Source organism: Ornithorhynchus anatinus, chromosome 10, assembly GCF_004115215.2.
Source record: "Ornithorhynchus anatinus isolate Pmale09 chromosome 10, mOrnAna1.pri.v4, whole genome shotgun sequence".
NCBI lineage: Eukaryota > Metazoa > Chordata > Mammalia > Monotremata > Ornithorhynchidae > Ornithorhynchus > Ornithorhynchus anatinus.
The window spans coordinates 4036850-4181028 of record NC_041737.1 but is presented as its reverse complement, the minus strand read 5'-3'; positions in this window follow the sequence as shown (position 1 = coordinate 4181028).

Genomic DNA, 144179 nt, shown 5'->3' with positions numbered 1-144179 from the left:
GCCACAAGACTAGGGATGTGGGAAAACGCTGAAATGTTCTCTGTCAAGCACTTAGGACAGTCTTCTTCTCAGAATAAGCATTCAAATAGTAGCACTGATTGATTACCAGTCAGCTGGACTTGCAGACTCCAGAGAAGGTTCTGAGTTACGTGATCTTAAAAAAAATAGCGTTTTCTAACCATGGATGGAAGAGAGGCCCAAGCCATCAACCTACTGTGTAATAATAATAATAATAATAATAATGTTGGCATTTGTTAAGCACTTACTATGTGCAGAGCATTGTTCTAAGTGGTGGCGTAGATACAGGGTAATCAGGTTGTCCCACGTGAGGCTCACAGTTAATCCCCATTTTACAGATGAGATAAATGAGGCACAGAGAAGTTAAGTAATTGCCCACAGTCACACAGCTGACAAATGGCAGATCTGGGATTTGAACCCAAGACCTCTGACTCCCGAGCCCAGGCTCTTTCCACTGAACCACGCTGCTTCTCTACAAAGACTGAATTATCACTTGGCTAAGTACAATAGATTTAAAAGTTATGATCCCTGATCTCAAGGACCTTGACACTGGCAGTAGAAGTTAGTTTTAATTTGGGTTTTTTGCTCCCTGCAGTTTTAGATCCCACTAGAGAAATAAAATCATTCTCAACTGGAAACCTGTCCTATTCAGAGCTGGTCAGATTATAGGAGAAAAAAGCATCAGTCCCTGTAAGATAAATATGAAGTATGTTATCGGGTGGTTGACTTTGACATTTTAGTAGGGTTAAGAAAAAAGTTATAATGGAAAATAGTTGAAAATCCCCCACACTACATCTCAAATTAAAACAATTTTCATGAATTTGTCAGAAAATACACATTCTCTATTATGTATATTACCATGGAAAATGTATGGTATTAATAATTTTTACATATGAAAAATTAAATTAGCCCATGAAGGTCTGCTATTTTCACTGTATAAATTTGATTTACAACCAAGATTTCATCTCAGAAGTGTGGTCAAGTTAGATTACAGTAATTAATAATACATTTTTTTTTAAAGTCTGAAGCCCAGAGTAGGGAAACAACTCATAACACCCAGCATCAGTTGGATATGTTCTCTTCTAAATTACCTTTGCAGGTAATATAATGGTATTATCCTTTCAGAAGAAATGGATTATATTCCAGCGATGCCATTGTCATAATCAAATGGCTTGGTTTCGTATTCTCCACAACTCCATGATACTTATTTGAGATGAAAATCAGATTTTATGCTTTCTACAATCCTTTTATAGTAGAAGATGAGTCATGTATATTTATAGAATTCTTGAAAGTTTTGATTTATTTACACACCGTATTTGTACAGTGCTCATTTCAAATTTCTATTGTACTCCCACACCCTCACACTTGTAAAGTAACTGGAGAAAATAGGTACGAGGAACTTTAAAAGAACTTGGGCTATCTGCTTTTTTAGTAGGTAAAATAAAATTCCCCTGAATATAGTAGTTGCTTTAATGTTAAATAGAAGAGAGTATCTCCTTAAGAAATAGCTTCCACTGAAGATGACATGTGACAGATCCTTTTTTCAGAAAAATCCCTTTTCTGAAGCAGTTAATGGTCACACCTGCCCCTTGTAATCCAAAGCTTTAGAAGAAAATTTTCCTGTGGAAAATTATATTCAGGGATGAACTCTACATATGGAAATCTAAGCTGCATGTGGGAAGAGAATGCTTCCCTCCCTTGCCTCTGTTTTACTTTCCCACTTTCATAGGATGGGACAAGGCCTTCCTTCTGGAGAACCTTGTGGTAATCTCCAGTGTCCAGCTGAGTTTCCAGATGGATGCAGTGGAGTGCAGAGGTGCTGGAATACCAGACCAACATGGGAAAGAAAGCAGGCTTATGTATTTAGGTGGTGGTGGTTTTTTGTAATGGTATTTAAGTGCTTTTTGTATTGGTATTTTTGTATTGGTGCTTTTTGTATTGTGCTTTTGTATTGGTATTTTTGGTATTTTTGCTTTTTGGTATTTAAGTGTTTTTTGTGATGGTATTTAAGTGCCAGGCACTGTACTAGATGCAGAGCGAGAATCATAATAATCAGGTTAGATACATTCCCTGTCCTACAGGGGGTTCATTGCCTACTTATCTGTTTTATTCTTATTTTGTACTCTCCCAAACATTTAGCATGGTGCTCGGCACACAGTAAGCACTCAATAAATACGATTGAATGAATAATAATAATGATGTTATTTAAGCATTTGGTATGTGTCGGGCACACTGTACTAAGCGCTGGGGTGTATATACGCAAATTGACTTGTGCACACAATCTCTGTCCCAAGAGGGGCTTACAGTCTTAATCCCAGTTTTACAGATGAGGTAATGAGGCACAGAGGAGGTAGGTGACCTGCCCAAGATCACACAGAAGACAAGTGGCAGAGCAGGGATTAGAACCCAAGTCCTTCTGACTCCCAAGACCATATTGTATCCATTAGGTCATGCTGCTTCTCTGGTTAGTGAATTACCCTTTTTTAAACCAATCAATAATCACGTATTGATTATGTACAATTCGTTAGATGATATATCTAACTGCTCCCAAGTACCATTAAGAAACACAGTGTCTGCCTTCAGGTAGCTTGCAATTTAACAGGAAAATCATACACAAGCCATTCCCAAAATTCTGCAGGTGCTGGAAGACATAGGGAAACATGAATAAAAATAAAATATATGCATAATAATAATGGTACCTGTTAAGTGTCGACTACGTGCCAAGCACTGTTCTGAGCACTGGAGTAGATATGTTAATCAGGTTAGACACAGTCCCTGTCCCCCACACCTCATAGTCTAAGTAGAAGGGATTAGGCTGCATGTAATGCTATTTTAAACTGAGAATATGTCAAAGAGCTGAGGGGTGTGTGTGTGTATGTATGTGTATATATATATATATATATATATATATATATATATATATATATATATAAAAGAGCACTAAAGGATCTGTTCTATAGATGTGACCTGAGGAGATGTAACTTAATTGATGAATGTCTCCTAGAGGAGATGGATTCTTTCACTCATTCTTTTGTTCATTTAGTCATTTAGGCATCTATTTATTATTCCACTCCATTTATTCAATGGTATTGACTGAATTCCTACTATGTGCAGAGTACCATGCTAAACGTTGAGGAAGAATACAATGAATGATAACTGGGTCACCAGGCCCAAAGCTCACAGTCTAAAAGAACTTAAATATGAAAATAATAAAATGAATGGGATAGATTTTTCTAGATCAATAAACCTATTAGTACTTATGAAATATAGATTCAGGATATCATTTCAACTCTCAAAAACATTGGATCCCTTCATTCTGCTCAGTTGATGTGAATCATTTCTGCTAAGTGTTTATAAAAATGAAACCCTGAAGATCTTTTAGAAAGGAAAATGATTTAATTAACAAACAAGTAGCTGAACATTCGATTTTTTTTTTTAATTCAAACATAATCTAATTTCTGTATAACAAGCACCAATAATATTGTTAAGACCCTACAACATGGCCAAAAAGAGAAGATAATTTTAAAGCAATCAACATTGCTGTGAAGATCAATTATAAGCTGGGACAATTAAAACAGAATTCCAAGCATGTTTCATAATTGAGGACAAAGTTCCGAACGGAACGGTGAAATGGATCAGACGTTAATGACTCTCTTGAAATGGGTTTAATGAGATGTGGTTTAAAGTACCATTGATTTCCCAAGTATGGGGAAGAGGCACTTTTGTAAGTATGTATGAAAAGTCATTCGAGTTAGAATAAAATGAAAAGAAATCAAACTCAAGAGATCAAGACAGTGTCAAATATGGGCATTGCCACGGGGCTCCTAACAAGCAGATTTCAAACCAAGGAAACTTCTAAAAGAAAGTTAAGGCCACAGCCACAGAGAAAAGTGAAAGCGTTCTTGTAGGAAAGATAAACAACTATGATGGATGACTGTCTAAGGAAATGTTATGAACAACATTTGCTTTCCAACAACTGGCTCTTTGCTCCAAGAAGCCAGTCTATAGGGCTGGCTCCTATCCTCTAGGTGCTTGCTTGATTAGACACACATAGAGAAATAAGCACTGGAGAAGAATTGGATAATTTTAAGAGGGAAATATACATAATAATAATCATGGTATTTTAAGTGCTTACTCTGTGCCAAGCACTGTTCTAAGTGCTGGGGTAAATACAAGGTAATCAGGTTGTCCCACGCGAGGCTCACAGTCTTAATCCTCATTTTACAGATGAGGTAACTGAGACACAGAGAAGTGAAGGGACTTGCCCAAAGTCACACAGCTGATAAGTGGTGGAGCGGGATTAGAACCCACGACCTCTGACTCCCAAGCCCGGGCTCTTTCCACTGGAAAGTACAAGTAGTTTACAGTGTTAGCAGGAGTGGTGGGAATAACAATAGTATTTACTGAACCCCACGTGGTGCAGTGCACTGTGCTAGGTGTTTGGAAAGAACGGAATATAGAGATGACACTCCTTCACACACGGAGCTTACAATCTACAGGAGGCAAATGTTAAAAAAACTCTACAACAAATATACGTACAAGAACTAAGAGATGGGATTTTAGGGGGCTTTGAGGGTGACCTGCTTCTAGAAGTAGTCCTGGCCAGAGAAGTTGTGCAGGGATCCAATTTGCTTGTGTCTACCGAGTGCTTAATACAGCAGATGACACTTTGTAAACACTGAAATACAATTATTATATTATTTCCTTATTATTTAGGGACTGAACTTGATTAAACTACCTTTTCTATGGACAGAAATTCCTGGAGCTGGATGTGTAACCGAGTCTTAATTCCCTTTCTCCAGTTCTGAACATGCCCGAAGAGACTGGTGTAGAATATTCACTACGTTACTACAGTCAGGTAGATCAAATGCGAAATTGATAACCTAATAAATATGTAATACTGGATAAGAGAAAAACAAACTAATAGGAAGCCATAAAACAAACACACAGCTGGAAAATTAGACTGTAGATCTGTGGGCAAATGAATAAAAATACACGTAAGGCAGCAGTTAAATAAAACCAATTAGAAATGCAGCAAGAAAGGGTATAAAAGGAGCTTCCATCTCTCTGCTTGGAATGGTTTTCTGACCATCCAATAAAATACCAAAGAGGGATGAATAAGCCTACATGTCTGAAAATATGGAAATTTATTTCCATGTCTGAAAATAAATTGGCCTCTAATTTTTCAGCTTGATTAGTTCATCACCTGGCAAGTAATGTCAATATTTTCTTTAAGTTAAACCCTATAAAACACCAGATATAATTATTCCCACCCTGCTGGTTATAGTATGAAACCCCAAACCCTCAAATGCATCATAGTCATTCTCTAAATGACTGAGAGCTACTCCTAAATTGAAACAGAATTTACTGCTTGTCCTGTCACATTGGTTCAGACATTATGGGTTTGAGTTCCATGTAATTAACACATGCCCAAATTTTCTGTTCCTTATTAGTTCTAGCTGAAACAAATTAACTCAGTTTGTAATGAATCCCAGTGAAACTTGATGCATATTGTCTAAACATTTTCCCTGGAATAAAGGAGAAATGCGAAGTTCTTCTTTAAGCACAAACTTGGAGACGGGATAGTGGCAGCTACATACCAAAATTATAACGCATATGATGCTGATAATGGTCTTATTCATAAAAATGTAGAAACGTGTGATTACAGTGATATCACTGTTTTAAGCACTGGGGGAGATACAGGAAGATCAGGTTGTCCCACGTGAGGCTCACAAACTTCATCCCCATTTTACAGATGAGGGAACTGCAGCACAGAGAAGTGAGGTGACTTGCCCAAAGTCACACAGATTTCAAGTGGCGGAGCCTCGATTAGAACCCATGACCTCTGACTCCCAAGTCTGTGCTCTTTCCACTAAGCCATGCTGCTTCTCTATGCTATATGACTTTGGGCAGTCACTTAACCTTTCTGAACTCAGTTTCTTCACTTGCAAAATGGGGACAGAGGTCTGCTCTATAGTACACCTTATTTTGCAAGTCCTGTGTTTGACAGGTTCTGGGCCTGATCTGATTATCTTGCATCTCTACCGGCATTTAATACATAAGTGTTTAATAAATGCCACAATAATAGCCTAGGGACCACATTATCCAATCATGTGTGACAGACAAGGAGGGATCAAACCTGAAGCACAGAGAAGTTAAGTCTGTTGTTGAAGATCCCACAGCATGAGACGTCAATGTGGGACGCACAATCTTAATCCCCATTTTTGCAGATGTGGAAAGTGAGGCACAGACAATTCAAGTGACTTGCCCAAAGTCATCCAGTAGGCACGAGGAAGCAGAATGAGAACCGAGGTCTCCTGACTGCTAGGCACGTATTTTTTCTTCTAGACCCACACTCTTTCCTCTTCTGCAAAATAGGTGTTAAATATCTGTTCTTCCTCCCTCTTTTCCTCCACTCCCTATGTGCAACGGAGACAGTTTGAACTGAATATCTTGTATCTAATAATAATAATAATAATAATGTTGGTATTTGTTAAGCGCTTACTATGTGCCGAGCACTGTTCTAAGCACTGGGGTAGACATAGGGGAATCAGGTTGTCCCACGTGGGGCTCACAGTCTTAATCCCCATTTTACAGATGAGGGAACTGAGGCACAGAGAAGTTAAGTGACTTGCCCACAGTCACACAGCCGACAAGTGGCAGAGCTGGGATTCGAACTCATGAGCCCTGACTCCAAAGCCCATGCTCTTTCCACTGAGCCACGCCGCTTCTCCATATCTACCCTAACCCTGTATCTACCCTAACCCTGTATCTACCCTGTATCTACCCTAACCCATAACATAGTGTTTGGCATATAGTAACCTCTTAATAAATACTATTAGTATAAGGGTCCTGGAATGAAGACAGTCAAACATTACTGAAGCAATGCTCATCTCAGTACAGCTTCTCTGGATGGGACCTCGTATCAGAGGATTTCCAAACAGCTACAGTGGTATGAGCTGAAATGGAGCGCCCCGTGTCCAGTTTTGGGTGAAGGGTAAGGTAAAATGATAACTATGAGGAGCCAGAGACTGTAGCTATACAACTCTTGGCTCAGTCCAAGACCATGGCTCGGTGGGGTGCCAAAAGGTTAAGTCCCTTATCTTCATGGGAAACGTAGTTTCTTCAATTTCCTGGCCAACTTTCAGGACTTCTGCATGGCTGTTTAAAAACTCACAGCCCTCAGCCTGGTTTAACAATTTCCCCAGTCACTTTTGAAAGGAATTAGTAAGTCTCTCACTGTGAATGCAGGACAAGCCTCAGTCCAGTTATCAATTTCCAAACAGAGAACCTGTGTGACAGAAGCGATTGGTGGTCTACAAAGGGCTATTCCCACCTTCTCTTCTCTGCACTTGTTTTCTGGCTGGGGTATTGAGTGCCCCAAGTGATTAGGCTGGTGATGGGGCTCCACCATTGAGAAATGCACTGAAGGATCATAGAGACAAATTCTATTTATGGTCCAAATGACCTCGGCACGTTTCATAGCATGTGGTTGCCAGGGTATAAAGCTTGTTAGCCCCTGTGGCCTTCGCCGTCCATTCTAGATTGCCATTTTCAGGATTCCTGCCGAGCTCCACTATTCAATACTCCCTTTGTTTTTCTCTGGTCAGAAATCATCACCCTTTTTGTTGATGTTTAAGTGTTTACTATGTGTCAGGCACTATATTAAGCACTGGAGTAGATACAAGGTAATCGCTTGTCCCTCATGGGACTCAGATGAGGTAACTGAGGAAGAGACAAGTGAAGTGATTTGCCCAAGGTCCCACAGCAGACATGTGGCAGAGCCAGGAGGATTAAGACACAGAGCCTTCCCACACCCAGGCCAGTTCTCTATCCACCAGTCCACCCTGCTTCTTGACATCCCACAGTCCCAGCATGAACTTCCCTTTCACTGGTTACTTTACCTTACCTACCTCTGTGGAGAGATGTCAGGAAAAGATGAAAACACAATTAAGTTGAAACTTTTAAATGGGAATACAGTAATAAACACAAGCAAATGAATGATGAACTTAACAAAGCCTTATAACACATCATTAAATTTGGGAAGTCTATTGATCTTACATGAACAATAGTATATGGAGAAGCAGCCTGGCCTAGTGTATAAAGAATCGGCCTGGGAGTCAGAAGGACCTGGCTCCTGATCCCGGCTCTACCGCTTGTCTGTTGGGTGACCTTGGGCAAGTCACTCCATTTTTCTCTGCCTCAGTGCCCTTATCTGTTAAATGCAGACTGATGATGTGAGCCCCATGAGGGACAGGGACTATGTCCAACCTGATTTGCTTATATCCACCCCAGTGCTTAGTACAGTACCTGGTACATAGTTAACACTCAACAAATACCATTATTATTAGCAATAATAATGGCATTTGTTAAGTGCTTACTATGCGCAAAGCAATAATAACAATAATAATAATAATAATAATGTTGGCATTTGTTAAGCACTTACTATGTGCAGAGCACTGTTCTAAGTGCTGGGGTAGACACAGGGGAATCAGATTGTCCCACGTGGGGCTCACAGTCTTAATCCCATTTTACAGATGAGGGAACTGAGGCACAGAGAAGTTAAGTGACTTGCCCACAGTCACACAGCTGACAAGTGGCAGAGCTGGGATCCGAACTCATGAGACCTGACTCCAAAGCCCGTGCTCTTTCCACTGTGCCATGCTGCTTCTCACTGTTCTGAGCTCTGCAGAGGATACAAGGTGATCAGGTTGTCCCACATGGGGCTCACAATCTTAATCTTCATTTTACAGATGAGGTAACTGAGGCACAGAGAAGTGAAGTGAGTTGCCCACCCTCACACACATGACAAGTGACAGAGCCGGAATTTGAACCCATGACCCCTGACTCCCAAGCCACTCTTTCCACTGAGCCACGCTGCTTCTATAATTATTATTATTATTGTTACTAATAGTATTATTTATGGGTAATGAATCCTGTTAAGCAACGCTATCTAGAGATCTCTAACCAGAACCGCCCCCCGCCCCCTCTGAAAAAAAACAAAACATAAAAGGTTTTGGTTTCACAGGAGATCAAATAGTCCCAGCATCTGATCAAAGGTTTCATCCAGGTGGAATAACACATTTTTCATGCATTTGCTCCCTTTTCTTCAAGAGCATTAGAATGTTTTCTTTTTTTGTTTGTTTGTTTTAGTTTACGAAGCAGTAGTCCTTTCCTATGAGCCAGCAGCTGAAACCTATCTGGTAATAGTAAAACTTTCACAGGTCTTTGAACTGAACTCTTTGAAGCATCGAAAAAAAGAATTTGAAATAATTTTAAAAGAATGAGGAGAGTCCCAGGTATAAATTATTAATCTCCGTGTGCTCTCAAAATCTCAACATAAGGTTAATGATATGCCATCTTTATCATTTTACATGGGTGAGAGTTATTAAAAGTAAGACTGGGATCTAGTAAAACACTAACTTGCTTAGCACAGTGGGGAGGAAAGACATGACTGCCTGAAAATTGAATAGAAAGAGGAGGGAGATGTGATAGGTGATGCCAAAATCCTTACAAAAGCCATTCAAGCCATTCTGACAGGAGGAGATAACCAATTACCCGACATCTAAACATTGGTGTCCTACAAAAGCATGGCTTGGATAGATAGATCCTCAGGGCTTCTGGCAACACGTTTGAAGTAAATTAGTGTCTCATCGGCACAGAAGTGGAAATTCGCTCCATGACACCAAATTATAGAACTGAAAAGAAACACAGATAAATAAAGCAAAACAGAGCCCAGGAACGGAACCCTGTAGATGGTGGGATTCAACCGCTGTAGCAACAGATGCGAAGCTCACACAGCTAACACCCTTGGTAGGATGGTTAAAAGGCATAAATCCCCCGCTGTTGATCTGAGGTAGAATACAGAGACAAAGATGACAAAAATCTCATCCCATTTGAGATAGCTAAGTTTTGTCATTTTGTTTCCTGAGCAGCTGTAAAGTTTAAAATTAGAAATACTTTTTGGGATGAGTCAATAGATTAAAGGTTTCTTCTTCAAAAGAGTTAAAAGGGTCTATAGATTGGGGCTATTGTGACAACACTGTACCCGTGCGGATTGTAAAAACAATCAATTGATGAGAAAAGGCACTTGAAAATCTGGTATTCGTTTCAAAGACTGTCTGCCCTTCTAAACAGGAAACTCCTTGAGGGCAGGGATAATGTCTTTCAGCTCTGTCATCTATTCGTGGAAGAGCTGGGTCTAGAAACCAATTCTCCTGATTGCCATTAGCAATAGATCATTCTTAGTGGCCAAATGGCTAAATGCAGCAGGCTAGCTCTACTTCAAGAATTTCATAATTCCACTCTTTCATTGATGACTTGAGCTAGTCTCAGAGCGGTTTCTGTTCCTCTGTTTCCTGCCTACCAAAAATGTGAATTTCACCCAGATTCTAAAATGGCACATAATCATTCAGCTAAGTTGCTTCAATGGTCCCAGCTTCAGCCAAGGTGGATATGGAGCCCCAGGACCCTGACTGAGTTTTGTATAGGTTAAGTGCTCACCCTGTGCAGAGACAGTATTTAGCACTTGGAAAAGTATGAGAGTCACAGTCCCTGCCCTGAGGAGCTTACAGAAGAGTAGTCAGTCCTAGGCTGCACTTCTAGAACATTGCTCCATACACAGAGTGAAATATATGGTTACGGTGTGCAGAGCACTGAAAACTAAGAATTTGAGAGGATACAATATAGCAGAGTTGGTAGGGACATTCCATACCCACCTGGAGCTTACAGCTTAGAAGGATAGACAGACATTACTAAAAATGAATTGCAGACAAGTGCAAACCCAACTGCTAGGCTACACAGAAGGAAATGGGAGAAGAGGAAATGAGGGTTTAGTGGGGGAAGGCCTTTTGGAGGAGTTGTGAATTTAATAAGGCTTTGAAGTTGGGAAGAGTGATTGTCTATCAGATATGAAGGGGTGAGGAGTTTCAGGTTAGAAGTGGGTATGTGGGTGAGGGATCAGTGGTGAGGTAGAAGACATCGAAGTACAGGGAGTTGGTTGTCATTAGAAGAGTGAAGTGTGTGGGCTGGATTCTAGTAGGAGAGTGGTGAGGTAGGAGGGGGCAAGATTGAATTTGTGCTTTTAAGTCATTGATAAGGAGTTCGATGCAGAGATAGATGGGAAAATATAAATGATGACGATTTGACAAAGTAATGTCTACAAAGACATTTTTCATTGCTAACACGTTCAAATTTGTTTTTCATTTTAATATTGATAACAATTGAGAGCTGTTTCAAGGGGAGATGTTTTCAGGATATATTATTATTTGGGTTGAATAGTGGATTAAATGATCATTAAGTGTAGCTGTCCATCAGGAAAGTATCAGACATACTTACAATCCTTTTAGATAAGTTTTTGTACTATGTACTTTCAAAATATTCAGCCATTTTCAGACAAGTTTAATCCTCTTTTCCTTTTCACAGTTCTGAATGATTTCACTTTTTCCATGGGGCTTATCTTACTAAAATGAATAAGGTAAAAATTTTCAATCTAAGGATTCTGCTCACCTCATAAGATGGCAGAAGTGGCCACGCTTGTGATTGAAAAAAAAAAAAAAGATACTTTAGATAGTAGAATCCAGACAGAGTAATTCTTCATCTTTAAGCACATCTTGTTTCATCCTTACATGCTAATCGACAGTAAAGCAATGCTAAACACCTAAGGTTAGATCCCAAAGGACATTGCTAAAATGATCATGCCTGTAATTTCTACAGTTTTCCTCTTCCAAAGACTGTAAAACACTTCACAAATATTGTGACAAACTGAGGAGAAGATGGTTGCTATGGCAGAAGCAGAGGGAACTTAAAATGTACACGTTTGACGCCCGGTTCAGTTCTAGGACCAGAGGTGGGAAGATGAGGCACTCAGAAGTCAGAATTCAAGGGCTCTGCTTTTCCATGGCAGTGAAATCTCCATTTTCTAATTTCTGTTTTTGTGCCTGTAAAAAGCCGATAAACAATGTTTCGTGACTAAAAGAGTTTAAAGAGTCCCATGGATTTGAAGTTTGGGGTTTGAAGTTTTAGGCTTTGAGAAATATGTCTTAGAATTCTGCAGAAAACTAGGGAATAGGGAGCTTCTTACTGTTTTCCTGGGTCACTACTTTGCCTTGACAAAGTTTCCATGCCAAAGCAATTGAAGTCCAATGAGCATTTCTGAAGTCAAAGCTTCCTGTAGCATGTCCATGTGGGTATCGATGGTTCCATAGCCTATCGGAACGATTTTCTATCAGATCGTCGTATGAGTGGTAGATGTCAAAAAAGGGAAGGGGGTACTGTGTTGGGTTTTACTTCATATGTTTCTACTAGAGATTGGTAGATTTGGTAGGATGCCCAGGTAGAGTGTAATCCAACCAAATGGCTCTTAGGCAAATAGCTCCCCTTTTACAGCCCCAGATCGACATATCCTATTACTTAAATAGTGACACAGCTACATAATCACTTTTCCTCCTCCTCCTTCTTCTTCTTTTATTATTATTAGTACATTAACGAAGTGCTTACCTCTATGTAAGGCACTGTTCTAAGGGCTCGTAGTCCAAATAGGAGGGCGAACAGGCACTGCTTCCCTATTTTACAGATGAGGAAACTGAGACATAGAGAAGTGAAGTGACTTGCCCGAGGTCACACAGCAGCCAAGTGGCAGAGCTGGGTTGAGAACCCAAGTCCAATGACTCCTAGATACGTGCCTTTCTACTAGGCCATATTGCTCCTCCATCTAATTTCTACTCTCTGGAAAACCTGCTGACTTGTTTTGGTGTCCGTCTCCTCCCTTCAGACCGTGAGCCCATTGTGTGCAGGGATTATCTCTACTTGTTGCTGAATTGTACTTTCCAAGTGCTTAGTACAGTGCTCTGCACACAGTAAATGCTCAATAAATATTACTCAATGAATGTATTAATTTCTTTGTTTTTCTATCCCTGCCCCAAACTGTAAGCTCCTTGAGAGAGCAGGAATTATGTTTGTCAACTGAGCTCTCCCTGTCCAGCAGAGTGTTGTGTGTGCAGTAGGCATGAACAAATACCATTACTGATTTTCACATGAGTTAATATCTGTCAGAGGCTTATCCCTCTTAGCTGAGAAGCAGTCAGAGGAGGAAAACCAGCTAAGAGGAAGAGGATGGAAGTGGTCCATACTCTTTGATCTGTGATACCTTTAAATTCCACATATACTATTGAAATATAACAGTAGAGCTTTTATTTTTCCTTCTAGATTTCAAATGTGTTTATACAGCAAAATATCTTTTTTTAAAAAAAAACCCTCAGATATAAAAATGCCAAAGTCAAACATTTCTTTCAGCATATCATAATGGGAAAAAAAATCAGGGGGTATGAAAGAAAAGGAAAAGTTTAGTGAAATTTGACCTGCTGTCAAAATTTTGAAATCTTTTGACTTTTCATAGGAATTTTCTACCAGTGGCCTTATTTAAATAGATCAGGAGGCTTATTACTGCCATCTCTCACTGTTTTCCTGTTTAGAGCTCTTGAATTTTAAAATCTCACCAGAGGTGCCATCAGCACAATTTCCCTCCTTAAAAAGCTTCTTTTCTGATCCCTGGAGATTTGACTGTCAGTGGCATATGCTTATATCATCACTGTTTATATTTCATCTATAAAGCGCATTATCTGGCAAAATGCAAACTCAAGCACTCGTTTCCATTTGAAATTATATCTGGCTTTAGATTTTTTTTGCATTTTTTTATTTTTCCTCACTGTCCTTTCAAAGCCATTCGAGTTAATTTCATTAGTGTGGGATTCATGGTCTCTGCATTAATCTTTTGCAAGCATTGTTCGGAATTCTAGTCAATGCTACTATTTAAACCCTTCTTCCTCCCATCTTCTTGTCGACTGAAAGATTGTAAGCTTCTTGAGGATGTGGATCACACTTTGCTCCCGTACTGTACTCCTTCAGACGCTCAATACGATGCCCCAGAAACAGTAGGCATGTAAGAGAGTACCGATATGATGATTTTGGGTGAAATGCCCCATGGTAAAGAATGGAGGAAACTTGGACCAGGAACAAGTCTTTGGAATAGAGAAGCATGCCAAAGGAATTGATTGTAGCTAGTGGTTTGCACGGTGTCATTCTGTCAGTTACGTTTCCATAGGGCAAGTGACTAGACGGGCAGGTGATCGGCAAGCAAATTGTGAAGGGCACATGAGAATCGTGTGCGCGGAATCTATTTATAGTCAAAGTGACCAAAGCCAGAATTATCACTACTGTCTTCACCGCTCGTGATAGGCAGCTCTTTACATGATTAATGATAATTATGTTGGTATTTGTTAAGTGCTTACTATGTGCAGAGCACTGTTCTAAGCGCTGGGGTAGATACAGGGTAATCAGGTTGTCCCACGTGAGGCTCACAGTCTTAATCCCCATTTTCCAGATGAGGTAATTGAGGCACAGAGAAGTTAAGTGACTTGCCCACAGTCATACAGCTGACAGGTGGCAGAAGCATCATTTGAACCCATGACTTCTGACTCCCAAGCCCAGGCTCTTTCCACTGAGCTACACTGCTTCTCATGATTCTTATTGGACTTGTTCCAAACACACGAGATGATCCACCTAAATCTTCACCACTGATGACATAGCCTCAGCGGGCCTTCCGCTACTCCTACCGGCTTCACCCCATTCCCCTTCATAGGTGAAATGTGGGTCAAACCTTGAGGGAGAGAATGATGAAGATTTTGGTGGAATGTATTAAGTGCTTACTACTTACTAAGCACTGGGGAAAATGCAAGATAATGAGGTCTGACCCAGTTCCTGTCTCACCTGGGTCTCGAGGTCTAAGGTGGAAGGAGAACATGGATTTAAATCCCCATTCTGTAGATGACGAAACTGAGGCACAGAAAAGTGGAATGACTTGTCCAAGAAAACACGATAGGCAAGTGACAGAGCCCCAGTTAGAACCCAGGTCCATGACTCACCGGTTAATTGAATGAATTTCTGGAGAAGACGCCTGGTCCGTGACAAACTTCACAGAGAGGTGACCCTCTTACCCAAGAAGCAAATTCTAAAATTCTGTTAGCTCTCCACCCTGGTAATCAAAATATTTTCAAACTGAACCGATTCCCTGTGATCAAGCATCATGAAAGGGGGATTACTTAATATGAAGCATTTGGAAGCGAACGATTAGGTCTTGTTTAAATGGATACAAAATTATCTTCCTATATGATGATCACTTTTGAAAAAACTCTAGTAAGAAGCTGTAGAGAAGCTATCCTATCAAATAAAATTTCACAGTAACTATCTAAGCACTTCAAAAATCAGAAGAAAGTAGAGTGCTCTAACAGTAACTGCAGATGAAAAGTTAAGGAAAACCCCATTTGGTATTGACATACAATACTGCTTGAATGTAGCTAGCTACTAATTCTCTTTGCCTGTTCTTTTTGGGTATATATGATGATAGAGTGTCTATGAAAATTGGGGTATTTATTAAGTGCTTACTATATGCCAGGCACTGTTTTAAGCACTTGGATACAAGTAAATCAGATTGGACACATTCCCTGTCCCACATGGGGATCACAATCTATTAAACACTGGAATAGATTCAAGAATATGAAATTCAGCGCAGTCTGTGTCTCAAAAGGGACTCAGAGGGAGGGAGAATAGGTATTTTAACCCTATTTTGCAAATGAGGAAAAAGCCTCAGAGATTTGAAGTGACTTACCAAAGCTCACTCAGCGGGCCAGTGGAAGATTTGGGATAAGAACCAGGATCTTCTCACTTCCAGATTCCTTTGCCTTCCATCTGCTTAAAAAAAAATAATGCAACCCCTACAGAAAATGGAAGAAACTCCAGGGGACATCATAGTATAACATCGGCAGAGATCATTCATATTGAATGAGGTCTTTAAAAATGCTCTTTTATGATAACTATAAATAAGCAAATCACTGTGAAGTATTTTAAAAGTCTTATATATTTTAATACTGCTTTATTTAACATTGGTACAATATGAATACTGAGAGGAAGATGGAACGCTCACACAGCAAGATTAGTACTCTCCCAAGCACTTAAAGTCCTCAATAAATACCGCTGATTGACTGATAAAATCAGTTCCAAGCCGTTTCTCTTTGAAAGTGTAGGGGTGGGGGTTTTTGTTTTTTGAATTTGTCTTTTTTTAAGGAGTGATTGGGCTTGAATGAGACTACACTAGGAAACGGAGCCCTGGAGTATAGGTTAAAGTCACAACTGTGAAAGTAAATCACTTTCTTCCAAGAAATGTGGTAGGCATTTGGACCTAAGCCATGGGTAAATAAGAGTTTTATCAGAACTCCAGTCAAAAAAAAACATAATCTTGAAAACAAATAGTTTCTCTAAAGCAGAATTCCAACAAAATGATTTACTGAAGCTCTCTGACTTTTCCTCACAAAGTTTTTGTATTTTACCTTCAGGTTTTCACTCACAGCTGTAAACACCAAAACACTTACTCCTTTCTACCTTCATAAATTTCTTAGAACCCCAGCTTTTATAATGAATATTCTGTGAGTTTTTTTAAATTATTATTAATTTCATTAGCAGCATAACCTAGAGTGAAAAAATGGGTCTGGGTGTCAGAGGCCCTGGATTCCAATTCTGGCTCCACCATTTGCCTGCTGTGTGACCTTGGACAAGTTATCTAACTTCACTGTGCCTCAGTTTCCTTATCTGTAAAATGGGGATTCAATACCTGTTCTCCCTCCTATTTACACTATGAGAGTCATGGAGGATAGGGACTCTGTCTCACCTGATTAACTTGCATCTACCCCAGAGCTTAGAACAGTGCTTGTCATGTATTAGACACATAATAAGTATAATCATGATAATGATCTGTCATGTCCACCCCAATTAATAATCTTGTATTGTGTAACCCACATCCTCTGTCCCCCAAGCCCGTACTCTTTCCACTAAGCTGTGCTGCTTCTCTAGAGAAGCATAAGCCTGGGTATCAGAAGGATCTGGTTTCTAATCCTGACTGGGCCACTTGTCTGCGTGACCCTGGGCAAGTCACTTAACTTCCCTCTACCTCAATTCCCTCAGCTGTTAAATGGGATTAAGGTTGTGAGACTCATGTGGACACAGACTGTGTCCAATCTAATTAGCTTGTGTCTTCCCCTTTTTTAGTACAGTGCGTGGCACATAGTAAGCACTTAACATAGAGTGGCTTCCAGCGTGTCATTAGACCACAGTGTTTGCCTGCATAATGTTTGTGGTATCACATCAATCTATGCCTAAATGGGCCACTCTAACTGGAGGTGGTAAAGAAAGAGCTACGAGGCAGCCATGTGGTATTGTCCGTCATTCAGTAGTATTTACGGAGTGCTTACTGTGTGCAGAACACTGTACGAGTGCTTGAAAGAGTACAATGTAATAATATAACTTGTTCTCTGCCCACCCACATGGAGCTCAAAGTCTAGAGGGGAGACGGACATTAGTGCTTACTATATGCCAGGCAATGTCGAATCCCGGCTCGGCCACTTGTCAGCTGTGTGACTTTGGGCAAGTCACTTCACTTCTCTGGGCCTCAGTTACATCATCTGTAAAATGGGGATTAAGACTGTGAGCCCCACGTGGGACAACCTGCTTCCCCTGTGTCTAACCCAGCGCTTAGAACAGTGCTCTGAACATAGTAAGCGCTTAACAAATACCAACATTAATGTTCTAAGCACTGGGATACAAGTAAATCTGGTTGGACACATTCCCTGTCCCACATGGGAATCATTAATCATTAGTACAAATAAATAAACTTTCCGATATATACTTAAGTGCTGTGGGGCTGGAGGACAAATAAAGGGAATAGGTCATGGTGAGTGGAAGGGAGTGAAAAGAAAAAGGGAAAGAGGCCTTGGTCTGGGAAGCAGTTTGGCTCAGTGGAAAGAGCACAGGCTTGGGAGTCAGAGGTCATGGGTTCTAAACCAGGCTCCACCACTCGTCAACTGTGTGACTTTGGGAAGTGACTCAACTTCTCTGGGCCTCAGTTCCCTCATCTGTAAAATGGGGATTAAAATGGGTTTGTCCCACTTGGGACAACCTGATAACCTTGTATCTACCCCAGTGCTTAGAACAGTGCTTGGCACATAGTAAGCACTTAACAAATACCATCATAATTATTATTATTGGAGGACATATGCCTTCAATAAGGCTTTGAAGCAGGGGTGAAGGTCATTGTCTATTAGATGTGAAGAGGGAGGCCATTCCAGTTAAGAGGCAAAACATGGGCGAGTGATTGGAGATTCATTCATTCAATAGTATTTACTGAGCGCTTACTATGTGTAGAGCACTGAGATGAGATTGATGCTGCCAATGTTAATCAACTTACAATTAATAATAATGATAATCATAACTTTATTCATCAGGCACAGTAGTGAAGCCTGGTGTAGATACAATATAAGCAGGTCGGACACATGGGGTCCCTGCTCCACATGGACCCACAGCCTAAGAGGGAGGGAATGAGATATTTTATTCCATTTTACAAATGAGGAAACTGAGGAAGCACAGAGACGTTAAATAACTTGCCTGAGGTCGCATAGTAAGCGAGTGACAGAGGAGTATTAAACGCAGTTCTCTTACTTCCAGGCCCATGCTCTTTCTTCCAGGTCAAGCTGCTCCTGCAACTTGCTGGAATGGTTACATTAAATCTAAGAAATAGGTATTTGAAATCCAGCAAGTGGGCCCACCATAGCTGTCGATATAAAAATGTACCTACATTTCTGTAGATGTTAAAGTATATAATTCTGGGTACTTACTGACATTGTTTTTGAAACCAATCCCCCATTTATAACACTTATCTGGGAGGAAATTGCTTGGGAATCCCACAATGTTTCAACTTCACATACAGTTTTCAGGCCAGAACTGTGCTGCAAATCTGAGGATTTCCTGATGTTTTTCTAAGTTTTACCAGCCTTCAAAGAGTCAAAATTAAATGTAGCTGGTAGGAGCAGAAAAAAGGTAACAGACAAAAATGTTAGTAAAGAAACAATTATATCTTAATAGTTAGGAAAGCTTCTAAGACAGCTCTTTAAACCACAGGAAGCAGTGTTGCCTAGTGGATAGGGCACAGGGAGTGAAAAGGATCTGGATTCTATTCCTGGCTCTGCCATTTGTCTGCTGTGTGACTTTGGGCAAGTCACTTCACTTCTCTGTGATTCACTTAACTTGTCTTTTAGATGGGGATTAAGAGTGTGAGCCCCATGTGGGACGTGGACTGTGTTCACCACGATTGTCTTTAATTTTCCCCAGATCTTAATACGGTGCCTGGCATATAGCAAGAGCTAGCAAATACGGGAGGAAAAAAAGAGTTTTAACCACTTACGTATACTTGCTTTGATGAATTCCTGTATTTACTCTTGCTCTTACAGATTTCCTTTAACACTTGCATAAATGCACTTTCTTTAATTCCAAGAATTAATTTATTACCGCGAGTCAAATAAGTCTAGCAAGTAGAGATTAACCGGGCAATGAAGACAATTTCTCCACATCTAACCTGAAATTCCTTACCACAGACTTTAAAGCACTTAATTATCTTGCTCCCTCCTACCTCACCTTGCCGCTTTCCTACTGCAACCCAGCCCTCACACATCACTCTTTTAATGGCAACCTCCTTACTGTACCTCCATCTCATCTACTTCAGCTCTGATCTCTTCTCACATCTTGCCTCTAGCCTGGAATGCCCTCCCTCTTCATATCCAACATTCAATCTCCCCACCTTCAAAGCTTTACTGAAGCACATCTCCTCCAAGAGGCCTGCCCTGACCAGGCCCTCATTTCCTATTCTCCCACTCCCTTGAGTGTTGGCCATGCGTTTGGATTTATACCCTTTATTCACCCCTCCTCCAGCCCCGAAGCTCTTTTGTACATATCCCTAATTTAGATTAGTGTCGGTCTTCCCCCCCAGACTGCTTGCTCACTGTGGACAGGGAACATGTCTACCATGTCTGTTGCACCGTAATCTTCCAAGCACTTAGGGAGCTCTGCACGTAGTAAGTGCTCTGTAACTATGATTGATTTATTAAAGACAATGACAATTTAGTTCTGAAAATGAACAGTGATTTGCCTAACTTTTATTATTTTATAATAATAATTGTGGTATTTAAGAGCTTATATGCCAGGCCCGGTATTAAACGCTGGGGTAGATATAAGCAAATCAGGTCGGGCACAGTCCCTCTCCCACGTGGGGCTCACAGCCTTAATCGCCATTTTGCAGATGAAGGAACTGAGGCCTAGAGAAGTGAAACGACTTGTTCAAGGTCACACAGCAGACAGTTGGTGGAGGTTGGGATTAGAACTCACAAACTTCTTACTCTAGGGCCATGCTGTTTCTAATGAAGTAAATGGTCATAACGATATTTACAAGTGAATATCCTCATTAACATTTGTCATTTTTCATTCCCAACTAATGCTGTGGCACATTTAAATAATTTTCAGTATTCAGGGTAGCTGAAATGTATGGGTTTGAACCCTAGAAGGTGGGAAGTCAAACACAGTCTAGGTCCGCTCCCTCCGAACATCTGACACGACTGGTGGGAAACTCCTACCGATGAGAGTGGATATGGTTGGGAAAACCAATCCATCGGCCCACATTATTTACAGATAAGATATTAGTATACAGTGCAGGGGCAAAGTTCACCAGGTGTCATCCTCTGGTGGGTGGGACGTGAATCGAATGAGACAGTGATAGGATACTTTTTCTAAGCCCTCTCCCTTTGCTGGTGAGGAGGGTGTCTCCAGGTAGGACTCCTCATCACCCAGGGAGTCATCGAGACACTGCCGACTCGGCAATCCATTCCTTCCTAGCATGTATCGAGTGCCTTCATTGTGAAGAGCACTGTACTAAGCAGTTGGGTGGGTGCGATAAAGTTGGTAGACACAATCCCTCCCCTGGAGAAGCTTATAATTATCAGCCTCTATTCAGACCCATCTGTTTGTTGCAGACTTTTGTTTCATTCATTCATTCATTCAATAGTATCGATTGAGCGCTTACTATGTGCAGAGCACTGTACTAAGCTCTTGGAATGTACAATTCGGCAACCGATAGAGACCATCACTGCCCAATGATGGGGCATTCCCTGTGGGCAGGGAACATGTCTACTATGTCTGTTATACCGTAATCTTCCAAGCACTTAGGGAGCTCTGTACGCAGTCTATGGATAGGGGATAACTTAGCATCGGAAGACCAAGTCCTGGAATTGTCCCCCTGAATGCAAACAGGTCAAGCACTGAACACAGTGCTCTGCACACAGAACATGCTCAATAAATACTACTGAATGAAACAGGTTATTCTTCGGGTTTCCTCACTTACATGGACAGAGAATAGGGGTGTTGACCTAGGCTAATTCCTTCTCACAGTCCTGTGGCCTCTCATAATTCACTAACTACCGCCTATCATTTCTCTTGGTTTTTAAAGTTCATACAGTTGACAGTATTATTATCCGTGGCTACGAGCGTGGTTAAAAAGATTAGTGTGTGACCTTTTGTGGCCTAACTCTACGTACGCTCAATTCCCTGGTTAACATTGGTAGCTGTTATTTATCGGTTCTGCTCACTGTTTATGGTTGCCTCTTCACCTCATGGGTTGTTAAAATCCTCTGTTCAAAAAAAAAAAGTCACTCTGCCTCTGAACGTGGAATTTCAGGTTGATCTTTACGCCTCTTATTGCTTCCCAGGAGATATCTGCTTCCCCATATTTCACATGGACAAGGCAAGAAGCAGGGCGACCAAACAGAAAGAGCACGGGCTGGGAGTCACAGGACCTGGGTTCTAATCCCATCTTTGCCACGTGCCTGCTGTGTGACCTTGGCCTAGTTAGTCACTTAAGTTCTCTGGGCCGCAGTTACCTCATCTCTAAAATGGCAAATTAAATCTTTTTTTTTTATTGACTATGAGCCCCATATGGGACAGGGACAGGGTCCAGTCAATCAGTGGTATTCACTGAGCTTTTCCTGTGTGCAGAGCATGGTGTTAAGTATTTGGGAGAGTACAATAAAACAGAGTTGGTAGTTGTGTTCCCTGCCCTACAACAAGCTTACAGTCCAACTTATCTTGTATCTTGTATCCCAGAGCTTAGTACAATGTCTGCAAATAGTAAGCGCTTAATAAGGACTATAAAAAGGCAAAGTATCCTTAGTGAGATCCAGTGGGTGCAATATTCTATAATAATAATGTTGGCTTTTGTTCAGTGCTTACTATGTGCTGAGCACTGTTTTAAGTGCTGGGGTACATACAGGGTAATCAGGTTGTCCCACGTGAGGCTTATAGTTTCAATCCCCATTTTACAGATGAGGGAACTGAGGCCCAATGAAGTGACTTGCCCAAAGTCACACAGCTGGCAGGTGGCGGAGTAGGGATTAGAACTCATGCCCTCTCACGTCTAAGCCCGTGCTCTTTCCACTGAGCCATACTGCTTCTCTAATACTACAAGATTAGTAGTATTATCTATACTAACAGATGAGGAAAAGCAAAACAACGCCACCAAAAAAAAAAAGAGAGAAATTCCCTGTCCACAAGTTGCTCACATTCTAAATGAATTGGAAGATCAAACATTCAATGGCATTTATTAAATACTAAGTGCAAAGCACTGTACTCAGCCCATGATAGAGTCAGTGTTTAGAACAGTGTGTTGCACACAGTAAGTGCTTAACAAATGTGCTTAACAACAAATGCTGTCATTATTATCACTATTATTATTATTATTATTATTATTACAGAGTATTAGACTTGGTAGACAAGAGTCTTGCTTCAAGGTACTCAACCCTTTAATGCAGGAGACAGACATTCAAATAAATAATGGAGAGGGGAAGGAAGCAGCAGGTTAGGAAATTATGGACATAAGTGGTGAAGAGCAGAGGACAGATAATTCATCATGTCCTCAGAATAATTCTATGCTCATTCTAATCCAGATGGATCTTGCTCTCCTGCATCCTTGGCTCATGTCCAGCTGAGTAGGGCTGAACTGAACCCAGGATAACTTTGACATCAATTATTTATTAGAAGCAGCACGGCTCAGTGGAAAGAACCCGGGCTTGGGAGTCAGAGTTCATGGGTTCAAATCCCAGCTCTGCCACTTGTCAGCTGTGTGACTTTGGGCAAGTCACTTACATTCTCTGTGCTTCAGTTCTCTCATCTGTAAAACGGGTATTAAGCCTGTGAGCCCCACGTGGGACAACCTGATCACCTTGTATCCTCTCCAGTACTTAGAACAGTGCTTTGCACATAGAAGCGCTTAACAAATGCCATCATCATCATCAGAACACTATACTGAGCACTTGGGAAACTACACTGTAACTGAGTTGGTAGATGTGTTGCTGGGAGACCGGTTTGGACCCAATTGACGTGTTCTCTTGCCATGGTTTAAGGGTGGCTTGTGGGTGATGCCGAAGAAGCTACTCAAAAATGGCAGCCTGAAAGTAGCCACTGTTTCCTCCATCACAAAAGACTATTAGTTCCTTCTTCATCAGTGAAACAAAATATACTAATGATTTTCCAACCGGGAAGTAGTGTGGCTGAGTGAAAAGACCAGGCATCTGAGATTCAGAAGTCCTGGGTTCCGGGTCCGTTAACTTCTCTGTGCCTCAGTTTCCTCACGTGCAAAAACGGGTTTAAAATGCCTGTTCTCTTCTCCCTTTAGGATGTGAGTCCCTTGTGGGACAGAAACTGTGTCTGTCCTGATTGTATTGTATCTATCTCAGAGCTGTACTCACATTAAGTACCATAATCATCATTTTTATATATGATCGTATTCAATATTTCCATATCTGCTTCCCCAGTTAGTGTCAGCTCCTTCAAGTGCTCATCAATAAAAGATATTCCTTGAGCACTTAATGATGTACAGAGGCCCGTACTAAGTGCTTGGGACAGTAGAACGTAACGGGGTCGGTAGACACATTTGCAGCCCAAGGCACGCTTCGCTGTAGCTAGAGTGCTTTTCTTGTGCTTCTATTATGTCTTCCAATTTACTAGGATGGAACACCACGCTCATTAATCGATTAAACCTGATAAGTGTCCTGGACAGTTCAGTCAATCCATCTCGGTATTTTGTTTGGCTGTTGTCCATTTATATCTAAAATGGCAGCAAGAGAAATCTTCCAAGAGTAGGTGTGGAAGGCCTGGTGGTTATGTGATGGAGGTTTGATTCTGGAAGACTGAGTTGCAGAAGTAAGTGCATCGAGAAGGAACTGTGAGTAGCAATGTAGAGTAAAAAAAAACCAAGGAATTTGGGGTGAAGAGAAAGAATAAAAGACAAGAGGCATTATGATGCTTTGAAATATGAAACAGGCTAGTATTTGTAGATTCATAGACTCATTTAATGCTGAGGTTCTATGGAATTTTTAAAAATTAATTTAGCAAATCTGGACAGGCATTCAGTTTTAAACAAACAACATTTTTGTTTGGCTTTTTCCACAGGGCTGAAGTTTGTCTCCATTTCTTTTGGAAAAGTATAACACCCTGAAGCATTCTTTGTGATTTTGTCAATTCATGAGTACTTCCAAATGTTTGCCAAGACAATCATGCCATAAACAAAGAGGAATAAAATCCTGGCTATTCATCGAAAGTAAAATTTCAAGGGAAAAAAGATGAAAATAGTAATTTTATTGAAGAGATGTTCTACTCTACCAACAAATGACAGAAATATCATGACCCTAAGAGGCATTTCATAACAGAAGTGATAATGGTATTTGTTAAGCGCTTACTATGTGCCAAGCACTGTTCTAAGCACTGGGGTTGATACAAGGTACTTAGGTTGTCCAGTCTTAATCTCCATTTTACAGATAAGGTAACTGAGGCAAAGAGAAGTTAAGTGACTTGGTGATGGTTTCTTCTGTTAGGAAAGCAGTGTGACTTAATGGAAAAGGCAAGGAGTGGGATTCAGAGGACCTGAGTTCTAATTCCATCTCCACCACCTGCCTGTAGTGTGACCCTGGGTGGGTCATTTAATTTCTTTGAGCCTCAGTTTCTCAATGTGTAAAATGGGGATTCAGTGCCTGTTCTCTCTTAGCTCAATGATGACAGAGAACACGTCTTTCAACTCTGTTGCATTGTAGTCAGAAGACGTGGGTTCTAATCCCACCTCCGCCACTTGACTGCTGTGTGACTGTGGGCAAGTCACTTCACTTCTCGGTATCTCAGTTACCTCATCTGTATAAAGGGGGTTGAGACGGGGAGCCCCAGGTGGGATGACCTGCTTACCTTATATCTAACCCAGCACTTAGTGCTTGGCACATAGTAAGCGCTTAGCAAATACCATGATTATCATTATCATTACTCTTCGAAATGCTTAATACAGTGCTTTGCAAACAGTAAGTGCTCAAAAAATTACAATTGATTGATTGTTACATAGATGGTGAGCCATGTTTCAGGAGCTAAGTCCAACTTGATTATCTTGTATCTACCCCAGTGCTTGGCACACAGTAAGTGCCCAACACCTACCATTGATTAATTAGCAAAAATGACAGTAATTACTACCATGACACGCGGTGGAGAGCCCCAGCATTTCTGAAATTGGTACAAATGGCCACCGTGCCTTCAGGGATGCCCAAGAGAGTTTGTCTCATTTCAAAGAAATAAACCTTTTGGCTTCAAAATTGGGCTCCTTGTTGAGTCGGTGTCCACCTGGCACTCTTCCAGTGTTGTGCAGAAGTTCCATAAATTTACAAGATTGCTTACACTTTATCTGTCTGTCTATATAGGAATGACAGAGAAGAAAAATATTTCTCTTCTTGTCACTGAAGAGAATTTATTAAGAACCTGGAGATGCTCTGCTGCAGTCTCCCTAATCAATGCAATTGGCAGGCTGGGTTTCTGTGATCAAAGAGTTACAGTCCACTCATCTGTGGAAAATCTATCCATTTGGGTTAAGGGCAGCTTCCAGTTGCCTTTCCTTGTAACCTATCTACCCACTCGTCCCTTTCCCTGGCATTCGGGACTTTTGCTACCCTTTAAAATGCCCAGTTATCCCATTTTATCTCTTGATAAAAGAAATCATTGGACTTCACCAATAAGTACTTTATTTTAATAATGTTGGTATTTGTTAAGTGTTTACTATGTGCCAAGCACTATTCTAAGCATACATATATATATAGTCTCCTTTCTCTCATAAATTTCATTGCATTCAGGCCATCTTTCAGTGTCGTCAAATGGAGCCAACTACTCCTCTCAAAAATGTAGGCTGTCTCCCTATTAATTCTCCTTTAAAACCACAAATCTGGGATGTCGCCTTCAAAGCTCTCTTACCTATCTGGTCTCTTCTCCTCCAACTCATATTTTCACCTGAGTGCTCTTGATTCTCAGATTTCCTCTTTCTAATCCACTTACACCTTCAATTAACATATACAAATAATATATTCCCCCTTGTCCTTCTATTTCTTTTACATTAATTTATCAATTTATATTCATGTAATAATAATAATTATAGTATTTGTTAAGCACTTACTATATGCCAAGCACTGTTCTAAGCTCAGGGGTAGATACAGGATAATCAGGTTGTCGCACGTGGGGCTCACAATTTTAATCCCCATTTTAGAGTTGAGGTGGCTGAGGCCCAAAGAAGTTCAGCGGCTCGCCTAAGGTCACACAGCAGTCGAGGGGAAGAGCGGGGATTAGAACCCACATCCTCTGACTCCCAAGTCGGTGCTCTTTCCACTAAGCCACGCCGCTTATCAAAGAGTCAGTGCTTAATAGGGCATTTAAGATATGTTATGCATAATTTCTTAGGTGTGAGTCCCACACCTGTGTTTTTATCCACAGGGCTCATAACACCATCAGCCCCAAGTCACCACTGGTCCATATCCATCCCTTAAATACTTGATGTTCCTCCTCAGCACTGATGTTCATATTCTTCTATTTTGCTTTTTACCCTATCTGTAGTTTAACGTCTGCCTCCCCTTTGTGGCAAGGAGTGTGGCTACTGACTCTCTTCTACTTGACTCACTCAAGTGCTTAGAACAGAGCTCTGGACACAGTAAGCGCTCAATAAATACCACCAATCGATCCCTTGTTCTATAGTGTGAGGGTGAGGTGGGCGGGGGCGAGGGGCAGAGCCCAAACTTGATTGAGATTTCCTTGAGTTTCCCATTGAGAGTCTTCGGGAAGACTAAAGCCAAGAACAATGAACCAGACATTCTGTTTGTCTTTCTAAAGCCCATCTCATTCACTTCTCCCTTTCCTTTTTCCATGTTTTTAAATGACACACCCCTAATTACTTTTTATCCTTTGCGGGACCAAAACCTCCAACCCCTCTATTTGTCTAGCTCAAATCTTCAGCAAGCCATGTCCCTCATCTTTTCTTGGTTACCTTGGTTACACTTGTTTTGCAGTCTGGTCAGCTACCGCTCTTCTCACAGCCTTTTTCATATCCTGTATTTTTTTTCCATACAACAGATAAAATACATCTAACCACGTAGAACTTGTGTTAATTGGGCCTTTAAGTCATTTGGATTCTGCAGCCAGCCAAGAGTAGATGCAAGGAGCTGAGCTGTGGACTGAGGGGAAAGGTGAGGGAAAGGTAAGCACGGAATATTTCTCAATCAGTCATGAGCACTTACTCTGTGCAGAGTTTGAATCTTAACATGTGGGAGAGTAGGAATATAGATACAACCTCTGCCCTTGAGGACTTCACCAGCTAGCATACAAAGCCCAGCAGCGTGGCTCAGTGGAAAGAGCCTGGGCTTGGGAGTCAGAGGTCATGGGTTCGAATTCCAGCTCCGCCAGCTGTGTGACTTTGGGCAAGTCACTTAATTTATCTGTGCCTCAGTTACCTCATCTGTAAAATGGGGATTAAGACTGTGAACCCTACGTGGGACAACCTGATCATCCTGAATCACCCCCTACATTTAGAACAGTGCTCTGCACATAGTAAGCGCTTAACAAATACCACCATTATTATGAGAAGCAACGTGGCTCAGTGGAAAGAGCCCGGGTTTGGGAGTCAGATGTCATCGGTTTAAATACCAGCTCTGCCACTTGTCAGCCATATGACTTTGGGCAGATCACTTCACTTCTCTTTGCCTCAGTTTCCTCATCTGTAAAATGGGGATTAAGACTGTGAGCCTCACATGAGACAACCTGATTACCCTGTATCTACCCCAGCACTTAGAACAGTGCTCTGCACATAGTAAGTGCTTAACAAACACCAACAGTATTATTATTCACTGAAACTGTTCTTTCAGACTAAAAGGAATCTCACGGTGAGCCAGACAGCGCCAGTTGATCATGAATTTGATCCGCTAACCCGACTGGGATGAAATCTTATCATTTATATGAGAGGCCTCCAATCTTCAAAGAGCACAAGTAAAACAGGTGGCTTGGTTGATCAACCCAGACGATTTATCGAGCAGCTACTGTGTCCAGAGCACCTATTAAGCATTTGGGAGAATACAGTAGAATTAGTAGACATGTTCCCTGTCCTCAGAGAGCGTACAGTCCAAAGGAGAAGGTAAGCATTAAAACAAATGACACGCAGGAGAAGTAGTAATAGAGAATGATGATACATATTCAGAAGGGCTGGGTGGAATGAGGAAAAAATGCTTAAGGTGACAAGGAAGTGTCGAGTGGAAGTTAGAGAGAAGAAATATCTAAGAGTGACCTACATGTTAGTGATTTTAGACTTCTTGCCTTGTAGAAATCTTTATCGATAAAGGTTATTAATGAAAAATGTAAGAAAATCAAATTCTGGCAGAACATGCCTCTGTGAATGTCAGGTAGATGGGTGACAGTTTGACTGCATAACTCCAGAACACGGTTGGAGAATAGATAGAACAGTGCTATGAGTTAAAAACCTTCCTCACCTTTACTTGATTCTCAGGGTCTCACAGACGATAGCACCATTTGCTAAGGTTTGTTTCATGGTCAGTGTGTAGAGAGGGCATGAGGTTAGAAAACCCAACGGTCTCCTTACCTGGCTCTCTTCTTTTGATGGAAAGAGAAATATCACGAGCATGAACTGCTGCCATTTCCCGATCTCTTGGAGATTTTGGAATCCCGGGTTCTATGCCCCGCCAATCCCTGGCATTCACGATCACCGAGCGACGGACGGTTTTTCACAAAGCAGGATGTTCTGGCGAGAGATATCGAAGGGTCCCCTTCTGTCAACAACTGCCCTGGTCCATTTCCATAGCTGCCTTTACGTGTTTAGACGGGCTCACCTGGCACGCTCCTGATGGAAGCCGTCAACGATGAGGGCCAAAGCATTTCCCATTCAGCCATTCCCCGAGAGTCCTTTCTTTCTCCAGCCAAATGATTTTCCAAGGTCTGAATTTGAAAAGGTAGAAGCACATGTACAAATGACACATTGATTTAAAATTTCTGTCCCAGGCTCAATCCTATTCATTCCTTTGTTTCCAAACAGACCATCCGAAAGTACAACGGCAGCCTGCGTCGGAGAGCAGCGTGTATTGTTAATTTAATAATAGACAGTATGCTGGACATAATAGATGTTTTTTTTTCTTTTGCTCTTTTCCAGATAAACTATTATTTTTCATGTTGCCGTTTAAACTTTTGCATCTCTGAGAAACAGAAGATAACGCTGAAGAAATTAAATTAATATGTACCACAGCATGATCGGTAGGGAGAGAACATCAACCCTAGAGCACTAGGAGATAATTAGGACTCCCTGTGACATTTATTACAATTGTTCTGCCATTGGCATTAGCGTTGATAGGCAGTTAATTGTCTTCTGTTGGTTTATAGAGGTTGTGTGGTCTGGGCGACAGGGCATCTGATTGGGTGTAAGGAGAGGTGAGCTTTGATCCAACTCTGCCACTGGGCCTAAAACAAGTTATTGGTCAAGTGATTTGCTTCTTTGGGTTTTGGTTTCCTCAGTTGTAAAATGGGGACAACTCTCCCAGCTAGCGGTCACTATTGAGTACTTACTCCATGCAGAGAACAGCACTAAGCTCTTGGGAAAGTACAGTTGAGTTATTAGAGCTTAATGTGTGCAGAGAACTGTAGGAAGCACTTGGGATATACAATATGACTGAGCTGGTTGAGGAAGGAGGTGTGATAGGAAGCACGCATTTCTATGTAGAGCTTGAAATAGCATGAAAGCAGAATCCCTTGTGCATTTGCCTTCAGGAAGTGCTCAATAATTACCATTCTTTCTACCACCACCACCATTAACTAAGCGGGCTCCATGGGTTGTCTCAGCCCTCAACCCCACAGCACCTGTGTACAAATTTTTAATTTATGTATTAGAAATTATTTATATTAATGTCTGTCTCCTCCTCTATACTGTAAACTTGTTGTGGGCAGGGAACATTTCTGCCAACTCTGTTCTTTTGTACTCTCCAAACATGATACCGTGCTCCGCTCCCAATAAGCACTCAATAAATATCCCGGATGATGCCTGATACAACTTTCTCGAGCAAAAAACACGATCGTTTCCAAAGTTGAATGGCCTATCCACATGACATCCTCAGCCTTCCCATCCCGCGATCTCCTCTGCACAATGTTGTCTACCAATATTCTTGATTTGTCTCTCTTCCCAAACAACAACAGAAAGTAATTCCTAATCATCTCAAGATTCCCAAAGTGACATATTTAAAAGATTAGTCTTAGCAGGATCATCAATCTGAAGTGCCACAGAATGCTAGTACTGAAGCAAAGTGGATACCTGAGCAAGTGGCCCATGATAAGTGAAATCCACTGAAATACAAGAAAGAAAGGAAGAGAAAAATAACATCATAACTGGTCCCAGCGCAAAATGAAGGGAGCGTGTTTGACACAGAGCTGGGTTAGGATTAATAGAGGCTGTCCTGTGGAACTTTTCTGTTTTCACCCACGCATGCACGTGCTGTTTTTATCATATCGGATACGTTATTGAACAATGATCCTTGAAATAATATAAGCAAGCAAAAAGGATTACTTGACTATTTTTCTTTTAATTGAAATCTTCAGAAAAGCAGGAACACAGAAGCTATGTTTGTACCACCTTTCAAATAGCTATCAAAAATCATAGGTCTCTTAGAAATTCAATTTGATCCTGTCAACATTTGACTGTGCATCGTGATTTACGTCTCCCCCAGCCTAGACGGTGAGCCTCTTGTGCACAGGGATTGTTTCTGTTGCTGAACTGTACTTTCCAAACACTTAATACATTGCTCTGTATACAGTAAGCACTCAAATACGATTGAATGAATGAATGTTCCCTCTTCCAATAATAAAGCAGTCATAGTGCCTCTTAAGTGCTTACTATGTGCCAAGCACTGACCTAAGCACTGGAGTGTGTGAGGCAAGATGATCAGTTTCAGCCACACAGTTCCTGTCCCACACAGGCCTCAAAGTCTAAGTAGGGGAGAGAACATGTATTGATTCTCCATTTTACAGACGAGGCTCCAAGTCACAGAGGAATCGAATGATTTGCCCAAGGTCACAGCAGACAAGTGGCAGAGTCAGGATTAAAACTCAGCTTCTTCCTACTCCCAGGCCTATGTTCTATCCACTAGGCCACGAAGGCTTCTCATTTTTACATAATAATAACAATAATGATGGTTTTTAAGCACTTATCACAGGCCAAACACTGTTCTAAGCGCTGGGATAGACAGACGCTAATCAGGTTAGACACAGTTCCTATCACAAGGGATTCACAGTCTTAATCTCCATTCAACAGATGAGGTAAATGAGATACAAGTGAAGTGACTTACCCAAGGTCACCCAGCAAGCAGGTGGCAGAGCTGGGATAAGAACCCAGGTCCTCATGACTTCCAGGCCCCTGATCTATCCACTAGTCCACTAGTCCACGTTGCTTTCCATAACAGAGTTAGAAGACAAGTTCTCTTCCCGGTTCAATTTCTCTGAGTGTGGATTGAGAATCGTCCATCACTAAAGGAGAGACAGCATCCTTAGCAGTGTGGTCGCAATTATCACCTCCTGACTGAGCCACTGAAACATTCTCATAGCTATCCCACTATCTCCTGCCTTTCCACTCTCCTTTATCTCATAAATTTCATTGCATGCAGGCCATCTTTCAGTGTCATCAAATGGAGCCAACAACTCCTCTCAAAAATGTAGGCTGTCTCCTTATTAATTTACCTGTAAAACCACAAATCTGGGATGTCAACTTCAAAGCTCTCTTACCTATCTGGTCTCTTCTTCTCCAACTCATATTTTTACCCCCAATCTAATCTCCTGAGTGCTCTTGATTCTCAGATTTCCTCCAATCCACTTTCACCTTCAATTAAAAAAACACAACAAAAAAACCAACCGGATTTCCTTTGTCACTTTACTATCTTCCCATTATAGTGTAATCTCTTTGAGAACAAGGATCAGGTCTATTGTTTCATTTGTAGATTTTATTGTAGATTCCAACAGTAGCATGACCTAGTGGTAAGAACAAGAGACTAGAAATCAGAAAACTGGGCTACAAGTTCTGGCCCTGCCACCTGCCTGCTGGGTAATTTGCTCAAGTCACTTAATCACTCTGAGCTTCAGTTTCCTGTCTCCAACCTATTTATATCGAATCAAGCCCAAAGCTTTGACCATAAAGAGCTTCATAAATACCCCTTTCATGAGAATCATTTCAGTAGGCACATAGGAAGTATGGTGGATACTGATTGTCTCATCAACAGAGTGGGATAGTCATGGTTATGAAACTGTCACTAAGACAAGGCAAAGCCAACAATCCGGAATCCCACTCCTGATGTCTGTTGCCCGGAGCATATTAAAAGGGCCCTGAGTATTCTACAGCTACATACTAGACAAATAACACACTGTAGCTTAAGTGGGAAACACCACCCTCCAGAGCTCTTTCCAATATCTCAGTTTTCTTCACAGGTTCGTGTTGAGCCCAGTCCTATAAAAAAATTCCAGTGAAAAGTGTATGAGAGAACCGAAAGGAAGTGCAGGTTTTATTAAATTAATGGTAGATCCGCTGCCAGTTTTTAATTAGGTGTGCCATCCAAGCCTTGGGCATGTGGGGAAGGGGAGGAGGAGTGCTCGCTTTTTTTAATGATTGATCTGAATAGTCAGAGGAGAATTTGCCCAGCCTGTGATGAAGGAGGTGAAATCACAGGTAATGAACATCAGGTTTTCATCCTGGAGATAAACTCAGGTCAGTTACCAGGGCAACTAGGAATAGTGGGGAATAACCGCATTATGAATATTCCCACCCCTTAATCACATAACTCTTTTCTTTCTTGTTAAAAAATGTTTCTAAAAAACAATTAACTCTTCAAAACCACTAATCTTTCAAGTAGCTGGAATGAAATGTAAGCCAGTGGATGGATCGGACTGGACCGGTTAATATGTCAGTACATTTTTGTATTATTTCTATCGCCATTTTCAGTATGTCCCTTTTGGGTTAATCACAGTGCTGGAAGTAAAGTGGAATCAGAGAGAACTCAGAATTTAAAATTCTCAGAAGGGATTTTCCAGATTGGTGGGGAGTGGTTGGGGTCATGGAGGTAGGGAGAAGAGGAATTCTGATTGAATTGTGCCCTCCCGAGTGCTCAGGATGGTATTCAGCCCTCAGTAGTGTTCAGTAAATACCACTGATTGATTGATTATTGAATGTCAACATGGAGCCATTTGAGACTAAGTTTCTCGATGATGAGGAATGTGTTTTGGGAACTTTCATTGTGCCATGTTCTTTCCTTAGCAGTAACCATCCTAACATTTCTGACTGTGCAGCAAATCAGAGTACTAAAAATATTTTCTGAAATCTCTTTGAATATCCAATTCTGAGGATATCTGACAAGAGGAAGTGAAATTAATTATCTTGTAGGTTGGGGGAATGGGCCAGGGACCCTATTAAGCTTGTTTCTAGACTTAAAATTTGGTCTTCTTATGATCATTTACAGTGAAAAAATGGACAAGGGCCTAAATTATTCAAAACATGGATTGGCATATTTAGTGATCAAATATCTGGTGAAGAAATGCAGGAAAGAAAGCTGATTGAAAACTTCTCCTTAAGGCTCCTTAACAATATAGTTGGAATGCCCAGTTAAATCAGATTTTCGGGAGTCGGGAGGCAAAGTCAAGGGAGAGATCCTTTAAAATTCCACAACTATCCTTTGTTCAGGGGTTTTATTTTCTCCTAGGTAGTAAAGTGTTTCAACATTATCCAGTCATCTCTTGGTCTGCCTGTAATAGTAGTAGTAAAGGGATTTATTCAGTGCTCACTAAGTTCATATGACATTTTCTAAGTATTTAAAACCCAACTGAGGGCAACAGAGAACATCAAAACATGTCACATCCACAAGGAACTTATAGACTAATGGTGAGCCACAGACATAAAATTATTTACATAAAGGGTAAGCGGCATACATAAATTGGCCTTACAATCAATCCTATGCATGTGCATAGGTGCTAATAGGATATAAATATTTCAGTCCTAAAGATGGCTAGTGGCTTGGTATGGCTTTGGGATGTGAAGCAGGGAAGGTTTAAGGAGGTGGGATCTTACATTGTTTTTAAAGATAGGAGAGCTATTTCTTTTGAGCTATTCTATCAGTCTCTTTCTATTAATTCAGTTAATCTGGGTCCTTTCTATTCTTTCATTCTGCCCTATATACGTCAATTTATATTGACTGTCTCTTCCATTAGTTTATAAGCTTATTGAAGGCAGGATCACTTCTTTTTTCATTTTTGTCCATATCCCCAAAGGTCCAGTAGAATGATCTGCAAACAATCCAAACTTAATCACCACACTGATACTGATCAGTTTGTTTAGTTTCTGCCTCAGTGGCAGTCTCACAATTACTCATCTACATTTCTGTTATAATGATGCTTTCTCCTTTCTGCTTACTTTCTATGCTTGAATAGATCCTTGAGTTATTTGAATAAATGCTGCTATTAAAAAGGAAAAAAAACAGCAAAAATTTACTGCTGCTGTGGTTCTTTTTGAAAGAGTTACACCCAGAGCAACTGTCGTTTTTAATCAGACACCTAAATGTTCTGTCTAGTCAAAGCCATTTAAATATGCTATTTTAATCATTATCTTGCCTTCTTGCCGCTTAGAAATGGAACCAAAATTTCTATTTTACTTTTTTTTAAATTTTGCTTACAATTTCTCTGTGTAAAGATTTGCAGTCCTCCTGACTGTTTTGTTGATCTAGGCGTTTTTTAGAAATTTTTATCCCTGTAAAGTGGCTTACTAGGTTATCAAAACGGTGTTAGGAAGAATTAATGCCTCAATTGGTAAAGAGTCAGTATATCAATCAATGGCAACTATAAAGCACTTCCTGTATGTAGGGCGTTATACTAAACACCTGGGAAAGTACAACAAAAACAAACCAGGTCCCGGCCCTCAAAGAGTTTATATTCTACTGAGAAAGACAGGTGAAATCAATAGCAGTGTGGTCTAGTGGGTAGTGCACGGGCCGGGGTGTCAGAAGGATATGGATTCTAATCCTGCTCCTCTACTTGTCTGTTGGGTGACGTTGGGTAAGTCAGTTAACATTTCTTTGCATCAGTTACCTCATCTGTAAAATAGGAATTCACACTGTGAACCCCATGCGGAACACGGACTGTATCCAACCTGATTTAGCTTGAATCTACCAGAGCACTTAATACAGAACCTGGCACATGGTAAGTGCTAAAAAATACCATAAAAAAAGCAGCAGAGTATACTTAAGGGCTGTGGGGGTATACATGTGAGGGGTAATTTTTATTATGACAGTTATGATTACTTGTTAAGCACTTACTATGTGTCAGACACTCTTCAAAGTGCAGGGACAGATACAAGAGGCTTGCTTGGGGCTCACAATCTAAGTAACAGGGAGAATGGGAAAGCATCACGGCCAAGAATTCATTCCTTCAACCGTATTTATTATTTGTGGGTCGGGGCGTCAGAGGACCTTGGTTCTAATACCCTCTCTGCCTGGGTGTGGGTGTGTGTGACCTTGAGCAATTCACTTGACTTCCCTTGGCCTTAGTTGCCTCATCTACAAATGGATATTCCATAACTTTTGTGACCCCTACATAGGACTTAATCATCTTGCATCCACCCCAGCACTTACTAGAGTATTTTGCACATATTAAGTGCTTAACCAATACCATTAGTATTATCATCATTAGGCATTGATTGAATCATCAGGTAGCGAATCTCCATTTTGCAACTGACAGAACTGAGGCAAAGAGAAGTTTAGGGACTTGACAAGGTCACAGAGCAAGAAAATGGCAGAGCGGAGATGAGATCCCATGTACTCTGAATCCACACTCTCTCCACTGGGCCGTGCTGCTTCTGAGAGTACCTCAACTGCTTTGGTGAGACAAGCTCAAGGCGTGGCTCAGTGGAAAGAGCCCAGACTTGGGAGTCAGAGGTCATGGATTCAAATCCCAGCTCTGCCACTTGTCAGCTGTGTGACTATGGGCAAGTCACTTCACTTCTCTCGGCCTCAGTTACCTCATCTGGAAAATGGGGATTAAGACTGTAAGCCTCACGTGGGACAACCCGATTACCGTGTATCTACCCCAGCACTTAGAACAGTGCTCTGCACGTAGTAAGCGCTTAACAAATACCAACATATTATCATTATTATTATAGGTGGTGGATAAGAGGACAGCCTAAAATAGAAGCCGCGTTCCTGGTTACACAACATTCCTAGTTAGATAGGTAGGTTAGATAGATAGGAAGCCCAATGGACACCCCAGCCCAAGGATTTCAGGATCCTGCGGATTGCTCTTCCCTGCCGTAACCCTTCCCTGATAGCTTCAGGCCCCTGCCGGTAAGTGTATAAAAGCAGTCAGTCAGTGAACTGTGTTTATTGAGCGTTTACTATGTGCAGAGCACTGTGCTAAGCGCTTGGGAGAGGAAAATGCAACAATAGAGCAAACACGTGTGGAAGCAGGGGCCACTGGTCCCTAATTAATATTTTGCAATGTAAGTGTTTTTCTCCTTTAGATGATTCATAGCACTCACGTTCCATTTACCTTTCAACTTGGATTCGTTCGTGTTCATATAAATGAATCAATGGGATCTACTGAACACTCTGTGTGAAGAACTTTGTACTAAGCACTTGAGAGAGAACAATATTGCTTTGAATAATGCGCTGGTTATAATCCCATCATTCTTTGGCCTCAAAGTTGGGCTGAGGAGAATAAAAGAGCCCAGCAACAGATAATCCATTTGAGTGAGTTTCAGAAAGGTGACCTCAAAGACATGATTTATCCTAATGGCTAAAAGCACTTTTTTCTTCCATTCAATCGATCAATTAATGGTATTTATTGATAGCTTACTTCATACCAAGCACTGTCCTCAGCATTTGGGAGAGGAAGAAAGGAGAACGGAAAGAAAAAAAACCACCTTGTCCATAACTCCATTAGATTTAAAGTCCCCAAAAGGGCAAAGTACATATATCTTGCTTATGTTGCAACTCTCCCAATAACTCCTCATACTCAAATAGCTATGATGATGATGAGGAGGAGGATCATTCTAATGAGGGAGCTTGACGGGACTGTGATGGGAAGTTAATCATAACAATGATGGCATTTATTATCCATCAATAAACCATACTTATTGAGTGCTTACCGTGTGCAGAGTCTTGTCCTAAACGCTTGGGAGAGCACCGTAGAACAGAGTCGGTAGGCATATTGGCTGTCCGCAAGGGGCCTACAGTCCAGAAGAGGAGCTCTTGCATCTATCCCTGTGCTAAAATACAAGATTAATCAGGTCAGACACACCCCATCACACCAGTGATTCACATTCCCTGTCACACAAAGGGTTGATAGTTGGAGAAATATCCTAAGGGCATCCGGTATATACATTTCTCAGGTTTTGTCCATTTTCACCGAGGAAGCCTTCAGCCTCAGGTTGGAAGATGGCCCAGACTCGGACAACGTGCGAGCAGGGAATGTGTCCATTTATCATTTACTACTCTTCCAAACACTTTGTACAGTTCTCTGCATAAAGTACTTAAATACGATTGAATGAATGAATGAATATATGAATTCCTGGTTCCTCGTGCCTGACAGATTCACAGGAGAGCTTGGAGCTACCAATATCCAGGAAGTAGACAGATTGGTCATCGAAATGCCAACTGGAAAGGCTCCGTGAGTTGTTAAATTTACGTTACTGTCAGTCAAGATTCCGTTCCTTTCCCAGTGTCTCTCAATCCCACACACGCTAGGATTGTGATTTTTGGTCTCCAGTTGGCAATTCCATGGGGAAGAGGAGATTTAATTCAGGCTTTAGCTGATCTAGGATTAGTGGCCTGCTGTTCCCATGGATCTGGAAGTGACTGTAACTGTCAAATTGTTTCTGCAGAACTGATCACCTCAGTGTCTTCAGTAACCCTATTACGATCAAAAGGATTTTCTTTCAAGGTTTTCCAAACAAACGCTGTACTGAAATAATGTGTTCTGCTTCATAGCATACAATGGAGTGGATGAAATATATTTGTGATTATAGAGTAGTCTGATGTGGGAAAGCAAAGAAAACAATATAATATTTGGGTAACAGTATGAGCTAGAAAGCAGAAAACATATATGATAAAGGTAGAGATGTGTGTATTCTGCCCACCAATGAAACCCGTATGGTTTACAAATTTTAATAAAGGAAACTCCAACAGAATTGGATCAGCTATTTTGAGCAGTGCAATTCCACTAGTTAAAAATCTCCTCGTTGCATTTTAACCTCACGATGGGGATGTTTGTCAGCGGCTATCCAAGCAAGGACAGCTAGTTACCTGTGAGATCAGGATGGCTTCATAAAGTTATTGTCACACATTTTAGAGGTAAAGGTACCCTCCTGGCACTTGGACAAACTTAAGTTCCTAGGAGAAACAGGGGACAGAGATGTTTCTAGAATTAGAGATGAAATAGTGGCAAAAAAAAGACGGAAATGCAGAAAGTCATAGAAAGAGATTAAGTGAAGGAGAGAGCCAGAAAGAAGAAAATGCATGACGCTGGATGAGAGAAACATATACAGACAAGCTATCAATAAATAGCATTGATAACTGAAGCACTCTAATCCAAAAAATCATACTTTGAGGGGTTGGCTTTTCCCTTTTACTAGAATAATTTGATGAATTCCAAAAAGTCAGAGAAGATTATTTTTAGTCAACAAGAAATGTTGTTCCTATCGAAGCAATTTGTTTTGGGAGCTTCTTATGGTGTCTGACTTGGTTTTGGAATACAGTTTATGCTACTTTTGATTTGGTCTGGATTTCATAATTGAAAAATAAAAATCTATGTTGCATTAGGGAAAAAATCAATAATATCTTCATTAAATTCTACAAGTACAGGACTCGGACAGATAGGAAGAGTAAACTATTGAACAGACCACTGTAAGCTTGGCCTCAATGCACCCAAGAATTAATATAAATATTGGAGAGAATCTAAGTTATGCGGTAGAAGGAGTTATGAGAAACTAAAAGAATTTTTTAAAGTCCTTTAGGGAACTGCAATTATGAAAAGTCTCAAGCAATGAATCCTGTTCATTAAGCTCTTACTGTGTGCAGAGTAATAATAATAATAATAATAATGTTGGTATTTGTTAAGCGCTTACTATGTGCCGAGCACTGTTCTAAGCGCTGGGGTAGACATAGGGGAATCAGAAGCTCTTGGGAAAGTACAATATAACAGAGTTGGCAGTCAGGTTGCCTTCCCACAGCAAGCTTACAGTCTAGAAGGAAATGTATTTCCCAAAATTATTTAGCTGTTGAAACCTAGGAGAGGTGAAATATTTGGTCAGCTGGAATCTTGAAAGAGCACTTAAATTGACACAGCTTTTAAAATGCAAGAGAGAAGGCTTGATTTCCCCTCTCCCACATCTTTGGCTTTTCTGTGTCTTCCCATTTCTCTTATTTTACCCTTTCCCTTTGTCCCTGCTACTACTTCTTCTTTCCTCTTCTTCTCTCCTCTTTCCATGTCTCTTCTTTCTTCTTCCCTTTCTCTTTTGTCCTTTACCTCGCTCTCCTTCCTCCAGTGTTCTACTCAACTTCCTACTTACAAATGCATTGTGTTTACATTTGGGTACATTTGTACAGGATACAAAATGGTTATTTTTAAAAATTATTGTAATTATTACTATTATTAGTAGTAGTATTGTTCATTAAGCTCTTAGAATGAGCCAAGGACTTTTCCCAACTCTGGGGTAGATATAAGCTTGCTCACCATAGCCCAAACTTACAGCCCAGAAGAGGAGCTCTTGCATCTATCCCTGTACTAAGACACAAGATAATCAGGTCAGACACATATCTCACCACGGACTCCTTTCTCCCAATTTCCCTCTGTCCTGGAACGCCCTCCCTCTCCACATGTGGCAGATCATCACACTCCTACCTTCAAACCCCACTAAGGTCATATCTCCAAAAAGTCTTCCCCAAGAAAGCCATCTTTTCCCTGACACACTCTCCCTTCTGTTCATTATTCACTTGGACCCTGTGAGCACTTGACCCTCACCCCTGCTTCAGCTCTGCCGCACTTATATACATATCCATACTTTATATTAATCAATACTTTATATTCACCACTTAGAACAGTGTTTGGCACATAGTAAGCGCTTAACAAATACCAACATTAACGTGTGTCTCTCCCGCTAGACTCTAAGATCACTGTGGGGAGGGAACGTGGCTACCAACTCTGTTGTATTGCACTCTCCCAAGTGCTTAGTATTCTCCCATTTAGATCGTGAGCACTCTCCCAAGTGCTTAGTATTCTCCCATTTAGATCGTGAGCCCATTATTGGGCAGGGATTATCTCCATCTGTTGCCCAAATTGTACATTCCAAGTGCTTAGTACAGTGCTCTGCACATAGTAAGCGCTTAACAAATACCAACATTAACGTGTGTCTCTCCCGCTAGACTCTAAGATCACTGTGGGGAGGGAACGTGGCTACCAACTCTGTTGTATTGCACTCTCCCAAGTGCTTAGTATTCTCCCATTTAGATCGTGAGCACTCTCCCAAGTGCTTAGTATTCTCCCATTTAGATCATGAGCCCATTATTGGGCAGGGATTGTCTCCATCTGTTGCCCAAATTGTACATTCCAAGTGCTTAGTACAGTGCTCTGCACATAGTAAGCACTAAATAAATACTATTGAATGAATGAATGCTTAGTATAGTGGTCTGCACCCCGTAAGCGCTGAATAGACATCACTTATCTATTGATTCACTGATACAAATAATCAGATAAAGACACAATCCTAAATGGAGCTTAAAGTCTAAAAGAGGACGGCAGATATTTTTATCCTCAGTCTACAGATGAGGAAACCGAATCACAGGAAGGTTAAGCGATCTACCCAGGGTCAAACAAAGACAAATAGCAAAGCCAGGAAAGAAAGCCAGTCTCCCGATTTCCCATCCTTGTGCTCCTTCCACTGGGCCACACTTCAGAAGATTGGTGATATGACTGAGAAATTTTCCAATAGCAGTAAGTTGGTAGTTTTTTTCTGGTTTGATATTGGAGAGTCTAGCCTTCAGCTGATCTGAGGGTCCAGAATACATCAGAGAGCCCATTCAAATGGAAAGTTTAGGCGTGGATTGGGTAGTTATGTTGCAATCCTGTAACAGCAGCATCAAAGGCTAAATTGGAATTTTCTCCTTCCTTCACCCTTCCTGAAAAAAATCAGTCAGTGGTATTTATTGAGTGCTTACTGTGTGCGGAGCACTATACTAAATGCTTGGGAAGATACAATACAGTAGACTTGGTAGACATGTAGCCTGTCCACAAGGAGCTGAAATGTAATAGACATGATCAGTGTGCAATAACAAGGAATTTTGACCAGTGAGGTAAATCAACTGTTATTCAATAAGCAGCATGGCCTAGTGGATAGGACCCAGGCCTGGGAGTTAGTCACCTCAGTTCCCTCCCCTATAACTATTCCATTGGTTGATCAACGTATATCATTTGTACAGCTATCAAAAGAATACATATGAGAAGCTGCATGGCCTAGTGGATAGAATACAGGCCTGGGAGTCAGAAGGATCTGGGTTCTAATCACATGGCTATTTGTCTGTTGTGTGACCTTGGGCAGTCACTTAAATAGTCTGTGCTTAAGTTACCTCATCTGTGAAATGGAGTTTGACTGTGAGCGACCAGGTCCAACCTCATTAGCTTGTGCCTTCCTCAGCACTTAGCACAATGCCTGACACCTAGGAAGCACTTAAGAAATGTCATTAAAAGAGAAGTTATGTTTCTTTGGTTGAAGCATGACTAAATATAACTCTGTAGAATATTTGTTTAATGGTACTGGGAAAGTGTTCATTAGGGGACAAGCACTGTGGTTGACACAAGATAATCAGGTCAGATGAAGCTCCTGCCCCTCATAGAGCTCACAGTATGAGTAGGAGGATTAGGATTTAATCCCCATTTTACAGATGAGGAAACTGAGGCTCAGAGAAGTTAAATCATTTGTTCAAGGTCACATAGCACAAAAAGGCCCACGAACATTCAAATCTAGGTCTTCTTACTCTCAGACCCATGCTCTTTCCAATAGACCTTGCTGCTTCCCTCATAATACACTCATAATAATAATAATAATCAATAATTACGATATTTGTTAAGTGTTTACTATGTGCCAAGCATTGTTCTAAGCACTGGGGTAGATACAAGGTAATCAGATTGTCCCACATGGGGCTCACAGTCTTTATCCCCATTTTACAGATAAGGTAACTGAGACCCAGAGAAGTGAAGCAACTTGCCCAAAGTCACACAGCAGACAAGTGGTGGAGTGGGGATTAAAACCCACGACCTCTGACTCCCAAGCCAGGGCTCTTTCCACTAAGCCACACTGCTCTGCACGTAGTAAGCGTTCAATGAATACCACTGATTTGATTATTAATTCCCCTAGTCCCTTAAATGGCATTACAGTTGAGTTATATGATATTTATTTAAGAGAGACTAATTTGATCTTGGCTATCTGTAGGAAATTTGGATACCGTTCACTTCCCAATTGCTCTGTCACTTCCATATACAGTTTAAAATGTTACAGATAAAAAGTTGAACTCCTCATCTGTGGATAAGAAATAGCCAAAATAACCTTTTCCTGTGAGTGTCAGCCTGTTTCTCTGGTGTATCAGAATTTCTTCTTTCTCTTCAAAAATATTCACTATGTTCCTGGGTGGAAACAAGCTATTAGAAAGGATTTTATTCACCTCACAAAGTGGTTGGGATAATCAGAAATGGTGTTTTGAAATACATATTGACATTTCATTATAGAAATATGGCCCCATATTTGTAACTTCCATTGTTGAATTCCTACTGAACACAAGTTATTGACCTGCCTAAGAATATTTTCTTTTCATTGGTTAAGATTTTTTTTTCTCACCATTATTAATAGTCTAGAGATCACAACCCACACAGATAACATAATTATCTGTCCGTTCTATTTTCTTTTGACAAGAAGCTGACAAGTGATACCTGAGTTAACTTATAAGCAAACTTTTAATTTTGTTTTTGATGGCAATGGATCCAGGAAAAATGAAATTTTCCCCAGGTTATATTTGCAATTAATATATAAGATAGGAACAAATGGGACTTCCAGATTTAAGATTTAATAATCTAACTCACAAAGTATATGTTCATACATTCTTACCCAACAGAAGGAAAATAGTCATTCTGTGAACTCAGCTGGTGTTGATTAGTAATAATAATTGTGCATTTATTAAAGACTTACTATATGCCAAGCACTGATCTAACCTTCTAGAAACGGTGGGTGGTGAAGGAGAGGGGCTCCTCGTCCTGGGCTCCCTGCACCTTCCACAGTGGACCACATATTCTGGGCCGACCCTCTCCATCTGACGTAAAAGGCCACAGACCCACCATTAGTTCAATCCACTCAATTGTACTTACTGAGCACTTACTATGTACAGAGCACTGTACTAAATGCTTGTTTCTGCTGTGCCCAGAGACAGAAGAAAACCAGACACTTTTTTCCTTCCTTCCTTCCCTCCTTCCTACCTTTCTCCCTTTCTTCTTTTTTTTTTCTTTACGTAGTTGTTACTATGTACAGCTCTGTCCTAAGCGCTGGGGTAGATTCGAGATAATCAATTTAGATACAGTCCCTGTCCCACATGGGGCTCACAGTCTTAATCCTCATTTTACAGATGAGGGAACTGAGGCACAAGTTAAATGATTCGCTGCAGGTCACACAGCAGACAGGTGGCGGAGCCGGGATTTAAATCCAGGTACTTTTGCTTCCCAGGCCCAGGTTCTATCCACTGGGCCATGCTGCTTCTCAAGCCTAGAAGGTTCTAAGTCTTCCTGCTTCTATTTCCACATCCAACAGACACAGTTTGGGGAATCTGAATGTAACTGCGGCATCATCATCACCCTCCCGTTTGCTAAGCACGTTCCAGATGGAAATCAACCAACAAGCTGGTAGGGCCTCCTGTCGAATGCCTGGCTGCCTCCCAGGAACCTCATAGGTCCTGGCATTTTGGGACCCAGGCCCATCATCCCCAACTTCCTGAAAGTCCCACACAAACACTCGGGCTCTCAAGACAGAATCAAACTGATTATCCCCACTGTGTCCCAGTGTGTCCTTGTATTAGATTTCAACTAAATTCAATTACATACCGTTCTCCTGGCTGCCATGGGAAGAATGGCAAGGACGAAGATGAATTAGCACCACTGCTGAAATAGATTGATCCCAACATGCAGGCAGGTTGATTAAAGTGTCCAAAAGCAAAATGAAGAATAGTATTCATCTGTAACTACCGGCTGAGGCTTCAATTAAATGTGGTTTTCATGAAATGCCACAGAATAGACTGAATGGAGTTGATTTTGTGAAAGCAAATGGTAAAGGCTATTGGGCTTGGACCATAAATTTGATGAAGTTGAAATTAAATTTGTTGTTAAAAAAGGTATATGCCTTCCAGAATTTTTCCAATAGCCATGTTCTTTGGAATTATTTACCTCAGCAATACACTGTAAAGTCAGGATAAGCTTCTCACCGACTCACTGAAAGAAATATCTTTCACCCTGCAATCCTGGCTTCTATGAATGTGGCTTCCACAGTAGATTTTCCCCATCATATGAGAAAGAGTACAGCCTTAAATAATGTTTTTCTAACTGTAGGCTTCATCAAGTAGTTGACTCTATGATCTCTGAGTTATACTGTGAGACAGCATGTTCCCATTTACTATGTGCCCAGCACCATATTAAACACTACGACAGAGAATGACTTAAGCAGATCAGACATAGCCCGTCAGAGTCTGAGAGGGAAGGAACATTGGTATTTCCAGATATTTCCCCATTTTACAGATGAGAAATCTGAGAAGTTAAGTGCCTTGTCCAAGGTCACAAGGTAGGCAAATAGAGTCAGGATTAGCATCCAGGACCTCTGCCTCCCTGGTTCATGTTCTTTCCAGTAATAATAATAATGCTGGTATTTGTTAAGTGCTTACTATGTACCAAGCACTGTTCTAAGCGCTGGGGTAGATACAAGGTAATCAGGTTTTCTCATGGGGAGCTCACAGTCTTACTCTCCATTTTACAGATGAGGTCACTGAGGCACAGAGAAGTAAAAAAAAAATAATAAATAAATGTTATTTGTTAAGTGCTTACTATGTGCCGAGCACTGTTCTAAGCACTGGGGTAGATACAGGGTCATCAGGTTGTCCCACGTGAGGCTCACAGTCTTCATCCCCATTTTCCAGATGAGGGAACTGAGGCACAGAGAAGCTAAGTGACAGATGCGGGATTCGAACCCACACCCTCCTACTCTCAGGCTACTTCCACAGTGAAACCAACATATAACTGGGAGTCAACACACCTAAGTTCTTGTCCCGGTTCTGCTACTGACGAGCTTTGTGACTTTGGTCAAATGACTTACCGTCTTTTGGTTGCAATTTTCTCATCTCAGCTGAAAATGGGAATAAGAACCTCTTTTCTGTCCCTTTTAAGATGTAAATGCTCTGTAAGACTGAATCTGATCTGATTATCTGATAGCCAGAGTATTTGGCGGATAGTAAGCACTTACTAAATGCTAAGATGTTCAGGATGATGACGAGGGGACATTTCACCAAGTTTCTCTTTCTAAGTGTTCTCAGTTGTTTATTAGCATCTTGGGGGTATTCTATATATCAGTCAATCAAAGGTATTTATTAGACATGGTGTGCCGAATACCACACAAAGTGCTTGGGAGAGTACAGCACATCAGATATGGGAGGTAAATTCCCTGTACTCAAGGACCTTACAGACTAGAGGACTGTCTATAAATATGTATGCAGATAAGTTCAAGATCTTATCAAAGATGATTTTACTTTTCAGAGTCCTTTCTTGCTTTAAGAATGAGATAGGGATGATGGGGGGATTCAGAAATGCAGAAAAGAACCTGGTGATGTGATAAAAGCAATTTTGGTATTTGTTAATGTTTTCTATATATCGGGCACTAGAGATATATAGTAGACAAGCAGATTGGACACAGTCTCTGTTCCACATGGGATTCTCAGTCTAAGAGGCAGGAAGAGCAAGTAAGAGGCCCAGAGAAGTTGTTACTTATCTAAGAACTTCCACTAGACCCGTGACCAAACTGGGACTAGAACTTGGGTCTGCTGGCTCCCTAGCTCCTGCTCTTCTGCCAGGTCCCTATTGCACTGATGAATTATGACTCAGGTAGCAAAAGAACACATATAAAAGTGACAAGACTAAATGGGAATCTCCTATGTACCAACCAAGAATCAATAGTCGCCACTGCCCTTGGACTCTCAATACAGTTATTTTTATCTTCAAGACCAAAGGTAAAACTTGGGTGAGTTTCCAAGGTAATCAGTAAACTTGAGACGAGGGAATCCAGGACTTCTTGAGAAAAGAGAAAATACTCAGTGGGTGCTATTCAATCAAACACTATTTTAACCAACAGAGAGAGATAAAGGGAGACAGAGAAGAGAGGAAAGAAAAAAGGAGGATAGGAGAGATATTGGGGAAAGTTCACACAGGTACAAGTCCAGACTTCTATCTAGGATATCCTAAAGAACGAACTGCAGACTTCAAGACCAGCAGATTAATCAGAGAATATCTATTCAGTCTGTTGACCGAATCATTTTTTTTTTCCTTTGGAGAAATTGTTGTGTACTATCTGCACAATAATCAGGTGCTATATTACTTGATAGGGACTACTTTTAATTGCCAATAAGCCTGTTATTTTTAAACGAGGGTGATGTGGGTAACAGATATCATACATCTGGCCAGGAATCCCACAAGCCATCAGTCAAGCAGTGTCTATAGATTGGAAAATTTAGAGATCACAGTACTTCTCAGTTTGACATTTTGATCTACTCTGAGATAGAATGAAAAATGACAACCACAGTGAATTACTTATGTATATAAAACAGAAACTGGGACAAATAATATTCCGTGGAACTTTCATTACAGGGCCAGATTATCAATGGCAAAATGCACATCTTGAAATATAAATGATATTGCAAGGAAGCATCTTTTGGAAACTTTCACGAATCTGCTTAATAAAAGTTCTTCCGAGAAAATGAGCAAGTCATGGTATCCTTATCTCCAACAAACGTTCACACTTTCCAACATAGGAGATTGACATTTCTGAATCCCTGTCTAAGAAAGATAGCATCACTATTCCATAACAATACACTTGTTCGGCTTATGTCTCGATCACCTGGACAGAAAGGAAGATGGATCAGATTAAAAAGTCAAGTGGAACTTCCCTACAAGCAGCAACAAAAAAGTGCTAGAAAGAGACCATTAATTAGACTTTATAAGATGCATGATTACACATTACTTACAATAATATACTCAATAAATGATATTTGTGCACTACAAAACATCTGTGCTATTGTGAGAGTCTAAAGAAAAATGTGTTGAAGGAGCGAGCAGCTTACATCAAACACTCCCCGACTGAAGTCCCCCTGCTTGATTAAAAAGTTTGGGAAACAACCATCTTCTGCTCTTGTCAGGTATAAAGCATTACCATTTCAGATGTCAACTGTCTTTCCCTCTATCGACAATAATTTGAATGGCGGTTCTACATGGGCTGCTGAAATCTTTAACATTTCGGTGTCTATGGTCAAACGCTGGATAGTATTGAAGAATGGAAATGAAGCTCTGTCTTTAAGGAGTAGTATTTGGTCTGCGGAATTAGAAATGGCTTGAATATCTGAGTGGCTAGTCATACCGTTTCTGCCAAAAATGCCTTCTTCTCTCATATCAGTGTCTCCCTTCCCATCAGCCGTCTGATCCTATAAAGTCTTCCCGCCTTGATATTTCTTCTCTCTAGGGTAGTTTCTCCCAAAATACTAGCCCAGGACCTCTGGGACAATTCTGACAACCAGTCAATCTAGCAAAAAATGGGATTTATTGAATGCTTACTCCATGCAACACACCACACTAAATGCTTGGGAGAGCGCAATACAATAGTGTTGGTGGACATGTGTCCTGCCCTCCACAAGGTTACAGGTTAGAAGATGAGCTTTTAGTCAACTCACTCCACCAACAGCACTGAAGTATGTACCCAACTAATTTATTGTTTACACATCCGCGTATATATTTCTCCTGTCTCTTTTGCTTTGTGTCTGTTTTCCCAGGTAGACTGTAAGCTTACTGAGGGCTGACATTGTGTCAACTAACTTTATGATCATCTTCCAACTGTATTACACATGATTTTGCATGTAATAATTGCTCAATAAATGTCTGTGACTGATTGATCGGTCCAGAAAACAGTAAGAACTAAAATCAGTTCTTCAAAATGTCGAATTTAATAGAGTGTAACTAGTGATTGGGTTTCAAGGTCTGTGCACAGGCAAGTTACAAATTCAACTAGACTTGGCAGATAATGTATTTTTTCTTCTAATTCAAGATGAAATGCCTGTAATATCCTGCAAGTACTGAAAGTAGCCTCAATATATTCTCACATCATAAATACAGTACTTTTAGTTGCATGGCCTAAGGAAAATAATGTGGAGTTCTAATCTCAGCTCTGTCATTGACCTGCTAAGGGGTTTAATCTCTATATGCCTCAGTTTCCTTATCTGTAAAATAAGGATGATTTACCTGCTCTCCTACCTCTTAGAGTATGAACAACTTGTGTTAGCACTGTGTCCAATGTGAGTATTTTATTTACTTCACAGCCTTTAACAAAAATCTTGGTTGAGAGTAAGTGCTCAGTAAATGTTATGATACATGTTACTTGTCTCCCAGCAGTGTATGCAATAAGCACGCAATAAATTCCACTGATTGAATGATTGATTGACCTATGCCATCCACAAGAGAACAGCACACTGAAAGACTCAGGAAGTAGGAAGAAAAAACCACCATCCCATGAGAGGATACATAATAATGTATTGGCTATTTGTATTAGGATAGTTTGATGTATCCAAAATTCAAGATTTGAAGATGAGATTAGTTTACATTTACCTGCTAATCTCATGAGATTACTTATCTCAAGGATTACCACTCTGTATCAGCAGAAATGCCAAAATGCTGTCACCTCATTGTCATTCCACTGCTTTTGTTCCTGAAAGAGTATCATGATAACTTATGGATCGACAGGATGCCAGGTGGTCACCCACATCTCTTTGAGTTGAAACAGAATGTTGAAGGGACTTCAGCTTCAGGCTGTTCTGCATCCTAACCAGATGTAACTGATAAAATTGACATTTCTCCTTCTTAAAAATGTATGTGACTTACAACCATAGCCAACTGGCAGATAAAACATAATAGAGTAGAAGGCTTAATACTGATCACAGAAACAACAGACACTGCAGACCAGGATGTTGTGTATTGACATTTGGATATCTTCCAACTTGGTTTGCTCTATGCAAGTCTGATCTTCTGACTTTGTTACTGTGGTAAAGATTTTCAACACCTACTCAGAGTTTGCAGAGAGTCTTTTTTTTTCCTTCAAGAATACCTCCAGGGGAAGGAAATGCTAATAAGACTCCCTTTGACAAATTTCTTAAATGGATTCTAAGAATGTCCTGTACTTGTTCAGCTGAGTAAAGAATAGATGGGACGTAGTTGTTTCGGCTATAGATTACCAACCGTGGACTTTGATGCAAAAATTGCAAAGTCCAATAAATAATTTGAAGATAGAAAAAGTGATCTGTTGCCCCAGTTGCTCTCAATTAAGCATTCTTTTCTATTAGACTCTGTATTCATGACTGGGAAGGGAACTTGTCTACAGACTTTTTCTCTCACTGTACTCTCTCAAGTTCTTAGTAGAGTGTTCAGCACATGTAAGCTCTCAGTAAATATGACTGATTAATCGATGCCTCTCCTTCTGTCTAGAAACCACAGCAGTGAACACTGAATGACATCAGAGATCCACAGATGAACGTCTTCACTGACAGCATGTGAATGGGCAGTGGACAGTGAATGATGTCAAATATTCTTTAATGAATATCATGGAAAACATGCAAATGAAGAAAATGGCAAGGAAAAGACATCAGAGAAATGTTAACAAGTGAAGTCACTAATAGCACATATAAAGAGTCAACCATTGGCATTGAGCCCTTTCTGTGTGCAGAGCACTGGACTACACACTCAGAAGAGTACTACAGATACATGTCTTCCAGGAAATAAGGAATTTGTTCATGTCTATCCAGTTAGTACGGAAAACAGATATATCAGTGAAATACATCACAGAGACAGATAGTTTATTAAATGTCTACTGTGTGTGGAAAATTGTACTAAGAACTTGGGACGGTACACTAGGGTTAATTAACTTGATCCCTGCCTTCATGGAGGTTACAATCTTCTTTATAGACTGTAAGCTCATCATGGGCAGGGAGCATATCTATGAACTCTGCTATATTGTTATAGTGCACTTTCCCAAGTGCTTAGAACAGTGCTCTGCACATAGTAAACACTCAACATGATTGCTTGATTGAGGTATAATCTAGACTCTGGTGTCTGCCTCTCCTGTTAGACTGTAAATTCTTTGAGGACAAGAGGTCATATCTACTTTCTTGTATTGTACATTCTCAAACATTTAGTACAGTGCTCTGCACACAGTAAGCACTTGTTAAATACTCTTATTGATCTATAGTCTATTCCCCCTAGTGCTTAGTATAATGCTTTGAACATCACATATATTCAATAGATGGTATTGATTGATTAATGGATTAATTGATCCTCAGGGACTGTAAACACAAATTACAAATCACTTCAAAATTTGAATTCCGTTTATATGCCAATTTGATTTATTGCTGATTGAATAACAGACATTACATAGAAGTGGTGCAGCTTAGTGGAAAGACCCCAGGCCTGGGAGTCAGAGGACCTGGGTTCTAATGCCTGCTGTGTTAGCCTGGTCAAGTCACTTAACTTTTGTACCCCAGTTTCCTCATCTCTAATATGGAGATTCAATACCTGTTCTCCCTCATACTCATGTGAACCCTGGTTGGGGCAGGGACTACGTCTGACCTGAATACCTTATATCTACCTCAGGACTGATTACAGTGCTTGGCATGTAGTAAGCACTTAACAAATACCACCATGGCCAACAGGGAAAGATGCTAAAAGAGACTCCAATTCATTCCCATTCCCCAGAATGAACAGTTCAGAAGAAAGAGAAAGGTGTCTAGAGATTTTCTTCCTCCACAATCAAGGAGCGGCATTTATTGACTGCTTACTGCGTGCAGAGCACCGTACTAAGAGCTAGGCAAGATGCTGCTAGAAGACCAAAGTGTGCGGGTCCGTGAGGTAAGTTAGGAAGGGGAGAGCTGATTGACCTCTTTAAAGAAGAGGGTAAGGAGTTTCTGTTCGATGCTGAGCTGGACAACTCCTAGAGGTTTTTTAAGAAGTAGGGAGATATGGATTAATTTTTTTTTGTGAAAACAGGAGATAGGGAAGTCAGCAAAGGAGGCTGATATAATATTCAAGACAAAATAGGATACGTGAATAGCTCAGCATCATCTCAGTTTGGATGGAGAGGAAATGATGGATTTCAGTGATGTTGTGAAGGTAGAACCAATGGGATTTGGTGACAGTGAATATGAGCTTTGCACACAGTAAGCGCTTGATAAATACGATTGAATGACTGAATGTGGACTCAGAGAGATGAGTCGAGGATGATGACAAGATTATGGGTTTGTGATTCAGGGAGGACAGTGATATTGTCTGTACTGATGCAAAGACCAGGGAGGACAATATTTGGGTGGGAAGATAAAGAGTTCTGACTTAGACATGTTTTGTTAGAGATGTTGGCGAGACAACATCTGGATGCCCCCAAAGCAGGAGGAAATGTGAGATTCCAGAGAAGGAGTGAGGTAAATATGGGAACCATCTGCTTAAAGATGGTAGTTGAAACCATGGGAGCAAGTGGATATAGATAGATAATGGAAGGAAACCAAGAATCAGAGGCGGGGAGGCAGAGGAGGAGCCTGCAAGGGTCCAAGAAGGAGCAGTCCGAGAGATAGGGGTAGAAGCCAGGGAGGAAAGTATCAGTGAAGCCAGGGTTGGATAACGATTCAAGGAGAGGTTGCAGTAGTCCACTGTGTCAAAGGCAGTTTGAGAGGTCGAGGAAGATTAGGGTGGATTAGAGAACATCAGATTTGGCAGCATCAACAGTTTGCTCCCTTTCTTCTTCTCCAGCTACCTTTAGAAAGTAAAAAGGGAAGGTTTCTTTTCAGAGCTCTCATTTCACTGAAAAGCCCAGAATCACTTTCTTCCACACCCAAAAAGGTCTTTAAAAGCAGAATAAATGGATATCATGGTGATTCTTGAGCTGTCTGATTAGAAGGAGGCCGGGTGATCTAGATTGTCTCTGAAGGTCACTTCCAAACCACTTATCCTCTGAAGCTTTCTTTTAACCCCTACTCCCCAGACCAAGTGTCAGTGGGAAATTGAAATTTTCTACCTGTACATGCTGTGGAGGACACAAAGACGCACATATTTTTATCTGCTAATATCCCGCTGAGCCTTGTAGTCTCAAAAGCCCTGTCTCAATGTGACTGTAATAGCAACTGAAAGCAACACTAGGTCATTTTCAGACCACAAGCTAAACAAAAACTGGAACTTTGTGAAATAATGATCATTAAAACTCTAGATTGTTTCCCTTCAAGCTATTTCACTTCGGCCTGGAATTATCAACCGGCATTGGCCTAGTTTAGAGCTGCTAAGTACACATTGATTTGAGAGTTGGAGGATGTTAAATAGCCAGGCCAGTTATTTTGTGAACAGCCCAAATCTGAGTTGGAAACAGCAAAAATAAGGCCTCCAAATGAGAAAATCAGGGCCAAAACTCCTGTAACTGAATTTTGAATGGAAAAGACATTATTCTCTGGATACATTTTATTTGAAAGAATAAAGTAGTTCTTTGGAAGACTGAATATCTTTTTAATAAAAGTGAGGGTCTCTTTTATAGGGTTTTTCAGAGGAAAGCAATGCCATTTTTTTGTTTCATATTAAATATTACTGGAGAGTACCCATAAAGGTACATTTTATTATTTCAATCTCCTAAAGTGTAAAAGAGTCTCCAGTGAGCCTCTCTGTGCACTCAGGGAGAAAGATCCATGCTTGGAGAGGTAGAATGACCTAGGAGAAAGAGAACAGGAATGGGAGTCAAGTGCTTAAAGCCAAACATTAAATGAAATCATTCAACATGCAATGGACTCAGTTACATGTAAAGCAAGGGGTTGGGGACAAGAGAGTACATTTGGGGTATAGATTAGGTTCTGATATAAGATTAGGTTCTATTCCATCTTCTTGTGGTTAGCTAACTGTTCACAGCATTAGGATTATAGGCCGGACATTCTGTAAAAATCCTCAAATTTCAGAGAGGTTGCATGGCTACTTTCAGAGATTTCCTGCTTTTTTCTGAGAGAAAGGACTTCTTGATCTATCTTAATGATTTTCACAATCACTAAAAGAGGCTGGTTGGCCTGGACCTTTAGATAACTGGCACCTCCTTTCATTTAAAACTCCAGGAAAGATAGTCATTACTCTGTGCCTTCACATTTGTAATCGACAATATGAAAACACTGTGTGACTATTCCTTAATCTGGTCATACAAAGACACACAACACCTTCACCAGTATTCAGAGATTGTCTTTTAGAAAAAGTTAGGTCTCGCTAAATAGAAATAGATTCTAAAATTTGGGAGTGTTATGCCTTTTCTTTTATGCCTAGGATTTCCTTGCTCTGATTCCATCAACATTATCGAAAGCTACGCCTTTCACATTGAGGACAGTACTGTCCCTGGAAAAATCTTGACATCAGAATGTCCATCAGGTAGATTTCTGGCACCATGTCACAGACTGCCTGCCTATTCTTAGATTAAGGTAGAATGATTTATTTACCATCATCTTAATACTCTAGAAAAGGACAGCAGGTCAGGGGCTCTAATTCTAGGCTTTTCCTATAAAAGTGGCTTGAAATATCTGGTCTTTTCATAAAGTGAAGAAATCAGCAGCAGGATTTGAGTTCTAGCTGTGCTTGTTTTCCATCTTGATTGAAATCTAAGTTTAATATCAGAGCAGGGAAAAGAAAGCAGGTGACCCAATATATTGAATTACATAGTTTGATAAAAAGGGCATTCTTGATGTTTTCCCTTTGGTGTTCTGCTGAAGGATTTTATTTAATATATAAATACCACTTCTACTTTCTCCCTCGTCCATTGGTGTGTTGGGTATTTCTGGAAGTTTCAAAAACCCAGCTGGTGGGGCTGGTAGAGGCCGAAAGGGGCAATTGGATAAGTCAAAGTATTTGCAATTTTACATCTACATTGAGGGTAGAAATTAATCTAAACACTACTATTTCTATAGGGCCTGCTAGAAACCTTGGAAGACTACAACAGAAGAGAGATAGACATGAAAAGACTGGATTAACCAATCACTGAGGGAGACAAATAGACAAATAGGCAAAATTTTTTTACAAATAGGGGAGCAAGAGGAAAACCAAGTGGGAGGAGAAAACAACTGAAAATGACAAGAGCAGGCAAAGACAACAAATGAATAAAGTAGAAACATGACCGTTGAAAGTAAAATCTATATGAGCACATATTGGCCCATGAATTGCTTCAGTAAAGGAAATATTTGAAAGGGCAGGGAATGTTTCCCTTTATGGTTATATTGTACTCTCACGAGCTCTTAGAGTACTCTGCACAGAATAAGCACGCAATAAATATGATTTAAATGAAAGTTTTTAGTAATTTTACAATGAGCAAGTTGTGTTTTCAGATGCTGAAGTGGTGAGAGACAGTCTTTCCTCGGGGAGGGCCAGCATGTAGAAAGATGGGAAGGCAGGTCCCTGAAAGGGCTGGTCACACCCTTTGCGAGGACAGGGTGGGGATAGAAGTGTCAGGCTGATACCCTCTATAGACTAATAATGATAATAATAGTTATCGTATTTGTTAAGCATTGACTATGTGCAAAGCACTGTTCTAAGTCCTGGGATAGATATGAAGTAATCAGGTTGTTCCACTTGGGGCTTACAGTCCTAATCTCCATTTTACAGGTGAGGTAACTGAGGCACAGAGAAATAAAGTGGTTTGCCCAAGATCACACAGAAGGCAAGTGACAGAGTCAGGATTAGAACCCATGTCCTCTGACTCCCAAGCCGTGCTCTTTCCACTAATCCATGTTATGGGAAGAGATCAAACCTACAAAATATATTGCAGACTCGCAAGTACTTAGCACAGTTCTCAGTACAGAGCAGGCATTCAAAGGTTACTACTGATTTAATGATTGATTCCAGCAATCATATTTACGGGGCCCTTTGACTGGTTTATTGAGTGACTGAAATAGTGTGGAACTCAAGGAGTTTTCCTTTAAAGGAAATTTAAGTAGAGTATCCCAGTTGTGGATAGCTGAATCATCACAGCTTCAGGTGGAATCAATCAATCACATTTATTGAGTGCTTACTGTGTGCAGAGCATTGTACTAAAGGCTTGGGAGGGTACAGTATAGCAGAGTTGGTAAATATGTTCCCTGTGCACAGCAAGCTCAGAGTCTAGAAGATCATGATGGTTTTCAGAACGTAGTCCTAGAAGTATCTGGACTTTGTCCTGCTGGGCGGGTTGGGTTTATTTTGTCTGTCTGTTGCCTTTCCTATCTAGAAAATCCATCAGCACTATGTCAAGAAGAAATCAACCATATGTCCTGCTTCTGGTAAAATATGCTTCTCCTGCCTCAAGCCTAAACTAAAATCCAGTCAGACACAAACTGCCCCATCAGGCATTCTGCTGATAGGGAAAGAACACTGCCATTTGACAAAACCATTTGACTAATCTAGTTTAATGTCTTCCCCCACACATAAACTGAAAATTCTGTTGTATTACATTTTCCCAAGCACCTGGTACACGGCACCACACACGATAGGCTCTCAACAAACGCCACTGATTGATCAATTGTTCTTAACAGTTATATTCCAATGTATGTAAAAACCATATTAAGCCACTAAGTTCATATTAGTAGCCAGTATCCCTACCGGATAAACCTGTGAATGTGAAAATGATTAATTGTCAACGTTGTGTTTTTGCAGACTATATTTATTTTACTTCAAATATTTTTGAACTTTGTTTTTCTTCTGTGTTTAGTTCTAATTTGATCCCTAGAGAAGAGCAGTGAGGGAGCAGAAAATTAATGAGAAACACATTTGCTCTAAATTAATACATTTCTAAATCCAAATGGGAACATTAACATTTGTAAATAATTTGGCGGAGAGTATTTGATATAGGGTAAACACTTCTGAAGGTCCATAAATTCCAACTTGGGTAACGCCAAAGACAGAATAAAGGCCAACTGGAGGATTGAGCATTGGAAGGCTCTGAAAAGTCCATTTGAGTCCCTCAGATTTTCATGTGGTTTAGGAAATTCTATTACCCATCTTCTCCAGCATAAATTTTGATGTCATATGGTACTGTAGTAGAAAACTAGTTCAAAATAGTCAATCTATCATCTAATCTTCATGATCAATCAATAAATCAAAGTACTCATTGTATATCTAATGTGTGTAGAACACTATACAAGGAACATGAGAAGCAGCATGGCCTAGAGGAAGGAGTATAGGCATGGGCGCCAGAGGATTTGGGTTCTAATCCTGGCTCTGCCACTGTGTGACCTTGGGAAAGTTACTTAACTTCTCTGTACATTAGTTTCCTCCTCTATAAAATGGAGTTTCAATCCTACTCCTTCCTACTTAGCTGGTGAACCCCATGTGGGACAGGGACTGGGTCCAACCTAATATCTGGTATCTACCCCAGAGATTAGTACAGTGCTTTTAACTAATAAGCATTTAAGAAATATAGTAACAATGATAATGGGAGTCAGAGGACTTGGGTTCTAATCGCAACGCCACCATTTGTCTGCTGTGTGACCTTGGCTAAATCACTTTATCTGTCCCACAGTTTTTGCCTCATCTGTAAAGTAAGAATTAAGATCGGGAGTCCCATGTGGGACATGGACTATATCCAACCTGATTAGATTACATCTACGCCAAGCTTTGAACAGTGTCTGGTACATGATAAGCACTTAACAGATACCATTACAAAAAAAGACAAAAGAGAAAAAAGGGGATCTGTACATTTTGAAAAATTAATGATATACCCAATTATACAGAGTTAGACAATCATCTTCTGGCCAACTCTTGGAATGATAAAGATTCTGTTTTGATGGGAGGGAATGTCATACATTTTTCTGCATCACCTGCTCTGTCAGCCCCTCTGAATGGAGCCCAGTGAAAACAAATCAGCAAATAAATTGGAATGATTCCACATGTTCAAGTAAAGGAGAGCAGTTTGGGGAGGAAAAGGGGAAAAAGGCAGCAAGGAGATATTTCTGTGGTTTTTTAAAAAAATTATTATTTATGTTATCTGTTAAATGCTTACTAAACTGCCAGGCCCTCTACTAAGCGCTGGGGTAGATGCAAGATAATCGGGTTGGACTCAGTTCATGTTCCACACGGGGCTCGCAGTCTTAATCCCCATTTTATAAAAAAAGTAACTGAGTCACAGAGAAGTGAATAGACTTGCCCAAGGTCACACAGCAGATGACTATCAGAGCTAGGGCTAGAACCCAGATCCTTCTAACTCCCAGGCCCGTGTTATATCCACTAGGCCACACTGTTACTCTAGTCTTAGCGGCAGAGATTTCTGTTACTCAATCTAGTAAAAAATTCTAATTGTAACTATGGAAAATTTTAAATCATTGTGGATACTTATTAAATTAAGCAAAATCTAAAAATTGATGACATCTTTGTATATAGTTTTCAGGAGTCTGGTACAGTGCATAGCATACTAACTTGTTCAATAACTACAACTGCTGCTATAATACCCCATTGTCTCTGGAGAGAAATCATAATGGTACCCAAACTCATCCATTTCTAATAAAACAAAAAGAAAACAATTAGTATCAGTCATGATATTGCAAAGCACTGATTGCCTTTCTTGTTTTTGTCAAGAAAAAAATGCCAGGAACTCAACAAGATTGATCAGAAAGTTTGGCTTTCCATTTCTTTGCGTGTGAGCAGGGCATGCATCTGCCAACTTTACTGTACTGGACTCTCCCAAGCACTTAATTCAGTGACCTACTCACGATAAGCATGCAATAAATATTATTGATTGATTTATACCAGTCATCAGCAGTGAGTTTGGAAGAGTGTAGGAAAAAATAAAGTTCTTAATTAGAGAATAGAGAGATGAAATTCAAAGACAGATGTAAAACTTTATACCGACCTGAGGGGCAGGCTATCTTAATCTCAGAACTACGTATTCTAAATGTCAGTTACTCTAGCCAGACAGTCTTATGATAAATGATGAGTAAAATATGAGGCCAGATCTATATCAATTTGGAAAAAAAAAAACCTTATCAGAAAACTGAAAAACAAGTGGGTTTTTAAGGAATTGTTTACAAATGTAGAATAATGTTGCATTTCCAAATAGCTAGCTACAAAATCAAATAAAAGAACAATCCTTAATCAAACCAGAAAGTGGATATTTTTATTCCAAAGTGTTTTTTTTCCATTTGGGGAGTAGAAATAATGAACTGCTTCATTAATTCCCTTTAAATATTGAGAGTGATTTCCAGCTCCTTCTTCAATTAGTGTCTTGCTTTTGATGAGATAAAACTAATTGCAGTGCAATTATTAACTTGCAAATAGCCACACTTTATTCAATATTGAAATCTGAACATGGAACAAAAGTGGCATTTTCTATTTGTGCTCTATAATTAATAAATTGGGGCATAAGGTATTAGAGCATGCCTGCCCCGACAGGGCCCTGTAATTCAATTAGCTGGGATCATCTATGAATTAATTGATTTCCATTAGTATCAGAACAAACGATAAAGCCTAGTCTGAGGGTGACAAAGCTACTAAAAAACAGCCCAAGGTAGCAGGTCCGTTGGCCAGTCCTTAGTTAACTTGGGAGGAGATTTGTCTTAGAAGATTTGTCAGATATGTGAAGATACAGGGGACAACAAATTCATAATCATTTATGTACTTAATATGTGCCAAGCCCAATGCTAATTTTTGGGGGTAGATAAAAGACATTCAGATCAGATATAGTCCTTTTCAAACTCAGGGATCACTAGACACTAGACAAGGTAGAGAGAATATGGGTAATAATAATAATAATGTTGGTATTTGTTAAGTGCTTACTATGTGCCAAGCACTTTTCTAAACACTGGGGTAGATACAGAGTAATCAGTTTGTCCCACGTGGGGCTCACAGTCTTCATCCCCATTTTACAGATGAGGTAACTGAGGCACCGAGAAGTTTAGTGACTTGCCCAAAGTCACACAGCTGACAGGTGGTGGGGCCAGGATTAGAACTCATGACCTCTGGCTCCTAAGCCTTTGCTCTTTCCACTGAGCCATGCTGCTTCTCGTGCTTCACTCTGCTTCTAAAATGGGTAGTTAATCCCCATTTTATAGATGAAGAAACCCAGGCACAGAGAGAATCTGTTCAGTCTTGCTGTGAGAAGCAATGTTGGCCTGGTTGATCGAGCAGGGGCATGGGAGTCAAAAGGACCTGGGTTCTAATCCCACCTTTGATAGGTGACCCTGGGTAAGTCACTTAACTTCCCTGGTGCTTGGTAACCTCACCTGTGAAACGGTACACTGTGACCCCCATGGGGGACATGGACTGAGTCTATCCTGATTGGTCAGTATCTACAAATACTATAAAAATTTTATAAAGGGAAGTTAAGTACTGGCCCAAGGTCACATCATAGGCAAGTGGAAGGACGGGGATTAGAATTTAGGTATTGTGACTCTGAAGCCTATGTTCTTTTCCTCAGGCTATACTGCTGTTCTAAAGAGAGAGTCTCATATTGAAAGGTGTCAAAATAATAATAATAATAACATTAACACTAAGATTGAATAACAATAATAGTATTTAAGTACTTACTATGTGCCAAACACTGTACTAAATCCTGGGGAAGAAGCAAGATGTTCTGATGTTACATGGGGCTCAAAAGTCTAAATAGGAGAGAGAACAGATATTGAATCCACCTTCTGCAGATGGGGGAACTGAGGCACAGGGCAATTAAATGAGTGTCTAAAGTCACACAGCAGACAAGTGGCAGAGCAGAGACTAGCAGCCAGGACCTCTGACTCCCAGGCCTGGGTTCTTCCCACGAGGCCATACTGCTTCTCATGAGAAACATTATAATGCTACTTATAAGAAAAACACTGGTAAAATTTTTCCTAAGGCACAAAGGAGGAAAAAAAAGAATAAGAACAAAAGTTCTGCACCTGTGGTCAGATTCCCCACCACTGAGTAGAAGAACTGTCACTGAAAAGACAATGCTTCATTCCAATGAAACGTAAGAAATCCAAGCCATGAAAACAGGCTTATAAAAAATGTATTCACAGGGAATAGTTTCATCCTTGTCTGCCTGCCCTTATTATAACTAACGGGATTGTCTCGTTTCAACAGGAGGATCAAAATAGGATGGGCCAGTTAGGCAAATAGGTGGACGTCCATTTGTCTATGATCTGCAATGTATTACAGTTCTCGGACCTCCTTGATTTCTTTAATTGACTTCATTCCTCACTACTATTCTCTGTTTAGTTGGATTCCGTGTTTGTGGATGACTTAGAGAATTTCAGCAGCAGGAAGATGTATGCTTTCTCTTAATCTAGAGAAAGAGGCAGAGGAAAGGAAGATAGAAATGTATGCGAGAAGCTCCACGAGTGCAGGGACCGGGAAGGTCTACCGACTCCATTGTACTCTCCCAAGTTCTTAGTGCTGTGCTCTGCATGCAGTAAATGCTCAATAAATACCCCCGATTGATTGAGAATAATAATAATGGCATTTGTTAAGTGCTTACTATGTGTCAGGCACCGTACTGTGGTTGATTCGAGCAAATCGGGTTGGATACAGTCCCTGTCCTACGTGGGGCTCACGGTCTCAATACCCATTTTACAGTTGAGGTAACTCGGGCATAGAAAAGTGAAGTGATTTTCCCAACATCACCCAGCAGACACGTGATAACCACCCGGTCTAACTCTCAAGTCCATGCTCTTTTCACTGAGCCACACTGCTCCTCTTCAGCAAGCTGTGAATGGCTCCTTCTGCAGAACTAAATTAGCATTATCACCCCACCACCACCACCATCATCAGCCATAAAAATGGTTATCATTATTATTACTATTATTAGTTTTTATTCAGCCAACTGCATATCAATCACTGTGCTAAACACTTTTCATTGCACTGACTGGGAACTTACATAGACGGAAAAGAATCGTCTCTGCCCACCGTGAGTTTACATTCATCACGCCGTTGTGTATGTGAGTTCTGGTAAATCAATCGATAAGCCTGATTTAGGATTTACTGTGTTCACAACACTGTATCAAGTACTCGAGCAGTGTAATAGTGTAAGTAAACGTGACCCCCTACCCTCAAAGAGCCTACAATGTAGTGGAGAATTTACCGTCAATTTTGCAGTCATTTTGTGTGATGACTACAGCTATAGGAGATGGGCATATTTCATCTGGTTTACTGGTGGATTGGTTTACTGGTGGATTTTGACAATCAGTCGCATTTATTGAGCACTTATTGGATGCAGAGCAGTGTGCTAAGGGCTTGGGAGAGTGCCATACAATATAATGGATACATTCACTGCTTTGTGACCCACCTTTCCTCCCACAAACTGGACTGTGAGTTCCTTGAGGGCAGGGATCACGTCTAGCAACTCTGTGTACTCTCCCAATAATTTGGTGCAGTGCTCTGCAAAAACTACTCAATAAATACTAGTGATTTGCTGGTTGATAACTAAGGAAGGAAAGAAAGAGAAGGCCTAACATATTGAACAACCTTGGAAAAGTCCTTGACTTTCTATTTCTTCCCTGTTTTTCCTCAAAGAAAGAATGCACCAATCAATGCTTTAAAACATTGTGACTGATGTTATTTTTTCCTGCTTCTTTTCTAGGAAAGGGTCAGGTTGTTTTTAGGTATTTCTTGCCAGTTGTGATTTAGAGATAGAATGGCTGATGTTAATGAGAAGCAGTGTGACTGAGTGGAAAGAGCCCGGGCTTGGGAGTCAGAGGTCATGCGTTCGAATCCTGACTCTGCCACTTGTCAGCTCTGTGACAAGTTACTTCACTTCTCTGTGCCTCAGTTACCTCATCTGTAAAATGGGGATTAACTGTGAGCCTCACATGGGACAACCTGATTACCCTGTATCTACCCCAGTGCTTAGAACAGTACTCTGCACATAGTAAGTGCTTAACAAATACCAACATTATTATTATTATTGATGTGGTCATGTATTTTCCCCGGTATACAGTGAAATAAGTTATGCATAGCTGTGTGCAATTCAGATTAAATTTTTGATATCTGGCCTGTCCTCATCTTGTAGCTTCACATTATGGCCCCTAAATTTCAAACCTCTAGCCTGTTCATTGTGGGCAGGGATTGTGTCTGTTTATTGTTGTACTGTACTCTCCCAAGTGCTGAGTACACAGTAAGTGCTCAATAAATATGATTGAATGAATGATGAAACAACTAGCGTGCACAACAAACTCTGCATCCAGAATTTCAGAGACAGTATTTCCACCCAATATTCTATCTGTACAATACTAAGAATGAAAAGCCTAACAATTCTTCCCAAGGACTCAGTTTTACCAGGTAGCTCTGTTGAAAATATATTTTACCGAATTAATTTTTTGGAGGACCATTAGCGAGAGAATTAGGCTCACTGGCTTTTGAGCAAGTACTAGAAGGAAGGAAAACATTTCAAACTTTCCATACCCAAATGAAACAAAGATCCAATAACACACATCTAGTGTTTATGCCACAGTCCTATCTTCTAGAACAGCTGCTCACCTACCCTTTGAGATAGATGTGAATTACACAATGAACATGGAGATAAACATGGATTATAAATGAGGCTAGGCAGGGAAAGTCTGTATATCGGGAGGCGATAAAAACGATATTTCTGCTAGGAGAGCCACAATCACAGTTCTCTTGTTCTCTATTAAATGAAACAAAAAAAGTAATCTGTTCAGGTGAAAGCACCTATTCAGTCAGAAGCAGAACTGTCCCAATCACCACATCCAAATTGTAAACCCATTTTTCAGTTTACCGCTTTTATTAGTCAATTGTATTTACTGAGTGCTTACTGTGTGCAGAGCACTATATTGAGGGCTTAGGAGGGTATAATATAACGGACACATTCCCTGCCCACAATGAGCTTACAGTCAAGAGGAGGAGACTGGCATTAAAATAAATAAATTACGGCTATGTACCTACGTGCTGTGGGGCTGAAAGGAGTGACTATTAATTATTATTACTGAGCAGTATATTTACAAGTCAGTGAACTGTATTACTGGAGCATTCATAAGACTCTAGGAGTATAGGTCATTCATTCATCAGTCATTCAATTGTATTTACTGAGCATGTACTGTATGCAAAGCTCTGTACTAAGTGCTTGGGAGGGTACAATATAACGGACCCATTCCCGGCCCACAGTGAGCTTAAAAGTCTAGGGGCAGAGATGTTAATATGGAAATATATTACACATATGTACATAAGTGCTGTTGGGCTGGGAGGAGAGATGGATAAAGGGAGCAAGTGAGGGTGACACAGAAGGGAGTAGGAGAAGAGGAAAGGAGGGTTTAGTCAGGGAAGGCCTCTTGGAGGAGATGGGGCTTCGATAAGGCTTGGAAGTGTGTGCGAGTAATTGACTTCCAGAGACGAAGAGGGAGGGCATTTCAGGCCGGAGGGAGGGAGTACTGAATCAGATCTACTGTGTTTGCAAATACTTTTATGGCTGTCTCCCACGTTCGAACGTTAGCTCCTTATAGGTAGGGAGTATAGTATAGTCTTGTTTTGTAATTCTCAAGAACTTTCTTTGGTGATATAACTCTTGATTTTGTATTTTGTTGACTAGTGTGTACCCCAGTGAAGAAAGCAATGGAAATTGATGAGTGAATGAAAATAAAATTTAACAACACTGAATATATGATGCATAGGATATATGTTATTGGAGGTATTTCATCCAGTGAACTCCAGTATCTCTTACATCAATATCTTCATATTACTGCTCATTAATATATTGCCCTTAACCTCAAAAATGCACATGGACACCCTACTGACAGAAAGTTTTTTGGATTTTTTTCCCCTTTATTTCAGTCTTTTTGGAGGCAAGCATGATGCCTCAATCACTATTCTTTAGTCTCCTGGATTTGCAAGGCATTGCTTTTTTCTAAGGACTACATCAGCTTCCTTCTAGATACCACCTTTATTTAAGCACCAGGCATGTTAGAAAGTTTCTGGGCAATTATTTTATGCCCAGAGGGCTGATATGAGGCCAAGAATGAATTTCTTCTCCTTAAAGTCCTTTCTAACAATTCCAAGGCATTTTTTTTTAATAAACTATGGCTTTGCTTTCTGCATGTGTGAATAAAACAGCTATTAAGTAGAAATATATCAAATCAATTCATTCTTTCAAATAAGAATTTTCCCAAGTCATAGAGGATTATGTAGAAGGAGGAGAAATAATTATTTTAGGTGTATCTTATTAGTCATTAATCTAAGCAAAGGGGAAGAAGGTAAGAGGATTAAATTATACAAAACGAGTTGCTTAGCTCTGGAATGACCAAAATATGGACACAGCACTCTCATGAATTTTTGATACCCAGAAATTGCTACAGTTTCCATCTCAGACAGAAAGAAAATAACTTATGTCAATAAAAATCAAATACATACATTCAAAATATTCATACCAGCTGAATGTTATTTATCTATGGTGCCCAAATTTGTGAATTAATTGACCAGCTGTGCTTCATTTGGCTCATAGTCTGCAAGTCTACCTTGGAGTCCAACTTTTCTGGACAGCAAGGGCCTGGACTTACCACAGAAAATTTGTTCAGCCTTTTAAGCAATTTCAACGGTCTAGGTTAGATTTTAAGATTTTTGATCTTGTGTACAAGATGTTACGCAAAGCCATGGGTCTCAAACCATCATACCATCAGAGCTACTTGGACAAAATCTACTCAAATCTCCACATAATTTTTAACAGATACCCAGGCGCACAACAACTCATGTTGGACTGTAGCATGGAACTCACTGCTCATGACAGTTTTTCAGTTGACAGAAGTCCCAACTGCGCATCATCTGTTTCCTTTGTTTCTCCTTCCCAATTCATGGTCCCAGTCCTATTCTGCTGCACCCTAAAGCACCTCCATTTCTGTCTTCCTGAACCTCCCAGGTTACTTCCCCAGAATCCTTTTCTGCTCTGACAACTCTTAAAATAGTTCATAACTTTATATTTCAATCAATCAATCACATTTAGCGAGTGCTTAGTTCATTCATTCAATCGTATTTATTGAGCGCTTACTGTGTTCAGGGCACCGTACTAAGCACTTGCAAGAGTACAATATAACAAAGCTGGTAGCTACATTCCCTGCCCACAATATATTCTATTAATTTCAGTGATCAATCAATCAGTGCTATTTGAGTCCTCACTGTGTGCAAAGCATTGACTAATTAATAGCTTAACGGCATAGCTCGGATTTTAGAATATCACAAAAAAACAGCTACACTATTCTTGGATAGTTCAAAGTTGCTTTTGTCTACGCTGGCACTTCACAGTGATGAGTGAACAATTCACATATGCATTAAAAGATGAAACCATTGACTATTTCATAAGGCCATACTAGACAAACAAACAAAAAAATCACACAAGGAGGGCATTTCGTGGCCTAGTAGAAAAGCCTAGGCCTGGCGAGTCAGAGGGCCTAGTTTCTAATCCTGGCCCCAAAATATGTCTACTCTGTGACCTTGGGCAAGACACTTGACTTCTCTGTGCCTCAGTTATCTCAGCTGTAAAATGAGCATTAAATCCTGCTCCCTCCAATTTAGACTATGAGCTTTAAACAGTACTTACCACGGTACCTGACACGAATCTAAGAGCTGCACGAGTACCATAAAACAACTCTCAGCTCAACTATAAAATGGGAACTAAATACCTATACTCCCTCCAACTTAGACTATGACACCCCTGTAGGACGAAGACTGTGTCAGACCTAATTAACTTGAACCTACTCCAGGTTTTAGAACAGTGTTTGACACATAGTAAGCCCTTAACAAATTCCATTGAAAATGGCATCTGTAAGTGCTTCACATTGTCAGTTGTTTGTGCCATATCTCTGAAAAAATGTGTAAATGTCAGAAATAAAATATTTGTAACACCTAGGAAAAAAAATCAAAATTTGGGCACGTGCAAGGAAATTACAATAAATATGCTGCAGCACAAGGATGTTAGTTGGAGAAACAAAGCATTTATTAAAATTATTCCTTTTGGCTCAAAGGAAAAATGCATTTTCAGGAACAGTGCTGTTTGGGGATTTGGTCTAGATGAGTTACAGTGATTCATTTCTCCATGGTAATTAAATTTCTGTTGACACTAAAATCTCATAACTCAAGAGGTTTAACAATCCCAGAACTCTCTTCAAGAGAAAATGAAATTAAGGTAGGTTGGATATGTTGACAAAAAGAAGACATAAAGTTCATAAATATGAACTAATCAAAAAAAGTATGCTACACAAACTCACATTTGAGTGATTCATGGGCATTTAATTGTTTTATAGTTTTTTGGTTCATAGTTCACAATTGTGTTAATTTATGCTGTATTGCACTAAAATGTCATCTCTAATGTGGTGTTTGTTAACTGCTTATTATGTGCCAAGCACTGCCTTAAGTACTGAGCACCATTCTAAGCACTGAACACATTTTCTGGGAACACAATCACTATTTAAAAATTTCACTGTTCCTTGATTTCCCTGTTTGCCTCCAACACAGCTTTAGGAGATGATCCAAGTTTATCCCCATTTACATGTCATGAAAAGTCACTTTATCTCTCTCTTTGGTTCCCTGTCTTTCAGTCAATGTCCAGCCACATATTCAGCCTGTCACCAAATCCTTTTGGGTCCACCTTCAGAACAATGCTAAAATCCGCCCTTTCCTCTCCATCCATACTGCTATTATGCTCATCTATCCAAGCCAGAAGATGACTCTCTCCCATATTATCATGCTGTTTTTGGTGTGGAATCAGTCCAAAGCCTCTCTAAGCTCTAAATAAGTCTGTTCTTTTCCCATTTTAATGACCCTCTCAAGAACAGAGAAATAGCGTGGCCTAGGGGAACTGAACTGAAAGTCATTCATTCATTTATTCATTCAGTTGCAGTTATAATGCTTACTGTGTGCAGAATACTTTACTAAGAGTTTGGAGAGTACAATTCAGCAATAAATAATAATGATGATGATGATGGGATTTGTTAAACGCTTACTATGTGCTGAGCATTCATTCATTCAGTCATATTTATTGAGTGCTTACTGTGTGCAGAACACTGTACTAGCACTTGGAAAGTACCATTCTGTAACAGCGAGACAATCCTTACCCAACAACGGGCTCAAAGTCTAGAAGTGGGGGAGACAGACAACAAAACAAAATAAGTAGACAGGCACTGTTATAAGTGCTGGGGTGAATACAAGGTAAGGTTTGACCCCCGTGGGGTTCACAGTCTCAATCCCCATTTTACAGATGAGGTAACTGAGGCACAGAGAAGTCAAACAGCTTGCCCAAGGTCACACAGCAGACACGTGGAGGAGCTGCGATTAGAACCCACATTCTCTGACTCCCAAGCCCGGGCTTTTTCCCCTAGGGCCCTCTGCTTGGCAGAGCTTCAGCCCCTTCTGCCACCCACAGCCCGAGCACGATCCCTGCCCACAGTGGGCTTACCGTCTGGAAGGGGGGAGACAGTCATCAAAACAAGTAAACAGGCATCAATACCATCAAGACAGATAAATAGATATATACACATCATTAATAAAATGGAGTAATAAATATGTACAAATATACACAAGGCAGAAGAGGGAGGGAGTAGGGACAATGGGGTGGGGAGGAGAAGCAGAGGAAAAGGGGGGGGCTCAGTCTGGGAAGGCCTCCTGGAAGAGGTCAGCTCTCAGTAAGGCTTTGAAGAGGGCAAGAGAGTTAGTTGGGCAGATGTGTGGAGGTAGGACATGGGCCCAGGGTCGACGGCAGGGTAGGAGAGAATGAGGCACAGTGTGAAGGTTAGCGGCACCAGAGGAGCAGAGTGTACGGGCTGGGACGTAGGAGGAGAGAGGGAGGTGAGGTGTGTCACATAACCTAGGTTCTCTTATCCCAACTCTGTTACTTACTTGCTGTGTGACCTTGGGCAAGTTGCCTAACTGCTTTGTTTCTCATTTTCCTCATCTGCAAAATGGGGATTAAGACTGTGAGTCCCTGTGGGGCAGAGACTGTGTCCAACCTGAGTATCCTGTGTCTACCCCGGTGTCTGGCCCATAGCAAGTGTAAAAAACTACAACTTGAGCAAATTAGAGTGGCATCATGTCCCCTTCCATAAACCATATCACCTTTTCCACAACAGGTTGTGTTTTTCTAAGTGTTCATCGACCCTAAACCTAATTAGAGATTTTATCAAATCTACCAGGCATATAAGACTCACTGGCCTGTAATTTCCAGATTCACCCTTGAAACTCCCTAACCATCAATCCTCAATCACTGGCTACAATTAAGTCACACATTCTTGTCCAGGGTCCTACAAGTGACTGTAGAAATTTCTCTTAACTCTTCCTAGTAAAGATAACTCTCATTGGTGGCTAGTTGGTAGGAATGACCACATTGCTACTGTCAAAACATGATTCTCTTTTCCCACCTCTTTCAGAATTCTAAACAAACTCATCCAATTTCTCACAGAATACCTCCTCTAAAGGCAAAACATTTTAAAGCATTTCATTCCCTACCTGATCTATTCTACACATCTATCAATTTATGATCCCTCCTCCCCTCCTTCCCAAAATACACTCGTCTTTCTAGGATCCGACTTACTTTCTTCTGCTCCTCCTATCCCTTTTTCATCCTCCACCGACTCTCATAAACTCGCATCTCTAAAGTATGAATATCCTACTTTTTTCCAATTTTTACATCTCCAATAATATTGTGTCTGAATTACTTAAGATCCATCATCTACTGCTTTAAAATAATATGAACAGTGATATCAAACACTTGATGCCAACCACTGCAGTAGAAGTAAGATAATCAGTCAAGGTTCATTAAACATCCCACATGGGGCTCACAGTCTTTGAGGGAGAACTGGCATCTTATCCCCATTTTACATGAGAGAACCGGAGCACAGAGATGTAAGAGATGCACCTAAGTACAAAGAGGACGCAGAGGATGGAGTCATTCATTAGAGACCAGGTTCTCTGACTCCCATGCCTCTCTACAAGTATATGCTGGTTTTGTAGAACAAAGTCATGTCATTTTATAAGTTACAGGCCAAGGTACAGTCTGATTTGGGGAGGAAAGCCGAAGAGCTCTACGGACATTGGATTTAGGATAAGAGAAGGCAGTGTTGGCTTAGTGGAAAAGTCCCAGGCCCGTCAGTCAGAGGGTCTGAGTTCTAGTCCCACATCTACTCCCTGCCTTCTGTGTGCCCTTGGGCAAGTCACTTAAACTCTCAGTGCCTCAATTTCCTTATCTTGAAAAGAGGGGTTTCAGCCAGTTTGCAGACAGAGAGCGGGCAGTGACCGTGTTTGTTCCGAGCTCTCTATCTCTCCTAATGATGAAGAAATACCATATTTATTTACAGAAGCCAACATTTTAAGGAGCAGTGAGCAAGGGAAAATTCCAGTGGACATTACTGCTATTTGAATTGAACTTTTAAAAACCTGTAATATACTTTAAATGTAAAATGTCAACATTAGGTTTTGTGTACAGGGATGTTTCTTCATTCTAATTGCTCTTTGTTTTCAACCTTAATTACAGCAGAGTGCAAATAGCACAATGATAATTATAGTTTAAGCACTGATAAATAAACATTGTTTTTCACATGCTTTTCATCTAATGTGTGATGTATCTACTCTAATGGATGGATGATAATGCCACTTAATTGTCTGCAATCAAGGAGATCACAACTCTTTCTGCCAGGTTCAATCCACTGGCAATAACTGACTTTTCTAAAAGAACGTTTTCAGAATATCACTTTAACTTTACATCGTATTGTCTCATGAAAATGATGTCCTTTCAGAGTTTAAACTTTGAAATAAATATCGGGATTAGATGAAATTAAAATTGGCAATTGCTTTTGATTATCTGTACTTTTCTCAGTGCCTGAGTATTTTAACCCACAGCAACTGAAATATAAAATATCAATGTTATTATCAAATCAATTGTCCATCAAATCATTGGACCGTAACATCCTTGTAGGTACATGTTCTGCCAAATGTCTACAAGGTGACCTTGGACAAGTCACTTCACCTCTCTCGGCCTCAGTTCCCTCATCATTAAAATGGGTCTTGAGACCAAGACATTATTATGTCTTGCTACTGTTGTACTCTCCTCCAAGTGTTTAGTACAGCATTTATCACTCAATCGGTACTTCATGAATGCCGACATTTGAAGGATTAGTATTGTCTTTCAGTGTAAATTTGTCTCCTCTGCCTCTAAATAAATCAGTGGAAAAATTTGGTCCTGTTAGCTGAAAGGTTCTAGTCCTGGCTTGGCAACTTGCCTACCATGTATTCTTGGGTAACTCAACTTCTTTGGGCCTCAGTTTCCTCTTGTGTTAAATGTGCCTTCAATCTCTTTCCTCCTATTTAGATTATGAGCCCCATGTGAGACAGGGACTATGCCATAAATACCACAATTACTATTAAATCTAGTTGATACCTAGATCAATACGATCGATTACGAGTGATTGATCTTTCCTAGAATTTTGCCACTCTCTCTAATGGGACTCAGCAGTAACAACCCTCAGCTCTTTCTTTGATAAAGAGATGGTGGTTGTCTCATTTCTCATTTTCAGTCCAAGCCTATCTTCTTGATCTCCTATTTCTCCTCCCCTTAGCGTCTTCACAGCTGATATGAGGGTAGGTTCACCGTAGGCACAATCCTGACTCCCTTCTCTGGACTCCTAGTCCTCTTGAACAGCTTATTCCTTCATTCAATCTTATTTATGTATGGAGCTGGGTAATAAAGATCATAGAAGATGAGTTCGTTTGAAGATTTGGCTCACAAAGCTTTGTCCTAAGTTGAAGTCAGGATCCCAAGCTGAGAGCCATTAATGGAATCATAATACAGCTCCTGTTTGGAAGATTGAGTCCACGTTTTCTAGTAAGTTAACTCTTGGATTGTTAAGAATTACTTAAGAACTTTAGAACTACTATCTTTCAGAGAAGGGGAATTATCTCAAATTTTCACATATATCTTGAATAATGGACAGTGATTGGAGGAAAATAAATACTCTCTCCATATCTGTCCATGTGAATATGTTTATATAACTGGATGTAAAGAACTTTGTAGACAGCAAGTCTGGCAGGGTGGTAATGATTTATGTTTCTCCTATTTTGCTTTTGACGTGGGCTATCCATAATGGTGACATAGCTATTCAATAATGTTAACTTTTACAGCCCATGATCTCTATTGGTGCCTCACCACTGCAGAAGAAATCTTGCTTCCTCCCAAGTTTCCTTTTCTGCCTCTATCACAGCTGAAAGAGACAAGGAAACTCAATACAAACCTGTGTGTTGGTTTGCCCGCTGAGACCATTAGGGTTACCGAGCACCTACTGGGTGTTTTTATCTCCATTACTTTAGGTTCAATAATTCATTACCTTATGTTCTTAGAGGAAAAAAATTAAGTCATATTTAGGATGACTGAATGAATGGCATGGCCATCTGAGGAGTCATTACATGGAAATCCTATCGTTTATTTTTATGTCTTTCTCCCCGGCTAAACTATAAGCTCCCTGTGGGCAGAGATCAAGTCTATCAACTCTATTGTACTGTACTTTCCCAACCGCATAGTGCATTCATCTACTTGTGGTAAGTGTTCGGTGAATACCACTATTAGATGGTATTGCTGTCTAAAAAGTCATTTTCATCCAGTTATAGTAACATATTCACATGGACAGATGTGAAGAGAGTATTATACATTTTTTTCCAATTTTGTCCTTCATTCAAGTTATATGTGAAAATTTGAGGTAATTCCCCTGCTCTGAAAGATGTAAATTAATTCATTAAACAATCCAAAGATTAACCCACCAGAAAAATGTGGACTCATTCAATCTTCAAGACATTTGTAATAGTTATTGAGCACTTCTTGTGTGCAGAGCACCATCCTAAGTCCTTGAGGGTGTACAGAACAAAAGAGTGGGAATTCAGTCAATAATTCAGTGGTATTTATTGAGTGCTTAACATGTGTAAAGCACTGGACTAAGCAATGGGACAGTGCAAGGCAACAAAGTTGGTAAACTTGATTCCTGACAACAAGAAGCTTACAGCCTAGAGGGGAAGACAGATGAAAATAAACTTTGGATAGGTATGTAAGTGCTGTGGGGCGGATGATGGGTGAATATCAAGTGCTTACCGAGAAGAGACACAAAAGCATAGGTGCTGCGGAAGGGGGAGGGGGTAGGGGAAATGAGGACTAAATCAGGGAAGGCCTCTTGGAGAAGATGTGATTTAAATGAGTCTTTGAAGGTACAAGCGGAGATGATCTGTTATATATGAATGGGGAGGGATTCCAAGCTAGAAGACTTACATGGGCAAGGGGTCAGGGGCACAATAGACGGGATTGAGGGACAGTGAGTATGTTGGCATGGAGGAGTGGAGTGTGCAGGTTGGGTTTTAATAGGAGATCAGCAAGGTAAACTAGCAGGAGGTAAGCTCACTAAGTGCTTTAAAGCCAGTGGTAAGGAGTTTCTGTTTTATGTGGCGGTGGATGGTCAACCACTGGAGGTTCCTGAGGAGTGGGGAGATGTGGACTGAAAGTTTGTTTAGAAAAGTGATCCAGGCAACAAAGTGAAGGAAGGACTGGAGTTGGGAGAGGCAGGAGATAGGGAGGTCAGTGAGTAGGCTGATGCAATCGTCACGAGAGGGTAAGATGAGTGCTTAAATCAGCCTCATAGCAGTTTGGATGGAGAGGAAAGGGTGGATTTAAATGATGTTGTGAAGATGGAACCAAAAGGATTTGGGGATAGATAAGATATGTGGGTTGAATGGCAGAAATGAGTCAAGGATAGTGCCAAGGCTGTAAGAAATGGAAGATAATGGTGGTGTCTACAGTGATGGAAAAGACAGGGGAAGGATGGGGTTCGGGTACAAAGATGAGAATTCCAATTTGGATATGTTAAGATTGAGATCATCCATCTTGAACTGCTAGACGTTCATGGTTTTTAACTGCAGAAAGATGTGAATTTGGTAATTTTGTAATCATGCTTGTATTTATCTGACTGGAAAACACTTTTCCTGGTTAGAATTCACCCACTGGAAAGCATAGGTAAATGACAGTAGTTAGCACAGCTATTTTAAAAAAATAGCCTAAAATACCTGTGTCAATATGCCATTTGTAGATTTTACTCTACTAACTTTCAGAAAAAAGAAGCACCCAAGGACCATTCCAGAAATAAGCATATCTCCTCTGTTAGGTCACTGACGCTGCAGTCTCACCTCAGCAAGAGATACGTTTTATCACTCAGGGAAAGGGAAGGGGTCGTGGCCTTTTCATTCCCGCCTGCCTGTTCACCTCCCGTCGTTGTGCCCCAGAGAAAATTTCCAGAAAGTCTGAATCTGCACAGGGAGGAGAAAAAATACACGGAGAAGAGAAAGAGTTGAAAAAGTAAAGACACTAAGAGATTTATACAGAAAGAGCTGAGAGGTTGTGGTGGGCAGATGGGAGAGGGACAGGAAAGAGAAGCCAGGCTGCAGGGTAGGTTAAAAGCCAGAAGAGAGACAGAGGTTTTCCACAGAACCCAAAGACGGAGAGGAACATTAAAAGGGAAAGAAAAAGGAGAATGTGGAAGAGAAATGAGAAGAAGAGCCCGGTGAGGATGCAAGATAAAGACATAAAAATGGGTCAACAGTAAAGATAAAGCAAAGGAGCCCAAAGCCCAGAAGCAGAGGAATAGGAAAAGTTTCATGCAGAAGAGACAGAGAAGAGTATGATGAGAATTGGCCTGGAAGTCAAAAGCTCATGGGTACTAATCCCAGGTCCACCAATGGTCTGCTGCGTGACCTTGGGCAAGGCACTTCACTTCTCTGTGCTTCAGTTACCTCATCTGTCAAATGGCAATTGAAACTGTGAGCCCCCCATGGAACGGGGACTGTGTTCACCTGCTTTGCTTTTATCCAGCCCAACACTTAGTACCGTGCCTGACACATAAATTGCCTAATAGCATTATTATTATTATTACCTCATCTATCGATCCTTGGTGAAGCAATGAAAGCAAATGGAGGGAAATCTATTTTTTCAAGATTTTCTGTTGGAATTTGGCAAAATAGCATCAGAGAAAATGAAATCCGTCACGTGTGTCATGCGACGAAGGCAGATCTGAAAACCAACTTTTCCTGAAACCTTTGTGCTCTCTGTGCCACGTGGTGACTCCTTGAAGTTGCTAAATGAGTTAACATGATGGATAGACAATAAAAATAAAAGAAGAAGGAGGAATAGTCAATTATGGAAGTGAGGTAATTAACCCAGTGAAATTCAGAGCCCCTCATCTAAGAATAAAATTCAAAGACCGACGGTGCTCCAACTGATCCTTTAAAGATCTCATCATTTTTAGCTTTTCTATTGAATGAGTAAATGCCGATGGTAGCCACTTTCATCTTTCTCGACACATGCTACATCTCAGATCGGGGGAAACGGTGTCTTCTGTTCTTCCATGTTACCCATCAGCCACCCTGGGCTAACTAAATTATTCATGAATGAAATAACAGTTTTCAGCATTAATAATATATAGCTACACCAAAAGGGTGTGTAAGGTAAAATGTAACTGGTTTGGGAATCAGAGCTCTGGCAGCTTTTACGATACTCATTCATCTCGTATATTTCCTCATTAATCATTCTGCAGGCAGTGGGCCCAGTGAAAGCAGGTTGTCCTACTGACATGTAGGTCCATTTTCCTAAGTTCTGCAATAGCCCATTTTTGATTCACTGGAGGATAGTTGTGAAAGAGCAGGGGACATAATAAGGAGAAAACAGAGTTGGAGGAAGAAAAATTTCAATGATCCAAGAGAAATGTAGAGCTACACTTTTCCTTAGAATTCTAGCTCTCCCTCCAAACTGCTCTTAACAGGCATGGAAATGAGACTTATGAGATGATGTGGTCTGGTGGAAAGGGAGCAAACCAGAAGCTCAGGAGATGAAAGGTCTTTATTCCACCTCTAAGAAATGTAGTGTGGCCAAAGGGAAAGACCCAGGACTTGGAAGGGAGAGGAACTGGGTTCTTATCCTGGCTCCACCACTGACCTGCTGTTTGACTTTTGTCACTGCTCTGTTTCCCGGTTTCGTCATCTGTAAAATGGGAATTAGATGGCTCTTCTTTTTCCTACTTACACTCAGAGCCCCAAGAGGGACAGAGACTGTGTCCAACGGGATTAATTTGTACCTACTGAAGCACTTAGAATAGCACCTACTATAGCATTATGAGCTCTTCCTCTTGGTAACTTTGGGCAAGTCACTTAACCTTTCTGGGCCTCAGTTTTCTCATCCATAAAATGGAGAAAAGATACCTGTTCTTCTTATCACTTAGATTTTGAACACTTTGGGGGTAAGAGACTTTAATCTGATCTTATTAGTTTGTATCAACCCCAGCACTTAACACAGTGCGAGTCACCAAAAATCCCCATTTTACAAATGAGGAAACTGAGGCCCAGAGAAGTGAAGTGATTTGCCCAAGGTCACGCAGCAGACAAGTACTTCAGTTTTTCTAAATAGGAGAGAAGAGACTAACGTAGGGTTAGAGAAGCAGCATTTCTTAGTATACTGAACATGGACCTGGGAGTCAAAAATACCTGGGTTCTAATCCTGACTCCATCCCATGTCTGCTGTGTGACCTTGGGCAAATCACTTTATTTCTCTATGCCTCAGTTACCTCATCTGTACAGTGGAGATTGAGTCCCATGTGTGACAGGGACTGTGTCCAACCTGATTAACTTTTATCTGCCTCAGCACTTAGTACAGTCCTTGGCCCATAGTAAGTGCTTAACAAATACCATAATAATTATTAATTATCGTTATTATTATAGGAGAGTCAATAGGAGAGTTCTACATTTCCACTTATTTTCAGGACTTTTCCCAACAGAGGATATTGCTGCTCAAAAATTTCCCTTTCATGGTAATGGTTTCTTAGAGAATATCCCTTAATATCAATCAATCAGTGGTATTGATTCAGCACTTGAGACACTACAACAGAGTTGGCATATCTGATCCTTTCCCTCAAGAGCTTTGATAGAGTGTGGCAACTTTAGATTTCAAAAACAAATTGCTGAAATCCAGAGTCATCCAGGTTCAAGGCCAGCCAGTGGAACCAGAATACTGTTTAGTGCCCTCTGAGTGACAACCGATCCTGGAAAATTTGAAATTCAAGATGACATGAGATTTTTGTAGCTCAAGAACCAAAGAAACATCTGATTCCTGTTTTTACTAGATATTTAATGCAGGACTTTGAAAGTCAGGGAAGAAGGAGGGTTGGAAGACTGTTGGTATCTTAGGAGGGAGAAATGAGGGGAGTATGGATGAGGATTCATTAAAACCTGCCCTTTGCCCCCATCACAGGGTATGAGGCCCAGAGATCAAAACCGTTGCAGTAATTGGCTTTCTGTGAGGGCAGGACATACATCTTAATGAACATATAATTTATGCCCTCAATGCAACAGAATTTGGAATTCTTTTCCTCATTCATTTTTGCCATCTCCACAATTGCAAAGAATTCTAACAAGATGCTCAACTCAATTATGAACAAAATGAATGACACTCTCTCCCATTTCATATTGCTATAAAGAAATCGATTTTTTCCAGAGAAAAAGTGCAGAGTTGACCTCATTCTTCTCCAGAAAAAAGACAAACAACAAATCTTGCTGTGGCTACCCCTGCCACAAGGGGATTTTTTTCTCTCTCTCCCAAAATAAACCTAGATTTGCATGGTTAACAATTCAGACTGAGTTTTAGAACCTGGATTAGAGATGGACTACAGATTTCCCTGGGATTTCAGTTTCAGTGTAGAGTAGGTTTGGTCTCAACATATCTTTTTTGTTCCAATATGACTTCAGCCACATCTACATGCTTAGTACATGCTTAGTACAGTGTTCTGCACATAGTAAGTGCTCAATAAATATTATTGAATGAATGAATGCATACTTGGCCGTAAAGATCAAGGGCCACAAATGGGGATTTATATTGAATCACCAGATAGTGGAATTGGAAGATCCCTCCTCTGAAGAGGTACTGGTCCAGAGTTATAAGACATCCTTGCTTTTAAGGAGCTTGCTCTAGCTAGTGAGCTCATCTTGGGCAGGGAATGTATCTCTTTATTGCTGTGTTGTACTCTCCCAAGTGCTTAGTACAGTGTTTTGCACACAGTGAGCACTCAACAAATGCGAGTGAATGAAGAATGGGGATCCAGAGATTAAATGTCTAACAACTCTGTCATATTGTCCTCTACCAAGCTTTAGTACAGTGCTCTGCACACAGTAAGCACTCAATAAATGCTATTAGTTGATTGAATGATTGAAGGAAAGAGAGAAAAATGGATATGTGAATGAGAGCTTGATAGTAAAGTGTATAAATTGACATAGAGATGCTGTGGTGGGAGTTGAGGAATCTGACATGGATTACTACAGTTCTCTGTCATCTTGGAGGTAGCTTGACAGCCATCTAAACTACAATATAGCTTATTCTGTGAAATTTTAACTTTCAGTAAGAATGCAATCGACAGTGGAATTAAGTCTTGTAACAATTTGAGGTCATCTGTCACTTCTTGGGTGCTTGCTTGGTAGTGGGGATGTGATTGAAAAATCCTGTTTAACCTAAGGTGTTCAGTGGTGAGAAGCAACATGACCTAGTGGAAAGAGCACAGGCCAATAGCAATAGTAATAATAACTGCGGTATTTGTTAAGTGTTTACTTTGTGCCAAGAACTCTTCTAAGTGCTGGGGTATACACAAGGGAACCAGGTATATTCAAGGATTCTGAACCTGCCTTCTAAGTCAACTGTATCCCCTCTTTCCATAGAGCAGCGGAATAATGTCCATCGTTACTTTAAGCACAGGAAAGAAAATTTTCCTTCAAAATCCACAAGCTCTTCTTCGGTGTCAATAAAACATAAGTTTGTACTTATCTCTCTGGGCTCTTACCTTGTCTATGTTCGTTAAGACTATGCATTTATATAAGACCTAGCATTACGGGTATGCTTTCTTTCTCCAGCACCAATTATTGGGTAAACAGTAGTACGATCAGCGACAAATTAATGCCCAAATCCGTCAACAATTTGCATTTGCTAATAGTGCTTAACCAACCATGATGGTTGTCGTCCAGATTCCTTCTAAAAGGCAAAACAAACATCTAAATTATAACTTTACATAAACATCTGCTTCCTCTAGAGGGGAGTCGTATGGGCTCTGACAGATGTGGAAACTCCAAAGAATGGTAAAACGAATGAGTCGACAAATAGCCTCAGTGTGGAAAACACAGCCTATCGAAGCTCAGAGAAATGAATGTCAAACTGCAGCTGAGATGGCTCACACCTGTGCTTTACACACCTGTTCTAGAAAGAGATGGCCCCTATGGAAACTAGCAGTCAAGTAGTCAAACAATAGTATTCTATCCAGTGCTTATTATATGCAGAACACTGTCCTAAGCGCTTGGACGAGTATAATACAGAAGAGTCGTATAGACAATCCCTGTCCACAAGCAGTGTACAGTCTACAGGAATTAGCAGTATGTTTCGGTGATGTCAAAATCATCAAAATTTATGAAACAGGATGTGTTAGTGGAATTTTAGACCGTAGCTGCATTTTTATTGAAGGGATTATGAATACTGATCTGCAAACGGACCAGTGACATCAACACAGCGGCAGCTTTACCTACTGCCCTATTCCATCCCACAGATTTTTCCACATAAATGCCTTCCCTTTCCTGTGGACTGAGTTATTTTCTGTCTACGTCCCATGTGGCAAGAATGTCATGACTGTCTAGATACTCCCTTCTTCCGATCACCAAACTACTATCAAACTCTGTTGATGTGGAATTGAAATTCCTCTGGACACACTGTGATTAAACCAGAACAATGGCTTTCTCTTTCCTCTGCCACTGCCTCAGTCTCGGCCCCCGTTCTGCTTCCATTCGATCAATTAATCAATCAATCAATCAATCAATCATATTTATTGAGTACTTACCATGTCTCGAGCACTATACTAAGTAATGGGAGAATATGATATGAAAGACTTGATAGACATGTTCCCTACCATTAGAAATGCTTATTAACACTTTAGAGGGACAGCTAAAGCTGTTCATGAGAAGTTGTCTCTGAGTGTGTCTGTGAATATAGCCACTGATTATATGCCTGTGAGTGAGGAGTCTTGTCGCATCTGAGGAAACGTGTGCTCATATTAGTGTATCCTTTTTTTGAATTTGGTTATTCATTCAATCGTATTTATTGAGCACTTACTGTGTGCTGAGCACTGTACTAAGCGTTTGGAAAGTTCAGTTCAGTAATAGAGAGAGAAAGTCCCTGCCCAGGCTGGGCTTACGTGAGATCTGGCTGTGTTTCAAGTTGGTTTATCTTTTTGTGTACATGCGTTGGCAAGGTGATGACAGCGTGTTTGTGTGTGTCCATGTGAACCTTTCCCTTTTGGATGTGCCATTGTGAGGGTTTATGACAGTATCCATGTGACTGAGACTGAGCCTATGTGCCTATGAAAGGTGGCAAGCATGCATTCATATGCCATCATGCAACATGGGCCTCACTCACACACACTCTGGACACAAGTTCGGATGCATACAACCTAATACATGCACCCAAAATCAAACTCTCACACTCAGACCTATGCTCATAAATAATATCCCATAAACTTATATAAAATCTTGTGGAGATTTAGGGAAGAGAAAGTCTAGGTAGATAAGAGTCAGCTTGTCCAGGGCAGAGATCATGTCAACCAAGGCTAACCTACTGGACTCTCCCAAACTCTTCATACTGTGCTCTGCCCAATTAATACCATCCTCAGTTGGTTGAATGATAGGAGAAAGTGTAATTTGGTAATAAAAGATGATACTCATCTCTCTGTTTTGTCTCTACTATATGGTGACTAAACGTGAAAGTACTTGAGAATACTGGAGTTCAAAAAATTTTAAAAATAGCCCTAAACAGGACATGTTACCAGTGCTTGGTATGGTATATGGCATATATTAAGTGTTTAACTAATACCACAAATAATAATAATAATTGTGGCATTTGTTAAGCACCTACTATATACCAGGCAGTATAGCGAGCTCTGGGGTAGATACAAGGCAAAAGGGTTGAACACAGTCTCTGTCCTACGTGGGGTGCTCAGTCTTAATCCCTATTTTACAGGTGAGGAAACTGTGGCAAAAAGAAGTTAAGTGACTTGCCCAAGGTCATACAACAGATGAGTGGCACAGCCCAGATCCTCTGACTCCCAAGCCCGTGCTTTATCCACTAGACCACGCTGTTGCATATCCAATGTTGGCCAAAGTTAAAAACAATGTTTATGCTAGTTATTTTTTGAAAATCTGCAATGTCTATTTAATTTCAATTTTATTCATGCCATCTCATGGAATTGATTATTTGTTCTGCTCACTGAAGGATTTGAAATGGCAGATTCTCATCTTTTGGTTAATTCTCTCAAGTTCCTAGATATTTGGGACCTCAGTGTTATTACTGCCAACAAGATTCTGTGCTCTGAGGAAGAAGAATCATAGGGACAGAGTAATATCTTTATCACACTACTTTTCACTCCTGTAATAAGTATCACAAATCAAAATTCCTCCTTAGGATCATCCTCAGTGTCCAGCCTGCAATTCATCCCTCAGGACCAGACTTTACTTCTTGGTAATTGGAGTCAATGAGAGGTGGGCCTGCAGAGAGGGAGATAAGCATGGAGAGAACTGGGCTTAAGGATACCGTATTGCTCAGTTACAGCCAGGCAGAACAAGATCCAGGGCTATAATTCTTGTCCTTTCATGCCCTCCTCGAAATCCCTAAAGCTGCCGTCGATCAGGTTGACATTTGGAACCGGGTCAGAAGTCACACAGTTCCTGCAGGGAGAAGCCTAAATCAGCTCTTCGATAGGAAAAGTACAGGCCACTACCTTAGGAAAACTCAGTACTTAGAAATTCAGCATTTATGAAGCATCAGACTCTGTTCTTTTTAAGCCTAGAGATGTTGTAAGATGACAGCGTGGTGTCCTTACCTTTGATGCCCTGAAGTCCCATCCAACATAAAACTGAGAGAAAGAAAAGACAGACAGGATGAATTCCATCCCATCTGTGATCTAATTAAAAATGGCCAAATATCTGTATTTCTCACCTTAATATATACTTATTTATAAAACGAATGATCTGCATGATGTATTCTGAAATTTAGCATGGTGTGTGCATTTAAATCGTGTGTCTGTGTGCGTATCAAACCTGCAATTAGGAACAGCACAAAATGCAACAATCTGGGAGAAAGACTGCTTAAGCACCTCTATGAAGCACGTTGAACAAAACATAGTTACCTGGGTCTTTCACGGTGATCTCAATTTGTCTCAATTCTGATCTCAATTTGTCTCAATTCTATAGACAAAGAGTGAGATTAATATTTGAATATCCAGATCAATTTCTCCTTAACAGGAGAGCAACTACTCACTCTCTAATTGGTTTCCCCTGAAATAGCTTCACCTTCAGCTAAGTTTCAATAGAAGATGGGAATCCATGCAACCAGGTATTTTCTACATCACTCATTTGTCTAGTGAGATGTGGAAAACTCCCAGATGAATTAATCCGGCGGTAGATTAATAGTGTTTTTGAGCACGTACTCTGGGCAGAGGACTTTACTAAGTTTATGGGAGAGTAGCATAGGGTTATTCTCCTATAACGCCTCTTCTAACACCAACCTACTCTCTGTACCTTAATTTCATCTATCCAACCACCTACCTTTCCCAGAGCTGAAGGCAGGTGGAAGTGATGTTATTAAAACTCAGATCTCCTGACATCCAAACCTGTACTCTTTGTTACACTGGATCCCCCACCACTGGCAGTCTCCTACTTCAGTGAGCAACTCATCTGCAAGACCTTCACTAGTTTTCAAGGCTCATGTGGAAACAATGACCCTTGTATAAGCTTTGTATAGAAATACAAGGTGCAGTCCAAATCATGATCCTCATATCTCAGTGCGATAGATCTAAACGACAGGGTTAGAGCGAGCTTTTCCCAACTTGCTGATACACTTATTTAACAGCCCTGTCGATGAAAATGCGACACCACTGGGAACACTTAAAGTATTAATATACAGTACATTAACCTATGTTACTGCTGACATTCCTTGATATTGAGTTGCTATGGCAACTGTCCTGTTGTTAAGTGACTATTACATTAAGGGTTATTAAGTACTTGATGAGATTCTCAGCAAAAGCCTCACACTTCAGAACAATGCCATTTTTTTTTTGCTTTTTTCTTTTTAAGCTTTAGATTTTTCCTATGAAAACACTAAAATCTCTGCAACAGAATCACATTAAATAAAATGAGGGTTATCCTATTTGGAATCTGACTTGTACCTTTTAAATACAAATACTGGAAGTAAATATGTTATTTTAAATTCCATCTCCATTCATTCATTGCAAAAATAGGCAATTTCCTCTATTACGAATATCAGCAAAGCTATTGCAATTTGGTACAAATGCCACCGAAAGATTTCACAGGCCTCTCAGGAACGAGGAACGTGCAATGTCTCACTTATCTTACATTACTTTTCTATAAATCAAATCAATGCCATTATACCCAGGTTAATGAACACATTTTCAGAAAACAATCAGCACCATAATAACGGTCATTACTTGTGCTTCCTGTATTCTAAAAATTTCTGTCTAGAAACTGTAAAAATGAAAGGCAGAGAAACAGTAAGGGCACAATACCATGTACTGATCAAATTTCAAAACATCCTCTTTACTTCAGGGAGAGGCAGAGTGGGAAGTATAAAGCTAAAGAATACTTTTGGCTTTTAACAAAATGCTACCTTGCCTCCACATTTTCATCTGGGTGCATATTTCTGCTGGACCACTGAAATTGAAATTAAGGTAGACTTAACCCTCACACAAATATTTCAAGAGTGTTCCCTAAAAACAGTTAAAAGTAACTGGCATTAAATGTGTCGACAGCTTTTTGCTCACTCAAAGTGGAAAAAAGGGGCCAAATTTTTAATTTGCTTTTTTTCTAAAAAAAAAGAAACAGTCTAGGCACACAAGTAATAAAATTGAAGCAGGCTGACTTTTATATCATGGGAATTCTTAAGTGTTGCTGAGCCTATGATTCTTTTCCAGCAAAAAAAAAAAATTATAATATCCCAGGCTCTAAGAGACTCTTTAGCTTTCATTACTCATAGTAAAAGTTTACATTTTTCTTCACTAGAAGAAACCTTCCCTACTGCAGTGATAACTGGGTTAAATGATTTATTGCTCCGACACATCTGTCATTCACATTTACAAGAATTAATACATTTGCACAGAACTCATCTGAAAATTGTTTTCTTGAGACCAATGAAAGTTTCTCGTTCTGATTTTTTCTGCAAAGCTAAAATGCAAAGGAAGTCTGGTTCTTTAAAAATAGGATTCAAAAATGCTTCTTGTCCTGTGATACCTAAAATCTACAATTTTTGCCAAGTTTCTGGGAAACACTAGTTTTCTTTTTCAGGAAGTTGGGCTTCATGCTCTGATTTCTCCAACTAATTGACTTCTCTACTTCTTCCTCCTCGAATTCTTTATCAAAATGGTCTTCTCCCTTGAATGCTCTCTTCTGTCTGACACTTCCAGTACTTTGAAATGCATTCAAAACGTACCTTCTGTAAAGGTGGCCCTCAACCGACCCAGATAAGCTCATCACCGCACACTCTCCAACTGTCCTGAATGTAAGTGGTGAGCTTTCTTCATTCAGTTGGCCCTTAGATTACCTACTATCTATTGCCCAATACCTGTATTGGAAATACACTGACATACATATAGATATATGTATATGTTAATATTGTCAGCTTTGCTCTTGGATTTACAACCTTTATTCACCCCTCCTTCAGCTCCACGGCGCCTATAATAATTATAATGGTGGTATTTGTTAAGCGCTTACTATGTGCCAAGCATTGGTCTAAGCTCTGGGGTAGATACAATGTCATCAGGTTGTTCCACATGGGGCTCACAGTCTTCATCCCCGTTTTACAGATGAAGTCACCGTGGCCCTGAGAAGTTCAGTGACTTGCCCATAATCACAAAGCAGACAAGTGGCGGAGTCAGGATTAGAACCCATGACCTCTGATTCCCAAGCCCGGGCTCTTTCCACTGAGTCATACTGCTTCAATTATGTAGATAGCTATAATTCATTTATATTAATGTTCCTCTCCCTCTTTTGATTGTAAGCTCTTTAAGGTCAGGGAAGGTGTCTCCCAACTTATTCATATTGTATTCATTCATTCAATAGTATTTATTGAGTGTTTACTATGTACAGAGTACTATACTAAGCGCTTGGAATGTACAATTTGGCAATAGGTAGAGACAATCCCTGCCCAATGACTGGCTCACAGTTTTAATGGGGGAGACAGAGGGCAAAGCAAAACAGGACAAAACAAAAACAAGACATCATCATCATCATCCAGTACATTAAGAAATGTACTCTTCCAAGTGCTTAGTGTAGTCCTCTGCACACAGTAAGTACTCAATAAATATGATAGATCGATTGACTGGTTAACAGGGGGTTGGCTGGCAAAATCTGGAAAACTAAATCATCGACCTCTTGCACCTGGAAAGGAGATAGAAGTAGAGTCAACACTCAATCATTCAGTCAATGATAGTTATTGAGGGCTTATTTTGTGCAGAACACTGTACTAAGCTCTGGAGATATTACAATAGGTTTGGTACAATAGATCATCACTGATCCCAGCCTTGCAAACAGTGAGCATCTCCCCGGTTGGTAGAAGCAGGAAACTGCCAATTTTGAGTTGGAGGAGGCAAAAAATGCCATAATCCTCCCTTTCCTCTCCATCCAAACCTCCACCATGCTGGTCTAATACATCTGTAGGATTCTGATTAGACTACTTCATCAACCTCCTCACAGGCTTCCCTGCCTCCAGGTTCTTTCTTCTTCAGTCCACACTTCACTATGGTGCCTATCTCCCTACTCCTCAAAAACATCCAGTGGTTGTCCATTCACCTCTGCATCAAGCAGAAACTCCTAACTATTGACTTCAAGGAAATCAGTCACTCTTTCACACCAATTTACCAAAGTTCCTCTTCCACTCCACTTCATCCAGCTTGCATGGTTCACTCCTCTCAAACTAATCCACTCATTACGAATTATTCTCAACTCTCTCACCTCACTGCTTCACTGATACCTCCCTTTACCCTGGAACTCTTTCCCCCTCTTACATCTAAAGGTCCAGTGCTTTTCCCACTTTCAAGGCCCTCAGAAATCATATCTGCTCCAGTAGGCCTTCCCTGATTAATCTGTCATCTGCCCATTTTATATTCTCAGCACTGCACTTTCAGTAGTTCTGTTTCCTAAGTACTCGGATAACCACCCCCCACACACACACACACACACTCTTAGCATATAGGTATATGTTTCTGCACTCTATTGCTTCTCCCTAAAATTCATTTATAAATAAAATTCAATAAAATTCATTTATAATTAAAATTCAATGAACTTCATTTCAGTACTATCTCCCCAGCTAGATTGTAAGCTCCTTGAGGGAAAGAATCATCTTTACTAACTCTATTGTACACTCTCAAGTACCTTTTTCAGTGCTCTGCACAGAGTAAGCACTCAATACATGACATTATATTTGAATGATTGATGACGGTGGCCTTAATAATAATAATGTTGGTATTTGTTAAGCGCTTACTCTGTGCCGAGCACTGTTCTAAGCGCTGGGGTAGACACAGGGGAATCAGGTTGTTCCATTTTACAGATGAGGGAACTGAGGCACTGAGAAGTTAAGTGACTTGCCCAAAGTCACACAGCTGACAAGTGGCAGAGCCGGGGTTCGAACCCATGACCTCTGACTCCAAAGCCCTGGCTCTTTCCAGTGAGCCACGCTGGCCTTCCAGTCAGGTAAGCGAGAGAATACTACTAAGCTCTTGAGGGAGGAAAATAGCATTAGTAAACCTGCTTTCAAAACACTTAAAACACACTGAAGACAAACACTAAAATATAGTTAGAGATAGGAGCATGAAAGAAAGGAAGAGATACAGATGTATTCCAGTCTACCCAAAAGGTTATGTGGCCTCTGAGGGCTAAGCATTTAAGGGTTTCAGTCTAACGCTAACAAGAATGTGTCTATGGCCTGATGAATTTATCAACCTTCTAAGCCTGAGGATGTAACCGTCTGTGTGAGAATTAAAGGTCCCTGCCTTGCTCTTTATCTCATCAACTACACAGTGGATTGAGGCTAGGAACTAGGGCTAATATCGTTCAAATGGTTCTCTGAAGCCACGCTGGAGGATACAAGGAATCTCGAATATGGTGTCAGAATAGAGTTTTGTGAGTCTGGAAAACTTTCGATTCAATATACTGGAAACAACATTGACAGTTCTGTACACCAAAGACTCCAAAATGTATGTATTAGGAGAGGGTTTCCAGACTCCGGATAGCTCTATGGATTGATCATAGGAAGATCTGCAGGAGAACAAGGTATTGCATCAGCCAACAGAAACAGTGATACCATTTTGAATGTGGGAAACTAAACCAACAGAGATTTCGAGGGAACCAGTTGGGGTCAGGTTTGAAAGAGAAAACAGCCCAGAAAGACACCATTTGGGGGTTTCAAACCCTGACTCTGAACTCTCAGGTCTCATCAGAGGTCTGTGATGGGGGAGACCAAGGTTTCCCTCTGCCAGCTGTGGAGGACCTTCTTCCTCATAGAGTTAGCAACTCTATGACTTAGAGACATCTTCTCACACGAAGCTCAAGCCCGCCAAATTCTATCTCATTAGCCAACATACTACCCGGTAAGCAAGGATAAAAGAAATGATAGGAAAATGAATCAAGAAGGCAAATACATCTTTTGGAAAAAATGAAAGAGTGGAATTGGCACACAGCTCAGATTCAGACCAAACTAAAAGGCTGCAGAGTGACTGCAACAATAATATTCCTTTTGGCTGAAATGCACATCTGACTTTCAGAGTTCAGGTGAGTCCTGCGGTATGAGCAAAGTGTTTTTCCTTGAGAATGTGAGAATATTTTCCCAGAAACATTCATAGACCTGGTCTTAGATTGAAGAGAAGAGAGTAGCAGAAGACTGAGGAATCCAGCATCCAACAGTAAAAAATGGGAAATATCTCCCTGGGTACAGACTTTGAGGAGATAGCGGCATAAGAATAGAGGGATAAAGATGGCATCAGGCCTTGGAAAAACTAGGGCAGCCAGGGGTAATCTTTACATGTATGTGAGAGGAAGGGATTTTCGCTCATGCATTTATCTCTGCTCTACTTTCATCCATTAATCAAGTTTTAATTGAAGATTGCATCATCTATCTCGAACGTCAACTTTCTGTAAACGATGGAAAGTTCAATCCAAGCTACCAAATTTCCACATGATCTCCTTTCACACCTAGGATGTCATGAAAGCCAACGGCATAACCCAACAACTTCCAGAACCAATGCTGATGACAAACTCAGCTGAAAATACGCAAGACAGTACCGAGAGAGGCACCTCTGGAAGAGGGGATCAATAGTGGAGAAATAGCCAGAAAATGTAAGAAATATAACTTTTATGAGTCTCCTTCTAAAAGCGCTCTGTTCACTCAGCTTTACATTTTAAAAGATATTCTCTAACCCAAATTGCTAGCTGTTTCTTTTATTATATGGTTTACTGTCTTGGGTCATGGCAATTTAGTCTTGGTTATACCTACTGGGTTTGAACTATATAACAAAAATTGATTTATTTTCTCTGTATTTAGTGCTTTGTTTTTATTGTTTGCAGATCCTAGTTCCACACGTAGCAGAGATTCACCTGGAGAGGAAGGATACTTTGGGTTGGGGAAAAAAATGTCACGGAAAGGAAAGAAAGGAGGCACATTCGCTTATATATCATGTAATTATAGGTATATACTGGGCTTTACAGATTTATTTACACAACAACCTGTGTGCAGTTTTGGTTGCTTTTTCATAGGTTGTTTGGTCTGATTTAAATGAAAAAAAAAGTACATTTAGAAAAAAACAGAAGACAGGTCAGTTGCCATCTATACTTCTAACAAATTCATAAATAAATCAAGAATCTTAATTTTGGACAGGTAATGAAGAAAAGTCAAATTCTGACCTTAAAGTATCTGAGAGAAAGCCCATGAAAGCAAAAGAAATTTATTTTTTCCCATGGAAAACACCAAATTAGCTTAAAGCTCTCTGAGGGTCCCATGCCCGGAAGCATTAGGGAACATTTACTTCTTAAGCAGAGTCCAAATCCAATTTTATGAGTCTGGACAGGTCCTATTGTACCCATTTTGTACAGCGGCCTTCTCTAAACTGTTTGATCAAAATAACTCATCCTAACCATGCAGTATTCTATGCTGCAAACACAAAACAATTTCAAAAAAATTCCATAATCGTGAAGTTAGGAAGCCAGAGGGCTACCTAAGTCTAGGTTTCAATTTACTCTTTATTTTGCATTACTTCCTCCATCAGAGGAAGATCCTCAAGTCTTTATCTGTATCTCCATTAATTTAGCATTTTTCCCAGGAGAGTGGAAGGTCGTCTGCATAATGCCCTCAAACGATGAAGCTTCATTCTCTGTTCTACTGGAGGAAGCGTAACGAGGGAGCAGGAACAGTAGACAGAAGAAACGGAGAAGCAAGAAGTGGGAGTAAGAAGAGGATTAGAGTGAGGAAAAGAGCCGAGAAACCAATAAGACCATCGGGATGAGGTAACTGATGAGGTAACTGCTTCTGCCTACTGTGGTGCTTCTTTCAGACCAGAGACTCAATCAATCAGTGACACTGAGAATCCCTACTGTGTGCAGAACACTGCACTAAGAACATGAGAGATTACAGCACAAAAGCACTGGAAGACACCATCCCGATCCCCAGAGATTGATAATTGGGGTGGTCTGTATCCTTTGGACATTTGATATTCACCCCACCCCAACCCCACAGTCCCTATGTTTGTATCTTTAAATCATACATTATAAATCATTTATTCATATTAATATCTATCTCCCCCTCTAGACTATAAGCTTGATATGGGCAGGGACCGTGTCTGCTAGTTCTGTTGTATTGTACTCTACCAAGTGCTTAGTACAGTGCTCTGCACATAATTAGTGCTCAGTGAATACCATTGATCGATGAGTTGATAGATTCCAGTAAGACACACTCAGTCCCAATTTTCTCAACAACTTGGAACAAAAATCCCAATTCAGGGGTCGTTCAATTGGAAGAGGCTAGATTTATTTGGGCGGGCTAAGAAGCCTGTTGTCCTAGATAACAATGTAAGAGGGAGATTTACAATTGAATCATTTTTAAGTTCTCTCACCAGGAGCCTTAATTATTCATCATTTAATTGACTCTCTATGGTGGCACAAATTAATGGCTTCAAATCCACCTGTGAGATTGATGAACCTCCAGGAAGTTTTAACTGAACTGTAGGTTCATGTCTGAAATTATCAGGTTCCTTGCTAGCAGTTAAAATGTGAGGTCAATGATGAATGAATCTGATCAACCAGGTGGTGACTACCGAATTACTGGATCATTCAGAAGTCATCTTACCCCTGCCTGGGGCAAATGAAATTTGAAACAATTTATCTTTTGTCTCCTGCGGATTGTGGATTAATCAAGCCATGATGGATATTGGTTGTCACTGGATGCCAGCATACTTAACAGGCAATCAGTAATTGCTCTGTTTGTAAAACTTTGTCAGATAAAAAAAATCCCCTAAAATTCCAATTGTTATGAAAAAAGAAGCATGTGAATGAAGAATCTACCAAAGTTTAAGTTTTCTCTCTGTATGATTATGTGAAATAAATTACAAATTTATCACATATTGTAAGTTCCTTGAAGGCAGAGATCAAACCTGCAAACTCCATTGTATTCTGCCATGTCCTGCATATCTCTGATGAATTGATCAATGCAATATTGTCCCTCCTGATATCAGACAGATAATTGCCCTCTCCCACTTCAAGGCCTTATTGAAGACCCATCTCCTCCAAGAAGCCTTCTCTGACCAAGGCCTCCTGTCCTCTTCTCCCACTTCCTTCTGCAACACTCTTACTTGCTTCTTCATTCATCCTCCCCCCCATCCCCACATCACAAGCATATACATCTAGATATCTCTCTAATTTATTTACTTATCTATTCATTTATGTTAATTTCTGGGATCCCATCTAGACTGTGAGCTCATTATGGACATGAATGAGTCTATCTGTTCTTTTATTGTGGTTTCCCAAGCACCTAGTCCAATGCTTTGCACACAGTAAGTGCTCAATAAATACAACTGAATGGATGAGTGAATGAATGCTTTTATCTCTGTGGTTGGGAAGACCCTTCCCAGGGAGGATTCCAGGTCAAATTAACCAATCATAAAAATGATAATATTTCTTAAGTATTTACTATGTGTCTAGCACTGTTCTAAGTACTGGGGAAAATAGAAGATAATCAGGCCAGATACAATCCCTATCACACGGAGTTTACGATCTAAGTAGGATAGAGAACAGATATTGAATTCCAGATTTTACAGATGGTGCAACTGAGGCAAAGAGAAGTTCAGATGACATAACCTAGACATAGTGGAGTTAAGTGTTCAAGATCACACAGTAGATGAATGGTAGAGCTAGCCTTAGAACTAAAGTTCTCTGACTCCCAGGTCTGCATTCTTTCCTCTAGGCCGTGCAGCTTTTCACTCTCTGAGATCTGTCCAGATCAATGGATTTATCAAACAAGGTTACATCCAAAAGAACAGGAGTGCAGTGCAGTGGTAGACTTCTACATTTTCCCATACTATTACAATATCCCCTGGATTTGATCCATTTTATATTAGGACACAGGACACATAATTGGGAACAACAGTCTGCTTTGTGTAAGGGCTAATCTTACACAGTTTGGAATTTCTCCAAAAGTTAATTCTATGGAGTCTTCCCTATACTTTCAAGAAACTGTCCATAGTTGAGCTGTATTAGTGTAGAATTTCCAAAGCATAGTGCATTAGCCAAATAGAATGGAAATGAATTGTTGGCATACCCATTTTTCAGAAGAAACTAAAACAGAGGAAAGGGAAGTGACTTATTGGGCATTTTATGACAGGTTATCAGTGTCCATGAAAGACTAAATACATAGAGCCCTCGAACATTATGATAGGTCAGTTTGTCCAGGGGAAGAACTGCCTCATCAAGAACATCGTATGGAATAGACTGTTGGACTGAAACCCCTTCCTTCTCCCCACTTCACCAGATATCATGTCCTCTCATGGAAGTTTCCAGAGATCATCATTACCGTGCTAGAACTCAGATTGTACTGCCACTGTCTCTCTGAGTAAAGTCAGCCACTTTTATGAAAAATACAACCAATTTCATTCACTTTCTTGGTTGTGGATTAGACCAAAGAGGTCAGAATCAATTTATGTAACTTCATACTTAGGGTCCATATTTTTTATTTTTCTATTCACATGGAATGACCAAATCTCTTTTTCTCTTCAATCAGTTCCTTACACTTTCTCAAGTACTTAGTACAGTGCCCTGCACAAGGTAAGCACTCAATAAATGTAAATGATAATGCTGAGAAATAAAATTTCAGAATTCATAATGAAGCCTTAAACTTATGAAACTTAAATGACAATTTTTTTAAAAATTAGTCATTTGAGAATTCATACAGATATGTTTATCCTTTCTTTTTCAATTAAAAGGAAAAAAGATGTCAAAATTTCCTGGTTCTTTGATAAATATAGCCTTTGCTCTCCAATATGAAAATGTCACACTACTAGAATTGCTGAGTATGGATTAGTACATTAGAAATTAAGTCTGAAATAGCGTTCTGGTTTGTAAAGAGATAGAGATTAATTCAACTACACAAGCCATAAAGTTCACAGGGGGTGGTTATTAGGGAGCATAAATTAAAGTGAGAAAATAAGATTGATTAAGAAGCAGATTAATCATTTAGTCTGAACCAAGGAAAAAAAGCACTATCCTAAAATAAGAAATAATATTTCTCTCATTCAACTATGTGCAGGGAGAAGGATTGAGTGAGAGGGAGTTGATCAGGAGCAGAAAGAAGATATAAGGAGGAGAAAGTGAGACAATGATCAATCATTTATTGAGTGCTTGCTGTATGCAGGGTTTGTACCAAGTGACGGGAAGAGTACAGCACAACAGATTTTTTACAAGCATTGCCTGTGCACAACCAGTTTATAGTCTAAAGGGAATGTACATCTAGAGAGAGGTATGGAAGGAAAGAAAGAATGGAAATTTCCAGAGAAGGCTGAGTGAGAGAGGGGAAGGAAAAGAGACAAAGAAAGAGGCAGTAAGAGAAAAAAAGAAAGGGAGAGAAAAAGGAAGGAGGGTGAGAAAAGGGAAAAAAGGTAAGAGAGATACAAGAATGGAGGACTATTTGACAAGTAAACAGATCTATTCCAGAAGTTTCACATTGTGTTATACAAATGGGCAACTGAGCAGCAGAGTGGTCTTGGGAAACGGTACAGGCCTGAGAAACAAAGGACCTGAGTTTTAATCACAGATCTGCCACTGACTGACTGAGTGACCTTGAGTAATTCACTTGATTTATCACTGCTTCGGTTTCCTCATCTGTAAAATGTGAATTAAATACCTTTTCTCCCTTTGCTGTAGACTGTAAATCCCATGCGGGGCAGGGAATGTGTCCCATCTGATAATTTTGCATCTAAGTGCTTAGTATAGTGCTTGGTAAATAAATATTCAGTTTACCAATACCATAATTATTATTACTAGTATTATAATCAAAATTAATCAAGAGGCCAGCACAAGCAATCGATTTAAGATTTTAAGTTTATCTTCAGAAGTAAATTACCAAAGAACAAAAGAAAATGAACCTCTTTGACTCCTTCTTTCATTTGGTAGAAATCTGTCTTCCCTGGGGATTTCGTATTAGTGTTTCTGCCTAGAGGAGGATGATCTCCAGCTGAAAAGTGGTTTCGTAATTGGACATTATTGAAAAGTCTTCAACTTTATGAAGATTCGTCCTGCAGAGGATGATGATGATGTGTTCTACCATTCCTCTAAAATGGGATATGGGATTAAACTGTAGGAGGAGGAATTATAGTCTAGGCATGAAGAAAAATCCCCTGGCAGGGAAAGTCGTATGTCATCAGAATGGAAGGAAAGTTATGGAATTGCCTCCTCTGGGGTCATTCCAAATGAGATAGAGTCTCACATCAGTCTTGTATTCATTATTGATGGACTGCCCCAAGGGACTGAAAAGGGGAGGCCTGACTCAGTGACTTCTCAAAGACCATTTCATCCTGTTCAGAGGAATATGCTGGTTACTGCACCAGCACCTAGCTATCCTTAACAACAACAACAAAATGATGACCAGGAAGTGAAACAGGTCTTTTCAACCTTAGTTAAAGAAATCTTAACTCTGAAAAGAATATAGTAGAGGAAAGCTTTCTACAATTGATGGGCCATTTCAAAAAGTAAAAAGAATTGTTTTTTATGTTCCCTGTAGTTTTCATTAAAAAGTTGACATTTACTTTGCTGTGGTATTTACCTTAGGCCACTATTTTTCACATTCCCTTAGTGAGATGTTCCAGCAAGATAAAACTCACTCTGAGTATTTTAAAAATCCAATTATCAATTCCTTTTCCTCCTGTGCCAGTTGGAAACGCATCTGGGATATATAAAAAATTTAATTTTAGAATTTACAGTAACAAATTAATAGAAACTAATACAATCTCCATTAACCTACTTCCTTTAGAATTTGGGCTAATATACCCTTATTAGGTATGCCCAGAATCTTCCTCTCCATGTCAGACCAAAGTCTCCTGGATATGGCATTTACTAAGGCAGTAAGAAGAGACAGGCACTGGAAATCAATCAATCATGTTTCTTGAGTGCTTATTGTGTGCAGAACACTGCACGATGAGCTTGGGAGAATACAATATAACAGAGCTGGCAGACACATTCCCTGATCACAATGAGCTTAAAAATGCAGAATTGGCTTGAAAGGAAAATCATCTTGGTTAAAAACAAAATGGCTACATCAGTAAAACGAATGGAAGTCCAAGAAAGCAACTTGATTGTTAAAGTTTGAGCAATAAATTTCTGAGGAAAGGCCTCTTTATGCTCAGTTTATTTAGCAAAGTAATTGCCTATTAGTAAAAATATTATTCTTGATTCCTGTTTATGCCTTAGTCTGTACATCAAGCAGAACTCCTAAGAGATTTCCAAGCATTTGTATGGGAATTAATTTATGAAATTATACTTAGAACATAATTGTCATCCATAGTTCAACATAAACCCCAGCTAAGGTGAAAGTTGTTCTTGAAAATGGCCCCAAACTCTCCAATTGCTAGTTAGTTAACCTTTTGGAAACTAATTAAAATGCACTGCTTTCTTGTGGGTTTGTAATTACCTTTGAAACTACTGTGTATAATTTACATTTTCATTATCTCTATGCCCCTCATATTTTGCTGGGCACTAAGACAAATGGTGACATTTTTTCACAAACACCATAAATGGTAGGGGTAGAAACTAGGAGAATTCCAGGGCTGTTACTTTCCCAGGATTTGTTGAGGTTTTTTTTTACAGATTTTAGGGGGTCAGAATTGGATATTGTCAAATTTTATGGGCATTTATTCATGGAGAGTCGCCAACACTCAAGAGTTTGTGACACTGGAAGAGAGCAACCCAATTTTGGTCTCACAGAGGGTATTACTAAATTTATGTGCATGGTCCCATCTGGAAAGGAATCAGTCTGTAGCCTTAAAACTAAGCTAAGCTCAATACATTTTGCAGGGATTCTTGGGATGATTATAAATTCATTAACTAACCAATCCATTATATTTATTGAGCACTTACTATGTGCAGTTCACTGTACTAAACACTTGAGAAAGTACAATATAATGGAAGTGCAAAATACATTCCCTGCCCAGAATGAGCTTACAGTCTAGATGGGGAAACAGACATTAATGTAAATAAATCAAATTATGAATACAGCAGAAGTGTAGAAGGACTGTAGTTGAATAAAGGGGACATAGCCAAGTGGAAGGACAATGCAGAAGGGAGTGGGAAAATACGAAATGAAGGCTTATTGAAGGCTTCTTGGAGGAGACGTGCTTCTAATAAGATTTTGAAGGTGGGTAGGATGATCAGATATCAGATTTGAAAGGGGAGGTCATTCCACTTGGACCAGAGGTAGGACATGTGCCAAAGAGACAAGATAGAGAACTAGAGAAAATTTAAATCCCATCCCATCCAGCACCTTCTCTGATCTTTCTTGAAGGTAAGCTCACAATAGAATGTACCATGGAGATTGCAAATGCCTGGTTGCTGAAGCTATTTTACTCCTTTCTGGTAGCTTGATTCCATTAACATCTCTTTACACAAGGCCTAACAGTACTTCATTCCTAAAGCCATCTCTTTTCAACTTTATTCATACCCCATAACTCTACTAAGCTGCTTATCCTATAGACAATTACATATAAAATCGATATGGTCTCTTTCGCTATAAAAAATAAGGCAGGAGAAAAAAGGCTGTATTCTCTGCATTCTCTGGACACCTAAACTAATGATTCTTATTTGTAACAAGCGTGGGACATTCTAAGAATTCAGAATTTGTTTTATTGGAGAATGTATTTCAATTTTCAGTAAAATTCTATATAAAGGAGAATTGTATTTGCTTAAGTACTAACATTGGGAGAGTTAGCAAGCCACTGGGCAAAGAAACATATTCTATTTCACAGATCCCTCACAGGGTATTTAGATTGACATATACTAAAACTCAGTAGTACAATATAAAAATATTCTCTTATTTGCAATGGTGGAAGCTTTAGTTTCTCAGGGAAAAAAGTTGTCGCTAAGCAACTCATTCTCATATGTCTGCTTTAGTGCAAATGAGACACTACAGAATGAGAGGGGATGAAATATTATAATTACAGGAGCAGTTTTCTGCCTGGAAAAGTCACCAGGTACAAATAAAATGGGGAAGAAAAAGCCACATGAACATATCATTAATGCTATAGAAAGGGAAAATGATGTTGAAGTAGCCAGTCATTCAATATTAAATTGCTAAGAATACCAAACTGTCAGAGGTGTCATTGCCGAAAAACACCCAATATAATCGATATTTCTAAGGGTACAGCTAGAAACTCATTTTGAAGCGGGCGGGGAAGGGAATTACCTCTTTACCATTCACATATCAGGGTCATCAAGGTTGGATGAGGTTAAGTAATGATGTCATTTATACTTTTGGAGTGAGGCTCTGCGGGAATTTAGAGCACATCTCCCTTCTATTCACATCACTTCGTGTGCCGTCTATTCTCTGCTTTATAATTAAATTCGAGGCTTGATTTTGTTCTAAAGAGAGACTGCATTCTCTTACTTTCATTCTTCCACACATTTTTTTCAGTTCAGTCTAAGGAAGCCTGTTTTATCTCTGAAAAGGGAACAAGGGAGAAAGGTTTCACTGACATCACTTTTGCTGCAAATCTCCTACACCCCCCCCCCCAAACAAATATCCTCCCTAAATCTAGGACCCATTTTGTTCCCTCCCAAGTATCCTGTCATTTATATTGCCTCCAACTCTGTCCCCTGTGAAAGGGGGAAAAAAATAGCTTCTGATACACAGCGAAAACAAGTCAATTGTATTTGTGCCACCCTGGGGATCTGTTTTAGAATTTGTTCCACAGTTTTGGAACAACACCCAATAACAGAGCAAGGAGGATTATTTTGGCAGAACTGTCTTCTAGGATCCCAATTTATATATGGAAAAAGACTCCTTTTCAACTATATTACACAAAGCAGTGTTACCTTCGAATCGTGTGGGTTAATTAGGACTTACTTCACTTACTAATTACAAAAGCAGTGCAGGAGTATTCTTAAAGGGCATAATAAGTCTTCCTATATGGGGACAAATATCCACCTCCCCTAGGAGCTTGATACATCTCGTTCTGTTACCTACCAAATCGACCCATAGCAACACCATGGACACATCCCTCCCAGAACACCCCGCTCTCTGTCTGCAATCATTCTGGTGGTGGATTCATAGAGTTTTCTTGGTAAAAGTCCAGAAGAGGTTTACCATTGCCTCCTTCCATGCAGTAAACCTGAGTCTCCACCCTCGACTCTCTCCCATGCCACTGCTGCCCAGCATGGGTGAGTTTTAAGTAGCCTACCCAGATAGAAAATTCTTGGATTAGACCAATAAGGTGGTAGAAGATATCAAGACAATCTCTTGACACAGGTTGTTAGATGTTTTAGTCTGCACAGATTTTTTTCCACTTTCTGCACAGAATCAAACATTTTCTACATTAACAAATCTCTAGTTGAATGATGCTTCTATCGGGATAAAATGTGTATTTGTATCAATTCCACTGCACTTATGAAAAGCTATCTATTTTATAGTTTCAAATTTCATTTATAATTTCCATTCACTTATATGAAAACAAATGTGAGAACTACACTTATATGAGCCATAATCATGTACACTAATTATTAAGGTACTTGTTAAGCATTTACTGTGTACCAAGCAATTTTCTAACTGCTTGAGTAGATACAAGTGAATCACGTTAGATAGAGTCCCTTTCTGTCCCCCATGAAATTTGGGGTCTAAATAGGAGGGAGAATAGGCATCGAACCCCCATTTTACAGATGAAGAAATTGAGGTACAGAGAAGTGAATTGACTTACCAGGTCACACATCAGGCAATTGATAAAGCTACTTTTGAACCAAGGTCCTCTGACTCCCAGGTTCATGTTCTGTCTACTAGACCACGTTGCTACACTAATCAGTTTTTTTTAAAAAAAAAATTTAGGTATAATAATAATAATAGTGTTTCTTACTAAGTGCTGCAGAAGACACGAGATAATTAGGTCTCCTATGGGTCAGTAAGAAGGAGAACAGATATTGAATCTCCATTTGGCAGATGAAGGAACTGAGGCACAGAGTAGTTAAGGAACTCACCCAAGGTCACACAGCAGACAAGTAGTGGATCTGGGATTAGAACCCAGGTCCGCTGACTACCAGGCCCATGTGCTTTCCACTTCTCAATTTTGCCAGTGAAATTATAGCATATAAATGGGCTATTATTGTTTTGGGTTAAAGGGAAATATTTCACTATTCCAAACCTGTAACTAATTTGCAAGAGTAACCCAGGTGAAATAAAGAAGCTCAAGACATAAAGGTATTGAATAACTTTTGATATGGAGTCTGGAATCCTTGATACCTCAAGGACAAACTTTGCATGGATCTGCACTTCCTCTCTAACCTCTGAATTCCTCTCACCAGAAATGGGATGGGCTTCCTTCGCACCTCTCCAACCCAATCACTGCCACTGCTCTTAGCTAATTCCCCTTTCTTTCCATCCTTAAAGGGACATCGCTACCATAGACTCACACATGGATATACTGTGAGAAATAAATCAGTGGAGTCCCTGATTTCCCACATTTAAGATTCTATTCACCAGCGGATTGACATGTTCATCCTTAAACTGGTTTGGGGAAAAACAGAGGAGCAATGTAGAGGAGGAAATGATATTTATTTTAAGAAAAATACAAGCATAGGCTAAAGTATATCTGAGAGCTATGCAGGAACAGAGGGGGAAGACAGACGAGAGACAAAGACTTGGAGATGGGAGGGAGGGAAAAATACAGAATGCACATGGGTTTCCCAAATCACTTTCTGGATAAGGTGAAAACAAATCAGAAAATCAAAGTATTAGTTTTGCAGCTCAGAGCATTAAGAAAAGCACTGCACAGGTACTGAAAAATAAATAGTAAGAAACTACTTTGCCCGTGCAGTCTGTGAAATAACATCATGACATTAGCTCCCTTGGATTTACAGGTTCTGAATAGGTCTCTATTCTGATGGAGAGAGTATCATAGCCTTCTAAATTATTTTTCTTTCCCTCCTTAAAGAATAATTTCACTGGACTCCTAACCAGAGGGGACTATTAAAATGGGATTATTGTGGTCATGTTTTTTAACACTATTGGTATAACTTCCAAATATTCACTGATACTTGGAGAGGCCTCAGGTCTGGGAGTCAGACATTCCTTTTTACCCGCAATCTTTCTTTCTTTGTGTCGGTGGTGGATTTTATAAGATGAACCTCATAAATGCATAATTCAACTGCCCATTTAACTAAAATAATTCTTAAATAAGTGTTTGGGACAAAAAACAAAACTGAAAAACTCAACTAGCTATAGAAAGCTACTGTGGACCTAAATTATTCAATCATATTTATTGAGCACATACTGTGTGCAGAGCACTGTACAGAGCTCTTGGAAAGTACGATACAGCAATAAAGAGAGATAATCCCTGCCCACAACAGGCTTACACTCTTCCTTACTAGCTATGTTACCCATATCGGGTCATAATGACAGGTGATCAACTCTCCAATCCCTTTTGAATAGAAGCAACGCAGGATTCATTCTCTTTATGGTAAATTGCTTTTTGTTTACAGCCAATCAGGAGCTGTGTGAAGTCTCCCTCATTTTTTAACGTGATTCATGTTTTGTGGACTGAAGACACTAATGCTATTTATGTCCTTCCAAATAAATGTATTTTTTTGCCCATTTACTATACTCAATCCCACATGCACTCTGGATCCAGAGGAACAAAAATTAGAGAAGTTAGAGAAGTAGAGGTTGAAACTTTTAGGTTCCACTACAAAATTATATTAATTGTAGGAAGATTTTCAGTCTTGATTATTGCATACAGCACCCTGAAAAGCACAATAATTGCATTTGCATGTAATTCTTATTATACAGTCATGAAAATACAACAGTGAGAACAGTAGACGTGTTATTAACTCACATTTGTACTCTTATAGCGAAAGCACTGAACCCCTGTCTGATGCCCAGTGAGTTATATAAGCCTCTTTGTAATGTAAATCCAATCACCCAATGGAAAAATCAATAATGCTCGAGGCTAAATTTAATACGTCGCCACATATTTTATATTAGAAGCTGAGCTCTGTTGAGAGTCAATTGACCAAGATTTGTCTGACGAGGAAAAGCAACCAAGTGCTACAACCCTTCTCTAATCTGGACTACAGGGAAACAGTCCAATTTAGTGAAGGGAGCAATTGTCTCGAAGGCCAATGGACTTTGCCTCTTGTTTCCAGTCCTGACCTGGACCTCCTCCCTTTTTCAAATCTCTCAGGCCACATCGTGGTTTAGAGGCAAGACCCCGGGCTTGGCAGTCAAAGATCATGAGTCTTAATCCCCCCTCTGCCACTTGTCAGCTGTGTGACTTTGGGCAAGACACTTCACTTCTCTGTGCCCCATTTATCTTGTCGGTAAAATGGGGACTGAGGCTAGGAGCCCTACAGTTGGGACTCTGTTCAACTCGATTTGCTTGTATCCACTCCAGTGTTTAGTGTGGTGCCTGGCACATAGTAAGGGCTTAACAAATACCATAATTACAAATTATTATTATTTTTCACTATTGTCACTACTCTTTTTATTTTTCCTCCAATATATATCTGTACATGGCTTCACCTAAGAATGTAAATTAGTGCATAAATTCTTTCAAGTCAGATCTTTTACCTCCACTATAAATTTATTTCCAGGTGTGCATCACATATAGGCATACAATAAATATGATTGATTGATAGTTTTCTAACTATACCTTCTTTCCTTCCATCACCCTTCTTCTTTCTCCCTTATTTTATTTATTAACATTCATCCTGTTACCTACCATGCCTAGTTAATGCCTAGTTTTATCAGTCTATGAATTAGAACTTATTTTAGAAACAATAGAAAGGCAGTAGAGCCTAGTGGAAAGAGAAGAGGTCTGAGAGTCAGAGAACCTGGGTTCTAATCCCAGCTCTGCAAATTGCTTGCTGTGTGACTGGATGAAGTCCCCTAACATCTCTGTGCCTCAGTTACCTCATCTGTAAAATGAGGATTAAATCCTTCCCCCCTCAAATTTAGGCTGTGACTCTCACTGTGGAACAGGGACTGTGCCCAGGCTGATAAAAATGTATCTATCCTAGTGATTAGAACAGCACTTGACAAAGAGTAAGTACTTAACTGCCATTAAAAAAACTTTAAAGGAAAAATCAAGGCTAAGTATACTGTCCAGATTACTGGTCATTACACATCTGTATATCTCAAATTAAGATTTCACTATACTTTTTTTCCCCCATCAAATTGCCAAATATTTAAATGTTCTTTATTTTAAGTTGTTGAGCAAACAATAATGGCTAACAACAAAAAAAGAGGTCTGGAAGATCTTAAAAGGCATTTAGAATGTAACATACTACCATTCAGACCATTTCTATGAGATATATAGGCACACCCTTTAATACATTATTTTCCTTGAAAATGTAAATATATCATGCACAGCTCTATCATGAAGTACATTTTCCTGCAAACTTAAATTGCAATTTATTTCAGAAGCCTTGGAAAAACTCTATGAAATTATTTTTCATGCTAAATAATATAATGATAAGTGTCTGAAGCTATATGTTTTTTTCTCAAATTAATGATTATTATTTACCCCACTTTTCTTGGACATATACTTTCTCCTTTTTAGAAGAGGACAGAAGGAGACACAGAGAAAATGAGAAAGAGAGAGAGTGTGAGAAAAGAGAGAAAGAGAGATAGCATTTATACTATTGATAAGAATAGTAAGTGGAAAGACAGCTTGGGGGGGGAAAAAGCACATCATGCATAACTGCTTTTTATTGCCAAGACCTATTAAATGCTTTTGCTCGTGAAGAACAGAAAATCTGGAAGAATTCCAATGATGAAGCAACCCATATATTTCAGAGGAAAGTGTGCTTGGTTTCCCTTCATTCTAACCCTGAGAATTTTATTTTGTATTCAGAAAGTATCATTCTAAATTTTAAGGAAGTTTCCTCCTCCCTGCATATCTTCATCTATCTCCCTCTGACAAGGAAATGTACTCCTGCATTCATTTTCACTTTTCCATGCATCTCAGCTCCCACACTTGCAACCTAAAAACCACTTTCTTGAAATTTGTACCCTTCCCCTTAACACATTTCATGCTTTCTAATTTTGTGGAAATTGGTGATGCTATCCTTATCTATTTTTACTGAAGCCAATGAGAATCATGATAAAGTTGAAGTTTAAAACTACAGTTTACGTTCACGCCAGTTTTCTAATCAGTTTGAAACTACCCTGGTGTAATGCTTTCCACACAATGGTCAAAAGACAAAAGAGAGAATGAAAAGAATTGTTGATACAAAATTACTGTACTTGCTTTACACTTGCAGTATCAATAAATGTAAAAGTTATGCTTACCTAAGTATATTATGTTTTTACACATGGTGATTACTTTCCAGTATTAATGCGACTATGCAGTGTGGACAATTTATAGTCGCTGTGGGAATCATAATTTTGAATTTATGGAGTCCTGTGCAAGTACAATCTCAGCCGTAATGTCACAATAATGCATTTTTTTTGCATTTAATTATCTTGATTTGTGAGAGAGGTGATGGCAAAGAAAATCAAAATGCACCAAGTGCCTGCTTTAAAGCATACTGCATGGCAACTGAACCTAGAGCAAATAAAAGTTGTGTCGGGAAATGGTACGGCAGCCATAGTGCCAACTTCATGGGACTGATGAACGTCATCACCCCAACTCCACAAGCTGGACTCTTTGACCTGCCCACAGCAGAACAGTGTAGTGGCTAGAGCCCGCTGGGCCTGGATCTAGTTGCTTCACCACTTGTCTGCTGTGTGACCTTGGGCAAGTCACTTAACTTCTCTGGCCCTCAGTTACCTCAACTGTAAAAAATGGGGATTAAGATGTGTGAGCCCAATGTGGGATAGGGACTGTGTCCAACCTGAATAACTTGTATCAATCCTAGCACTTAGAACAGTGTGTGCTAGACAGTAAGCACCTATCAAGTACCATAATTATTGTTATTATTACCATCATCATTATTATTACCCACAGGTCTGAAGTAATCCACATTTGCAGCTCTCTAATAATAACGGTATTTGTGAAGCACTTCCAATCTGCCAAGCATTGTACCAATGTGCCAAGCATTGTACTTTGGCGATGGGGCAGATACAAGATCAAGGGGTTGGATATACGGGGTTCACAATCTAAGTAGAAATTGAATTCCCATTTAACAATGAGGGAACTGAAGCCCAGAGAAGTCATGACTTGCTCAAGCTCACAGAGCAGACAAGTGATGGAGCCGAGATGAGAATCCAGGTCCTTTGACTCCCAGGACTATTCATTCATTCGTATTGATTGAGTGCTTACTGTTTGTGAGCACTGGACTGAGCATTTACTCTGTTTCCATTAGGCCACACTGTTTTTCTGAACTCTGAGCTCTTTGATATCGGTCCCCTTCCAGCTCCAAATCTGCCCTGGCAACTCAGACCAGAGGCAGGACGTGGGCTAGAGGTCGGCGGCGAGACGGGTGAGATCGAGGTTCAGGGAGAAGGATAACATTAGAGGACCAAAGTGTGCGGGTTGTAGAAGGAGAGAAGTGAGGTGAGGTAGGAGCAGGAAAGGTAGTGGAGGGCTTTTAAGCCAATGGTGAGGAGCTTTTGTTTGATATGAAGGTGGATGGACAACAACTGGAGTTTTGTGGAGGAGCAGGGTGACATGTCCTGAACATTTTTGTAGAAAAATGATCCAGGCAGAAGAGAGAGGTATGGACTGGAGTGGGAAGAGATAGGAGGCTGGGAGGTCAGCATGGAGGCTGATGCAGTAATCTAGGCGGGATAGGATGAGTGATTGTATTAACGTGATAGCAGTTTGGATGTAGAGGAAAGGGCCGAATTTAGCAACGTTGGGAAGCTGGGGCTGGCAGGATTTAGTGATGGATTGAATATGGGGTAGAATGAGAGAGAGGAGTCAAGGATAACACCAAGATCACAGGCATGTGAGACAGGAAGGACGGTGGTGCCGTCTTTAGTGATGGGAAAGTCACGGGGAGGAGAGGGCTTGGGTGGAAAGATAGGGAGTTCTGCTTTGGACATGTTAAGTCGGAGGCGACGGCAGAACATCCAAGAAGAGATGTCTTGAAGGCAGGAGGAAATGTGAGACTGGAGAGAGGGAGAGAGATCAGGGCTGGAGAAAATATCTCTAGAAATACACACAAACACACACATATATATGCAATATATATATATATATGCAATATACATAGAGAGAGAGGGACAGTGTATATGTATATGTGGGAGTAAAGATTAAAGTACAGAATAAAATAAGAGTAAAGATTGCTGGATTGTTATGGTGGCCACACAGACTGCGAATTCACTGTGGGCCAGAAACTTGTCTAAGAACTCTGTTGTATTACCTAACCCTGTAATATTGTTCTCTCCCGAGTGCTTAACACAGTGCTCTGCACATAAGTGCTCAATAAATATGAATGATTAATTCATTGATGCTACCCTGAATGTCTGTCACCACAGCTGTTTCTTTCTTCTTGATCCTGATCTGTTTGAAGTACTTGTACTAGACATTTACAGGTCACAGCATAAACTCAAGTAGCTTTTTCCAATTTTTAGTGGAAATGATTCAGGATACATCTTCATATTTAAATAGATCTCTCTCAATATTAGACTTGGAAAATTGTAGGTGTCTGAGAGGGGTCATTGTGGAAATACGTGTAATCCATTCTCATCAGAAAGAGAGTGTAAAAGCCACCTTTCATTTAACTGTTGAAGAGGTTATGATGTTTCAATGGCATCCATCTCCGAGAAGCACTCTCATGGAATCATAAAGGAGAAGTTGATTAAAATGAACTGATCGGGAGGTGAGGATGTATTTCTCAACACAATTTCTTATGCAAAGCAAAAAGACTATTGGAGAAAGAATTTTTTAAACTATTGGCAAAATCTTCATATTATGCAATTTTCTTTAAAACCTTTTCATGCTTATAAAAACTGTAATTTTGTTAAACAATGCAGATGTATCTATCTCTGCTAGGTGACACCCTGAATTAAGATGACTTCCGAAATCACCCAACATGATCAAACTGAGCTAATCATTCTGTATCTACACCAGTGTCAAGCAGATTGCTTGGCACAGAGGAAGGACTTGACAAATACCACAATTACTATATTTGGGCAGGGATTGTCTCTTTCTGTTGCCTAATTGTATATTCCAAGAGCTTGTTTTCCTTAGAGAAGCAGCGTGGCTCAGTGGAAAGAGCCCGGGCTTGGAGTCAGAGTTCATGGGTTCGAATCCTAGCTCTACCACTTGTCAGCTGTGTGACTGTGGGTGAGTCACTTCACTTCTCTGTGCCTCAGTTACTTCATCTGCAAAATGGGGATTAAGACTGTGAGCCTCATGTGGGACAACCTGATTACCCTGTATCTACCTCAGTGCTTAGAACAGTGCTTTGCACATAGTAAGTACTTAACAAATGCCAAAACATTATTATTATTATTTAGACATCCTCCATCCCAGTCTCATAACTCTTATGCACATATCTGTAATTCATTTATCTGTCTCTCTCTCTAGACTGTCAGCTTACTGTGGGCAGGGAATGTGTCTGTTATATTTTTATCTTGTACTCCCCCAAGTGCTTAATTCAGTGACCTACATCAAGTAAGTGCTCAATAAATACCATTGACTGACTGACTTGGTTTCTTGAACCAAAAATCAATCCCCTTCTAGACTGTAAGCCCATTGTGGGCAGGGATTATCTCTACTGTTGAATTGTACTTTCCAAGCCCTTAATATAGTGCTCTGCACACAGTAAGGGTTCAATAAATATGATTGAATGAATGAAAGAACCTCCTGAAAAAGAGGAACTTGTAGTTTCTCAAAATCCTAATACTTCTCCTTAATGAAATATCTCCTTGGGGGCAGGGAACTTGTCAAACAATATTGTTATACTGAACTTCCCCAAGTGCTTGGTAGAGTGCTCAAAAAATACCACTGATTGATTGCTTTTTTATCACACAAGAATTATGGAGCTAGAATTTATTTCACCAATGCAGTTAAGCAGGGTATATACCAAATTATCTACTAATCACCATACTCTTCACAGCCCTATTGAGATATGAGTAAAAAGTTGCATAGTCTATAAGATGATGCTCTCTAAATATATATACATATATATATATATATATATACACTCAACTTTTGCAGATGTAGGTGATGAATTTCAGGTGGTGAAGAAACTGTCAATCAATCATATTTACTGAGTGCTTATTGTGTGCAGGGCACTGTAGTAAATGATTGGGAGAGTACATTATAACAGTATAACAAAAAAATTTAAAAGAGCAATTGAAAGAGCAACCCAATGGAGATTTTGTCCTTGCTATAGAATTCTGGCATGTGCTGTCATCCAACTACAAATTGAACACCAATTCAAATTTCACTCTCTTCCTCCAGCCAGAAAAAGTGGGTTCAAAATTTGGAAAAACTAAAAGACAATAACAGGGAAATGGTGATTAAAGGAACAAAAGAGCTGGAATATGCAGGAGAATCACTCATTGGCAGGTGGTCTAACACATACAAATGTTTTCTTCAGTGAACAACACAAACTGCAAAGGTTTATTTGTAAAACCGCCAATTGAATTCCCTGTTCCTGCATCAAATGTGCTCATGATTTTTTGTTTGTTCATTTATTCTTCCAGTAAAAAAAAAAAAAAAAACTTCTGATGATTATAAAGCAAGATAATTTGTTCAGTCTTTTGGAAAATATCAGCAAAAGATTGTGAGTGAGGTCTAAGCCTAGGGAAAAAAACATTGAAAATCTGAAAATTTTCCAATGGAAACACTTCTGACAATATCATTTTCCATTTGAAAATAATTCTTCGAGTGTTCAGTAAATCATCCCCTTTACTAGTTTTGAAACCCAACAAGACTTTTGTCTTAGCACCATGATTACTTATTTTACTTAATAGTCCCTTATGAAAGTCATTTCATTGATTATTTTTTTTAATTCAAGTAATCTATCTCCCTTAATTTAATGTTTTCTTCAGATTTACACTCCTCCACATCTCTACAGGACCTGCTTCAAGTGCTATGTATGTCTATCTACCATAACCTGATCATATTCAGATACCGAGAGCCATTTTCTCATACCAGCTTTCTCCCCTACTTATGGAACACCTGTACAAATGGAGAAAGTAAAAATAAAAATTAACTGTCTTACCTTATTTACATGGAGTTAGTTGGGGTGGGGAAAATAGACTTAATCTTAATAAAATTACTCACCATAAGATTTTTTTCAACAGCTATTTGAAAGAGAGAGATTAGTGTAGACACACCGTGATATGTTAATTCATTTACTATTAATACTTCAGTGCACATTACTCTTTAGTTATCGTTCCCCATTTCACTACCAACTCAAAACTCCTAGGTCAGCTATGGGCTTATTAAATTCATCTCCCTAAATCACCCTTCTACACATTTAGATTTACATACTGTACCAACTGAGCTCTTATGCATCCACATAGACATTTCTCATCTGCCAGCTGTAAATTATTTAGATTCAATTCACCTGTAGACTATAAGCACCTTGTGGACAGGGATCTTATATCCTAATTATATTGCCCTCTTCCAATCAATCAACTATCAGCTGTATTTATTGAGTGCTTAAAGTGTGTAAAACACTGTACTGAGTATTTGAGAAAGTAGAATAAAATAGAGTTGGTAAACATGATACCTACCTACTTGTTTTGTTTTGCTGTCTGTCTCCCCCTTTCAGACTGTGAGCCCATTGTAGGGCAGGGATTGTCTCTGTCTGTTGCCGAATTGTACATTCCAAGTGCTTAGTACAGTGCTCTGCACACAGTAAGCACTCAATAAATACAACTGAATGAATGAATGCCCACATGGAGTTCACACTATAGAGAGGGAGAGAGGCATTAAAACAAATTACAGATAAAGGAAATAATAGAGTATAGACAGTGGAAAAAGCACAGGCTCGGGAGTCAGAGGTCGTGTGTTCTAATCCCGCTCCCCCCATTAGTCAGCTGTAAGACTTTAGGCAAGTCACTTAACTTCTCTGTTCCTCAGTTACCTCATCTGTAAAATGGGGATTAAGACTGTGAGCCCCACGTGGGACAACCTGATATCCTTGTATCTGTCCCAGAACTTAGAACAGTGTTTGGCTTGGCATTAAATACCATCATTATTATTATTATATCTACATAAGCTAATGGAGGCTGAGTGAATGTCAGTGTAAAAAGGGTACACAGCCAAGTACATAAGTGATGCACAGGGGAAGGTGGGTAGTGGAACTAAGCCTTCTTGAAGATGTGATTTTAGGAGGGATTTGAAAGGGCAGGTTATGACAGACTGTCCGATATGAAGTGTGAGGAAGTTCCAGCCCCGAGGGAGAACATGGGTGGAGAATCAGCAACAGGATAGACAAGACAGATAATTGATTGACATTAAAGAAGTGGAGTGTGTAGGTGAGCTTGCAGTAGGACATCTATGAGGTAAAGTAGGAGGGAGAGAGCTGATTGAGTGCCTTAAAGCTGATAGGATGGAGCTTCTCTTTGATGCGGAGGTGGGTGGAAAACCACTGGAGGTTTTCCAAGATGGGAGTTATGAACTGAATGACTTTTCAGAAGAGTGATCTGGGGTGCAGAGTGAAGTATAGTGTTCAGCACATCAGTGAAACCATCAAACGTATTTATTGAACACTTCCTATAAGCAGAGCACTGCAATTAAGCACTTGGGAGAGAACAATATCACGGAATTGGTAGATACTTTCCATGCCCACAATGGGATTAGATTTTAGAGATGCATATGCGCAATAAGGAATACCTCAATAAGACATGCCTCACATAGTAGTTACTCAAGTAGATTTTGACTACCTCATATAGTAGTAACTCAAGAAATATGATTAACTAATCAAGTTTCGAATGGCTTTTGATCGTGGTCTACATAATGGATAACCTACAAATTGCCTGACTCTGAAATCAGCAATCTAAACTGGCTAGCATCAAGGCTTTCTAGGCATATTGATATGAAACTTGGATCACCGTAACTCCTTAAATTCCAGGTGCGAAATGGGAAGAATGGCTTAGATCATGTCAATCCCTGGCATTTACTGAGCACTAGGTGGGTGCACAGCACTGTGCTAAGCACTTGGGAGAGTATAGTACAATGGAGTGTTTAGACATGTTCTCTGCCCTTAATGAGCTTACAATCTAGAGATAAATCACCTTCAAACAACCTCATGATGAGATCCAAAATACATCAGCTGATCTCAACCATTATTTTCAATTCTTCCCAATTTTGATGCATTTGCCTTCTCTACTCAATGTTGTCATGTTTTTGGTTGTTGTTTTTTTAATCCTGATCTAAACTGCAATCTAACAATTGTCAATGTATTTTCTCCTGTTGCTGGCTCTAAATAATTTTTTTTTTTACACTCTAAGATAGACAAAAAGAGAAATTGAAGATTTTATTTGGAGGGGCACGGGAATCTTAAACTAGACAATCACTTTTAAAACATGAAAGAAATATTCCAACTCAATAATGCAATATCTTCATAAGTCTCTAAAATAGCTGGGTCAAAGTATGGTAATTTCCTTAGCTGAGGTAGAAGAATAATGTTCAAATGGGATTAATGTCATATCCATCTTTTAGAAACCACTTGGGAAGGATGAATTTAGTTAGGCATTATTGTTTCCATCTGATGTACAATTATTTTGGCATATATCTTACAACCATAATTTATTGTGAAATAAGGTCAATAACTTGAACATAATTTATTATCTCTTCCAGGTTTCTCAATAAGAGTAATTAGAGCTTCCGAGAAGAACTCAGACATATTTCTCTATAATCACATAGTCATGAATTTCACTGACGCCTATAGGGCTAATATGTTTCTAAAGTGTTTACTGAGTTCAGTAGTTTTGCCATCTGTTACAGGAGCATTTTTCAACTCTTAAAAGTCCTTAATGTTAATCTTCATTTCTTCAACGTCAAATGTTAAGGAACATGAAGGCTATGAATCGCCGGCAGATTTTCATGGGTCTTGAATAAAACCAATCTTACTTCACAGAATCATTAACACTGGGGGGTCTTTTGTTGGTTTTTTTTTGGTCAGGGATATTTCACAAGTTAAATTTTGACTTGTTTATCACTGTCCCTCTAAATCATGCCCTTATTTTGACTTCATTTGAATCAAAGCAGGCATGTATTTAGCAACCAACCCATCTCATCTTGATTTTCAGCTTGCCAGTCCATTAAACTCCTTTCACCATTTCCTCCAAGATGGAGGGTTAGGCAGGGGTCCTTCCTAGCAATACTCAAAGGAGAATATTTTCCACCGCCTTAATTGTTTGACAAGCTATGACTCTCTATGGGAGGGTGCTCCCCAATCAATCTGTTTTTCACCGGTTAGTTGAGAGGAGTAGGGCAATATTCCAACTGAAGATCACAAAGACTAGTCCAATTTGCTATTTCCTTTATGGGACATAGATAATGACTTGTTGTACGAAGCCAATAGTTAATGACTGAACCAATGAGCATTGCCCAAGGACAAGGAATTGGGAAAGGCAAAAAATATATCAATCAGATTTTTCATAGAAACCCAGATTTTAAGAACTCGGACTGAATATATGTATAAATAATGACTATCTCATCAGAGTTCTCTCTCTCTCTCTAGATATATATATATATACACACACACACACACAGAATATATGCTTAAATATGCATAATATGCTTATACATTACCCTGATATGGCATATAATAAGTGCAATTAATATACTATATAATATATATTATATATACACACACATTTGGTCTTTAATGAAGCCCATATCAGCACAGCATAGAGCACGGGCCTGAGAGTCAGAAGGTCATGGGTTCTAATCCCAGCTCTGCCACTTTTCTGCTATATGCCCTTGGACAAGTCACCTCACTTCTTTGTGTCTCAGTTACCTCCTTTGCAAAATGGAGATTAAGACTGTGAGTCCCTTTTAGTACAGGGACTGTTTCATCCCAATTTGTTGTATCCACCCCAGTGCTTAGTATAGTGCCTGGCACATAGTAAGCACTTAAATACCACAATAATAATCATTATTATCTCTGAGGTGGGTAAAAAATAATCACAGTGGGTACAGTCACCTTTTCCACACTGGCTCCTGCAAAGTAGGTAGATTGAAAAGATGTCTTATCTATGGCAAAGAGTAGTCAGTTGACTTGCTCAAGATCACACAGCAGGCAAGTGACAGAGCTGGAGCCAAAAGCCAAGTCTCCTGACAGTGATTCTGTGTCCTTTTCACTAGGCCACATGGTTTTATACAGGAAATTAGGAAATAGACCTTACCATCTTCTGAAAGTTACAAAAAATGAAGATAGTAATTTGTTGGAGAATGGCAGGTAGTGGAAAAGAATTCATTGACAACCTAATTTGTATGGGAACACCATCAGGAAATGGTTTATTTTATCTCGATGGGAATTGATTTTTGTCTCCCCATAGAGTAACAGGGCAACACCTTGTGAGTGTACACCACTGAAGATGATTTTATATCGGCCAATGCAGCTCAGTGTAAGGAGAAAATACTCAGGGAAGCAGTGGAAAAGAAAGTGCTAGGTAGGCCTCATGACATCTGCTTCTCATTCATTCATTCAATAGTATTTATTGAGCACTTACTATGCGCAGACCACTGTACTAAGCGATTGGAATGTACAATTCGGCAACAGATAGAGACAATCCCTGTCCACTGACGGGCTTACAGTATAATTAGCTTAGTGTAATTCTGAGACTAAGCTTCCCTTCTCCTTTGCTTCCACTACCTTCCCCATCGTCCTCACTCCCTCCCTCTTCTCAACCAACATCCCCGATCCACAGCACTTGTGCATTTATGTACATATTTATTATTCTATTTATTAAATATTTGTATATATCTACAATTATATTTATTTATATTGATGCTATTGATGCCTGTTTACTTGTTTTGTTGTCTCTCTCCCCTCTTCTAGATTGTGAGCCCATTGTTGAGTAGGGATTGCTGTTGAATTGTACTTTCCAAGAGCTTAATACAGTGCTCTGCGCACAGTAAGTGCTCATTAAATACAATTGAATGAATGAATCTACTTCTTCAGCCTATTAAAGTATTTATAAAGATGAAGGAGAGTAAAAATAATGGAATATTTGCCAAAATACCATCCAACTGCAAGGACCAATTGTATTGTAAGAAGATGTAAAACTTGTAAATGGTAGCAAGCCAGTGACATATCCAATGAAAAACCTGGCCAAATAAGGCAGGTTGGGATATTTGTAATAGCACCAAAATGCCGAGAAGATGCAGGGAACATTCTGATCTCACCATTAAATCAACCATGATTTGGAGAATCAGAACTGTTTTACAAAAGTCGTTTTGGAAATTATCAGTGATGAAAAGAACAATGACGAGACGAATTTCCAAAATGTACTGCTTCAAATGGTATCCCACCAAAAATATTTCTAAACATGTAGGCATAACAGATGCTATCCAGGTTATGAGGTTAAGCACAAACGGGATGGATGTGCAGTCCATTAGGAAAGCAACAGATGGATTCCTCGTCTCACAATTAAGATTCCCTCGATAATGATACCTTTAATTTATGAGCACTTTTATCTTTTGAAAGTGTTTTGACCCTACTTACTTAATTTGTTCACCCTGGGATATGGGACGAAGTAGACTTTGTTATTACCCTTCGACTATGAGAAAACATAGGCCCAGAGAGGGAAATTTGACTAAAGTCACCCAGCAGGCTTTAGCTGATGCTGGATTCAGCTGGTACTAGAATCCAGATGTACTGATTCCCTAACCCACATTGTTTCCAAATCTGTTACCCATAAACTGGTATGCAAACCAGAGCCAACGTGTACATATTTATTTATACCCACCCTTGGCATTTGTGCATGTACGTATATTGAAATGTACACTCAATTATTTATTTTAATTACTTCAGTGGTAACTGTTTTATGGATTTTACCCTGATGAATGCATAAAGAAAGTGGACAGGCAATTCCTTTTTTTCTTGTTGTTCTCTCCCAGATGCTTAGTACAGTGAATTGTACACAATGGGCAATCAACAAAGAATCATTATTATTAGGATACTTGTTAAGCACTTACTGTGTGTCAAGTACTGTATTGTACTCACATTCTCAGAGCGAATAGGATTTAAACCTCATTTTACTTATAAGGAAACTCAGGCACAGACAAATTAAGTCAACATCACATGGCAGACAAATGATGGAGCTGGGATTAAATCCCAGGTGTTCTGATTCCTAGGTCAGTGCTCTTTCCACTAGGCCACACTACTTCCCAATACATATTATCCCTTCTGTGATTATTACTACAGCTTTAATGTCAAAGATGTTGTCAAGTGAGCACTCAACAACCTTCTTACAGAACCCCAGTGACAGCAATCAAACTATTTTAGATGTTATATCAGTCTGAATGCAGTGCAGAACACTATGACAGTATAACAAGATGATTTAACAGGCACATTCCTTACCCATAATTAGCTTACATTCTTACATTATCATAAATAAATTACAGATAAGTCTATAAGTGCTGTGGGGCTGGGATGAGAAGGAGTAAGTCTGTGTGACGCAGAAGGATGTCGAAGAAAAGGAAAAGAGGCTTAGTCAGGAAAGGTCTCTTTGAAGAGATTTGCCTTCAGTAACGATTTGAAAGGGGGAAGAGTATTGTCGGTCAGATATAAGGAGGGAGGGCAAGTGTTCTAGGCCATGGGCAAGAGGCTGGAAGTGAGATAAATGACAAAGGTATAATGTGAAGTTTAGCGTTAGAGGACCGAAGTCTGCGGGCTGGGTTGAAGTAGGAGAGTAGCAAGGTGAGGTAGGAGGGGACACCCTTGGGACCAAACTGCATGGTTAAACCCTTAAACTGCAATCAGAGAATGATATTCGTGGAGCTCACATTGACCAGCTACCAAGGCTATCATGATTCCCCCTGTGATAAGTTTAGGCAAAGGAGCCTTGTATGAATTCCTTCAAGTCTAAGCAAGGACACAAATTGTCCATCCTACCTCTCTGCCATCACTAGAAACAAAAGTTCTTTCTGTGGTTTTCATACTGTAACTTGATAGTCACCCCAGCTTCAACTTAGTAAACAATACTGATTAATAACAGCTACTTGTGGGCAAGGAATATGTCTACCAACTCTATCTCACTGTACTCTCCCAAGCATTTACTAGAATGATCCACAAACGGTAGGTACTCAATAAATGCCACTGGTTGACAGAGATTTTCAGATCTCTAGCTCTTCAGTTTCCATTGTCTGAGAGCCTCCATACTTGCATCGGAGAGGGAGAGAATCCAAAATCAGTCTTCTTTCCCAACAAGAGAGCACTATATGGTTTCATGTACAAGAATGTAAATTCATAAAACATTTTTATGCTCTCAAAAAAGTGACTAGTAATCTGCTCACTGAGTAGACCACAGGTTCATTTGCAATGAGCAGGCAGGGAGAATCTGAAAAAATATTCACGTTAAGGAAATAAAACTCAATATCAGTATCCCATCCTCAGCCCTTCTTCAAGTTCAACATTACTCTTGAGGATTATGGATCTAAGGTGCCTCACTTTACCCTGTTGCTACACAAATCAAGAAGGAAAGACTTCCAGTAGTATGTGCATATTTCATTTTTGTGAGGCCAGAAGTTGAGCGACTCTGTCAGCAATATCACAACCATTAAACATACACATATGGTGCAAACACAGACACACACACAAACGCATACACTCAGCTATTCCATTGCATTCTGTCTAGAACTTCTATAGCACCTCTATAACTTTGTACAGAAAGCAAATGTGTGTGAAGGTTTTAAGCACTGAAAATCATAGTGCAGTACTGAATAGAAGTAGGGTCAAAAACATCTAGGCATGAGGATAATTACATGGTTCATTTTGAATTGGTGGTTCAGATTGAGAGACTGTTCTCACAAATGTGGTATCCTCAATAAAGCAAGATACAAACTGCCAATCAAAAGAACACATTTTTGTTTAAGAGAGAATTACCAAAGAATGTGAAGCACCTTCTCCTCTTGAATGGAGAAATATCTTTCCTTAAGACAGATTACAGGAAAACATCATCAAATTTGAAGTGTTTTTTCTCTAATACGGTACTCAAGATAGACATAGGCCAAACACTCTCTCAGACTCTTAAAGAGCAGTAAAATATCTGTTTCTTTTCCAAGAGCGCCAATAACTGGCTTCCCGAAGCATGGATACACACAAGCTTTCTAAATTCAATCTTTTAATCATTTGCCTCGTGTCAAAGGTCCTGGCTCATTAGAATCTGATTAATGGAATATTGGTCCTTGTTCTCTCCCCAAATGAATCCTTGTCAGAGTGGTCAATGGGATATTGGAATGCATGAATTTCCTCTTTTGAGGGGCCAAATTGTATACAGTTGTCAGTGCCTAAGCAGGTTAGGATTGGAGGCATAAGTGAGTAGCGGGATCACTAGCATGTAAAATCTAGGTTGAAGATTACAGCTAGATCGGTGTCCAGATTCATTTTCCAACTATAAGTCGAGTATAAACCAAACTCACCACACATGGATGGTCAACTACTCATGTGGGTGACCTCTCTTTCTTTGTCAGCACAGTTCAATAATTTATTGGCTCTTCCCTTAATTTATGGGAAGGGGAGGGAGACAAACTAAGAAAAAGAGAACAGCTGCTTAAGCTCCATTATGAAGGTGAAGGAACTAAGGTCTAAATAAGTTGTCATTTTCCCCAAGACCTCTACTAAGAGGAGGGACAAGGGCTCTAACCCAGGTTTCTCTTCCTCTAAGACATTGACCCCCTCGTGTACAATCGGAACTTCTATCTCCCCTAGTGCTTACCACAGTGTTTGGTGAATATGTCACTGCATAATGAATACCATTATTATGATTATTTCTCCTGACTCTCAGTTACATGGTTATCTATTAGACTATGTGCACTTAGTCACAGCCTTGGCCAAAGACTGAAATACCTGGAGAAAAATCAATCAATGGTATTTATTGAGCCCTTACTGTGTGCAGAGCACTCAACCAGGCACTCTCTTGGCACAACAGAATTGGTAGACATGTTCTTTGCCCGCAGTAAGCTTACTGTTCAGAGTGGGAGACAGATTTTAATTGATGCATTTAAGCTTGGACTACAGTCTAAATCATGGGGAATGGGGAGGTGTGGGAGGGGCGGTTAGAACAATGCTTTGCACATAGTAGGTGCTTAAAAAATACCATTATTATTATGGCATCTTTTATACAGCACCGATTTGAGAAAAGGCCAAAAAAATTGGACCTGGCTCCAGGATCTTAGCTCCTCGTGGGCAGGGATTATGTCTATCAACTCTATTGTACTCTCCCAATCACTTAGTAGAGTGCTCTGCACACTGGAAGTGCTCAATACCACTGATTATTGATTAGCCCAATGCAGTCCACAGAGAGAATCAGATATGTTCATGGTGTCCAAGGCTACACAATTAGGGTTTAAGATTAAGGTTGTTTCTGTATTGACATGCATCAAATTCTGAATATACTGTTTACTGGAGGTTCAGTGAGCATTAGGGATCTGCATGTCAGTACCTTTTCCATATTCAGTGTGACTGTTGTTGATTGAAATGATGAGTGAAAGTACTCGGAGTCATTCCAAGCACACCCAATGATCCTATAATGAGATGGTTTATGTTTTCACAAAAAACTCTTGGTGAGGAAAGGCACATTTTAGTGTTTCCTGAGTCTAATGCCATGCAAATGTACCCAACCATTTCTTCTAACACTACAACCATTTATAGCCCTGTACCTTTACACACTGTCTGAAGAATATTCCCTATTTCTGTCAACAACCTGTACACAAAATGGAGCCAAATTGAGCATTTCCTAAACTTTTTCAATGTTTTTTTCAAATCCATTATTGCTTTTCTCTTTCCTTGTATTAACCATATGTTGGAACTGATGGGTGGAATCTAGATGTCACTGTTACAGTGCTGTTTCTATCAAGTCAGAGGAAGTTAACTGAATATTTTTCAAGGACTAATAGTGGACAATATACAGCATTTTCTCTCAGAGCCACGTAATCACATTAAAACATTTGTAAATGAAGAATTTTATCTTAAATAGAAAAAGGAAAAAAAAAACTTAAGGAATACAGACTCATCCTTTAGAAGAGAACTGTGATACGTAGTTGGTATTCTGAGTGTTACCAAGGACACAGCTTCTAGAAGTATAAAGCTATTAGATCTGAGATAAAATGGCAACATGTGGTATTATTCAGTCACTCTAGGTACCTGCAAAAGGAAAGACTTGAGGTATAAAAAGAGGCTTTTTAAAAAGAATCTAATGACCATTTAATTTTATTTTAAATCTCTAATGATAACATGAATGAAGAAGAAATACTTTGAAATATAAGACAATTAAGGAATCATTTTGAAATAAAAACATTAATGTCTATGAAACGTTAAATATTAAGAGATGCACTTTTCTGGTAAGTGAAATTATCAATAATTTTCCACTTTTCAATTGACATTTTAAATGAGTTTCAATCAGGAATTCACAAAGCAGAAAGCCATATTCATTACATTTTAGCATTGTTTCACTGAAGCCATTAAGTGCTAAAGATTTGTAGAATGAATACATTAGGAAAAAAAAAAATCAAAGTGATTATGTTGTCCACTGAGGGAAAAGGTTTCCTTAACTTCAGCCATTCTTGGGTTTTTATTTAGTGTTTGACTTTTTTTCTTAAAGGAACTTTATTTTCCTTTTCATTTCAGTATTCCAAACGCAATAGACTTTTGGTTAAACAAAATTCTGTACGTACAACTGTGACCATGGACACCCATGAGTGTAAGAGATAATTTCTTGCATGATTACAGATTTTGTACAATTCAGCACCTATTCTGTCCCCTTAACATTTGGATAAAAATTGCTGAGGAATCAAAGATCAAGAGAAATATATGTCCTAATGTTGCTGGATTGTAAATTCATTAAGAGGTTGGGATCATGTCTATCTACTTTATAGTACTTTCCCTGCTATATAATACTGTGCACACAGTTGGCATTCAGTAAATATCATCGATTGATTCCTGAAAAGTCAGACACTGAATGTTTTGCTGAAGTCGAGATGTCTTGTACCGAGCCATCCATATTCTTTCTCTCATCACGCCCAAGAGTACATTTTGGGATAAAGCTGGTGGGAGGATAGGTGGTCACAGTTTATGATCACAGATCAGAATATCATCATTAGAAGACACACTTGTGTTCTCACCTACTTTGAAGATAAAGAACAAAATGGATGCTCTCAATTCTGCTAACTTGGCGCTCATCCTTGCGTGGATGGATGGATGCATGCTAAACTGGCAAACAGAGTTTAACAACTGGGCATAAAGATCCACATCACAGTCAAGGTTTGTAAAACTCTGATACCCAACGTACTACAGAGTAAGGCCATGAGATGTGGACTTCCTATAAATCACATCTGGCTAAACAGTTAACCAGGTGTAACCCATGAACAATATTCATGTTCAAATGGTAGGAAAATACCCATACTGAGGTTCTAGGACATGGGGTCTTTTCCAGCATTTAGGCAATGCTCCTCACATGGAGTCTCACTGAACAGAACATGAGGGGAGACTGGAAGATAGCAAGATACCCAAGAGATGCTTCTCTGATGAACTAGAAGAGACCAAATGCAGAGAGAGCAAATAAATAATTTAAAGGCAGAGAGATGGATGGTATCAAATCATGCATCATAGGGACACACTGCAAATATTGCCTAGGGCTCAAACAATCAATTCATCATGGGCATGGGTTCTCTTTTCAGGCTCTGTCACTTGTCTGCTGTGTGACCTTGGGCAAGTTACTTCCTTTCTCTGTACCTCAACTACCTCATCTGTAAAATAGGAATTAAGACTGTGAGCTCCAGGTGGGACAGGGACTGGGTCAAACCTGATTAGCTTGTAGCGATTAGTGCATTGGCCATTAGTACAGTGTCTGGCACATAGTAAGCCTTGAATGACATTAAAAAAAAATCCATGGTGTTTAGTGAGCTCTTACTGTGAACATTATACTAAGTGTTTGGGAAAGTATAGAATAACAGAGTTGGTAGGCTCATTCCTTGCTTGCAATTAAACAATCAAGTTCCTACTTAATTAACACCTCTTTCCCTCCTACTCCCCCCTCTCCCTTCTGCATCACCTATGCATTTGGATCTGTACCCTTTAGGACTGTTACTCATTCCACCTTCAGCCAAAATGTACTTTGGATGTGTACATAATTTTAGTGTCGATTTATCCCTCTAGACTATAAGCTCCTTGTGACTAGGGAAGGGGTCTACCAGCTCTGTTCTATTTTACTCTCCCTTGTGCTTAGTACACACAGGAAACACTCAATAAATGTCACTCATTGACTGATTAATATGTTGAGAAGGGAATCTTGCTAGTATACAAATGTATTGTTTCAGAAATCCTGACTGCTCTGATTTCTAAATGAAAAAACCTGTTTTTTTTTTTTTATTTTGCCCTCAAAGTACATAGGCTGAACACCTTCTCAGGCTATAACTTGATAACAAAATTGCATCTCTCATTAGCAGCAGAGCTTGTCGAATCAATGTCCTCATCCCTTTCATAGCCCAATGTAATATTAAAAAAAAAAATCCTAGAAGTATTCCAAATGGGATCTTAGCAACTATCAGGCAGTAGAAAATACTCTTTAATTAAAGCAGTTTTGAAGACCCCAAAGCTGGGATTATTGCCATTAAAGCCAATAAGGCAATTTAGAAATTAATAAGCATTTGTCTGTATGGATATGGCTTCATGAATTTTAAACAGGATAAAAAATTGCAGCATTACATCTCTGTCAAGTAATGGTCCCCTGCTATCAGCAATGACAGTTTCAAACTAGCTGGATTTTTTTTAATGAACAATGCACATGTGTTCTCTTAGCATCTAATATCTGCACATTTACTGAAACATTCATATTTTTCTCATTTTTTTTTAAAGAAAAGATATTTGTGTGATTTTTTTTTAAATCATCTTATACTCAAAGACACATAGATGGTACCCCCATCCAAGGGAAATAGGAACAGAGGTATTTGTTAGTTTCCATCTGCCAAGGATTGTGCAAGGTCACTGGGGTAATTGCAGTATAATCATATTAGACAGAACCTGTGCTATGAGACTCAAAGTTTGCGAGGGAGGTAGAATATTTTCTGATTTCATCAATGAGGAAACTGAGGTACAAGCATTAGGTGATGTTCCCAAGGTCACAGAGCAGGCAAGTTGTCAGAGTCCTGATTTGATTCCAGGATCTCTATCCTTGCCCTTTTAGGTTGTATGAGACACAGATGTGATTCTAATGAAATTATCATTTTTGATAATAATAATGATAATAATAGTAATGCTATTTAAGCACTTGCCCTATGCCAAGCACTGTCCTGTAGCATAATCAGATAGTACACAGACCTTGTCCTACATGGACTCACTGCCTAGAAGAAGGAATAAGCATTTAACTCTCATTCTACAGATGAAGAAGGTGAGTCACAGAAAAGTCAAGTGTTCTGCCCAAGGTTACCCAGCAAGCACGTGTGAAATCCTGATTTGCTTCCAGGACTTTACTGGCTGTCATCTGACATTGCCATTTTATGTTATGTGAGGCATAGGGGTGATTTTAATGAAAAGGTTGAAAGCAGTAATAATAATTTTATTCCTTCTTAAGCACTTATTAGGTACCAAGCACTCTACTTAGCACTGGGGCAGACAACATAAAAAGACCAGCTATAAGTCCCTGTCCTACATGGCAACCAAGAAAGAAGAAATATTTGTGATATATTCTGACTTCAGAATGGACTATCAATGGTCTTTAATGAATGCTTACTGTGTGCAGAACACTGTACTAAGCGCTTGGGAGAGTGCAATATAGCTGAGTCGTAAGACATGTTGTATGCCCATGAGGAGCATAGTCTAGAGGACAGAACCACAATCTGTGGAACTCATTTGTCCTCACTTCCATATTAAATTTAACAGGCTATCGGTAAGAAAGGACTCCATTTTGGAATGGGAGGGAAAAATACCCCCCGATGCTCTATATTAGGTTGGTGTCTGCTATAATTGTCTTCCAGCAGTCTGCTCCTCTACCACATTGTTTGAGACTGGGTTTCACTCTGTCTTTAAAACATTTTTTCTGCCCTTTTTGCTTGTCTGGGCTTCATTTCAGTTCACCCTAGAGCAGCTGCTAGGGGTCCTGCTAGCATCGATTTCCCTCACATGTCCGACTCAGAGAAGTTGTTCTGTCTCTGGTATCGCCTCAGCGCCGGTGAGATGACTGTGTTCCAGGAAGCTGTCGTGAACATGACAAATCATTGAATTCACTGTCCTCTTCAAACTATTAAATTTGAGAGTCAAACAACAAAGCCACGGATCAAGTTAATACATTACTTCAGCCAAAGTCACAGTAGTCAGGGGAGGATTTCCAAAATAATCAACTGTTTAAGGCAATGGGAGTTAAGTGGAAGACAAAGTAATACAATTCTGTGCCCAGAGAAACAATTTGGGCAATTAATCATTTTTGGATATAGAGAGCTTTTCAGCTGAAAATTTTTTTTAGCTTAATCAAAATATCTGATTAATACTTTCAACTTACATCCAGCAAGCATTGCTACTTTTATTTTGGAATTAGAGAAAATGAGTCAAACACATTCAGATTTTCCCAAAATATAATACAAGTTTGGAAACAGGTTCAAATGGTGGAGTTCATATTACAAGACTTGAAGAATACCATGGATGGTACTAAAATAATGGCTTATGGAACATTAGAATTGTGACTATATTCAATTCTGAAAGGCAACAATAGGTGAAGCTCTAATGGTGGTATGAAGAATTCCAGTTGACAAAGTGGTCTTTTAGTCTAAATCTTTACTTTCAGTATTTTAAACTCTTTCTCCATGTCTATTGGTTTCCTTTACCATTTTCCTCAACTTATTTTACAGTCAAAGTAGAAAGTAACTTTAAACCAGTGTCTCTTCCACTAAAAGGAAGAAATGGAGAGCAATGGAGGACTGTCTGGGTAAACTGTAAACTTGTTGGGGGCAAGGACCATGTCTACCAACTCTGTTATATTATTATAATATTGTACTCTCCCAAACAGCTAATACAGTTCCCTACATACAGTAAATGCTATTGACTGAGAATACAGAGTTCTGATAACCATTTTTCTTCTATGAGGAAATTAGTGATTTAATTCACAAGCACAATTTAGTTTTTTAAATTATTCAGCTACAATGCTCTTAGGTTTTCAGGACTGTTTATTCGATGTCACATCCAACTCATCCCTAGGGCATTCCGAAGGATGTGGACCACTGAAAAAAGCAAACAGAAACTATTTCCCACCTGGATAGCTGCAATTTCTCGTCTCTTTACTAGATTTTGTTGTGTCTTCATCCTTCCTTTAATTCTATTTCATAGCCTTTGGGGCTAGCTGCAGTAGCAAGTCAAAATCTACTCTTTTCATCTTTATATCATGTAGCATTTCATGACAGTTTTCCACTAGTTTCAGAGTTCCTCTCAAATGTACCCTTTCAAAAGAAAATTTGGTGATGCAAGATATCAAGTTTAAGCTGATATAGAGATTTTAGTTGATCATCATGAAAAACTTCACCACAGCCTCAGAAAAATACCCTCTAATAATCTGAAGATACCCCCTCTAGTTGATTCTTTCAATCATATTTGAGTGCTTACTGTGTGCAGAGCACTGCATTAAGCACTTGGAGAATACAATTCGGCAACAAGTCTCTAGTCTGTAAGCTTCCCATGGTCAGGGAATATATCTACCATGTCTGCTGTATTGTACTCTTCCAAGCACCGAGTACAGTGCTCTGCACACCTTATGCATTTGGCAAATATCATTGATTAATTGATTAATAACAAAGGAAAATGTGTTATAGCTTTAAAAGGCTACATAGACCATGTGCCTTCAAACTACCAGCCAAATCCAATCTCTACTCAAAGTTGGCTGAGTTTAGAATGAAAGGACCTCTTTTTATTTCCACTCAGTTCCCCTCCCTCCAACTTTCCCTCCTAGAATTTGCAAAAGCTTTTTGTAAATCTTTTGGGGACTTTAATGAAAAGTATCTCCTGATAAACTGGAACTTAAAGGCAGGTACTGAACATATTCAGAAGCAGCACAGCCTAGTGGAAACAGCCCAGGTTTAGGAGTCAGATGACCTGGGAGGTAGTCTGGCTCTGGCACTTGCCTGCTGTGAGACCGTGGACAAGTCCATGATCTTCGCTATACTTTATTTTCCTCACCTGTAAAATGTGTGAGATATAACTGTTCTCCTTCCTCAGACTGTGAGCCCCATTTAGGATAAGACCCGTGTCCAACCTGATAGTTATATATCTATATCAGAGCTAAGGGCACTGCTTAGCACTTCCTACAGGTGCTTAACACATTGTAATTATTATTACTGTAGAAGAAAAATTGGCAGAAGTGCCACATGTGAATATTGGGACAGGGAAGTTGTTGACACTTGATTAAGATGGGAAAAGGAGGAGGAGAAGAGGGTGCGGAAGAGAGAAGACAAGGAGTTCTGTTTTAGCCATCCATTAAATGACTGACATTATCATGAGCATAGAATATATGGCTCTAAATTCATCCCCACATCTGGCGTGGTTAACATTACCAGTTTCAGCTTGATTATGGGCAGAGATCCTCTAATTATCGGGTACTGTACTCTCCCAGGTACTTAGAACATTACTCTGTACATAATGGTAATAACTATTATGATTATTATGGTGCTCTTAAGCATTTACTATTTGCCAAGTATTGTCTTCAGTGCTGGGGTAGATAAAAGTTAAGATTAGAAACAGTCCCAGTACTAAATGGGGCTCACAGTCTTAATCCCCATTTTACAGATGAAGTAACTGAGGCCCAGAGAAGTTAAATAACTTGCCCAAAGACACACTGCGGACAGGTGACAGACCTGGAATCTGAACCCGTGACCTTCTGACTTCCAGGCCCATGCTCCATCCGCTTTGTCATGCCGCTTCTCTTAAATCCGCCTTTCTGATTCCACCATGACACTTTTAGGTTCTGGAATTTATGCCTCAAATATAGGAAGCACTGAGTACCCCTTTCTATTTTCTGGGTGTTATGGATATGAGAGCTATCCTGACAGCCAATTAAAAGGCTCCATTGGTGGGGTCAGATATAAAGACAGATCTTGCTAAAAGTGGAGATGAGACAAATTATTGGTAAAGGGCATTTATGCTCACTTGTCATTCAGCTTTTAGAAGTCATCCTTTTCATGTTAGTAATTGGATACAAGAGCTCAAATTTAAGATGTCTTATTCTGCTGAGGCTTTTGTCCTGAATATAGCCAATTTTCACAGAAATGTAGATATCTGTCTGAAGAAATCATTCCCATGTGAAACGTCATTTTTACATCAGGTTTGTTTCCAATCTAACTTGAGGCATATTTTTTTCTGGATAAAAAGTATTAACTTAGGATGTGATAACTGAAATTTCCATATTTGATGAGGAAAAGTTGTATTTTCATCATCTATCAGAATGTATTATTAGGTAGAATAAAGAGGTCCTGATATTTTGTTTTTCTTTGCTTCTCTCTCTCATCCTACTGCTTTACCTCCAGAAATCCTACAGAACTGAATATTGCCACTGGAAAATATCATAGAACCACTGAGACAATCTGGATTGTTAAATATACTTCTTTCAACAACAACAAGGACAAAAACCTTGGACATCATAGAACACCATTGTAACAGTCTGGAATGAAAAAAGTATATTCGACGACAACAACACTTAGAAGCAACAAAATATAGAATTCCCAGAATAAGGAATATATCCTCTCCAATGATACTTAAAACATATTGAAACTGCACACATGCCAGTTTGTCTGCCCCCTACTTTTTAGTTGGAGATTTATTTTTTGGCCAAAGTAATTCCACATCAGTTATTTCATTCTGTCACAAAAAGAGTCCTGGGGGGTAGGAGAATTTGCAAGCATTATTATATCAATTTTTCAGAAGAGTAAACTGAGGGCCAGGGAGGTCTAGTCACTTGTACTAAAGGCACCCAGGAGGTGAGTGGAGGAGCTAGAGTAAACCATGTCATCCAGACTCCTAGATCTGTCCTCTTTCCACCTGGCCTTGCTGCCTCAATTTCGGGCACTGTCCTGCTCTTTACTATCAAAAATCACTTATTATTCTAAAGAGCAATATCTGATGGGCTTTTTCTCATTTTTCAGGAATTTCAGACCCAAATCACTTATATCTTCCAAAAATCAAAAATTTTTGTTCCACTAGCTTTTATAGGATTTACAGATTGGTCACCATCATGCCAATGTTCTTTCCAGTCTTATTCCCTGCTATCCCCACCCATGGGAATCTCCAAAATGTGGAATAAGATATGTTAGGGGGCCAACTATGATTTGGGGGGCCAGTCCATGGGCCTGGTAATCTGCTTGAAACAGGTATAAATGAAGAGCAGCAGCATCATTACCCCATCAAAAGTCCCAAGGATGGATATCCATTCCATAGTTGCAACTGTTAGGTTGATATTTCCATCTATACTTTAGACATGCACTGCAAAACTTTTTTCAGCAGAACAGAACATCTAGAGCAATTCATTTATTTTTTATTCAGACCACGATAAGAAATGAAGAATTCATTTGCAGGTATGTTACAGAAAGGAAATGGCATGATCAAGAATGAAGTATCCACATGCAACGGCATGGCCTAGTGGAAAGAACAAAAGTGTGGAAGTCAAAAGATCTGCATTCTAATCCCGGCTCTGCCAGTTGCACCATTGTGTGACCTCAAGTCACCTAATCTTCATCTGTAAAATGGGGAGTCAGTGCCTGTTTTCTAGACTGTGAGACCCATGTGGGACAGGGACTTCGACTTGATTAACTTGTACCTACCCCAGCACTTGGAACAGAGCTTGGCACATAGTAAGCACTTAGCAAATATAATAACTAAGCTGTGGTAGTAATAAGAGCATAATGAATACTCATTACTATTACTAATAATAATGATGGCATTTATTAAATGCTTACTGTGTGCAAAACACTGCCTGTACCAGGAGCTTCTGAAATTCAGTGATGTATTCCCTGTCTCCATATAGCTTATAGTCTAATGGCGGAGACCACCAAAGCTATTTACAACTAGTATTAACTGCACTCAGTGTTTAAAGAGCCAGATTAAGTGCTTAGGGGACATAGAAAAGAGTAACACCAAGATTACCACCCTCAGAGAATTTACAATCTAATGCAAAGGAAAACAGAACCACCTCACCAGAGGAGTCTGAGGAAACTTGAGTGAAGTTCCCCAGAAATGGGATTTTACAGTTTCTCATGAGCAAGATGGCTCCAGGAAGTTGTCTATTATTTGGGTATCTAAGGTTTTAGACTCATTAACTTTAGATTCTCATCAAAGATGGTAAGCTCCTTGTGGGCAGGGAATGCATATTGCTGTGTGTACTCTTCCAAGAAGTTAATACAGTGCCCAAATATGATAAATCCCATTTGTATCTAATATGAACAGGGAGTGGGTAGCTTTGCAAAATCCCATTTTTTCAGGAAGTCATTAAGACTATGGATATTGTTAGCAGACACCATTAGGGCTGATTTAAATCAGATTCAATAAGATAAATAACTTTGTATTATTGCAAATGATATAGCAACACCCTTCACTTTAACATTAACTCCAGTTCTTCTCAAACTACATCTACATGACAAATACTCAAAGGCTCCTGTACTATTCTAACTTCATGACCATGACAGACCACCATTCTCTCCTACAAAGCCCTGTTCAAATGATATCGCCCACAAGAAGCCTTCTCTGACAAACCTCTCTTCCTAACACTATTCAACCTTCCTTAGGCATCACTTCTGCAGTTGGATCTGTACTGTAGAAGCAGCGTGGCTCAGTGGAAAGGGCATGGGCTTTGGAGTCAGAGGTCATGAGTTCAAATCCCAGCTCTGCCACTTGTCAGCTGTGTGACCGTGGGCAAGTCACTTAACTTCTCGGTGCCTCAGTTACCTCATCTGTAAAATGAGGATTAAGACTGTGAGCCCCACGTGGGACATCCTGATTCCCCTGTGTCTACCCCAGCGCTTAGAACAGTGCTCTGCACATAGTAAGCGCTTAACAAATACCAACATTATTATTACTCCTAAAGAACCCTGATACTCATTCCCCCTCCAGCTGTACAGCACTTCTCAATGTTATTTCATATATAATAATGTTGGTATTTGTTAAGCACTTACTATGTTCAGAGCACTGTTCTAAGCACTGGGGTAGATACAGCATAATCAGGTTGTCCCACGTGAGGCTCACATTTAATCTCTATTTTACAGATGAGGTAACTGAGGCCCAGAAGAGTGAAGTGACTTGCCTACATTCACCCAGCTGATAAGTGGCAGAGCCGGGATTCAAACCCATGACCTCTGACTTCCAAGCCTGGGCTCTTTCCACTAGTCCATGCTGCTTCTCATGGCTTTATACATCTTTCTCCCCCAACTAGATTTTAAACTCCTTGAAGACAAGATCATGTCTACCAAGCCTAGTATAGTGCACCCTCCCAAGTACTCAGTACACAACTCTGCACACAATAAACCCATAGTAAATACCATCTGAATGACTGATTGACAACAGACTTCCCCATCTGCCTAAGGGACCAGAGAGGGGAATCTTAAAGAGATGCAAATAGCTGTCCAATTATCTTTTTATTCCAGAAGACAGTTCTTGAAGGTAAGGTCTTTTGAAGAACAATTAGTTTGTCAACACTTAGTGTTATATTAATTCATTGGCCACCTCAAGCACTTACATATTACTTTATTCTCCTGCAGCACTTATTTGCATATATCACAACTGTATACTCCATTCATTCAATCATTTATTGAGTACTTACTGTGAGCATAGCACTCTACTACGTGCCTGAGAGAATACAGTAAAACAATAAACAGACATTCCCTGCTCACAGGTTTACTGTCTAAATTTGTTCATTCTGACTATCTGAGTTGTGCAAAAATTTACAGCCCTCTCTCCCATTAGAGGGGAAGCTCCTTGTTGTCCGGGAAAGTGTTTCAACCTTCGGTCACGCTTTCCTGAGCACTGAGTAAAGTGTATTGCACCCAGGGGGGGCTTAAATACCATTTCTACTACCATTAGGGACGTAGAGGCAGAGTTCAGTAGAGGATTATGCAAAATACCTAAATGTCTTCCATAACTATGCAAACCAGAAGCAGGAAAAGCCTGTTTAAGAGACTATGTTTCCCAAAAGACATGTATATTCATGCATTCAATAGTATTTACTGAGCGCTTACTATGTGCAGAGCACTGTACTGAGTGCTTGGAATGAACAATTCAGCAACAGTTAGAGATAATCCCTGCCCATTGACGGGCTTACAGTCTAATCGGGGGAGACAGACTGACAAAAACAAGACAACTTAATCACGATAAATAGAATCAAGGGAATGTACATCTCATTAACAAAATAGGGGAATAAAAATATATACAAATGAGCACAGTGCTGGGGGCCGGGGGGGAGGAGCATTTCTTCACCACCTGTCCAGAATCCATGGGGTGGTGGGCTTGTAACAGCAGGTGAAGTGATTTGCCCTCTGTGGCTAAGCCTTCTCTTTGCCTGTTACCTATCGTGCTTATTTTCTTGGAGGAAACTGCCTGGTGAATGAGTCATCTCTTGTAACTAAATTATGGTATTTTTTTTTTTAAGGATTTACTGTGTGTCTTTCTCTACAGAGCCCAGGCGTAGATACAAGTTCATCAGGTCTAATTTAGTCCCTGCCCCATATGGGGCTCACAGTCTAAGTAGCTACTTGTGAAATTGAGAACTTGTGTGTCTAAATCTATCAGCAAAGTTTATAGAAGGTGAAAGGTGGTTTGGAATGTTGGTTTACCGCTTTGCTGCTACTTTTTATCTCTTCTTAACCAATCCCTATGTCCATGTGACTATTGAATCTGAATTTTTGAAGAGGTATATTGGACTCCTCATTGCCTTTTGAGAGCCTTTTCCAGGACTCGTTAGGGATCTTCAACCCCCCAGTCCACTAGGATCTGTTTCAGAAGTTTGTGGCTTTTAGTCCTCACTAGAGACAGAATTACAGATTTACCACATGTACTCACCACCTCTGAAGAAAATCTCAGCTTCAGTTGTGTTCTTTTTAAGCTCTAAAAGACAGCAAATCTATTTTTGTACTCTCCTTAGAACCCTATCCTTATCTCATATTGTTTTGCACCACACAATTTAGCTTTTAAATCATATGGCAAATGCAGTTAATCTTCAACATGTCTTTCTTCCAGGAATTTTATTATTTGAGATAACTGGGAGGTTTTCTACTGTCAGTTACCGGGTGAATGTGTTTAGTATCTTCAGATTTACAAGCAGAGGATAGTTAACCTAGGCTGTGGACTCCCCAGTGACTAGCTAGATAATTAGGATAAGGTTTTTTCAGATTACAGAGTTTTTCTGTACCCATAGCAACATATTATCCCTTGACATGATCTTATGTTGATAGTAGGAATGCAGTACACTAAACAAATTATATGAATAAATTTTTTAAACCCAAAGATGCGCATTATAGTTCCTCTCTCCAATGTTATCAAATTACTCTTTATAAAAATGTTTTTCCACAAAGCAGTAGCCCATATTGTATTGTTTTCATCACATGCCGAAACAATGGGGAAGCGAGCTTGAAGGTATTTGAAAAAATCCACAGGAGTTCTGACCGATAAGCCAAGCAAAATTAGGTTCCAAAATAGCCTCTTCTACCCACCTATCTATGTATATTCTTAAAGATGATAAATGATTTTTACAGAAAGTAGAGCAAAAGCTTTGTGATGAAGTTTAATCAATCAGGGTTATTTCTTGAGAGCCAAACATTGTACTGAGTGCATGGGAGAGTTCAGAAGATGACAGAGCTATTCTCAGCCCTCAAGTAGTTGGTAATTTAAAGCAGAAAGCAAGCAGACAAAACTTATTTATGGCAACTGGAAAGAATAGGAGAGGCCGGTATTTTAAACTTCCAGCTAATAGCCAGAGCAGTAGAGTCAAGGCTGGCCCTGGGAACCATTCCAGGCTGGGTTGGGCAGAGATCATTTTGAGCAGTAGGGAGAAACTCATAATTAAGAATAAAGGCCCATTGTATCCTGCTACCCCAAGCTCACTGAGCAGTTGAATTCTGGTTGGGCTTAAGATCAAGTATTTGATGGGCGCGCAAGTCCTGCAGGCCGTCAGTCTACCTCCAATGCTAAAGATGTTGTTAGGCCGATCATATTTTATTGAGTTCTTACTGTGTTCAGAGCACTGCATTGTTTGGGAGAGGACAGTATAAAAGCAGTGGCAGGTATATCCCCTGCCCACAGTGAGTTGACAATGCAAAATACAAGCTCTGTTACTCAAGACTAGGAGAATAGTGATGAATTTGAAGTTCTTAGGCTATATTGTCCCAGTTTTGACATCTAAGGTCCCCTGTAATTTCATCACTCCAAATCTTTTGAATGAGAGCCTGGAGAGAAGGATTCCAGAATTCCAAACATGCAATTGTTTTCCTTGCTGAACACAATCTTTTAGGAGTTTATTTTAGAAGGCTTTTGATAACTAGTGAGCTAACTTCTCTAGTAATAATAACGTCTTGTTATTTTGAGTGGTAATTATGATTGCCTATATTTATCAATAGCTTTTCATTCCAATAAAATCCTATATTTTTAGTCCCTACATGAGAGTCAAAGAAGCATGACCTAGTGAGTAAAGCACTGGTCTGGAAGTCAAAAACCTGGGTTATAATCCCAACACCATGAGTTGTCTGCTGTGTGATCTTAGGCAAGTCACTTCACTTCTCTGTGCCTCAGTTTCCTCATCTGTAAAATGGGAGTTAAGGTTGAGCCCCATTTAGGACATGGACTGTTTCCACCTGATTAGCTTGTCTCTGCCCCAGCATTTAGTACAGTGCCTGGCACACTGTCAGCTGTTAGCATGTAACATACAAAAAGTACACAGATGTGTATATTTCCTTTACCTTGTGATATTTTTTCTCCACCAATTGTATTTATTGAGGGCATAGAACTGTACTAAAGCTCTGGGAGAGTACAGTATAACAGATTTAGTAGGTTTTTTTTCCCTAACCATAGAAGCTTAAAAATCTAGAGGGGGGAGATTAACATTAAATAAATGACAAAATATACAGATAAGGGCTGTGAGACGAATGAATGGCACAGATTCAAATATAAGGACAACACAGAAGAGTGGGGAGTAGGAGTGTAGAGGAAGTTGTTTCTATATGCCAAGAAAGTTCTGGGCTAGAGATATAAGATCCTCAGAGCAGATTCAGACCCTTACCATAGGAAGCTCACAATCTCATCAACCACTGTGGGATTTTTTGAGTGCTTTCTGTACTATGCGCTTGGGAAAGTACAGAGTAACACATTCCCAGCCCACAATGATCTTACAGTCTACAGGAGTTGCAACTGAGCCCATCGTGGGCAAGAATGTACCTGTTATACTCTCCCAAGAGGTTAGAACAGTACTTTGCACACAGTAAGTGCTCAAAAAATATGACTGAATAAAAAAGGTGGTGACAGGCATTACTACATATGAACAATTTATGGCTATGTACATAAATTCTGTCAGACCTTGGGTGGGGTGAATAAGATCCAAAGGAGGAGCTGATGATATCCCCTTCTTACAAACATTTTTGAAAGCGTTTTCTGTTTTACTGAAAAATTGTACAATCCTTTTTAAAAACATATCATTTTTGAGTTTGTTTTAGGTGGAAAAGTGATGATAGCATTTAAGGGCTGATTATGTGTCTAGTACTGGGGTAGACATTAGCCAGTTCCCCATATGAGGCTTACCATCTAAAGAGATGAACCCAAAAGGTGAAGTAACTCACCTATGCTATTTAGTTTTACCAACCTGCAAAGGAGTGACACAGGTATACACTCCCTCCCTCATTCCACTCTGTCAGGGGTCAAATACCAGTCTGCTGGTCAAAGGAGCCTGTTTTGTTGATGTTTTTTTTTCTGCTGCTATCCTCCTTGCTTCTCTTTGTGCTTTCTGCTCCAGGTACTTCTCCTCCGTGTGCTTTTGCACAATTCAGAGTGACCATCTTTTATCTAAGGAGTTGTGGATGAGGGTCTACATGGCAGTCATTTATTGGTCCAGGCCCATTACCGGGTAGATCAGGGAGAGAAGGCCCCGCCTCCCTCCATGCTCCACCCCCAAAGGCCCACAGCCACCTGTCTCAGGTAAAGCCCATCAGGGCCTTCGCAAAGCTTCTTCCTTGTTGTGGTTCACGGGATCACAATCACTAATAAGGCAGCTTATTGTGGTCTCACCACATTTATTATGTGCCAGGCACTGCTCTGAGCCCTGGGGTAGATATGGGTAATCAGGGTGGACACAGTCTCTGTCCCACGTGGGGCTCACAGTCTCATTCCCTACTTTACAGAGGAGGAAATGGAGGCACAGAGACATGAAACAACTTGCTCAAGGTCACACTGAAGACAAGTGGCAGAGCCACTACTAGAACCCACGACCTCTGACTCCCAACCCCATGTTCTTGCCACTAGGACAAGCTGCTTCTAGTACAGAGCTCACAGTTAGTGCTCAATAAATACAATGGATTGATAGCAGGTACCTGATAAATACTACTAATGAATGATTGCTATCTGGCCAAGGGCAATCAGTCAACTGCAACATGCCTAAATGGACCCTTTGAAATCTCCTCTGCTTTCTAAAGACCATCCGTTGATGGTTACTCATGGAGAGAGGCAAAATTCCAGCCAGCTGCCTTCTGTTAGAAGCATTCCTTTCCCTGCTGCCCATCTTTCCCTAGACTGGAAGCGATTTCCTATCCGGAGTTCTTCATTCTTGGGTTTCTGATGATTTGTCTTTAGGTTGAAGTTGGTATCACTTTGTATGGAACTACAGAGTTTGGGATTGCTCAGTTCTCAGCAGGAGAAATGGTATTTTTTTGAACAGCAGCTGGGGACAATGCAATGTTCTGCACTACAAAGATACACCCTGAGCACAAAATGCATTCCCTGCCCCCACAAGACTTACCCTTTAACAGGAGAGGCAGAAATAAACATATTTGCAAGTAGGGTAATCAATAAATGTTTAGACTGGGAGCCTGTCATTGGGCAGGGATTGTCTCTGTTACCAAACTATACATTCCAAGCAGTTAGTACAGTGCTCTGCACATAAGCACTCAATAAATACTATTTAATGAATCTGAAGGGTGCCCTTGAAACATCCTGACCATTCTCATCCTATCAGTGAAAAGCTAAATACCATAATTATTCTTTGCAGATAAACCTGGTCATGAGCTCCCCACCCGGTTCATACCAACCAGGACCTTCCCTGACTGGGAGAGCCTCGGTGACGCGTAGGAGAAGTCAAACCACATCTCCGATCACCAAGGTTAATGTGAAAAGTATTTTCTTTCTTAGTTTTACCAACATTCAAGGGAGTAACACATACATATATTCACTCACTCAAGGGTCCAATACCAGTCCATGACCAAAGGACCGCTCTTCTTCTGCTTCAGTGCTTGCTTTGCTCTGCATCTCAGGCTGACTCTAGCTAGATGCTTCTCTCCTGGTGACCCCAGGGGCTTGCAAAGTGAGCACCTGGCCTTTGATCTGCCTTAGACATAGCAGCTGTGGTTCTCTGTCGCAGCCCTTGATTGGTCCAGACCCGTTACTGGGTAGAAGAGGGAGAGAAAGCCCTCCCCCCCCCCCTCCATATTCCTCCCCCACAGGCCAGCAATCACCTGCCTCAGGTGGGGCAAATCAGTGCTTTTGCAAAGTCTCTTCCTTGTTGTTCTTGGGATTACAAACAGTCATTGATAAGGCAGTTTGTTGTGAGCTCACTACAAACCTACCTCTTTTCTTCCTCCTCTCGCCTTCCCTCTCCTTCCTCACCCTTCTCCTCCCACATGCTTTCTGGTTTTAAGTGATACAGATACAAACTAGTTACGCAAGGTGAACTCATTCAGTTGAACCTCGCAAAGGCAGAAATGACACCATTCATTCCCTCAAAGACATTGAGGTTGAGAAAAAATAAAATAAAAACTTTAACGATCTTACTACGGAAGGCTAGAAGGATACCAGCTAAATGCTGTGCTGAGATAAAACCCCGTACATGAGAATAAAAGGAAAATAGTAATTTGCAATAAAATTCCTTTTTTATTGAAGCAGCAAAATGTTACCTGACCTTCGATGTAACTTTTAGGACAGCAGTAAAACTGATTTAAGTGTACCAGTCAGCTCAAAGTAGATGAGCTATAATCTGCAAAAACAATATCACTGTTAGTGGGTTAGGAGAGTTCTTCCTAAACCAAAATGCTACATGAAAATCCAGTATAGAAAAGGTCAGCGATATTAAATTTCTTCCCTCCGTGTATACACTGTTCATCATAGGGGACTACAATGCTTTTTAATACGGAAGAAAGGTGAGAGGCCAAATCCGGAAGATTGTTAGTCTAATTTTTCAGCGGTAGAGCTACGGAGAACCCAGCTAAGCAGAGCCTGAACATGTCAGTAGATGCGTATTTGGCTGAAATGCCTCCCGTATTTTGTACCCCTCGTGTGTGCCTGTTCAAATCACAAGATTTGAGGGGCAATGGAAAGTCTACACGGAAATAGATGACAAGCATTTCCCTAGAAATGCAGCCAAAGATGGACCCTCTGAAACCCGTGGTGTCTCAGGGGTAGAGCAGATAGGTTAGGATGGCTTAGTAGGTTGGAGAGATCGACCAGCTTTGGCTCTCTAAATTTGGTTGGAGGATCGGGTGCCATTTGGGTTGATGCCTGGCTCATTTTCCCCATTCTGTTATTAATTTGAATGTCTGTCTCCCCTTCTAGACACGAAACTTCATTGCTGTTATTATTATTATGAATTTAAATGCTTATTATGTGTCAAGCACTCTACTAAGGGCTAGAATTGAAACAAGATAATCAAGTTGGACACGATCCCTGTCCAGCGTGGGGCTCACACTCTAAGTGGGAGGGACTGGGTCTTCCACCTCTGATACACTGTTCTCTCCCAAGTGCCTAGCACAGTGTCCTGCACGAAGATTGGTTGATTCCTGGATTTGGAGAACGCACGGGGCGGATAGTTTTTGGTGTGTTGGGATTGTCCCAGTGTTCCAACTCATCACCCAATCAGAGGCCATGTTGAATCGGACATGGGTTCTAATTCCGCTCTGCAACTTGTGTGCTGTGTGATTTCGGGCACTTCACCTCCCTGTACCTCAGTTCCCTCATCTGTAAAACGGAGATTGAGACTGTGAGCCCCACGTGGGACAGGGACTGTGTCTCACCCAATTTGCTTGTATCCACTCCGGCGCTTAGTACACTCCGGCTGCTTGAAGATTTCGAGAAGGCAAGCCGCCATAATGTTCCTACCATCATCCTGAGTTGCTACTGTTGGAGAGAGATTATTGGGATGGGTAGGCCACCTGTCTGACCCAAAATGGCATGTCTTAATTTCTCCTGTACTATTTGAAAGCGGTGATGGTGCCAGTTGAACTCGGATTATACAATTTCTTTGCTCTCGTTGGTCCTGGAAGAAGTTCATCTGGGCAGTGGAGCAGCAGAGCTTCTCTTTAAAGGACTGAGAAGGGACTGATGTTTGCATTATAGTTGAATGCCTACAGAGTCACTGAAACATTAAAGTGCGCCTCTTCTTCTGGTTACAGCTGTGTTTGCAACTCCGAACCTCATTTTTTGTGGGGATGGACCAAATGTCAAGATACTGAACAGAGTAAAGAGTGAAAGAAAATACCTAATATTTTATTGGGGGCTTTATAGGGCAAAGAATGCTATACTGTTCAGAGCCTGCAGGCCTTCTGAGGACAGAATGATCAAATTCCTCTTTTAAAAATTTCCACCCTGTGAGGGCATGCATTCTATGCATCTCATTTAGTTTTAAACTGTGAAACGGACTCCTTTCATAAGAGGTGAGAATAGCAGTATGGCACACCCCCAATTCCCCAGTCTTTTCTGCTTTAATTAAATCATTTCAAAGAAATATCCAAGAATTCCTATCTGAACAAAGAGCTTCTATTTACCAATCTCACATTTCCTAGAGTTCTCCCGGGATAGTCATTCATTCGATTAACAGCGAGTGGAACCTGCAAATAAATCAAACTCCATGAACACAAAAATTGTCACTCAAAAGGTCTCACAAGAAATTCAGGACATAGGCCAGCCATTGTGCACTGTGCTTAGTGTAGTCTAATATTGGAAATTTTTCCCATGTAGATAAATTTCACTCCCATTAATTGTTCAGTAAATTCTTGTATTTTGACCAGTGAGGAGAAAAATTCCTACTCAACGCAGAGCACTTGGAGAAATACAGTGAACTTAAAAGCAGATGAAACAGTGCTAACGGGTATTGCTTTTTTCGGTGAACTACATGGACTTGATGGTACAGTATCAATTCCTCCATCACGACAGGCCGTATCCTGAAAGGCTGGCATGTGACATGTTCGGGCAGTTTTGACATCTCTCAGTGGTTGAATCGCTTCAGTTCCACACCAAAATTGAGAGCAAAGCTATATTTACCCTGAAACTAACTTTGGGTGGTGTATGTATTACATTAGGAAGGCAAGTGGCAAACTTAGGTTTCTCATTAATAAATGAGGCGATCTCTGCTTGATGAAAAACGTTGTGATTGGTTTGAGCGGCGATTTTTCTGGTATATAATAATCTAAGTATGTTTACTCGTTCTCTTTCTAAAATACAAATCTCAAATCTAATACGATAGGCCTAATGGATAACATTTAGTCATATATATTTTTTTAAAAAGTGTGAAGTGCTTATTTCTTCTTCAAAATATTAGAGATTATGGCTTTTTTTTTTTTCACCAACAGAAGCCATAATGGCAATGAATGCTCTCACCAAACAATTTCTCAGGACTAGTAAACATCATTTATTCCCTCAAAAGGGAGAGAGTGCTTTTCATTAACTGAACAACATCTGTTCCTTCAGAACTAAATGAGTTCCCTGAAGGACAATTAATAAAAATATTGCCACTAAATGCAGCTGGTATATTGTTAATAAAAATGCTACATCTCAGGGAAAAAAAAAACAGCCAATGTGCTATTAAGAAATTTGAAGATCATGCATGAAATAAACAGACATTTACTAGACAGTTGATTTGGGATTTTAAGGACTAGACATAATTTTTCATTCACTTTTGAATTGTTTCATTTTCTAAAGGCTTAGGATCTTATACACAATGGCCAAATCATACAGAGGACTTCCCATTGACTTAGTTAAATTACTGAATAAACTCTTTAATTCAGATGTGTCATTTCCCATCTCAAAAGCTTCATGCTGTGAAATTAAATGAAAGTGAATTTTTCAGCCAGTGTCCCTTCTCACGTGATAGTTTGTACTGGTTTGAGCTGTGATTCACTTTACCTCTGCCGTGATCCATTGATGCTCCAAGACAGCTCCAAATACTTCAACTGTACTGTCACCCTCAAATGTACTATATCTTTTTATCCTCAGCACTTAAATACATGAGTGTGCATATATGTGTACCTATATCTATAATAGAATAATGAATTATAATTGAAAAGATGTATTGGGCTATTTTTTTTATTTATTGAGGTTATTATTTATTGGGCTAGATGCCAAGCACTGTGGTAATGCAAGGTAATTAGATAAGAAAAATCCCCGTCCCACAAAGTAGGAGGGAGAATAGGTAGTGATTCCCCATTTTGCCGATGAGGAAATTGAAGCATATGAAAGTTGTACTGCAGCAGTATTGACTAGTGGAAGGATCCCGGATCTGGGAGTCAGAAGGACCTGGGTTCTAATTCCTGCTCCACCACATGTCTGCTGTGTGACCTTGGACAGGTCACTTCACTGCTCTGTGCCTCAGTTACCTCATCTGTTAAATGGGGAATGAGACTGTGAGCCCCATGTGGGACAGGGGCCGTGTCCAACCCGATTTGCTTGTATCCACTGCAGTGCTTAACACAGTGCCTGGCACGTAGTAAACATCTTAGCAAATACCACAACTATTAATAAGAAGAGAAGGTAGTGCGCATGTTCATAGAATGGGTCAAAATATAAGCACTACAATGCCATTTCTGTGTGTGCAAGTTTCTGAAAGAAGGTGATCCCTGCATGCAGAGCACAGGAGGAGGCAGCATGGTTTAGTGGATAAACCACAGGCCTGGGAGTCAGGAGGACCTGAGTTCTAATTCGGCTCCGCCACATGTCTGCTGTATGACTGTGGCCGAGTCACTTAATGTTTCCGGGCCTCAGTTACCTCATCTGTGAAATGGAGATTAAGACCGTGAGCCCAATCTGGGGCAGGGACTGTGTCCAACCTGACTAACTGTAGTGCTCAGAACAGCGCTTGGCACATAGAAAGCGCTTAACATGTGTCACGAGTGTCGGGTTGGTGCCAACCGTGATCTTCTCGGCCCAGCGGAGCCTCAGTGGCACACAGTAGAAGTCAAACCACACCTCTGATCAGCTAGGTTGATGTGAAAAGTTTCTTACTTAGTTTTACCAACATACACACTCCCACTCACACTACTCCACCCAGGGTCCCATACCAGTCTGTGGTAAAAGGTGCCCGTTCTTCCACTGCTTCTTCTTTCTACTTCCAAGTACTTCTGCCTTCGCTTACCTCAAGACCTGCTCTCCTGCTGCTCCAATCTTCGCTTCTCTGCATGCCTCAGCTTCTTCTCTTGCTACCATTGCATTCCTCAAAGCAACCGCCTTTTTGTTACCTGCTTCAGGTGTGGCAACTGTGATTCTACGTGACAGTCATTGACTGGTCCAGGCCCATTTACAGGTAGAACAGGGAGAGGAAGCCCCGCTTCCCTCCTTGCTCCTCCCCTACAGGCCTACAGTCACCTATCTCAGGTGGAGCCCATCAGTGCCTTTGCAAAGTCTCTCCCTCGTTGTTGATCACAAGTTAAGGCAACTTTTTGTGGGCTCACCACAACAAGTACTATCATGATCATTATTATTATTATTTTAAGTGCTTGGGAGAGCACAATAAGGTTAGGAGACCCTGCCCTGAAGGAGCTTAATTCTAGCAGGGGATCCAGAGACACCATCACATATAAATGGAGGAAAGAAAGAAAGTGGAGGATAGGTGACTGCTCAATTTGTGGGGTGTGGAGAAAAGTCCAATGAGTGATTTGCTCATACCTAATTCAGCGTGGCTCAAGAGAAGCAGCGTGGCTCAGTGGAAAGAGCCCAGGCTTGGGAGTCAGAGGTCATGGGTTTGAATCCCCACTCTGCCACTTGTCAGCTGGGTGACTCTGGGCAAGTCACTCCTCTTCTCTGTGCCTCAATGACCTCATCTGTAAAATGGGGTTAAAGACTGTGAGCCACACGTGGGACAACCTGATTACCCTGTATCTACCCCAGCGCTTAGAACAGTGCTCTGCACATAGTAAGCGCTTATACCAACATTAATTCCAGTGATGCCAAGGTTTGAAATTCATGCAAATGAACAACGCAATTCTTTTTAAACTGACTTCACATGAGCTGTAGTTTAACAGTTATCAGATCTAATTTTTCTCTTGCTGTGATTTAAATGGCCCTTGAGGGGAAAAAAATAAAAATGAATCAGGTAACCATTGAATGGATAAAAAAAAACAAATATCTCACAGTGTATTTGGGGTGACGAAACTAGAAAAATAAGTGTCAGTGCACATCTTTGGGCCGTTTACGAGTCGCATCTCATTTATTTATTATTGATATAAGATTCTCCCCAGGGTCGGATAAATGCTCTCCTTCCTTTCTTCCCTTTAGCTGTGCTAGTCTCACACAGGCGCATCCATTCCTATCAGATTGTTCCTACCTCCAGCTTATTTATTGTTCAAGCAACTACTTAACGGCCCCCTGAAAAGAGGACAGATGATTTTATGATAGGAGAGGAATTGATTCATTAATGAGCAGAACAATTAGAAGAAAAATGATTGCATTGTATTTTTAACGAGCTGCATTTAAAGTTGATCAGCTTCTGTCAGGTGTTGTCCACCCACAGGAAGAAATCTGACACTTTGAAATAAAATTATTCTAAAAGGGAGCCAGATTTGCATCGATTATCTGCCTCTTTAATGTCACCTCCATCTGTATTCCAGGTAAACTGAGGGGGGAAGCCGAGTACAGTATAGGAATCAGATCCTTAAAAGGTGATGGAGGTGATTCATTCATTCAATCGTACTGATTGAGCACTTACTTTGTGCAGAGCACTGTACTGATGGATGGCTCCCGTCTCCCCTATGAACTTCCAGGGTCATTCACTATCGTCATTCAGAGGTGAAAAGGTCCATAGTGGTGATTCTTTGAATCCTGCAGCCTTGCAATCTTGATAACAATGATAATACAAATAATTACAGTGATAATAAGCAGCGGGCACAAGATAACCAGGTCAGAAACAGTCCCTCTTCCTACTAGGGCATTGCAGTCTAAGAGAGAGGGAGAACAAGTATTGCAATTCCATTTTACAGATGACAAAACTGAGTACAGAGACGTTAAGTGACTTGACCGAGGTAATCCATCAGGCAAGAATCAGAGCAGCAATTAGAGACCAAGTCCTCTGACTCCCAGGCTCGGATGTTTCACCTTTCTCTTCTCATTAAAATCAGAATGCTGATTACTGCATATTATCACAAGTAACGTTTCATTCATTCATTCATTCAATAGTATTTATTGAGCACTTACTATGTGCAGAGCACTGTACTAAGCACTTGGAATGTACAGTTTGGCAACAAAGACAATCCCTGCCCAGAGACGGGCTCACAGTCTAATCGGGGTATATGGATGGCAGCTGTCATACAATTGTAGAGGTGAAAAATCTTCCAACAGACATTCCAGAAGTTTTACCTGGAAACCATCTGGTTGGATGCATCATCAATCAATTGTATTTATGGAGCCCTTACTACGTGCAGAGCACTATACTAAGCGCTTGGGAGAGTAAAATATAATTATAAACAGACTCATTCTAGTTCACTGGGGCAAGTACAATAGTTAGGAACATACAATAACATTCTGGCCACACAAGGAAAAGACAGTATTAACACCAGTTTGTGGATAAGGATGCTATGCTCAGGAATAATAATAATGTTGGTATTTGTCAAGTGCTTATTATGTGCAGAGCACTGTTCTAACGGCTAGGGTAGATATGGGGTAATCAGGGTGTTCCACGTGAGGCTCACAGTTAATCACCATTTTACAGATGAGGTAACTGAGGCACAGAGAAGTGAAGTGACTTGCCCACAGTCACCCAGCTGACAAGTGGCAGAGTCAGGATTCGAACCCAAGATCTCTGATTTCCAATCTGGGCTCTTTCCACTGAGCCATGCCACTTCTCAGGAATGTTAAGTAACTTATCCATGGTCACAAGGGAAGCAGTATGGCGTAGTGGTTAAAGCGGAGGCCTGGGAGCCAGAGGGATTGGGTTCTAATCCTGACTCTGCCACCTTCTTGGTTGCCATGTGAGTTTGAGCAATTCTCTTTACTTCTCTGTGTATCAGCTCCCTCATCTTCAAAATGAGGATTCACAGTAATAGATCAATAAATACTACTGACTATTCATTAGGTGACCGCTTAGTAGATGGTCAATCACTAGTACTGTTTGAGGATAAACTACTCCTTCTGCAAAGACCATTCTGGCAGTTGGGTTGTTAGTAGAAGCAGCGTGGCTCAGTGGAAAGAGCCCGGACTTGGGAGTCAGTGGTCATAGGTTCGAATCCCACCTTTGCCACTTGTCAGCTGTTTGACTGTGGGCAAGTCACTTCACTTCCTTGTGCCTCAGTTACATCTGAAAATGGGGATTAAGACTATGAGCCTCACAGAGTGCTCTGCACATAGTAAGTGCGTAACAAATGCCAACATCATGATTATTAATATTACCATTATTATTATTAGAAGTATGTATCTTTCCCCTCTGACCCACTGGAGTTTGAACTGTGGCTGACCTGAACGGCAAGGAATCAGCAAAGGGCTCAGGGTCATTTTCACGGACAAAAGGCACAAGGGGATCTCAGAAACATCCTGAGAAGCAGCGTGGGTCAGGGGAAAGAGCCCGGGCTTGGGAGTCAGAGGTCATGGGTTCTAATCCTGACACCACCACTTGCCATCTGTGTGACTATGGGCAAGAAATAATAATAATAATGTTGGTATTTGTTAAGCGCTTACTATGTGCCAAGCATTGTTCTAAGCACTAGGGGGGATACAAGGAGATCAGGTTGTCCCACGTGGGGCTCACAGTCTTCATCCCCATTTACCAGATGAGGGAACTGAGGCCCAGAGAAGTAAGGTGATTTGGTCAAGGTCACACAGCTGACAAGCGGCGGAGCAGGAATTCAAACCCATGACCTCTGACTCCCAAACCCGATCTCTTTCCACTGAGCCACGCTCCTTCTTGAAGTCACTTCACTTCTCTGGGCCTCAGTTACCTCATCTATAAAATGAGGATTAAGTCTGTGAGCCCCACGTGGGACTACCTGATCTCCTTGTATCCCCCCCCACCCCCAGTGCTTAGAACAGTGCTTAATAAGCACTCAACAAATGTCATCATCATCATCCTCAACTCTTGGAGTGCTAGTACTCTACTAATTAAAAATGTATACATATTCAAGTCTATGTTTAAAATTGCCTGTGCCTATATATTCAGTGGAATGTCTGCTGCAATCACTAAATGGTTGTAATAAAGATGGTATTTGTTAAGCACTTACTATGTGCCAAGCACCGATCTAAGCACTGGGAGAGATACAAGGAGTCAGGTTGTCTCACTTGGAGCTCACAGTCTTAATCCCCATTTTATGGATGAGGTAACTGAGGCATAGAGCAGTTAGATGACTTGCCCAAAGTCACACAGCTGACAAGTGGTTGATCTGGGGTTGGAACTCACAACCTCTGACTCCCAAGTCCGGGCTTGGTTATCTCACGGCTTTGTACATAATTCCCCTAATTACATTTCACTGCCTGGGCTGTGTCCCAAACCTGGTTACTTTGTGGTTTTTTTTTTTTCTTCTCATAAAATGAAAAGGTTAGAGGGGGTTTCCTTCTCATTTCAAGAAAAAAGAACAAAACTCTGAATAACAGCCATCAAATCACCGGGATTTTTGTTGCTCTTTTTCCCAACTGAGAGAACACATTAAATGTCCATCATAAAGTCTGGAATAATTCATGTATTAACATTGGAGGACACGAGGAAGAGTGAGGCATGTAGTGGAAGGAAAGGGAAAGTCTGGAGTACCAGAAAATACCTCTATATCAAAAGAAAGTTAAGCTAAAGGCCTAGCGGTCTTACACCCCAACATGTATACTGTTCATTTATTTCCTGACTGTATTTTGTTTCCAAGTAATGCGACATTCATCAAACGGGATTTGCCCCAGATTTTTGAACATATCCTTTGTTGTCCTCGAAGTAGCATGGACAAAATTAGTTGTAGGTATAATTCTTCAAGAAGTGTCTGAAAATTCCTTGAAGTCAGAAAATGTGTGATTTGTTTCCGTTGGAGTCTTCCTTGTGTTACTTTATTGCTTTGTTCTCAATAGTGGCTTAATAAGTACCTCTGATCATTTGACTGTAGGATTAGCGTCTAGCCTGTCATCATCAGTCACTGGTATTTGAGCGCTTACTATGTGCAGATCATTATACTAAGCACTGATCGATGCAGAAAATTGAGATCCACGATGGTTTGCAAGTCAGTCCTCTAGTTGACTATCCAGTGATAATTCTTGTACCTTTCTGGGATTTCCCCAAGACTGGA